At 41.0% G+C, this 144179-nt stretch overlaps 1 long non-coding RNA gene across 1 annotated transcript; it reads right to left on the bottom strand.

Moving 5' to 3' along the window:
- Positions 1–32569: 32569 nt before the first annotated feature.
- Positions 32570–113250, bottom strand: LOC134336538 (uncharacterized). The gene is made up of 3 exons (XR_010015824.1): positions 113152–113250; positions 110020–110184; positions 32570–33071 (listed from the first exon to the last, which is right to left on the bottom strand). It is a non-coding gene; the product is annotated as an uncharacterized LOC134336538 (long non-coding RNA).
- Between the last annotated feature and the right edge of the window lie 30929 nt (positions 113251–144179).

Below are 144179 nucleotides of genomic sequence, written 5' to 3'. Positions count from 1 at the left end.
TGCCATGAATTTGCCCACTCACCCAACCTATCCGAGTCACCCTGCATCCTCCTCACAGCTAACACTGCCGCCCAGCTTCGTGTCATCCGCAAACTTGGAGATGCTGCATTTAATTCCCTCGTCTAAGTCATTAATATATATTGTAAACAGCTGGGGTCCCAGCACTGAGCCTTGCGGTACCCCACTAGTCACCGCCTGCCATTCTGAAAAGGTCCCATTTAGTCCCACTCTTTGCTTCCTGTATGCTAACCAATTCTCTATCCACATCAATACCTTACCCCCAATACCGTGTGCTTTAAGTTTGCACACTAATCTCCTGTGTGGAGATGCTACCTTGATCATCACCAGAGCGAAGAAAAGAGTCGAAAAAATTATTGCTGATTCCACCCACCCTAGCAGTCACCTACTCACCAAATTGCCAATAGGGAGACGATACAAGTCCTTCATCACCAGGACCGCATGCCTTCTCTGAAGTTTCTTTCCTGTAGCTATCCAGCTTCTCAACAAAATTCACTCAGGTGTAAGACCCTAGCCGTCGCTGCACAACATCCATCAGATGGTGTTTCCTGTTCTCCTTATCCTGTTGATAATTATTAAGTCCTTACATATGATAACATTTATTTAAGTCTGATTATTGACGTATGTATGTGTGACTGTTCTGCAAATTGTTGATTGCTCTTGGCTGTTTGCATTATTGACCCGTAAATTGTTAGTTGCTATTGTGTTGTCTGTTAGGTATTGTCCTGAGTTTTATGTTTGGCACTGAACCACAATCATTTCTGATGTGCTTCCCATTCTGGTAATAAAGTGATTCTGATTTGATATTAACTTTACTTTCACTGTGACAGGTCCAGCTGGAGGATGAGCTGGTGTTCTTTAAACTTACACTGGGCTTTGTGAAAACAGTCAGATTAATCAGAATGGGAGTGGGTTGCAGTATTACACAGGCAGAGAACAGGGAGAACTGAGTCACCTCTGTGGGCTGAACACAGGGGCTTTGCAATCCGTGTTTTGTTCCCCCAACGCAGAGGACACAACATTGTGGGGGTGAGCGCACTACACTGGAGTGGACAAGCTGCAAGTGAACTGCTGCTTCAGGAAGCTGGAGGAACAGCACATTAACTTCTGCCTGGCATGTGGTAATGCTTGATTTCTGCAACTTGATTTGACTCATTTTCTGTCTGTATCCATATTAGCCATTTCTGCTGTCATTATAATGACTGAGCTGCTGTCCCTGTGTACAGCCCTTCATTTGTCCCCTTCCCATGTCCCTTTGTCTCTAACTGCCCAAATCTTATCGTTTTTGCTCCATTTCTGTCTCCTTTCGTCTGTTGTCTGAGTCACCTCTAGGGTCAATCCTCACAGTAACTCCCATGCTTCTAACAACAGTGAAGGAGGCTATTTCTCCCACTGAGTCTATCTTAGCTCTTAGAGCAATTCTATCAATCCCATTCCCATTAATTTCCCTGCAACCTATTCCCCTCACATGACTATCAATTCCCCTGATTGTCCTGTTATCTGCCTTAAGGGTTGCAAACATGGCAAGCTGACATGTGAATTGGTAAGAATGATCAGACATCATAGAAAAATATGCCAGAGGTATTCTATTTTATAAAAAAATAGTATGTAACACACAATATTCTCACTGCATAAATTGACCCTGACCATATTTCTCTCAAATTCTCATGCTCTGTGGCTTCAGCTTGAGAATAAGAGAGAATATTATACATGCCCTTCAGCAAATGTTTACAACCAAGATATTTAAACCATTTATTAGTTGCTATTTTGCAATAATTCCTGATGACAACAATGAAATATTATCTTCAACTATTCATGTACAATGAATCATAAACATGAATGTACAAATTAGAAATGCAATATAAAAAGCAAAAATGTTCACAGTGCTCAGAGCTCAGGCAGCATCTGTGAAGAGAGAAGAGTAACAGGTTGATATTCCTGATGAAAAGACTGCTGAACTGAAACTTAACGGCTGCTACCTGATATTGCTGATCATAAAGATTCAGATAGAGTACCGAACATAGAACCTAGAAATCTACAGCACATAACACGCCCCTCGGCTCACAATGTTGTGCCAACCATGTAACCTACTCTAGAAACTGCCTCGAATTTCCCTACCACATAGCCATCTATTTTTCTAAACTCCATGTACCTTTCAAAGAGGCTTTTAAAAGACCCTATTGTATCTGCCTCTACCACCATCACTGGCAGTGCATTCCACGCACCCCCCACTCTCTGGGTGAAAAACTTACTTCTGACATCCCCCTTGTACCTACTTTCAAGCACCTTAAAACTATGCCCCCTTGTGTTAGCCAGTTCAGCCCTGGGAAGAAGCCTCTGGCTATCCACATGATCAATGCCTCTCATCATCGTATACACCTATCTAAGGTTACCTCTCATTCTTCTTCCCTCCAAGGAGAAAAGGCCAAGTTCACTCAACTCTATTCTCATAAAGCATGCTCTCCAATCCAGGCAACATCCTTGTACATCTCCTCCACACTCTTTCTATGGTTTCCACATCCTTCCTGTAGTGAGGTGACCAGAACTGAGCACAGTACTCCAACTGGGGTCTAACTAAGGTCTTTTATGTTTGTAACATTCTGTAACATGGCTCTTGAACTCAATCCCAAGGTTAATGAAGGCCATCAAACCATACGTCCTCTTAACAACACTGTCAACCTGCGTAGCAGCTTTGAGTATCCTATGGACATGGACTCCATGGTCTCGCTGAGCCTCCACACTATGATATTCTATTTTCAAATTTGACCTATTGAAAAGAACATATCTGGGTTGAACTCCATCTGCTACTTCTCAGCCCAGTTCTGCATCCTATTGATGTCCCGCTGTAACCTCTGACAATCTTCCAGTCTATCCACAAAACCCCCAACTTTTGCATCATCAGCAACCATATGGACCCACCCTTCTACTTCCTCATCCAGGTCATTTTTAACAATCACAAACTGGAGGGGTCCCAGAACAGATCCCTGCAGAACACCACTGGTCATCGTTCTCCATGCAGAATATGAACCATCTGCAAACACCCTTTATCTTCCATGGGAAAACCAATACTGGATCCACAAAGCAAAATCGCCTTGGATCCCATGCATCATTACTTTCAGAATGAACCTTGTATGGGGAACCTTATCAAATGCCTTACTGAAATCCATATACACTACATCTACTGCTCTACCTTCATCACTGTGTTTTGTTGCATCCTCAAAGAATTCAATCAGGCTCGTAAGGCATGACCTACACTGACAAAGCTATGCTGACTATCCCTAATCATATTATGTCTCTCCAAATGCTCATAAACCCTGCCTCTCAGGACTTTCTCCATCAACTTGCCCACCACTGAAGTAAGACTCACTGGTCTAAATTTCCTGGGTTATCTCTACTCCCTTTCTTGAACAAGGGAACAACATTTTCAACCTTCTCCCGTCCCTATTGATGATGCAAAGGTCATCGCCAGAGGCTCAGCAATCTCTTCCATTGCTTTCCACAGTAGCTTGGGGTCTATTTTGTCCAGCCTTGGTGACTTATCTAACTTAATACCTTTCAAAAGGTCCAGAACATCCTCTTTCTTAATGTCTATGCACTCAAGCATTTCAGTCCATTGTGAGTCATTCCCACAATTGCCAAGATCCATTTTTCACTGGTGAATACTGAAGCAAAGTATTCATTAAGTACCTTCACACCTCCTCCGGTGCTACACAGATGTATCCACTATTGCACTTGATTGGTCCTTCTCACACAGCTCATTTTGCTCTTCACATACTTGTAGAATGCCTTGGGGTTTTCCTTAATCCTGCTCGCCAAGGCCTTCTTACGGCTCCTTCTATCTCTCCTATTTTTATTCTTGAGCTCCTTCCTGATAACTTGTTAATTTTTTAGAGATCTAATAGTACCTAGTTTCTTGAACCTTTCGTAAGATTTTCTTTTCTTCTTAACTAGATTTTCTACATACTTTGAACACCATGGTTGTTTTACCCTACCATCTATTAGATTATGATTATTTTTTTTAGATTATGAATTACATACCTCAATGGAACAAACATATGCAGAACACCATGTAAATGTTCCTAGAACATTTCCCATATTTCTGCCGTGCATTTCCCTGAGAATATAGGCTCCCAATTTATGTTCCCATGTTCCTGCTTAATAGCATCATATCTCCCCTTACCCCAATTAAATGTTTTCCCAAACTGTCTGCTCGTAACCCTCTCCAGTGCTATGGTAAAAAAATAGAGCTGTGATCACTCCCTCCAAAATGCTCTCCCATCGAGAGACCTGTCAACTGACTAAGTTCACTTCCCAATACCAGACCAAGTCCAGTCTCTCCTCTAGTTGGCTTATCTACATTTTGCATTAGGAAACCTTCCTGGACGCACCTAACAAACTCCACCACATCTAAACCCCTAGCTCTAAGGAGATGCCAATCAATATTAGGAAAGTTAAAATCACCCATCACAACAACCCTATTATTATTGCACCATTCCAGAATCTGCCTCCCAACTGCTCCTTGATGTCTCTGTTCCTATTGGAGGGTCTATACAAACACCCAGTAGAGTTATTGCCCCCTTCCTGTTTACAGTTTATCACATGTACAGTACCTCAAAACATACAGTGAAATGTGTTAACAAACAATGCAACTTAAAGATTGCTGGGGCTGCCCACAATTATCACCACATATTCTGGCACATCTTCTGGCAACATAGCCCACAAAGGTATTTTCAATTATTCATTTCAAGAATCATCTGTTTTTGGTATAAAACTGAATGTTATAATTTATGTGAACTCACAATTATGGTTCCAATATTAATGCTTATCACCATGGAGATCTTCTGTTTTAACTTTCGTAATCTAGTCGCTCTAAACACGACAACACCTCCTGCAGCCTGGGTGTTAACAAACCAGTGAGATGCTCAGAGGCACACTGTATTCCAGTATTAAGTATTCCAGAAAGGGTGCTGAATAGATTGACAAGGATGCTGAGCAATTTCACAAACAGAGAGTATTTTCTCTAGAGTGAAGGAGGTTGATGGTACAGTATTGTGCAAAGGTGTTTGTTGTTCTGTCCTTAATAGGGTCCATATGGTTTTCATGGCAGATACAGAAGTAGATTGCCAGGCCTTTCTTCCACGCAGATACTGCTGCTGCCCAGGTTAGGACCCGGCGGAGATTGAACTCAGGACCATCTGCCCTGAAGTCTAATGCTGATGCCACTACACCACCAGCTGCCCCACAAAAGTCCTAGGCATCCTAAATATATATAGTTTCAGATGGTATGGCCTCCACAGAACCCTGATCTTAACATCATCTAGGCTGTCTGGGATTACCTGGAGAGATAGAAACAAGTGAGGCAGCCAAAGTCTGCAGAAGAATTGTGGTAAGTTTTCCAAGGTGCTTGGAACAACCTATCAGTCATTTTTAAAAATAAAACTGCATGACAGTGTACCTAAGAGAAATGATGTAGCTTTAAAGGCAAGGAGTGATCACAACAAATATTGATTTGATTTAGTTTTTTTTACTATTTACTGCTCCATATAGTAAAGTTTTAAATATTTAGAAACTTCTCATTTCATTACTTTTGATGGTATCTTTGCTTTGCAGAATTTTTTTACACATACTTAAGACTTTTGCACAGTACTGTATATAAAATCAAAAGGTTCATGGCTGAGTGGAAGGTCATAGAGTTTTTCCAATGGTAGAGGAGTCTAAAACTGGACAGCGTGGATCTAAGTTGCCAAGGGAAAGACCTAAAGGGGATTTGAGGGGTATATTTTTCATGGCTGGGTGTATGGAATGGAGCCAGAGGTGGCAGGCAGTGGAGGCAGGTACAGTTATAAACATTTAAAAGGCTCTTTGGCAGGTACATGATTAGAGGGAGTTTAGAGGGGTATGAGCCAATGGAATTAGTGTAGGTGATATCTTGGTCAGCATAAACATGTTGGTCGAAAGGACATATTTCTCGGCTGTATAACTCATTGACTTTCCATGAACCTAGTTCCTATTTTAAGCCCTTTTACCCTTTGTAGAAAGGGCTTCTGATCAAACACTGCGATATTTATATTCCTGAAAACAGCCATGAACACAGACACCAAAGTAGAAATATTGTTTGTATACACTCTATTGAAAACTTGTGAATTGCTCAGAAGAAAGAACTTCTGTTCAAAGAACTCCTCCTTCTGATATTTACAGACACAAGACTGTGTCGGCATTCAGTGAGATTTCTGACAGATAATGAAAGCTCCACATAAGTGTGGAAAGGTTCACTATTTGCATTGAATGCCTTCATCTTCAATTCAGATCAAGAAACCATCTTGAGATGTGATCAGAGAATATTATTCCACCCAACCTGATTTGCCGCCTACACGAACTCCATAAATAAGTAAAAATATGCACCAACATCCAATTATTTGCAATTGATGTGTGTTTCACAAAACATTTAATTGTTCTGGAAAATGACACAAAGATAGAATGAAGATTAGTTGACCAACTAAGCATCGTCAAGGCTATCGAAAGGCTTCAGTACAAAAGAATTAATATTACAATTATTACAATTATAATAATTATAATGATATTCATTGGATTTTTTAATGTCAGCATGAAGAACAGAATACTTAAGCAAGGAACTATATTGGTGATGGTGATGGGGCTCTCCAAGTATAACGCTGGTGAAGAGTGAAGCCTCCACCTATCACCCCCCCTTTTTCACCCTTCCGCTTTTCCCCTCACTTACTTTCACCCATCACCTTCCAGCTTTTTCTGTTTCTCCTCCCTTTCTTCCGGCTTTTTCCCACTTCCTTATCAAACGTGATGAAAGGTCTTGTGCTGAAAAGTTGACTCTACATTCCCCTCCATAGTTACTGCCTGACCTGTTGAGTTCCTCCAGCATTTTTTGTGTGTTGTTCCAGAAAATGATATTGTGGGGGGGGGGGGAACAATGAGAGGAAGAAAAGACAAACTGTACTCTTTTAAAAATAATATATATACACACATAGATTGATAGACAGATATAGATATAGATAGAGATGTAGACATATAAAAATCTGTGGACCCTGGATGGGAGACTCAGGTCGCAAGTGCAGTTCCACTTTAACGGACAGGAAACAAGAAAAGAGTGCTGGTGTGCAGGTACGATTGAAACACAGAGCCAATAGACCCCCCCCCACCCCCCCACCACAGCCAACTATCCTGCTGGTGAGTGTACCATCTCTGGAAAATAAAATTGAAGACCTCAGAACAAGATTGCTGTACCAGAAGGACATCAGAGACTGCTGTGCACTTTGTTTTAAGGAAACGTGGCTCACCCTCTCCATCCTAGACATAGCACTGCAGCCCGAGGACTTCACCATTCACAGCAAAGACAACACAGCTGAGTCTCTTAAAGTTAGACGAGGAGTTTGCTTCGTGAACCTTTTTTTGAACCTTTGTTGGAGTGTGATGTGCAGAATTATGAAGTTATTCACCTTGGATAAAAAGCAGAATATTATTTAACTGACGTAAGACTGATGAAAGGTCTTGTCCTGAAATATTGACTGTTCATTTCCCTCCATGGATGCTGACTGTCTTGCCAAATCCTTCCAGCATTTTGTGTGTGTCGAGACCAATACCATACAATCCCAGTGAGTAATTCAAAAGCAAAATGTGATGTTGGTATTCATCTGAAGAAAGGCAAAATACAGGAGGGGAACTCAATTCTGATTTTCCTGTATGCAAGTTAAATAATATCATGTGGTTGAGGAGACAAATGGAAGGATGAAACAACGTTGGAGTACTTTGCGGCCGAAGGTCAACAATCCCAGAGGTCAGATAGGCAGAAGCTAATGAAACCAGCAGTTCCCAGGTTGGTGAACCCTGGGTCAGAGGTCGGTGCAGGCAGAAGTCACATGGGTCGGTAAACCCTGCTCCCAATCCCGGCCGTCGGGGTTGGAGGTCCACGTGAGTCCAGAAGCTGAAGCCTGAATGCCGAACCCATGATTGGCAAGTCCTGGTTCGATTCTCAGAGGTTGACAAGGTTCAGAAGGGAGAGCCAAAGGTCAAAGTTAGAGGTCAGCCAAAGCGGGAAGTGGAAACCTGATGGTCAAAGACTGAAGTCAGCGAGGCCCAATATCTGTGAGTCTGTGAGTCAGGTATATGGACTGGAGGTAGGAATCCTGTTGCTTCAAGTTCAAGTTTGTTGTCATCTGCTGTACATATATACAACCAAATGAAACAATGTTCCTCTAGACCATGGTGTATTCACAAAACATACGTCACACACAGCACATAAAACAAAAAAAATTACCACAAACAACGTACACAAAATGCTGAAGGAACTTAGCAGGTCAGGCTGCATCTATAGAAATGAATAAAAAGTCAACATTTCGGGCCGAGACCCTTCTCCAGGACACCACAAATAAGTTAATAGCATCTAAATCAAAACGCATGTGAAGTGTGCTGCACAGGTGAACAGTAAATAGTACAGTAAACAGTAAACAGCTCACTATCCTGGTGATGAGACCTCGATGGTGGCAGGGTATTCATTAGTCTCACGTTCTGAAGGAAGAAGCTGTTACCCAGTCTGGCAGTACTACTCCTGATGCTCCTTATTGATGGTAGTTGGTCAAAGAGGTTGTGGGTGGTAGGGATCCTCAGCAATGCTTCAGGACCTTTGTATACAATGCATCCGGTAAATGCCACAAAAGGAGTGTGTGTGTGTTTGGGGGGGGTGGTGTTGCGGGAGATTCCGGTGGTCCTTTGGCAGCTTTTTATTCTCTTTCAGTCCAATGCTTTGCATTTCCGTAACACACAACATAGCCAGGACACTCTCAAGGGTGCTCGTGTAGAAAGTTGTTACAGTGGGAGCTGAGAGACCTGCACTCCTCAAACTCCTCCAAAAGTGTAGATGCTGCTGTGCCTTCCTGACCAACGAGGAGGCGCTGTGGGTCCAAGGTGAGATCGGCCGTTATGTGTGCACCAAGGAACTTTGTGCTCTTCACTCCGTCCACAGCAGGGCCATTAATGTGCAATGGAGAGTGGTCAACCTGTGCCTTCCTGTAGTCCACAATCATCTCTTTTGTCGTTTCCATGTTGAGACTCAGATTATTGTTGTCACACTATTTGACAAGCCTCTTTACCTTCTGTCTGTACGCCAACTCATCATTGTTGCTGATAGGGTCAATCACTGAAGTATCATCAGTGAACTTGATGATGTAGAAACCATAGAATCCATAGAAAAACTACAGCACAGAAACAGGCCTTTTGGCCCTTCTTGGCTGTGCCGAACCATTTTCTGCCTAGTCCCACTGACCTGCACACGGACCATATCCCTCCATACACCTCCCATCCATGTATCTGTCCAATTTATTCTTAAATGTTAAAGAAGAACCCACATTTACCACCTCGTCTGGCAGCTCATTCCACACTCCACCACTCTCTGTGTGAAGAAGCCCCCCCTAATGTTCCCTTTAAACTTTTCCCCCCTCACCCTTAACCCATGTCCTCTGGTTTTTTCCTCCCCTAGCCTCAGTGGAAAAAGCCTGCTTGCATTCACTCTATCTATACCCATCATAATTTTATATACCTCTATCAAATCTCCCCTCATTCTTCTGCGCTCCAGGGAATAAAGTCCTAACCTATTCAACCTTTCTCTGTAACTGAGTTTCTCAAGTCCCGGCAACATCCTTGCAAACCTTCTCTGCACTCTTTCAACCTTAGTAATATCCCTCCTGTAATTTGGTGACCAAAACTGAACACAATACTCCAGATTCGGCCTCACCAATGTCTTATACAACCTCATCATAACGTTCCAGCTCTTATACTCAATACTTGGATTAATAAAGGCCAATGTACCAAAAGCTCTCTTTACGACCCTATCTACCCGTGGCGCCACTTCTGGGAATTTTGTATCTGTATTCCCAGATCCCTATGTTCTACTGCACTCCTCAGTGCCTTACCATTAACCCTGTATGTTCTACCTTGGTTTGTCCTTCCAACGTGCAATACCTCACACTTGTCTGTATTAAACTCCATCTGCCATTTTTCAGCCCATTTTTCTAGCTGGTCCAAGTCCCTCTGCAGGCTCTGAAAACCCTTCTTCACTGTCTACTACACCTCCAATCTTTGTATCATCAGCAAATTTGCTGATCCAATTTACCACCTTATCATCCAGATCATTGATATAGATGACAAATAACAATGGACCCAGCACTGATCCCTGTGGCACACCACTAGCCACAGGCCTCCACTCAGAGAAGCAATTCTCTACTACCACTCTTTGGTTTCTTCCATTGAACCAATGTCTAATCCAATTTACCACCTCTCCATGTATACCTAGCGACTGAATTTTCCTAACAAACCTCCCATGCGGGACCTTGTCAAAGGCCTTACTGAAGTCCATGTAGACAATATCCACTGCCTTCCCTACATCCACTTTCCTGGTAACCTCCTCGAAAAACTCCAATAGATTGGTCAAACATGACCTACCACACACAAAGCCATGTTGACTCTCCCTAATAAGTCCCTGTCTATCCAAATGCTTGTAGATTCTGTCTCTTAGTACTCCCTCCAATAACTTACCTACTACCGACGTTAAATTTACTGGCCTATAATTTCCCGGATTACTTTTCGATCCTTTTTTAAACAACGGAACAACATGAGCCACTCTCCAATCCTCCAGCACCTCACCTGTAGACAGCAACATTTTAAATATTTCTGCCAGGGCCCCTGCAATTTCAACACTAGTCTCCTTCAAGGTCCGAGGGAACACCCTGTCAGGTCCCAGGGATTTATCCACTTTAATTTTCCTCAAGACAGCAAGCACCTCCTCCTTTTCAATCAGTACAGTTTCCATGATCTCACTACTTGTTTCCCTTAATTCCATAGACAATGTAGTTCGATTTGGATCTGGCAATGTAGTCATGAGTCAGCAGCATGAACAGTAGCGGGTGGAGCACATGGCCCTGGGAGGGGCACCAGTTCTCAGCTTGATGGAGCTTGAGATACTGCTGCCAGCTTGGACAAACTGGGGTCTCTCCGCCAAGAAGTCCTAGATCCATTTACAGAGAGGGGTGTTGAGTTCCAAAGAGGACAGTTTACCCACCAGCCTCTGAAGGATGATGGTGTTAAACGCTGAGCTGAAGTGAATGAATAACATCTTGGCGTATGAGGCATGATTTTCTAAGTGTGACAGGACTGAGTGAAGGGCCGAGGCTATGGCATCATCAGTGGACTGGTTTGAGAAGTAGGCAAACTGAAAAGGTACAATGTAGTTGAAAGGTGGAATTTTATACAAGGTTATTTGTGACTCTGAGAGTCTGGAGCCAAGGACTGAAGGCCTGGAGGTAAACTGTCCTGGAGTTAGAGTCCTGTCTGTTATTGTGAGTGGGAAAGAGACTTGTTTTGGTGTTTTTGTCTTGTTTCCTTGCTGCTTGTGTTGTACATGCTGAACATTGTGGGCATACTATGTTGCCGCCAGAATGTGTGGCGATACTTCCGGCTGTCCCCAGACATCCTTGGGTCTGTTGACTGTTAACACAAATGATGCAATTCATTATGTTCAATGCACTATACATGTCATTAATAAATTTGAATCTGGTTTTCTCATAATTGTACAGAATTTTGAAGAGGCCACACATGAAGGACTTCAAAACGTTTTGGTTTCTTATTTTGGGAAAGGTATTCCCACCTTCAAAACAATGCAGAGAGTTCAATTAATTGATTCAATGCATGAAGGAGTTAGCTAATGAAGAGCAACTGAGTGGGTTCAGCTAAAGTTCTCCAGAGTTTAGAAAGATAAAACCTGATTTTATCTGAAATATGTAGGATCCTGAAATAGCTTAATGATGAGAGGATATATCCCCTTGTTGAGGGATTTAGATTTGGAGTATGGTCTCATGGTACAAGGACACCAATCTTAGACGGAGATAAGAAGATATTTCTTTTTGCAAAGGCTGTGAACCTCCACCCCAGAGAGTAGCAGAGTTGAATGTATTACGTATATTCAAGGCTTAGATAGATAGATAGACAGGTAAATGGCAGGATGCAGAATTGGGCTGAGAAGTGGCAGGTGAAGTTCAACCCGGAACAGTGTGAATTGATTCATTTTGGAAAGTCAAATTTGAAGGCAGAATACAGGGTTAATGGTAGGATTCTTAGCAGTCTGAAGGAACAGAGTGACCTTGGGGTCTATTGATCCCTCAAAGTCATAGGGTTGTTAAGAAGGTATATGGTGTGTTGGCTTTCATTAGTTGGGGGAATTGAGCTCAAGAGAAGAGTGATAATCTTGCAGCTCTATAAAACTCTGGTCAGACCACACTTGAAATATTGTGTTCAGTTGCAGGAAGGATGTAGAAGCTTTGGAGAGGATGCAGAGCAGAATTAGCAGGACTGAGGGACCCTGGTAAGTCCTGATGAAGGGTCTTGGCCTGAAACGTCGACTGTTTACTCTTTTCCATAGACGCTGCCTGGCCTGCTGAGTTCCTCCAGCAGTTTGTGAGTGTTGCATGGATTTCTAGTATCTGCAGATTTTCTCATCATACCAGGATTCTAACTGGATTGGAGAGCATGCCTTTTGAGGATAATTTGAGCAAGCTAGGGCTTTTCTCTTTGGAGTGAAGGAGGGTGAGAATTGACTTGATAGAAGAGTATAAAATGATAAGAAGCATAGATCGGGAGAATAGCCAGAGACGCTTTCCCAGGGCAGAAGTGACTAACACAAAGGTGATTTTAAGGTGATTGGAGGAAAGTATAGGGCTATATCAGAGGTGGGTTTTTCACACAGTGAGTAGTGGATGCATGGAATTGTGCTGCCAGGAGTGGTGGTAGAGGCAGATACATTATGAATATTTAAGAAACTCTTAGATAGGCACATGGATGATAGAACAATGGAAGACTATGTAGGAAGGATGGTTTAGATTGTTCTTAGAGTAGATTAAAAGGTTGGCACAGCATTATGGGCCAAAGGGCCTCTATTTTCTATGTCCTATATATAGGTAGATAGAAGATAGATAGACTTCATTATTATCAGGCAGAAAAGTAAAGTTGAGGCCAAGATCAGATCAGCCATATTCATATAGAATAGGATTGGATGGTCTTCACCTCCTCCTATTTCATATGATCTTATGTTCTGTATTGACACATAGATTAATGATATTGCATATGTAATTCATATTTATTTTTGGAAGAATATGATGCCCATATATTGAAGGTCAAGGGCTCTTTCCTCACACAGCAGTGCAGTTTCAAGAGGGCTCAAACATTGCGAGTTCTGCAGCTGAGGTAAGGCTTGTCTCTCCCATTACAGGCTAATGTACAGAAGCACCCTGGCAAAGAATCAGCAGAACGTGGAAGAAACTTACACCGTGCCCTGACCAAGCTTATCAGCTACTTAATTGCGTGCAATGAGAGTCATAGAAAGGCTTTATCATTTCAAAAATGCTAATGGGCATAAAATATTTACAACTATGTTCTGAAGCTGAGAAGATTCTGTTAATTACTAACTGTATTGCCATCTGGTCTCGTGTCATGTTCCTATTAGATTACACCTAGATAGGTCATTGCTTGAGACTGATGCCAGTTGCAAATATTATGTTCAGTCCAATTGCAAATCACCTCAGCTCCTGCTATTCAAGTCATTTATGCTGTAAGTTCTGGGACTGACAATTCAGCTGATATTTGTGGTTGTAGTCAGCCACAGGATATGCATTCAGAAAGAAATAAAGCACATAATTAAGCAATGGAGCTCAGTTGGCTTTCTTAATATGAGACTGGGGAGATGCAGTTCTTAAAGGAGTACAACATTAGTCTAGCCGAACTGTTTAGAAGAATGGGAGTATCGCATTGAAACTTGTTGAATATTGACAGGTTTGCATAGACTGGACATGCAGGGGATGTTTCCTGTAGTGGGGGAGTCTGGGACCAGAGGGCACAGCCTCTGAACAGAAGGACAGTTCCTTTACATAGAAACATAGAAACATAGAAAATAGGTGCAGGAGTAGGCCATTCGGCCCTTCGAGCCTGCACCGCCATTTATTATGATCATGGCTGATCATCCAACTCAGAACCCAGCCTTCCCTCCATACCCCCTGACCCCTGTAGCCACAAGGGCCATATCTAACTTCCTTTTAAACATAGCTAATGAACTGGCCTCAACAGTTTGCTGTGGCAGAGAATTCCACAGATTCACCACTCTCTGTGTGAAGAAGTTTTTCCTAACCTTGGTCCTAAAAGGCTTCCCCTCTATCCTCAAACTATGACCCCTCGTTCTAGACCTCCCCAACATCGGGAACAATCTTCCCGCATCTAGCCTGTCCAATCCCTTTAGGATCTTATACGTTTCAATCAGATCCCCCCTCAATCTTCTAAATTCCAACGAGTACAAGCCCAGTTCATCCAGTCTTTCTTCATATGAAAGACCTGCCATCCCAGGAATCAATCTGGTGAACAGAGATGCTGAGGAATTTCTTGTGCTAGAGGGTGGTGAATGTGTGGAATTCATTGCCCAGACGGCTGTGGAGGCCAAGTCACAGGATATACTTAAAATGGTGATTGAGCAGTTCTTGATTAGTAAGGGCATCAAAGGTTATAGGGAGAAGGCAGCTAAAGTTGGAAATTTTAAAGCTGCTCTCATAAATCGCCTGATCTTCTCCTGGATACGCTGTCGAAGTCTCCATAAAACAATCAATGGAAAATAAGTCAGTTGAGGTCTCTTCAATTTATTGCACAGCATTGTTGCTATAATTCTCATTAAAAGTGCAATCTTCTGTTGATATGAGTTTTTAGCAGCATGCAAAACCATAATTACTGCAATAAAATGGATTTTAAGTAATAAAAATGAGTTGGTGTTTTATTTTTGAAGATTAAACATAGACGATAGAACACAGAACATTACAGCTCAGTACAGGCACTTCAGCCCAGGATGTTGTGCCTATTCTAAGATCAATATGACCCTTCCCTCCTACATAGCCCTCCATTTTTCTACTAACTACATGCCTTTCTTAAATGCTCTAATGTATCTGTCTCTACCATCACCCCTGGCAGGATGCTGTATTCACCCACCACTTCCAGTGTAAAAGATCTAACTCTGACATCCCCCATCCCCCCTACTTTCCTCCAGTCACCTTAAAATTATGTCCCCTTGTATTAGTCATTTCTGCCCTGAGAAAATATCTCTGGCCATCCATTCAATCTATGCCTCTTATCATTCTGTTCAGAAAGACAATAAGATTCTTAACTATATTTAGCTTTTACCCTAACAGCAGGTATATGCACTAATCTTAAAAATGTTAATGAAATTTGTGCTTTTCATTCTTTTGTTTGCTGAAGAAAGAACCATCCTGATTGGCTATTTAGAGTCATAGAGTCCTAGAACACTACGGCAAAACAACGGACCTTTGGCCGAACCATCGATCTGCCCATTCCCATCGACTGCATCCAGACCACAGCCCTCCGTACTCCTCCCATCCATGTACTTATCCTAATTTCTCTTATATATTGAAATAAACCACGCACCCACGACTTGTGCTGGCCGCTCATTTCACACTCTCACCAACCTGTGAGTAAAGAAGTTCCCCCTCATGTTTCCCTTAAACATTTCACCTTCCACCCTTAATCCAGGACCACTAGTTATAGTCTCACCCAACCTCACTGGAAAAAGCCCTCTTGCATTTACCCTAACTATAATTATTATAACTTTGTATACCTCTATCAAAGCTCCCCTCAGTCCTATACTAAGTCCTCAGTCTCAGTAACAGCCTTATAAATTTTCTCTGCACTCTTTCGATCTTATTTACATGTTTCCTGTAGGTAGGTGAACAAAACTGCACACAATACTCCAAATAAAGCCTCATGAACATCTTATACAACTTCAACATAACATCTAATTCCTGTACTCAGTACATTGACTTATAAAGACTATTGGACCAAATGTTTTCTTTATGATCCTATATACCACCACACCTGCCACATGACATGTTACTTTCAAGGAATTATGAATCTGTAATCCCAGATCTCTCTGTTCTACCACACTTCTCAGTGGCCTACCACTCAGTGTGTGAGGCCTACTCATGGAGTGCAACACCTCACACTAGTCTGCATTAAATTCCATTTTCTATTTTTCAGTCCACTTTTCCAGCTGGTCCAGATCCCACCACAAGCTTTGTTAGCTTTCCTTGCTGTACTCTCAAACTTGATGTCACCTGCAAATTTACTGATCTAGTTTACCACATTATCATCCAGATCGTTGATATAGACGACAAACAACAACAGAACCAGCACTGATCCCTGAGGTATGCCACTAGTCACAGGCCTCCGTTCAGAGAGGCAATTATCCACTTCCACTCCTTAGATTCTCCTGCGAAGCCAATGTCTAGTCCAATTTACTACCTCATCTTGAATGTCAAGCGACTGAACCTTCTTAACCAACCTCCAATGGAGGAACTTGTCAAAGGCCTTGCTGAACTTCATGTAGATAACATCCATTTGCAAACTTCATCAAGTTTCCTGGCAACATCCTGAAAAAACTGTTCACCCTATCCTCGTTATATGCGTCTTCAGACAATGCGGATTCACAGTTATGCGAGGAACCTATTTCTACCAGCTTCTCCTTATATGCGTCCAAAACTCACAGTTATGCAAGGAGCACTGCTCTCCCGCCAATACAAGTCACATATGCACGCCTCACAGTCTCACTGTTGGGACGAGAAGAACCGCTTTCCCGCCAATACAAGTCACGTGCGCATGCCTCACAGTCTCACTCTTGCCAGTCTCGAATTGGTTTTGGCAACGTATGGATGTGCGATCTCCTGCTCTTAAATTTTTGTTGTTTTTACCTACAGTGCAGTGATTTTGTGCTTGAACTATTTAACTATGCCTTCTAAGCGTCCGATGTCAAGTCCTGGACCATCAGCCAAGCGGCAGAGAACCGCTTTAACACTTGAAAAAAAGTTGGAAATTGTAAACAGGGCGGCGTCAGGTGAAGGTAACACAGCTCTGAGATGCTACCCTGTGCAGTTGCGGGCTATGATAGCTGAGTTAGGCATCACACCAAAGCAGGTGTTTAATGCAGTTGAGACCGGGCATTTATGGAAGCATATGCCGAAACGGATTTACATAAGTAAGGATGAAAAATCTGCGTCAAGTTTCAAGGCAGCAAAGGATAGGTTGACTTTGCTTATGTGTTCCAATGCCGAAGGAGACTGTAAGATGATGCCTCTCTTAGTTTACCATTCACTAAGCCCCTGTGCTCTTAAGGGTTTGAGTAAGAAGCCTCTCAATGGAGCGTGGAAATCAATTTGGGCGGAGTGTGTGCACACCCTCAAGGGGTTTCCTGCTTTCACTGCAGCTGGCCAGGATTGTGTGGCCCTGGGCCGTAAGATTGGTGGCGAAGGATTCTCAGATCTCGAGACGGCTGACATGGTAGAACTCCTGGATTCTCATGATGAAGAATTAAGTGTGGATGACCTTTTGCGTTTAACTCAGACTGAAGGTGATAACGATGAAGAAGAAGGTGTCGAGTTGCAGGTGAAGGATTTTACGGTGAAGAAACTGGCAGAATTTTTTAGGCTGCGAAACACTTGGCACAAATGGCGATGGACGTGGACCCAAGTTTAGAACGGAGTCAGCATTTCAGTCGTTCCCTGCAGTCAAGCCTTCTTCCCTACAAGCAAATTTATGCTCAAAAACAAAATGCTGGCAAGCAAACAGCCCTCACCACTTTCTTCAAACCTGTGTCATCTCCTGCTGCCGGCAGTTCTGAGAGTTCTGTGAGTCTTCCTTCACCCCTTGCTGTCCTTAATGATCCTGATGACACACAACCATCCACCTCATCCATGTAAAGCTACCCGACACCACAACAACCACTCATCTCCCGGAGCCAACACACCTGCCACTGTTGGTGAGTACCATACACCCTAGTATGTTAACTTTCTATAATTTATTATGTTGAATATTACCTTAAATTGATGAAATATAATACGAATGTTGCCTTGTGGTACTACTTTTGTGTCGTATTGGTATGAAAATGTGAATAAATTACAGATAAAACCTATTTAGGAAGCCCTCCAGAACGCAATCCTATTTTCTCCATTTAAATAATTATTCACATTATGCATCGACTTCGAGAAACGTATCCCCCGCATATAACGAGGATAGGGTGTATAAGATTGGTTAGGCACTAATCAGTACCTGTCTATCCAAATACTTATAAACAGTATCTGTCCCTTAGAATACCTTCCAATTACTTATGTACTACAGATGTCAGTCTTGTTGGCCTATAATTTCCTGGCTTATTCGTAGAGTCTTTCTTAAGCAACAGAGTAACATCAGCTACCCTCCAATCCTCTGGCACCTCACCTGTGGCTAAGGATGTCTTGGATATCTCTGCTGGGGCCCCTATAATTTCTGCACTATCTTCCCCACAGGGTCTGAGGGAACACCTTGTCAGGCCTTGGGGATTTATCCACCTTAATTTGCCTCAAGTCAGCAAACAACTTATCCTCTGTAATTTATATAGGACCCATGACTCTGCTGCTGCTTTGCCTCGCTTTTATAGACGCTGAGTAAATACAAACGCGAAAAATTCATTTAAGATCTTCCTCATCTCTTGCAGCTCCACACATAGAATACCACACTGTCTTTCAGAGGACCTATTTTGGCCCTTGCTGTCCTTTTTCTCTGAATATATCTGTTAAAGCTCCTAGGATTCTCCTTTACCTTGCCTGCTAGAGCAACCTCATGCTTTTTTTAGCCCTCATGATTTCCATCTTCAGTGTTCTTTTACATTCCTTATACTCCTCAAGTACCTCATACAGTCTTACCTGCCTATACCTGCTAAGCACTTCCTCCCTTTTCTTAACCAAGGCTTTAATATCTCTCAAAAACCTAGGTTCCCTAAATCTCTTAGCCTTGCCTTTTATTCTGACAAGGGTATCCAAACTGGGTACTCTCAAATTTCACTTTTGGAGGCCTCCTACTTACCTAGTACACCTTTGACAGGAAACAACCTGTCCCAACCCACACTTGCCAGATGGTTTCAGATGGTATCAAAATTGCCCTCTATCCAATTTAGAATATGAACTCAAGGATCAGACATATCCTATTCCATAATTACCTTGAAACTAATGACATTATGATCACAAGATGCAAAGCGTTCCCCTACACAAACTTCTGTCACCTGCCTTATCTCATTGCTGTAGCTATCATCCTGAGAGATTGACTGAAAGGAGTGCATGTCAGGAAATCCATATTTTAGATTGCAAAGAATATTCACAAACAGGTTTATTTAAGACCTGTGCTATCACGTTTTGGCATGAAGAAAATCTAGACTGCAGATTCATTTACTACGGAGGCCGTTCAGTCTTCCACACCACAGCATAGGCCTAGGTCCTTTGACCCGCGATGTCTCTGCTGACAACAATGCCAACTTATACTAATCCAATCGACCTGTACAAGGTCTATATCTCTCCAATTCTCACTAGTTCCGGCGTCTCTCTAAGTACCTCTTAAATGTTGCTATCATATCTGCGTCCAGCACCTCTACTGGCAGTGCATTGCAGGCACCTGCTACTCTCTGTGTAAAAATCTTGCCTCATAGTTCTCCACTAAGATTTGTCCGTTTCACATCATAGCCATGACCTCTTGTATTTGACATTTTCCACATTTACACTCTCTACACTTCTCAATTTTATTTACTTGCTTTCGTTTTTTTCGTCTTTCTGAAGACGGCAAATAATGAAAGCAAGGTGAAAACAGGATGAGCTACCATTTCTTCTTTGGTATCATTTTTTTTATGAGATTCTGCTCAGTACTCAGAATGCTGTAGTTTTATTTGTCTTTAGTTATCCAGTAAAGCTTGATAGAGGTTTTGCACAAGGCACTCTTCAGGCCGAGGGGGATGCCAATGACTGAATTGAGCATCAGCTGACTCTGGAGGCGGGGAAGGCATGTGCATAAGAGGCAGCCATATTTTTGTACAGTTTCTTAGACTTTAATAACTTTAAAAATGTGGGTTTTGGGCAATTGTTGAACAAAGAAGGAACATGAATTATTTGCATCATTCAAATTCTGAACTAAGCATAGAAGATATCAGTAAGGCTGTCCTGAAACCATTGATCTGTGCACCTGATAATGGCCTCACTGTCTGTGGGTTCTGACTGTATTGAGATTTATAGTCACGTTCCAGGCTGACACTTCATTGCAATAATGAGGGATGATACACTGATGTCCTCTTAATGAGAAACCATAACACTTACCTCAACAAACAGGTCCAATGAACAACAAATTAGCTGATAATCTGGTGTGTACACTGTCGAGCAATTGTACCAGGTGTTTGCCCACATTGCAGCAGCAGTTATTCTTCAAGAAAACCAACAAGTAGCTCAGGTATCCTGAGGACAAAATGTCCTGCTATTTTAATGCAATGCACTAAGAGTATTAACATATTTCTGAAGATAAACGTAGACAAGATGGGAGATGAAGAATAATGTTGAACATAATGCCACAGACATAATTCAACAAGCAATTTAGAAAAGATATTTTTATTTAGTGTGTGTAGAATATTGAATTCCCTTCTATAATGAGTAATTGAGCTCAATAGCTCAGAAGCATTTATGAAGTTAAAGAATCACAAAGATAAAAGAAGTATTTGAGGGTTACAATGGGAAGATTAGATGTCAGTGCTGGGGAGAGGCTTGTATGGGTATAACTGGATCTATTGAGCCAAATGGTTTTCTGTCTAAAGGAGGCAGTGAATTCCAATTTTCAGTTTGATACACATGAGAATTCCAGCTTGCTTTTAGTTCAGGAAAGATAATGTTAACAGGCAGAATTAAAATTGGTTGGATGGAAGGCCGTGTTAAATACAGTTTTAATTAAGTTACTTCTCTTCCAAATTTCTCTTACACATCCCTCCTACATACTTGAAAAGCAACCAGAGAAAACTTATCCTTTGCTCTTGAAATTTCATGGCGTCGCAGACTCTGATCTCCTCCTGTACTGATCCATCAGGATTTTCCCTGATTCCGTGAGTGGGAATCAAATTGTGTGTTATTATGCTGCTGTTGGCATATCACTGGAGCTCCCTCCCTCTCGTGTTGTTATCAAAGGATAATACTTAGTGAATGAGCTAAGACTATTATTCACTTAGGTCGCAACTAGGTAAATACGTGACAAAGGAAGGAAAAGAGAGGTAAGCTGATGTGGTTTAGAGGAAGATAAGAGGGAGTTGATGTACTGTGGTGAGGAATAGGGCAGACTGGGCTTTTCCTGGGCTCTACTTTATGTAACATGGATATTGTAGTTCCTCTCGGTGCCTTGTGGTGCATTATGTGGCAACCTTGCCGTTCCTTTAGCATTTGTCTGTTTTGTTTTACAAGGTCAAGTTGTTACCGCGATGCTTAACCCAGCATGCATGGAAAGCATGCAAAGAGCCAGCCGCATTTGAATCCGGGACCATTTGCCTTGAAGTCTGGTGCTTATGCCACACTGGCCGGCTTAACATGGATATAGGTCAAAAGAAAAGGTGAATGATAGTAGAAAAAAAGGGGCGAATAATGAAAAAAAATTTGCTGTTTTTTGTAATTCATTTATTTGCCAGAAAATATTGTAAATTTTGTCATGATTCCAGTGACTGAAATGAATCTTGGATAATGTGAACATGGAATAGATTTAGCTTTTGCGAGAGGAGAAAATATCTGCACTTTTTTTTATATAATGCTTTGAAAGGAATGAAGTAACTATCAAGTGTTTGTTTCATAAACATCTCCCAGGATGTTTAATTTTTTTTCTGTTCTTCCCACATATTTAATAACTGGGAAAGATTCATGCTTTATATACCTGGAACCGGACGTGTACAAATAAGTTGCTAGATCTCCTGTCCTGAGACAAGGGTCATTATTGTAAGACTACTGAACAGTTTCCTAAGTATGATAAGATAGACTCTTGACCTCACAATCTACCTCACTGAGACCCTGCACCTTGCTTGTTTTACCTTGTACTACCTCAATGCACAATGTAATAAATTGATCTGTATGGGCAGTATGCAAGACATGTTTTCCATTGTACCACGGTACATATGACAAGAATAAATTAATTTAGAAATTTACCTATTTATTATTTATAACAATCGCTATAATCACTGCACTTCAAAAGCACTTACCTGACTATGATATGCTTTAGGACGTGCAGAAGTGAAGAAAACAACACAGGCAAAATGCTAGAGGAACTCAGCAGGTCAGGCAGCATCCACGGAAATGAAGAAACAGTCAACACTTCAGGCTGAGACCCTTCTTCAGCTAAGGAAAGGAAGGGGAAGATGCCAGAATAAAAAAGGTGGGAGGGGGAAGGAGGGTAGCTGGAAGGTAATAGGTGAAGCTACGTAGGTGGGAAAGGTAAAGAGCTGGAGAAGAAGTAATCTGATAGGAGAGGAGAGTGGACCATGGGAGAAAGGGAAGAAAGGGGTCACCAGGTGGTGGTGATAAGAAGAAGAAGAGTGAAGAGTGGGGAAAATAATTACCAGTAGGAGAAATTGATGTTCATACCTTCAGGTTGGAGACTACCTAGATGGAATATCAGGTGTTGCTCATCCACTATGAGAGTGGCCTCATCATAACAAAAGAGGAGGCCATGAACTGATATGTCGGAATGGGAGTGGGATAGGAATTAAAATGTTTGGCTACAGAGTATTTCCACTTTTGGCACATGAAGCAGAGGAGCTCCAAAAATAGTTCAATTTATGTCGGGTCTCACAGATGAAGAGGTAGCCACATTGTGAGCACCAGGTACAATACACAACCCCAGTATATTAGCATGTGAAGTGTTGCTTCACCTTGAAGGACTGTGGAAAGTGGAGAGCTGCGTTGGGTGGGTAGGAAAAGATGTTTTTGGTGGTAGGATCCCATTGAAGATGGCAGAATTTGCAGAGAATGATATGATGAAGGCAGAGGCTCATGGGGTGATTGGTGAGGACAAGAGGAACTGTTAAGGCAGCAGGAAGTTGAGGTGAGTGTGGATGTCCAGGAAATGGAGGAGATGCAGCTGAGGGCAGCATAAATGGTGGAGGAAGGGAAACCCTGTTCTTTGAAGAAGGAGGACATCTCAGATGTCCTGGAAAGGAAAATTTCATCCAGGAACAGGTGCAGCAGAGATGAAGAAACTGAGAAAATGGAACAGCATTTTTACAGGAGACAGGGTGGGAAGAGGTATAGTCAAGATAGCTGTGGGAGTCAGTCAGTTTATTAAAGATGTCACAGAGAGAGCGAGAAATGGGATGGAGCTGTCAGAAATGGACCAAGTGAATTTAAGAGCAAGGTGGAAGTTGGAGGCAAAGTTGATGAAATTGACGAGCTCTGCATGGGTGCATTAAGCAGCACCAATACAGTTGCCAATGTAGTGCAGAAACTGTTAAGGAACAATACCAGGGAAGGCTTGGAACATGGACAGATACAAAACTTTCTACATTCTTTTTATTATTTCTTAATACGTAAGATATTGCAAAAATAGACTAATTACAGTACTACATTCCAGACCTGCCAAAGGGTCTCAGCCCAAAACGTTGACTGTGCTTTTTTCCATGGATGCTGGCTGACCTGCTGAGTTTCTCCAGCACTTTGTGTGTGATTTTGGATTTCCAGCACCTGCAGATTTTCTCTTGTTTGTGATTTAATTACTTCAGCCTTTAATTTTGCAGACAGCAAAGTAGAATTAAAATAGCAAAGTGAGTGAATAACATGGGGAAGCAAAGGTGAATGATTAGCCCGAGCCACAGACACAAAATGCAGGAGCAACTCAGCAGCTCAGCAGCATCTATGGAGGGAATAAACAGTTAATGTTCTGGGCCAAGTTTATGATTTGCTGCTTTCTTGTTTTTAGGAAAGAATGTAGTGGATTACAAGTTCTTTTAATTTTCTCAACCATCTGCATTGAGGATTCATTGAAAAGAATAATACCTGTGATGAACGCCTCAAGATATTTTGAACTGAAAGAGTTACTTGAATTAGTGTAATATCGGAACCAAACTCCACAAGTAGGGTCATAGAATGGAAGAGTCTTACAACATGGAAGTAGCAATGCAATGAAGATAAAGAATCATCATAATAGTAATCCTAATGAAGTCATAATAGTCCTGATCAGAATAATAACCCTGATGAAATATCGTGGCCCAAAACTTTAACTCTATTCCTGTTCATGGATGCTGCTTGACCTGTTAAGTTCCTCTAGCATTTTGTGTGTGCTTCCCTGGTTTTTCAGCATCTGCTGTATCTCGGGTGCTACTAAGTAATCAATATTTGTCAGGTTGGTGCAGAATTAATATTGACCTGGTGTAGCTTCATCACTCTTCTCCAGATTGTACCTAGTATTTTTAACATCCTTGGTAAGGACAGAAGGTGCTTTAGATTGGTATTGCATCTTCAAGGTCAGTGCTATTGTATTATTGCCATAAACAAAGTCTGGATTGTAGGTACTGTATGTTCACCAAGGAGATTACTCAGTCTTTTGGATGTAATACCTCAGTTTAATATTACATCTGCGAGACAGCATGGAGGCAGTGCCCCAGACAGATCTCAATATAATATTTCATCTGACAGATAGCACCTTTAGCAGTGCCGGACCTCCTTAGCATTGCACTGAAAATTGGCCATGTTTTTCTGTGCTCAACTCTCTAGAGTAGCATTTGAACCCTATACATTATGACTCAGAGATGAAAATGTTGCCAACTGAACCAGAACTGGCTCTTGAGCTAAATGTTTTTTGTTTAGAGTATATGCATTTATTTTGTGGTTATAGGTTTAATTATATTACATTCATAAATTTCTCCTGAGATTTGGATACTCTTTAAACATTTTAATCTCATTTATGGGTTAAGTTTACCTGATTCAGTGACTAGCTGTGGCGATTTGTAGCTAGCAAGTGAAGGCATACTTGAATAATCTGTTGCTTAAAAATAGTTTGAGTCGACCACTTCAGCCTGATCCTGGTTCACATCCAGTTCCAAGTACTTTCTGTCTCAGAGATACTGTCACATACTGGCTTTAAAGTGCCAAATGCATGGTATGAGTGTGATCGAGGTCACATTTGCTGTTCAGAGCCAAGGCACCATAATCTATTGTCTCTTCCTAATTTCTGGATCAGGTTTTCAAAAGAAAATCATATTTTGCGTTGTCTTCAAAATGCAATATAAGTTTCTTTGCTTAAAAGAGTTGTGGACAAATCCAAACAGGTGAAACCAAAATGTTAATTGCAAAAATTATAGGAAAACAACAGCTGCTCCTACGTTCTAGTATATCCAGTCCAATTGGCAGAGGATCTACATGATGAAATGCTACACCTTGAAACTTTGAACTTAAGTTTGACATTGAAGGACAAATCACAAAGGCACGTGAGATCGGTGGGTGCGAGGGGGAGGGGCAATCACGCAGCCCATTTTTGTTCACCTTTCCTTAGCAATCTCAATTAGCCATCACAATTCCCTCTTGAGTGACTCCTTAAATGCCTGTCACTTGCAATGTCAACTGCAGTTCTTTGTTACTACTCCCACCTCTGAGTAAGAAGCTTGCGTGATGAAGTCTCTCTCCAGAAGCACAACCATGTAAAAATTGGCAGCCACTCCACTGAGGGACTGCTGCGTGTTTTTGATGGTGTCCCCTTTCAGATGAGCCCTTGCATTCAGCCCCTTTCATCGCTTGTGTAAGTGTGAAAGATAGCACACGACTTTGATGAGCAAGGCAGTTACAACTGGTATCCTAACTAATTATCCCCCTGTTAACATTATGCCATATCTGGCTATTCTTCACCTTTTTGTTTGTGCAAGGTTACTGTGTTCAAATTAGTTGTCATATTTCCTCCGTTACAGCAGTGACTACACAACCAAATTATTTCAATGCTTTGGAGTAAGTTGGAATGGCTGAGGTCATGAAAGGAATGAAAACAATGCTACGTAAATGCAAGTCTTCCTTCCTTTCTTCCATTTATTAACGTTCCAGTAATTGATCATCATTATCAAGACACATTTTCCCAATTACTACATGGAACATAGAACCCAGAACAGTACAGTACAGGCCTGTTGGCCCATAATGCTATGCTGACCTATTTAAAACGTACTTGACAATCAATCAAACACTTAGCTCCTACATGACCAATAAACCTCTATTATTCTTACATTCACGTCATTTAAGTGTCCCTCCCTACCGCCACCCCTGACAGAGTGTTCCAGGAACACGTCACTCTCTGACTGAAAGCCTGTCATTGCTACCTTTCATCAGTTTGCAACCATGATCATTCTGCTCACCATTTAACTGTCATAGTTAACATAAAATAGCATTCAGACTGATTTTCTTATTCAATTTTTAATGAAGTTTTCTTTAACTTGCCTCCTCCACTGCAAAGAAAATTATACAGCAGTACTGGGCTTTGAGGTTGGATATATACCACTCAGTGGTATACCGGGTGAATACACTCAATGGCCACTTTGTTAGATACACCTATACCTAATAAAGTGACCACTGAATGTCACCTCCAACGGGATCCCACCATTAAACACGTCTTTCCTTCCCCCCCTCGCTGCTTTCCGCAGGGATCACTCCCTACGCGACTCCCTTGTCCATTCATCTCCCCCCCGCCCATCCCTTCCCACCAATCTCCCTCCCGGCACTTATCCTTGTAAGCGGAACAAGTGCTACACCTGCCCTTACACTTCCTCCCTCTCCACCATTCAGGGCCCCAGACAGTCCTTCCAGGTGAGGCGACACTTCACCTGTGAGTCGACTGGGGTGATATACTGTGTCCGGTGCTCCCGCTGCGGCCTTCTATATATTGGCGAGACCCGGCGCAGGCTGGGAGACCGTTTCGCTGAACACCTACGCTCTGTCCGCCAGAGAAAGCAGGATCTCCCAGTGGCCACACATTTTAATTCCACGTCCCATTCCCATTCTGTCCACAGCCTCCTCTCCTGTTAAGATGAAGCCACACTCAGGTTGGAGGAACAAATCTTATATTCCATCTGCGTAGCCTCCACCCTGATGGCATGAACATTGACTTCTCTAACTTCCGTTAATGCCCCACCTCCTCTTCGCACCCCATCCTTTGTTGATTTATTTATTTATTGTTATTATTTATTTTCTTTCTTTCCCCTTTTTTTTCTCTCTTTTTTCTCTCACTATAACTCCTTGCCCATCCTCGGGCCTCCCCTCCTCCTTTCTTTCTCCCTAGGCCTCCCATCCCATGATCCTCTCCCTTCTCCAGCCTCGTACCCCTTTTACCAATCAACTTTCCAGCTCTTAGATCCATCCCTCCCTCTCCTGTCTTCTCCTATCATTTTGGATCTCCCCTCCCCCTCCCACTTTCAAATCTCTTACTATCTCTTCTTTCAGTTAGTCCTGACAAAGGGTCTCGGCCCGAAACGTCAACTGTACCTCTTCCTAGAGATGTTGCCTGGCCTGCTGAGTTCTACCTGCATTTTGTGTGTGTTGACTCAATGTATGTTTGTGGCTTTCTGCTGCTGTAGCCCATCCATTTCAAAGCGCGACATATTGTGCATTCAGAGATGCTCTTCTGCACACCACTGTTGTAATGTGTGGTTAACTGAGTTACTGTTGCCTTCCTGTCAGCTTGAACCAGTCTGGCCATTCTCCTTTGACCTCCGTCATTAACAAGGCATTTTCACCCATGGAACTGCCACTACCTGGATGTATTTTTTGTCTTTTGCACCATTCTCTGTAAACTCTAGAGACTGCTGTGCATGAAAATCCCAGGAGATCAGCAGCACTGAGATACTCAAACCACCCCGTCTGGCACCAACAATCATTCCACAGTCAAAGTCACTTAGTTCACATTCCTTCCCCTTTCTGATGTTCGGTATGATCAACAACTGAATCTCTTGATCATGTCTGCGTGGTTTTAGGCATTGAGTTAGGCTGCCATGTGATTGGCTGATTAAATATTCGCATTAATGAGCAGGTGTACAGGTGTACCTACTGAGTGTATATCACTGTGTCTAATTGATTGCTGCTGTTCTATCATGGAGTCATAGACTTGCAGAGAGATAGAGCACAAAAACATTCAATTACACCAATCCTACATTGTACATCAAGGCAGCGTAGCCACAGGCATAACACTATTACAGCGCTACATCCCGGGTTCAGTTTTGCTGCTGTCTCTAAGGAGTGTGTTCATTCTCACCACATTTGTTTGGGTTTCTTCGGGGTGCTCTGTTTTCCTCCTGCATTCTGAAGATGCAGAGATTAGTAGGATAATTGGTCATGTGGGTGTAATTGGGCTCCATGGGCTCGTTCTGCTGGGAGGGCCCGTTACCATGCTGCTTTTCTAAACAAGCAAACAGAGAGAGTATTCACATATTTTGTTCTCCCCACATTTCTATCGGTTTACTTAAGGTTCTGCCTGTCAGCTACATATCAAGGGTAACTTACTATGGCCAACTAATGCATCAACACAACATGTCCTTACTTTACAAATTACCTAGGGTTACCCATAGCCCTCTATTTTTCCAAGTTCCATGTACCTATGTAGAAGTCTCTTAAAAGACCCTATCGTATCCACCTCCACCTCAGTTGCTGGCAGCCCATTCCATGCACTCACCACTTCCTGTGTAAAAAAATTATCCCTGACTTCTCCTCTGTACCTACTTCCAAGCACCTTAAAACTGTACCCTCTCATGTTAGCCATTTCAGCCCTAGGAAAAAAGCCTCTGACTATCCACACGATCAATGCCTCTCATCATCTTATACACCTCTATCAGGTCACCTCTCATCCTTTGCCGCTCCAAGGAGAAAAGGCTGAGTTCACTCAACCTATTCTCATAAGACATGCTCCCCAATCCAGGCAACATCCTTGTAAATCTCCTCTGCACCCTTGCTATGGTTTCCACATCCTTCCTGTAGTGAGGTGTCTAGAACTGAGCACAGTACTCCGACCAGGGTCCTATATTGCCTTTCAACATTGCCTCTCAACTCAAATCCATAGTTGATGAAGGCCAAATGCACCTTATGCCTTCTTAACCGCAGAGTCAACCTGAGCAGCAGCTTTGAGTGTCCTATAGACTCGGACCCCAAGATCCCTCTGATCCTCCACACTGCCAAGAGTCTTACCATTAATACTATATTCTGCCATCATACTTGGCCTACCAAGATGAACCACCTTACACTTATCTAGGTTGAACTCCATCTGCTACTTCTCAGCCCAGTTTTGCATCTTATTGATGTCCCACTGTAACCTCTGACAGCCCTCCACACTATCCACAACACCCCCAACCTTTGTGTCATCAGCAAATTTACTAACCCATCCTTCCACTTCCTCATCCAGGTCATCTATAAAAATCATGAAGAGAAGTGGTCCCGGAATAGAACCCTGATGCATACCACTGGTCACCAACCTTCATGCAGAATATTTCCCATCTATAACCACTCTTTGCCTTCTGTGAGCAAGCCAATTCTGGATCCACCCTTGGATCTCATGCCTCCTTACTTTCCAAATAAGCCTTGTATGGGGTACCTTATCAAATGCCTTGCTGAAATCCATATACACTACATCTACTGCTCTAACTTCATCAATGTGTTTAGTCACATCCTCAAAATATTCGATCAGGCTGGTAAGGCACATCTTGCCTTTGACTAAGCCATGCTGACTATTCATAATCATATAATGCATCTCTAAATGTTCATAAATCCTGCCTCTCAGGATCTTTTCCATCAACTTACCAACCATTGAAGTAAGACTCACTGGTCTATAATTTTCTGGGCTATTTCTACTCCCTTTCTTAAATGAGGGAACAGCATCTGTAACCCTCCAATCTTCTGGAACCTCTCTAATCCCCATTTATGATGCAAAGATCATTGCAGAGGCTCAGCAGTCTCCTGCCTTGCCTCCCAGAATAGCCTGGGGTAAATCCCGTCCAGTCCCATTGACCTATCCAAATTGATGCTTTCCAAAATCTCCAGCACATCCTCTTCCTTAATATCTGCATTCTTCAGCTTTTCAATCTGCTGTAAGTCATCCCTACAATTGCCAAGATCCTTTTCTGTAGTGAATACTGAAGCAAAGTATCATTAAGTATTTCTCCTACGTCCTCTGGTTCCATATGCACTTTTCTACTGTCACACTTGATTGGTCCTACTCTCTCATGTCTTATCCTCTTACTCTTCACATACTTGCAGAATGCCTTGGGGTTTTCCTTAATCCTGCTCGCCAAGACTTTCTCATGGCCCCTTCTGGCTCTCCTATGTATAAATTCTACATAGTCAGTACCCAAAATCAAGATTGAACCTGGGTCACTGGTGTCGTGCTGCAGCTTCTTATCTAGCTGTGTCATTATGGTATTTACCAAATCACCTGGTCCCTGGTGGTGAAAAACTTGAAGGAAGTTTACAGAGATATTGAACCCTAATCAAAAAGAAATAATTAATGATTGAGCTGATGTTTTTATAAGTAGACTGTGTAATATGCAATTGGAAGGAAATTTGTAAAACATCTGTCTGTTTTCTACCTTCATTTCCTTCATTCTGGTGGCCCACTCACACCTTCTCATCTTCTCTGCTGCCCTCATGACCCGACCATCATCGCTCTCTGGTTCCCTAACTCCTTCTCTTCTTTCCATGGTCTATTGTCCTCTCCTATCAGTGTCCTTCTTCTTCGGTCCTTTACCTCTTCCACTTCTCTCCTCCCAGCTTCTTGCATCATTTAATTTTATCTTCCCTCCCCCACCCACTGCCCTCACACAGAATTACCAATCACTTGCCATTTTGTGCTCTTAAACCTTAAGACCAGAAGATATTGGAGCAGAATTCCGTCATTTGGCCTTTTATCACGGCTGATCTAATTTTCCTCTCAGCCCCAATCTCCCGCCTTCTCCCTGTATTATTTCTTGGCCTGACCAATCAAGAATCTATCAACCTCTCTCTTAACTATACATAAAGACATAGCCTCCACAACTGCATGTGGCAAAAAATTCCACATATTCAGCACTCTTTGGCTAAAGAAATTCTTTCTCATCTCCATTCTGAAAGGGCACCCCTCTATTCTGAGACTGCGTCCTTTGGTCTTAAACTCTCCCACCATTTGAAACGTCCTCTTCACATCCACTCTATCGAGGCCTTTCGCCATTCAACAGGTTTCAATGAAGTCACCCCTCATTCTTCTGAATTCTGGTGAATACAGGCCCAGAGCCATCAGATGCTTTTCATATGACAAGCCATTCAGTGCTGGAATCATTTTCATGAACCTCCTTTGAACCCTCTCCAGTTATAGCACATCCTTTCTAAGATAAGGGGCCTTTTTATTTTGACTCTTTTGCACTTCCTTTCCAGTCCTAATGAAGAGTGTCAGACTGAAATATAGACTGCTCAATTATCTCCATAGATGTTGAGTTGACCTGCTGAGTTTCTCCAGTATTTTCTATGTGTTTCTCTTTAGTTCTGCTCAGTGTATGCTTTCATGCATAAGTAATAAGTAAACAAACAAACAAATAAATGAGTAAACACTGAGAGTATAAGTTTTAGAGTGTGTGAAAATGTGTCCATAGGTTGTGAAATCACTTCAGAGTCGACATAAATTGACATATCCACACACCTCAAATTTCATTGGGATTATTTGACTGCATCATCTATGAAACTTGAACTCACAGCCTTGGCCCATAACGTCAACTGTTTATTTCCCCCAGTAGGTGTTGCCTGTGCTGCTGCATTCCCCCTGCATTTTGTGTGTTGGTCAGGAATTCTAACATCTGCAAAATCTCTTGTCTGTTTGAGAACTAAAGGGAAGTTCTGTTAGAGGCGGAAGGCCAAAGGGACGATGGGAAAATACCAAAACATAGAAGGGCCGAGAAAAGTTGTCAACAGGATCATTCCCAAGAACGTTGCCTTTCAATGTGGAAAATATCTGTGACTTCAACTACTGAGAATGCAAAATGGTGCTAAGTCTAATGAAAAGATAACCTGGTATATTTTGAAGCTGTGGCTCCTTTCATTGGAATGTAGAAGCTATCAACAACACGTCACATCTCTAACATTTTCAAGATCTGACAAAGGTCATGGATTGCTTATCTGCATTCCTTCTCAACAGCCTGACTTGCTGAAGATTTCTACTTTTATTTCTTATTTCCAGTAACCACGGCCTGAAATGGTCAAATTCAGTGGTGATTCATTAACAATAATAAAAAAAGTGTGAATTTATGCAACCTTATAGATTTGGATTCAAATGGCTCCAGATTCTTCTGTGCAACACAACATTTATGGGCTCTAAACAAAGGATGGGGCAGTTGCTGCACAAATAGATGCATCATGCAGTGAGACTATGAGGATGCCCCTTTGGAACAGCAATGAGGAGAAATTTCTTTAGCCAGAGGGAGGTGAATCTGTGGAATTCACTGCCACAGGCAATTGTGGAGGCCAAATCATTGGGTATATCCAAAGTGGAGGTTGATAGCTTCTTGATTAGCAAGGGTGTCAAAAGATACTGGGAGAAAGTAGGAGAATGGGGTTGAGAGGGATAATAATCAGGCATGATGGAATGGTAGGTAGACTCAATGAGACAAAGGCCTAATTCTGCTTCTATGTATTAGATTATGAGGACACGTAGTCCTCTTTTATTGCCATTTAGTAACGCATGCGTTAAGAAATGATACAATATTTCCTCCGGTGTGAAATCACAAAACACAGGACAGACCAAGACTGAAAAAGCTGACAAAACCACATAATTATAACATATAGTTACAACAGTGCAACAATACCATAACTTGATAAAGAAGTCCATGAGCCACAGTAAAGTTCAAAGTCTCTCTAATGTCCCTCATCTCACGCAGTCGGGAGAGGGAAGAAAAACTCTCCCTGCCATGCCAACCACAATCCGACTCGGAGTCATCCAAAAACTTCGAGCTCTGATCAGCTCTCCGACACCGGGTACTGAGCGCCATCTCTGCCCGAACGATTCAACCTCCTTCTCGGTCACCAAAAGCAGGCAAGGCCGGGGATTTTGAGGCCTACCCTCTGAAAGATTCCCGACCATGCAGTAACGATAGCAGTAAACGAGCGTTTCAGAAATTTCTCCAGATGTTCCTCTTATGGCGATACCTGTATGATCAATGGACATGATATAATATTACTACTGGGGTTCACACAGGAACAGGAAGCAAGCTTTAGTCTCACCCAGTGTTACCAGTACTCTGCCCTTGCTGGGTTCTGGAAATCTCTCAGTTGATGGCCAAGCTTTCAACAAGAGTGTTCAGTACCATTGAATCTCCAATCCAAATTTTAACCTTCATTTAGAAGGTTTATTTTTCTTACACCTTGTGTTTGATGATATCATCAACATTAGATTTTTTATTATCAATGCCAGACAGCAACTGGAGATAGATACACTTCGAAATTGCCATGCTTCACCCAGTATAATGTTGGAAAATAACTTGGCTATTTTTATCCATAATCTTCTTAAAAATAACGATCAAGAATGTGAAAACAACAAGCAAGTGCTATTTAGCACTTGCTGCTGATCTTGCTCAAGAGTGCTGTTAGCAGGTTATTTATCACTGTGGCGTTGTTGTGCGTAATATAATAACTCAACACATTGTGAGGCACCTCAGGCACACATCAATTCAAAGTCCAGATATATGTGCAGGGCCTTGTATGTGATTATATGTCAATCAAACACTAATTAATTTCTGTTCCATTCACGCAGTAATCGAACAAATATTCCAATTGTTTCCATCATGTTTATCAGGATAGATTAGGGCAAGTTCCACTTGAATTCCAGAAATGGAATTTTCTGACACGGCCTTTTAATGGACTTCTATGTAAGGTTTCTACCAACTGTGTCCCTAGCCCAGCCTCTTGTGTCAAGAGACTGTAAGAATGTGGGCAGCATTTTGATGGATGCCATTACTGCCACCGCGGAAAGTTTGTTGGGTACTCCGCCAACGCTGCTGCTGAAAAAGACATATCTGCCATTTCTCAAAGAGCAGGAGGTTTGTCTTCCTCAGAGTCCTCGTTAACAGATGTTTCTCAGTCTGGTCATTAACATATTGTTGTTTGTGGGAACATTGAAAGTCGAGAAGGTGTGAATGAGAAGAGGATGTTTCCAACAGCAGAAGAGGGCACAGCCTCAGAATGCAAGGGCATTCCTTTAGAACAGAGATGAAGAGGAATTTATTTGGCCGGAAGGTGGTGGATCTGTTGAATTCATTGCCACAGACAGCTGTGGAGGTCAAATCATTAGGTATATTTAAAGCAGAGGTTGTTAGCTTTTTGATCACTAAAGTCATCAAAGGTTATGGGTAGAAGGCAGAAGAATGGGGTTGGGAGTGAAAATATATCAGTCATGATGGAATGGGGAGCAGTCTCGATGGAACAGATGGCCTAATTCTGCTCCTATGTCTTATGGTACTTGCAGTTCACAAATGCAAATGATAACACTTCATTTATTTGCGACATTCTGAAAGGAGTGTGGAAAGTGCTTAATAAATGCAGATGGTTTGTTCCTCATCCTTTTAGCATCGTGAAGGGAAGCAGAAGAGTCCGAGTCATCATGGTGGAATGCCCAGACCTTTAACACGGTCTTGTAGTTGTGTCAGGGCATTGCTCCAAGCAGCTACAGAAGGGCTGGAGAGTGATGCAGTGGTGTGTGGTGAAGACCAGAAGGGAAGTTGTTCAGGAGTGAAAGGCAAAAGAAAAGCCGATGGGAAAATGCAAACATATAGATGGGCAGAGAGAAAGTGTGAACAGAAATAGTTGCACGGTTCTCAAGAGGTGCCGTCTAAACTGTTGGGGTACCATGCATTAACTTTGATTTTGTAAACAGAGTACATCATGTTTTACAGGTTTCTGAGCAGAAAATTTTAGGATCCATACTGAAATACAGAAATAAATCCCTTTTGTGGAATTCTGTTGGGGGCAGTAACATACAGGTAACACGAGGGGTGATTGATAAGTTCGTGGCCTAAGGTAGAAGGGGGTCAATTTTAGAAAACGTAGCACATTTATTTTTCTTTCTTTCTTTTTAAATCTTTTTATTGAGTAAGTATACAAAAAAGGTAAGCCATATAAACATTAATACAATGTTAAAGTATAATAAAATTCCAAAAGATAACAATACCAAAAAGAAAATACTACAAACAATGTAATTTAAGCATAAGAAACCAAGATAACATAATAGTATACTAGATTTTATATATATCAATGGAAAAAAAAGAAAAAAAAAACCCCCAAAAAAAACCCACCGTGCAACTAACTAAAAGCAAAGCAAAGCAATGGGCTAACTTGAAACCAAACAGAGTTAAACTTAAAATCACGTCCTCAATCCCAACCTCCATTAAAACAGTGAAAAAAAAACAAGAAGGGTAAATATTACATTAAATGAAAATATCGAATAAAAGGTCCCCAAATCTGTTCAAATTTAAATGAAGAATCATAAAGGTTACTTCTAATTTTCTCCAGATTCAAACATAAAATCGTCTGAGAAAACCAAAAAATGGTAGTTGGAGCATTAAGCTCTTTCCAATGTTGTAAAATACATCTTTTCGCCATTAAAGTAAGAAATGCAATCATTCTACGGGCTGAAGGGGAAAGATTACTAGAAATTTTAGGTAGTCCAAAGATAGCAGTAATAGGGTGAGGAGAGATATCTATATTTAATACCTTAGAAATAATATTGAAAATATCTCTCCAAAAAGTTTCCAAAGTAGGGCAAGACCAAAACATATGAGTTAAAGAGGCTATCTGCCCCGAACATCTATCACAGAAAGGATTAATATGCGAGTAAAAACGCGCTAACTTATCTTTGGACATATGTGCTCTATGAACCACTTTAAATTGAATTAGGGAATGTTTAGCATTTATTTTTCAACATAGTCCCCTCCTACATGTACACACTTAGTCCAGCGGTCGTGGAGCCTACAGATCTTGGACCTCCAGAAAGTGTCCACAGCAGGGGTGATTGATAGGTTCATGGCCTAAAGTAGAAGGAGATGAGTTATACAGCTCTTGTTACATGCACACGCAGTCACATTCTTTGAGTGATTATGTAGAAAGTTTGAAATTAATAACTCATCTCCTTCTAGCTTCGGCCACAAACTTATCAATCACCCCTGATGAGTTATTAACTAATGAGTAATTAACCTCAAACTTTCCACATAATCACTCAAAGAGTTGAACTGCATGTGCATGTAACGAGAGCTGTATAACTCATCTCTTTCTACCTTAGGCCACAAACATCAATCACCCCTCATATAAGGATAGGTGAAGTGAGCTAGAGCTTTTTTCTTTTGGAGAAAAGGAGGATGAGAAAGAGGTGTACAGGATGAAAAACCGCATAAAACAAGAAAATAGCCAGAGATTTCTTTCCCAGGGCAGAAGTGCTAATACCAGGGGGAATCATTTCAAAATGATTGGAGGAAGGTGTGGGGGAATGTCAGAGATAAGTCTTTTTACACGGAGTATGGTGAGTGCATTCTGCCAGGGGTGATACAATAGGGACATTTAAGAAGTTCTTAGATAGGCATGTGGATGATAGGAAAATGAAGGGCTGTGGAGGAGGGAAAGGTGAGATTGATCTTAAAGTTAGTTAAAATGTTGATTTGACATTGTAAGCCAAAGGGGGCCTGTACTATGTTGTAATCTCCTATGTTCTATGTTCTATAACCATTAATGGTTCTTTTCCCTATCAAAAGGTTCATGGGGCTACCATCCTTCTCCTTGAATTCTGAGATCATAGGGTGAGCAGGAGGGAATGGAACTGTGCAGCTCCCTAGTGCACACTGCCAGCAACCAGTAAGGAGCAGTGGAAATAAGAAGGGTGCTGTTTGCCCTTTCTGACAGAGATGACAAGGGAATATTGAAGCAACACTCACAACACACTGGAGGAACTCAACAGGTTGGGCAGCATCCATGGAAACGATCAGTCAACGTTTCGGGCCAGAACCCTTCATCAGGACTGAAGAGGGAAGGGGCAGAGGCCCTATAAAGAAGGTGGGAGGAGGGTGGGAAGGAGAAGGCTGGTAGGTTCCAGGTGAAAAACCAGTAAGGAGAAAGATAAAGGGGTGGGGGAGGGGATAGGCAGGAAAGGTGCACCTTACCACCCTCCCCCCACCTTCTTTATAGGGCCTCTGCCCCTTCCCTCTTCAGTCCTGACAAAGGGTTCCAGCCCGAAACGTTGACTGATCGTTTCCACGGATGCTGCCCGACCTGCTGAGTTCCTCCAGCGTGTTGTGAGTGTTGCTTTGACCCCAGTAGCTGCAGATTATTTTGTGTAAAGGATTACTGAAGACAGGGCAAGCAAGCGGTTGCACTCCATATCATCTCTGTTTATTCCACCAACTGTTTCTATTTTGTCTGTTCTGTGGGTACAAACAAAAGGAAATTTTGTCTTTAGACTCAGGCAATCATTGCAATGGTGAATATTGTTAGAATTCTGATCTGAGGTATTAAAAGTGCACATAAGAAAAGTAATATTTATAAAAGTAACTTACGCAGTTGAAACTCTATCCTTTAGTACTTCTTCCTATTTCAGCATCGAGCTACATATTGAATAACAGCAAAGTTTACATCCAATAGGTACAGCACATGAGCAAAATGGTTCACTACCACCCTTTCAATGGAAAATAGAGATGTGCAGTGTACTGTATGCTGTCCTTAATAGTGATGCCTAGATCACAAAAATGGATATAAAATAAATCTGCCATTTAAAATATTTAATGCCCTTTGAGCAAACAAAATGAGCAATAAGGCCACATAAGGTAAGTGAAGGAAAGTTTAATGGGTAACAGAGGTAGTTTTTTAATACAGAGGGTGGTGGGTGCTGGGAACGCACTGCCAGGAGAGAGGGGGTGTGGCAGAGGCTGACACAATAGGGACATCTAAGAGACTCTTAGATAGGCACATGGATGCTAGTGAAAATAGAACATAGAAATTTTCATCACATTACAGGCCCTTCGGCCCACAATGTTGTACCGACCATGTACCCTACTGTGGAGACTGCCTAGAATTTCCCTACCGCATAGCCCCCTATTTTTCTAAGCTCCATGTACCTATCTAAGAGACTCTTAAAAGACCCTATTGTATCTGCTTCCACCACTGTCGCCTGCAGTGCATTCCATGTACCCACCACTCTCTGTGCGACAAACTGACCCCTAATGTCTCCTTGGTACCTATTTCCAAGCACCTTCAAGCTATGCCCCCTCATGTTAGCCATTTCAGCCCTGGGAAAAAGCCTCTGGCTATGCACATGATCAATGCCTCTCATCATCTTATACACCTCTGTCAGGTCACCTCTCATTTTCCATCACCCTAAGGAGAAAAGGCCAAGTACACTCAACTATTCTCATAAGGTAGGCCTCCAATCCAGGCAACATCCTTGTAAATCTCCTCTGCACTCTCTCTATAGTATCCACATCCTTCCTGTGGTGAGGTGACCAGAAATGAACACAGTACTCCAAGTGGGGTCTGACCAAGGTCTTATATAGCTGTAACATTACCTCACAGCTCTTGAACTCAATCCCACGGTTGATGGAGGCCAACATACCATATGCCTTCTTAACAACTCTGTCAACTGCGCAGCAGCTTTGAGTGCCCTATGGACATGGACCCCAAGATCTCGCTGATCCTCCACACTGCCAAGAGTCTTCCCATTCATATTATATTTTGTCTTCAAATTTGATCTATTGAAATGAACCACTTTACACATATCTGGGTTGAACTCCATCTGCCACTTCTCAGCCCAGATCTGCATCCTATTGATGTCTTGCTGTAGCCTCTGACAACCCTCCAGGCTATCCACAACACCCCCAACCTTTGTGTCATCAGCAAACTTACTAACCCTCCTTTCTACTTCTTCATCCAGGTCCTTTATAAAAATCACAAAGAGGAGGGGTGCCAGAACAGATCCCTGCAGCACACCACTGGTCACCAACCTCCATGCAGAATACAAACCATCTACAAACACCCTTTGCCTTCTGTGGTCAAGCCAATTCTAGATCCACAAAGTAAGGTCTCCTTGGATCCCATGCCTCCTTACTTTCGGAAGGAGCCTCACATGGGGAACCTTGCCTTACTGAAATCCATATACACAACATCTACTGCTCTACCTTCATTAATGGAGAGTTATGGCAACACACACACACAAAATGCTAGAGGAACTCAGCAGGCCAGGCAGCATCTATGGAGAAGAATAAACAGTTGATGCTTTGGTCAAAGACACTTTTCCAGGACTGAGGAGGAAGGGGGAAGATACCAGAATAAAGGGGGGGGGGAGGGGAAGGAGGCTAGCTGGAGGGTGATAGGTGAAGCTAGGTGGGTGGGAAAGCTAAAGGGCTAGAGAAGAAGGAACCTAATAGGAGAGGAGAGTGAACTGTGGGAGAAAGGGATAGAGGAGGGGACCCTTGGGGAAGAAATAAGCAGATAAGAAGAGGTAAAAGATCATAGTGGGGAATAGAGGAAGGGATAGGGGAGAATTTGTTTACTGGACTGAGAAATCGATATTTATGCCAGATGGAATATAAGGTTTTGCTCTTCCACCCTGAGGGTGGCCTTATCTTGGCACAAAAGGAGGCCATGGACCAACATGTCGGAACAGGAATGGGAATCGGAATTAAAGTGCTTAGCCATCGGGAAGTCCCGCTTTTGGCAGATGGTGCAGAAGTGCTCGGTGAAATGTTCCCCCAATTTACGACAGGTCTCCCCAAGGTAGAGGACGCTTATGAGCTATATAGATGGGAAGGGTTAGATTGACTGTGGAGAGGGTTTATATAGGTTGGCACAACATCAGAGCTGAAGAGCTCCTGCTTTGCTGTACTGTTCTACTGTTTAAAGACATTACTGCATTCGGAAGTTCCCACCTGCATCAAAAGGACAACAATTATACCAGAGCAGGGTGAGCTGCCTTAATGATTATCATCCTGCAGCACTCACATCTATGATGATGTGCTTTGAGAGGTTGGTTATGGATAGAATCAACTCCTGCCTCAGCAAGAACCTGGGCCCACTACAAACTGCCTATCGCCACATTAGGTCTTCAGCAGATGCATCTCATTGGTTTTCTGTGTGGCCTTGCATCACTTGCACAGTACAAGTACCTATGTCAGGATGCTGTTTATTGACTACAGCTCAGCATTTAACATCATTCCTACAGTTCTGATCAAAAAGATCCAGCACCTGGACCTCTGTACCACCCCCTGCAACTTCATCCTCGATTTCCTAACTGAAAACCACAAAGTGTGTGGATTGGAAATAACATCTCCATCTCCATCTCACTGACAACACTGGTGCACCTCAGGGATGTGTTCTTAGCCCACTATTCTACTCTCTCTACACCCATGACTGAGTGACCAGGCACAGCTCAAGTACCATCTATAAATTTGCTGATGATACAACCATTGTTGGCAGAATCTCCGATGACGACGAGAAGGCATACAGGAGCGAGGTACATCAGCTAGATGAATGGTTTCACAACAACAACCTTGCACTCAATGTCAGTAAGACCAAAGAACTGATTGTTGACTTCAGAAAGAGTAAGGAAAGGGAACACACACTAGTCCTTATAGAGAGATCAGAAACGGAGAGAGTGAGCAATTTCAAGTTCTTGGCTGGCAATATCTCGGAGGACCTAACACATCGACGCAGCTATAAAGAAGGCAAGGCAGTTGCCATATTTCACTAGGAATTTTCGTGGGTTTGTTATGTTACCAAAAACAATTGCAAATTTCTACAGATGCACCCCGGAGAACATTCTAACTGGCTGCATCATCGTCTGGTATGGGACAGGGGTGGCTACTGTGCAGGATTGAAATAAGCTGCAGAGAGTTGCAAAATTAGTCACCTTCATCATGGGCACTAGCCTCCGGAGTATCCAGAGATCTTCAAGGAGCAGTGCCTAAGAAAAGCGGCGTCCATCATTAAGGACCTCCATTTCTCAGGTCATGTCCTGTTCTCATTTCTACCATCAGGAATGAGGCACAGAAGTCTGAAGGAACACACGCGTCGATTCAGGAACAGCTTCTTCCCCAATGCTATCAATTTCTGACTGGACATTGAACCCATGAGCACTATCTCACTACTTTTCTTTTGCACTCTTAGTGAACTATCATATACTTTCTCTCTCTATTGTCATGTATTGCATTGTACTGCTGCCACAAAGTTAACAAATTTCATTACATGTGCCGGTGATATTAAACCTGATTCTGATTCTATGTTGTGTCAGATAAGATGAGCTGACAGGGCAATACTGAGAGAAGGTTTCCTTGGCTGATATGACTAGAACTGGGGACCACATTTAGGTGTGGGATAAGGAGGAATTCATTTATTCAAAGAATTGTAAATCTTTGGCATTTTATTTTACTCCAGGGGGCTTACTATCGGTTTCCAATGCCTAAAGATTAATATTTTGTCCTCTAACTCCACTACCACAATTAACTTTGAAGCAATATTAAGTTGTTTATGGCCAGTTAACATTTCACTTACATCAAGACATAGCTCTCTTAGCTACAACATAGTACATTCTCCTTGCACCATTTGCAAAGAGATTTTTTTTTGCCATTAAAACTGCCCAGAGGATTAGAAATGCAAAGGTCTGATAAAAATTCCATTTTAATTCTTTGATAATAGAGGAGCTTATATCTGTTGTTCACAATGTCAGTTTTTGCCAGAGTTAAAATCCAAGCAGCTTGTAGTTAGGCAGTTCTTGTTTCAGTGTGTTGAACTAATGGTGCATGGTGGAATGAGTACTTTCAATAGCCCGGCACCAGAAGACTCAGTAGTGCATGAAGCATAGTATCATGTGTTCCTGAGCAGGAGCACATCAAAGAAAAAGGTCTTTGTCTTGCACTACTGTGGAGATCGAAATCATTATCCGAATCAGGATTATTATCACTGACATACAGTGTGTCACGAAATTTGTTGTTTTATGACAGCAGTACATTGCAAGACATAAAAAATACGATGTTACAATAAAAATAAATAAATAATGTGAAAGTGGAATATCGGGTAATTCTAGGATCTGATCATTCAAGTCATTGATGACTATAGGAGGAGGGAACGTCGACTCAAACCATGAGAGGCCTGCATCGGGCATTTTCATGCCTTACAAGGCACAGATTGGAAGTCTATGTGGGGCGCCACTCTTCGCACAGACTAGAGCAATGTGTGCTTAAGTGTCTTGCTCAAGGGCACAAACATGCTGCCACAGCTGAGGCTTGAACTAGTGACCTTGAGATAACTAGACGAACTCCTTAACCACTTGGCCACGTGCCCAACACAACTTATTGAAGACTATAAGTTGGAGGTAATGTTCAGAATTTAGAAATAGAGCAGGGATATGGTGCGTGATTGGTAGGCAGGAGGTTGGTCTGAGAGGCTGGGGAAAGTTCAGGATCAGATGGATGGTGTGGGAGTTTCCTGCGTGTGTAGGGGTTACAGATCTTGCTGCTGAGGTTAATGTGGGGAGGGTGTCGGTAATTTGTGGTGGGCAATGATTGAGTCACAGGTGAGTGGCCATGAATTGGTGTGGAGGATGGGTTGGTTCAGCAGATCGGTTAGAATTGAGGATGACCTTGTGCGTATTGAGCAGGGAATGCAGGTAGGCAGTGCCTCTCCAGGTAAGAGATCTTGGGTAAGAAACTCGGCTGAGAAGCACCATTGAGATACATTCTCAGTGTTGTCCCCCCACCTTCCTCTATCTGCTGTAAAGTTGCCAACTAAGTAAATTGACCTATCTGATGCACTTTCTTACTACAGATTCCCAAATACTGGGGGATGCTTGGGTCATTCCTCTATAGTGAATCCGATGTACTTACAAAGTAGGCATAGGAAGCCTGCAATGTTTGAACATGGGCCAATATCTCAGAGAAGGCTACTGTACATTTCAAAACTTTCAAAAGTAAATTTTTTTATCAAAGTACATATTTGTCACCATGTACAACCCTGAGATTCGTTTTCTGGCGGGTACCCAACAGGATGGACAAACAACCAACATGAAACCAACCACAAACTACAAGTAACATAAGCAATAAATTTTAAGAACATGAAATGAAGAGTCTTTAAAGTGAGTCCACAGATTGTGGGAACAATTCAGTGTCCAGGTGAGTGAAGTTGAGTGAAGTTATTCTCTCTGGTTCAAGAGCCTGATGTTGAGGGGTAGTAACTGTTCCTGAACCTGGTGGCATGGGTCCTGACGCTCCTGTACCTTCTTCCTGATGGCAGGTGAGAAGAGAGCATGGCTTGGATGATGGGAGTCCTTGATGATGAATGCTGCTTTCCCTTGACATTGCTTCACTTGGTTGTACACCAGTGTGTATATTTGGGTCCATCAAACCCAGGGAAGATCATCATCACCATCATCATCATCATCATCAGGTGCCGTGCCCAGTTTGTGCTTTGACTGCCATGGCCCACACACTCCTGTTTCGGGTCAAGTGGATCAATTCATTGGTATTCATTTCCAGTTCTCTGGCTGCTGTCTCCATCATCATTTGTCTTTGTCTTCCTCTTCCTTTCTTCCCTTCAATCTTTCCCATAATTACCGTGCATTCTAACTGCTCTTTCCTAATCACATGTCCAATGAAGTTACGTTGCCTTTTCATGATCTCATACATTATTTCTCTTTTTGTGTTTGCTCTGTTCATGACATCTTTGTTAGATATTCATTTTGTCCATGATATTCTTTGCATCCTCCTCAAAAACCATATCTCTGCTGCTTCAATTCGTTTCCAGGGAGGACACAGAAGAAAAACGGCAAACCTCATACAACATGCAATCTGTTCAAAATATTTACTAATATTCCGGTTTAAGATGGCATTACTGAGGCCGGGCTGCACCTTACTGGTAATTCAAAAAGTAGGAAATTTAACTATAGCACTTAATAACACTTTTTCTGAAGTAAATTGTGGTAAACTATCGCTGCAAACAATGAAGAGGCGAACAAGGGGTTGATGGGAGGGATGAGTTGTGCTGCTGCATTTCAAAGCTGAAGCATAAGGGGTAACAAACGGAGTTGAAGTGCGTGATTTGGAGAGGAGGAGATGAGGTGGAGGAATTTTAATGCTCTTCCATCCAACCCGGATGGAAGAGCGAGGTTGGATCACTCTAAGCGCCGAGCCAATTTGGAGAGGTGGAGAAAGACTTTGGGCTGAGAGGCAAAGTCTAGGCCCAGAGCGTATCGCTGTGGCAGGGCCCCGATCCTAGTGTGAGGCACGATCTGCTGTTTGGACAATTTAAGTGCCAGCCTAGATAGGCTGGAAAGGCAATGTGTCCGGATCGGAAGCAAGGGTCTGGCCGGTTTCTCGCTGAGCCTGCGAGACTGCTCCGGCTGTTGTGCTTCACATCTGGGGGTTTCCTAGCGACATGCCCTGTTAATATGATGAACTGAGACTGAGGCTTTGGGCCTACTCAGAGCTGCTCCAGGGATTCAAATCTAAGGACTCAGTTTGGTTTGGAATGATGTTACTCGCTTCCATTGTTTGCATGATTTGTGTTTTTTCCTCTTTCTCTGTGGACTGGATGTTGTTTTTTTTTAATTGGGTTCCTTCAGGTTTCTTGCTTTGGGGCTGCCTGTAAACAGATAAATCTCAAGGTTGTATAATTTATACACACTTTGATAATAAATTTACTTTGACTTTGACTTGATTATTACCTAAAATGAGTCAAGTTGCATAGAAAAGCTGAAGTATGCCCTCCAAATTCTGATGAAGTCATGATGAATGGTCTCAGCCCGAAATGCCGACATTTTATTACTCTCCATAGATGCTGGCTGAACTGTTGAGCTCCTCCAGCAATTTACGTGTGGTGTTAATCCAAATTCTGGACAAAGATTTTTACTGCGACCAAAATCCTCTCAAAATATTTATTTGGGCTAACATTCATGAGTCTGTTCATTCAATCTAACTCATTAAACAGCATTGAATATTTTAATCCAAACAGGAAAACACTGTGATTGAAATTTTTGCTTGCAAATGTTCTTGTGCAGAATGAAAAAGCATAGAACTGACACATTTCACTCCTCTGCATTGATGAACTCATGACATCAACAAGGACTTGAATTTCAATTACAAACCTGACATAATGAAACAGTGGATGTGGGATCAGGCGAGCAGAATGGAATAGAGTGCCACTCAAGGACAGGTGAATGAATAAGTCAGGAAAGAGGTAGATTGGTTGAGCATTCTTGATAATTGCAGTGAAAATCCAGGGGAGCCAGTTCTCTCCAAGGTTTCCACAGGCTAGATGGGGCTGAATTCACTTAATTGCTTTAATTACTTATTCACGATATGTCTTATTCCAAATAAAGGTTGTAAGATTTTCTTCAAAAGTTGCCCTTAGATGAATACACTTACCATGCAGACCCAGAAATTGGTGCACCCATGTTTATATTGTGCATTTACAGTAATTGTATGCATATTAAATATAATGGCAGCTCTTTCTGGTAGAAGTCACTCCTACCAAGAAAATGGACAGGGCACTTACTTATTTATTTAGAGATACAGCACAGAACAGGCCCTTTCAGCTTAATGAGCCACACCGCCCAGCAACCCACCTAGTTAACAGTAGCCTAATCAAAGGGCAATTTACAATGACCAGTTAACTTACTAACCAGTATGACTTTGGAATGAGGGAGCAAACAGGAACACCTGGAGGAAACTAATGTGTTCATGGGAAGGACGTACAAACTCCTTAGAGATGGCAGCAGAATAGAACACTGAACTGTGATGCTCCAAATTGTAACAGGTCTAAGTGTCTCCCTTGCTCAAGTGACGTTTTTTTCCCGTGTCACTGATGTCGATAATGATGATGTCAATGTACATGAAGGACCTTTTAACCTTCCAAAGTGAAAGTTTCAGACAGTCAGAGTCGCAGGTGGAAACATCAACTACTGGATGGCCTATGAAACATCAACTACTGGATGGCCTATTTAATTATTGCCGATTTATTTTTTATTCTTGTTTCTTCTCTTTGTAGTTGCACAGTTTGTTGTCTTCTGCACTCTGGTTGAACACCCTAGTCGGCGGGGGGGGGGGGGGTGTCTTTTATTGATTCTGTTGTGGTTATTATTCTATAGATTTATTGAGTATGCCCAAGAAAATGAATCTGAGAGTTGTATATGGTGACATACATGTACTTTGAACTCAGATTTAAGGCTTGGGGGAAAGTGTTTAAAGGAGATGTGTGAAGTAAGATTTTGTGCCTGGACTAGGTTGCTAGGTTAGTTGTGGAACCAGTTAAAATAGCAATGTTTAAGAATAATTTAGGCAGGCACATGAACAGGCAAGAGATACAGGGAGATGGACTATGTGCAGACAGACTGGATTAGTTTAAATTGGCACTGACACGGTGGGCCACAGGGACTATTCCTGTACTGGTCTGCGTTCGGTGTTCTGTATTACAATGCACTGAAGTGGAACTTGCAACCTTTGTTCATGGCACTGACCAGAACAAGAGTAAAACCTTAGACGGGCCTTGGAAGGACTTGAGCTGCTGGAAGATCAGTGAAAGAGGCTCGTCGGTCTGCACAAGACTTGTGCTATTCCGGTAGAATATTCCAGTGCCTGTAAGTGAATGCTTCTACTTGGCACATTCCAGACTGCAGGAGTACACGCTGAACACTCCTGAAGCTTGGTCCAGCCAACACAAAGGGATGTGAGAAGAACCACGATCGAAGGTCCTGCTGCAACTACATAGAAGATGGAATCTAGAATATTACAGCACAGTACAGGTCTTTCAGCCCACACTTTTACTCTAAGATCAATGTAACCTTTCCCTCCTACATAGCCCACCATTTTTCTATCATCTGCGTGTCTATCTAAGAGTTTCTTAAATGCCTCTGATGTATCTTACTCCACCACGATCTCTGGCTGGGTATTCCACGCACCCACTGTAGTGTAATTAATATTTCAGTAATATTTAACTAACCTTGAAAATATATTTTTCATTAAACTGTCTTTGTTTACATAATTCATTACGTGTTATATGATAGAAGTACATGAATGGCATGAAGAGGTGGTAGAAAGTATGTGAGTACGTGAAGAGGTAGTGGAAAGTGTGGAAAACCTAAAGTTCCTTGGAGTTATGTTGTCAAAACAGCTGACATGGACCACCAACACCTCGCTGCTTGTAAAAAAGGCACAACAAAGACCCTTCTTCCTCAGAAAGCTGAAACAGGCCAAACTTCCACAAAAGCTGTTGCTTAACTTCTACAGAAGAACAATTGAAACCATCCTGACCAACAGCGCCACAGTGTGGTGTGGCAGCTGCACGGCCGCTGAGCGACAAGACCTGCATCGCGTGGTGAAGGCGGCCCAGCGAATTGTCAGGATGGAGCTCCCAGGACTGGACACCATCTATTCCAGCAGACTCAGGAGGAAAGCAATCAGCATAACCAGAGACAGCACACACCCCGGCCACTCCCTGTTTGACCCGCTCCCTGTTTTAGGTTCAGGACACTAAAAGCCAGAACAAATAGACTGAGAAACAGCTTCTATCCCAGAGCTGTGGCCTCCATCACACCACTCCCACAGAACAATGACTGAAACTGTGAGCACACACATGGACACACAAGGATTCAAATACTTGCACTAATGGCACTTTGTGCATTACTGTGATATTTTGGTGCTGCTGCAACTTATATTCTGCTACTTACCTATTTAATACTGTTTTTCTATTACTGTCTGGTTTTTATTTACTGCTTTATTTAATTGCCTGAGAGAAAGCCAAACAGAGTTTCGTTGTAACTATGTAAAATGACAATAAAGATAATTTCAATTCAATTGATTCATTCAATTCAATTCAATGTCATTATGCCAACACATCCTATGTGAGTGCCTCACAAAAGAAGAAACTAAGTAAACACACATCCTGGCTTCTGTGCTTTTCTTTCAACTAGTTTTTGGAGTTGCAGAACATAATACTGGTGATGAGGAAGTTTTAAAATTAACCTTTATACTTTATACTTTATTGTCGCCAAACAATTGATACTAGAGCGTACAATCATCACAGAGATATTTGATTCTGCTCTTCGTGCTCCCTGGAGTACAAAGCGACAGTAAATATTAAAAATGTAAATTATAAATCATAAATAGAAAATAGAAAAATGGAAAGTAAGGTAGTGCAAAAAAACCGAGAGGCAGGTCCGGATATTTGGAGGGTACGGCCCAGATCCGGGTCAGGATCCGTTCAGCAGTCTTATCACAGTTGGAAGGAAGCTGTTCCCAAATCTGGCCGTACGAGTCTTCAAGCTCCTGAGCCTTCTCCCGTAGGGAAGAGGGACGAAAAGTGTGTTGACTGGGTGGGTCGTATCCTTGATTATCCTGGCAGCACTGCTCCGACAGCGTGCGGTGTAAAGTGAGTCCACGGATGGAAGCAACACACATCAAAGTTGCTGGTGAACGCAGCAGGCCAGGCAGCATCTCTAGGAAGAGGTACAGTCGACGTTTCAGGCCGAGACCCTTCGTCAGATGTCAGCAGTCCTGACGAAGGGTCTCGGCCTGAAACGTCAACTGTACCTCTTCCTAGAGATGCCGCCTGGCCTGCTGTGTTCACCAGCAACTTTGATGTGTGTTGCTTGAATTTCCAGCATCTGCAGTATTCCTGTTGTCCAAGGATGGAAGATTGGTTTGTGTGATGTGCTGGGCTGTGTTCACGATCTTCTGCAGCTTCTTCTGGTCTTGGACGGGACAACTTCCATACTAGGTTGTGATGCACCCCAGAAGAATGCTTTCTACGGTGCATCTATAAAAATTAGCGAGGGTTTTAGGGGACAGGCCAAATTTCCTTAGCTTCCTCAGGAAGTAAAGGTGCTGGCGGGCCTTCTTGGCAGTGAACTCTGCTTGGTTGGACCAAGTCAGGTCATTTGTAATATTGACCCCAAGGAACTTAAAGCTTTTGACCTGTTCCACTTGCACACCACTGATGTAAATGGGGTCGTGCGGTCCACTACTCCTTTTGAAGTCAACAACTAATTCCTTCGCCTTGTTGACATTGGTTGTTTTCTTCGCACCATGCCACCAGGTTCTTAATTTCCTCTCTGTACTCAAACTCATCATTATCCGAGATACGGCCTACAGTTGTGGTGTCATCAACAAACTTATATATTGAGTTCAATGGAAACTTGGCTACACAATCATGGGTGTACAGTGAGTACAGCAGGGGGCTGAGTACACAGCCTTGTGGGGCACCGGCGCTCAGAGTGATTGCAGAGGAGAGCTTGTCCCGTATTTTTACAGCCTGGGTCCTGTCTGTGAGAAAGTTGAAGATCCAGCTGCAGATCTGTGTGCTAAGGCCCAGGTTCCGGAGCTTAGGAATCAGTTTATTTGGAATGATGGTATTAAAGGCAGAGCTGTAGTCAATGAAAAGGAGCCTTACATACGTGTCTTTATTCTCCAGGTGTTCTAAGGAAGAATGTAGGGCCAGAGAGATGGCATCTGCCATTGACCTGCTGCTCCAGTAGGCGAATTGCAAAGCGTCGAGGTCGACCGGTAGCTGTGGTTGATGTGTGCCATCACCAATCTCTCAAAGCACTTCATAGCAATTGATGTCAGAGCCACAGGTTGATAGTCATTCAGGCATGCCAGCTTGCTCTTCTTCGGCACTGGGATTATCGTTGCCTTCTTAAAACATGAAGGGATCTTAGACTGAAGCAAGGAGCAGTTGAAAATGTCAGCAAACACTCCAGCTAGCTCCCTTGCACAGGCCCGGAGAACCCATCCTGGGATGCCATCTGGGCCCATGACAACTACCTTAGAGAGCTACCTGTTGTAGTGCAGCATATTTTCCTCAGAAGGGAAAAGTTATGCTTGAGTTCAAATAAAAGGTAGAAAATAGATAAAATTTACAGATTAATAAGCAGAAATTATCAGGTATTAATAAATAAATAAATAAATAAATAAATAAATAGATAGATAGATAGATAGATAAATAAATAAGCAGAAATGTTTACCTACATTGAAGAGATTGCACAACACATAACTGGAATATATATATTGAATGAATTGAGCAGTATTTTGAAGCAAATGAAATAGCCAATGAAAAGCGAGTGCCAGTGTTACTGAGTGCAATACGTGGAAAAGCATACAGTTTGCTTAGAAGTTTATCTGCTCCAACCAAATCAGCCAAAATGAGTTTTGCTAATATCATGCAAGTAACGCAGAAACATTTAGTTAATTGCAGTTTGCTTTAGGTTTCATAGGTGGAATCCAAAGGAAGTGGGGGCGGGGTGGGGTGGGGTGGTGGTCCATTTCAGCTTATGTGGCTGAATTGAAGAAATTGTCCTAGTATTGTCAGTCCAGTGATGCATTCAATGATGCACTGTGAGATAGATAGTTTAGTTTATGGAATCTTACCAGCAAGCATTCAGAAGCAGCACAGCTTGCATTCAAATGAGCAGTGGAAATCGCTGTTTCAAGGGAAACCGCAGATAGAGATGCAATTGAGTTGAAATCAGGAATGAAAGTGAGTATGAACAAAATTGCAACATCTCAATAGAAAGTTGCCTGGCCAAACAAATTGTATTACCATTGTGGCAGGAGCCAAAGCAAGTTTAATATTTCAATAATATTTGAGTGATTATATTTTAAATATATTATTGAATAAGCATTCTTTGTTTGTTAACATAAGTATACAGGTTATATGTAAGAAGTCTTTGAATAGCATACATCATTACATCTCTACATCATATGTGAGCACCTCACTAAAGAAGAAACTAAGGTCATATGCATCCCAGTTCTTTTATTTTTCTTTCAATGAGCTTTTGGAGTTACAAAACATAGCACCCACCCCTCTTTGTGTGGAAAAAAAACTTATCTCCGGCACCCTGCTGTCCTTGGAGTGATGAAGTTTGAGAGGTGACCTCATAGAAGTGTATAAGATAATCAGAGGCATTGACGTGTGGCTAGCCAAAGACTTTTTTTTCCCAGGGCCGAAATGGCTAACATGATGGGGCATAGTTTTAAGGTGCTTGGAAGTGGGTACAGAGGGAATGTCAGTGGTATGTTTTTCATACAGAGTGTGGTGGGTGTGTGGAATGCACTGTCGCCGACAATGGTGGAGTTGGATACAATAGAGTCTTTTAAGAGACTCTCAGAGAGGAACATGGAGCTTAAAAAATAGAGGGCTATGTGGTAAGGTAATTCTAGGCAGTTTCTAGAGTAGGTTACATGGTCAGCACAACATTATGGGCTGAATGATCTGTAATGTGCTGTAGATGTCTATGTTCTATATGCTTTCTCCAATCTCCTTAAGCTTATGCCCCATTATATTTGCTATTTCCATCCTCAGAACTATTCTCTGGCTATCCACTTGAACTGTCGCTCTTATCATCTTGTACACCACTATCAAGTAACCTCTCCCACCCCTTTGCTTCAAAGACAAAGCCCACTCAAGCTATCCGCATGAGTAATACTCTGCAGTCCAGGCAGGTAAATCTCCCCTGCACCGTTTCTGAAGCTTCACAACATTCCTATAACGAGGTGACCAGAGCTGAGCACAATATTCCAAGTGTGCTAATATAGGTCCTGGGTAATTGTCCAGTTTATACTTATGACTGAGGGGCTAAGCACAGCCCAAGTGCCATTTTTAAGCTTACTGACAACACCACCGTCACACCCTGAAACAAGCATAACTATGAATCAGCATATAGAATATAGATTGAAAATCTGGCTGAGTGGTGCCACAACAACAGGCTCTCACTCAACGTCAGTAAGAGCAAGGAGCAGATTATTGACTACAGGAGGAGGAAAGCAGAGGTCCACGAGCCATTCCTCGTCTGGAGAATCAGAGGTGGAATTGGTCAGCAACTTTAAATGCCTCGATGTTATCACTTCAGAGGATCTGTCCCAGGTCCGACATGTAAGTGCCATTACAAAGAAAGCATGACAGCACCTCTATTTTGTTAGAGGTCTATGAAGATACAGCATGTTATCTATAACTTTCAGAAACTTCTATAGATGTACATTAGAGGATATATTGACTAGTTCCAACATGGGCTGGTATGCAAACACCAATGCCCTTGAGCAGAAAAGCCTAATAAAGTATTGGATACAGCCCAGTCCATCACGGGTAAAGCCCTCATCATCACTGAGCACATCTACATGGAGCGCTATCCCAGGAACGCGGCATCCCTCATCAAGGACCCCCACCGCCCAGGTCACACTCTCGTCTCTCTGCTGCCATCAGGAAGGAGGGACATGAGACTCAGGACCCACTCCTCCTGGTTCAGGAATAGTTATTTTCCCTCAGCCATCAAGCTCTTGAAACAAAGGAGATAATTTCACTCAACCTGCCCATCACTGAACCGTTCCCACAACCTATGGAACTCACATTCAAGTACTCTTCATCTTATGGTCTCAACATGTATTGCTTATTTATTGATTGTATTTGCACAGTTTGTTGTCTTTTGCACATTGGTTGTTTGTCCGTCTTGTGTGCGGTCTTTCATGGATAAAACTGTGTTTCTTTGTGTTTAGTGTGAATACCCATACTCTAAGAAAATGAATCTCAGGGTTCTATATGATGACATATATGTACTTTAATAATAAATTTACTTTGAACTTTGAACTTTGAACAAACATTTGAAAGGTATATTGTTCATAGAGGCCAGATGAGTGAAGGTGGTACTTTGTGCGAGGAATATGTTAACCTGATAACATGTACATTTTGGGTAATTATAGGTGCAAAGAAAGTCATGTACAGCTTGGTATTTCTTCAATGTATTTTTTATCAGTAAAGGTTATTTTTCTTTGAAACAAAAGGGGACTCTCTCAGCATGATATCCTGCCTGGGATTTCAAGGATTGTGCATATAAAGTTATCAATAAGACTGAAAGGGTACAGAGAAAATTTACAAGGATATTGCCAGGATATAAGTACCTGATTTATGGGGAAAGGTTGAATAGGTTAGAACTTTTTTCGCTGGAGTGTGGGAGAATGAGGGGAGATATAATAGGGGTATACAAAATTATGAAGGGTGTAGATAGCATGAATGTGAACAGATTTTTTTTTCTACTGAGGTTGGGTGAAACTAGAAGTAAAAGTTGTAGGTTAAGGGTAGAAGGTGAAATATTTAGGGGGAACCTGGGGGGGGGGGAGCCGTGGTTTAAGTGTGGAATGAGTTGTTAGATGACGTGGTGGATGTGGGTTTGATTGCAAAATTTTTAATTTAAAAATGTTTTTTTTTAACTGAGATAAAGCACAGAGCAGACCCTTCTGGCCCTTTGAGTCATGCTGCCCAGCAATCCCTAGGTTTTAATCCTAGACTAATCACAGGACAATTTATAATAACCGATCAACCTATCAGCTGGTCTTTGTTCTGTGAGAGGAAACCAGAGCACCCGGAGGAAAGCTACACAGTCACGGGGAGAACATGCAAACTCCTTCCAGGCAGTGGCGGGAATGCTTTACCTGTACTGTGAAGCATTGGGTTAACTAACATGCTACCATGAAGTTTGGATGCGCACAAGGATGGGAGGGGTATGGAGGGCTATGGTCTAGACGCAAGTCAATGGAACTAGGCAGAATAACAATTCAACCAAGACTAGATGGGCAGAAGGGCCTGCTTCTGTGCTGCAGTGCTCTATTTGTCACAACATTGCTGGTCTTACCATTTTAATCTTTCCATACATAGCATGAACCCACTATGATCCCATCCTGAGTAATGTACTTGTGTGCCTGGCAGGAATGGAGCCACTTCCAACACCAGACTCAATCTGCTACAACAATCACAGGGAAGGGAGACATTCATAAGACTTGTGTCCCCTTTTCCTTCTTTCCCTCACTGCCTAGGCAGCTTTTTCTGCTCCTGTACTGGGGTGCCATGGAGAGAAGCTCTCCCTAATTTTTTATGACTCTTTGTGTTAAAGACTAGGCAATGCAGTCAAAGCCACTTTCAGCCATGCTTTAAAGAAGGATTCATTATGAAAACCATCTGATACTATCTTAAAGTTTTTCTTTTGAAAATCCGTGAATTTTGGGATCCTCAAATGAATCATTGAGATAAACACTAATCTACATTTTATTGCTTGAAGTAGTTGCTGCAACGTTTTTTTAGCATTTGCAAACATTAATGATATTGACTCTAGAGTATCATTCTAACTTTCCTTCTATTTTTGTCCTTTAAATAATTGTTTTCTTTGGCATCTGATTTCCACAGTGCCGTCATGTAGAGCACTTCTGAAAAACTCTTCCTCTCTTCAATTGAAAACTTTCGAGTCTGTTCCCAACCAGATACTTAGAAGTATTAACTGGATTTATGACAGAAGACTGGATGCGGATTCTGAAGCTGGTTAACTCTTCTTCGATCTGTGCTAGTCATTCACTGATTCAATTTAAAATTGTATATCGTTACCATCTGACGAAAGAAAGATTGTCTAAAGTATTCCCTAATGTTGTTAGTTATTGTGATAGATGTAAAACTGAGACAGCTACACTGACACACATGTTTTGGTCCTGCTCTATACTGGAACAGTTGCGGAAGTCAGTTTTTTCGACAATTTCTAAAGCACTTAAAATTAATTTACAACCTAATAAATTAACTATGCTTTTTGGAATAATTACTCAAAATATCCATGGTATCTCTGTGTCTGACCAACATATTATTGCATTTGTTACATTGATAGCTAGGAGGGCCATTTTGTTGAAGTGGAAGGATACAGCAGCTCCCACTTTGTCACAATGGTTCTCTCAAGTGATGCTATGTCTTAGTGTGGAGTTGAGGCTCATTTGCTCATTATTATCATTTGAGTTAATTGATGGATTCTCCACGATCTAATTGTAAATATTTTTAGTACTTTTTTTTGCTGGCGGATTGATGTTTATCTTTAGAAGCTTTATGTATGATGCATGGCTCTGGGGTTGAACACCTAATGGGATTTTTCTTTTTTCCCACTTTTCTTGCTTAGTAGAAGTTATTTTTTCATCACAAAATTTTTTCAATCTTTATATAATTTTTTTTCTTGAGGCATTGTAAATGTTGTTTACTTCGATGTACTCGTGTTTATTTTGCAAAAAAATAATAAAAAGATTTGAAAAGAAAGAAGTATTAACTGGCAAGACCTTGGGAATTTTCCTTTGGTATCTATTCCAATTATCAGCACCATCCTCCACACTCTTGCAGTGAGGAGAAGAGAATCTTTCTAAGCATAACTCTTGTTTGAGATTTATGAATTTCATTCAAGCTGTTAACCACACCTCGGAAATACTCTTGACTATTCTAGAAGCATGTGTACTATCTCTCTTCTGTCTTAAGCTTTGATGAAATGCAGTTAAGTGATGCAATGTCTAATATACAGGCCAACCACAGTTTCCTCATTGTTCAATTCAAAATGTAGACTTCTCATGAATTGTACGTAGTGGTTAACTGAGTACCTGTTTCCTGCTAGTATTAATATTGATTGTAATGCCTCCTGAATTCCAGGATATTTTCAGTAATTAAGTAATAATCCTTTTTCCTTTTCTTCTTTTGTTAAATGAGTTTGGTCATCTACCTAAATCTTCATGCTTACCATTCCAAAGTACATTACACTTACCATATGCAAAATCCCATTATAATGATAATTTAATTTCCTTGAACCTTTGCTGTCTTCCTTTTGTTTATCAGCAAACCATAGTACTCTAACTTCTTCCCTCAATATCATTAACCAGTAACTGCTCAGCAACTTCCCCACTGATGTCTTCCTCATGAACTACTGTATGCCATAATCCCTGTGTAAACCTCTGCATTATGCAGTTTCTAACATATTAACTCTGGCCTCATGTACTCTTTAACTTGTTTCATTGAGATATATGTGTCACTTGATACATATCATGAAATGTTAGTGGATTAATTGCATTGTTTACACAATTATTACATTCTCATAACACACATAGGAGGGCTTTGAGAACCACTTTGTTTCATAAACTTAGCAGGTTTTTTAAATTATTTTTGTCTAATTGAAAAAACACGAGGTTCATCATGATACCTATCTCCAGTTAATACTTAAAGATGTGGGCACTCTTTAGCTCATTGCATACTTCGCTAAACATGAAACCAGTTAGTTAATGTCAAAGTAAATTTATTATCAAAGCACAGTGACCAGTTTATTAGGTACCACCTGATAAAGTAGCCACTGAATGCATTAATTATGTACTTGTCAGTAAAATTTCATGGATTTACCATGGACCTATTAAGCAGAGCACGATAGCAAATCCTTCCCTATCAACTCTTGTTGATGAATGAAGATGTTCAGGCTTTGAGACATGAACAAAGATCATAGGTCTGGCACAGTTCAAAAGCTCAAAGTACATTTATTATCAAAGTATATGTATGTCACAATGTACAACGCTGAGATTAATTTTCTTGTGGGCATACTTAATGAATCTATAGAATAGTAACCCTAATAGGAAAAAAAACAGAATCAATGAAAGTCCCGCCCAACTAGGGCATCAACCAGAGTGCAGATGACAACAAACTGTGCAAGTACAAGAAGAAGAAGAAGTAATAATAATAAATAAATAGTCAATAGATATCAAGGACATGAGATAAAGTGAGTCCATTGGTTCTGGGAAAATTTCACTGATGGGGCAAGGGCAAGTGAAGGTGAATGATGTTATCCCCTTTAGTTTAAGAGCCTGATGGTTGTGGAATAGTACTTTCCTGCGACAGTGTTTCATGTGGATGGTCTTAATGGTTGGGAGGGCTTAACCCATGATGGACTGGGTCAAACCCACTACTTTTTGTAGGATTTTCCATTCAAGGGCATTGGTGTTTCCATATCAGCCTATGGTGCAGTCAGTCAAAATACTCTCCACTACACAGCTATAGAAGCTTGCCAAAGATTTGGATGTCACGCTGAATTTCCATAAACTCCTCAGGAAGTAGAGGTGCTGCCATGTGTTCTTCGTAATTGAACTTATGTGTTGGGCCCAGGACGGTCATCTAAAACCTCAGGATTGATAGTCACTATCCCTCTCCAGCTCTGATCCTCTGACGAGGATTGGCTGACGGACCTCTAGTATCCTTCTCCTGAAATCTATAATCAGCTCCTTGATCTTACTGACATTGAGTGAGAGGTTGTTGTGATGACACCACTCAGCCAGATTTTCAGTCTCCCTCCTATATGCTGATTCATCACCACCTTTAATTTGGCCTGTGACAGTGGTGTCATCAGCAAACTTGAATATGGCATTGGAACTGTGCTTAGCCACACAATCATCAGTGTAAAGCAAGTAGAGCAGGGGACTAAGCACACAACCTTGTGGTGCACCTGTGCTGACGGAGATCATGGAAGAGATGTTGCCAATCCAAACTGACTGGGGTCTGCAGGTGAGAAAATCCAAGATCCAATTGCACAAGGCGGTCTTGAGGCCAAGTTCTTGGCATTTATGGATTGGTTTTGAAGGGATGGTGGTATTGAATGCTGAGTTATAGTTGATAAAGAACATTCTGATGTATGCACCTTTGCTGTCCAGATGGTCCAGGGTTAAGTGAAGAGCCGATGAAATGGCATCTACTGTGGACCCGTTGCCCTGATAGGCAGGGAGCAGGGCTGTTTCCTCTCAGCTCCAGTGACCCATCTTCAGTCTTGACTCCCAAATGCTGTTTGTGTGGAATTTGCATGGTCTGTGACTGCACAGGTTTCCACTGGTGCTCCAGTTTCCTCCAGACTCCAAATTTGTGTAGGGCAGGTTGTTACGTTAGACAGGCTTATGTACATAATGCATGCCCTAAGTTATAGGCATCCTTAATGATCGGTGCCACCTTTTTGAGCTGTTGCTCTTTGAAGGCATCCTCGATGCTGGGGAGGCTAGTGCCCGTGATGGAGCTAGCTGAGTACAACTTTCAGCAAAAGTTACCAGGTCCATGTTTCAGAATTAGATTTTGAAATCATTGGAAAGACATCTGAACAATAGATGAAGTTAAAATCTGAAATTGATTAAGGATCTTATTTATATTGTGTTAAGAGGGATGCACAATAGACAAATAATTAACTCAATGGTTTTGTTTTCTGTGGTTGAAGCAGAGGCAGAACTAACAGAGCTGCTGCCTCACAATGCCAGAGAGCCAGGTTCAATGCCAGCCTCCTGTGCTGTCTCCGTGGAGTCTGCATGTGCTGCCTGTGACCATGTCAATTTCCTGAGAGCTCCTGTTCCTTCCCACATCCCAAAGACATGCAAGCTGCTAGGTCAAATGTCCACTCTAAGCTGCTTCAGGTGCAGATGACTGATGTAATCTGGAGGGACATGAGGAGAACATCTGAAGGATAGAAGTGAGTGGCTGATGGTCAGTGCAGACTCATCTGGCCAGAGAGCTTGTTTTTCCATGGCTCTATGACTACATGTAAGACATGCAGCATTACTATGTACCAGAAGCAAGCTTTTAGTTAGAATTGGAATCAGAATCAGAACCAGGTTTATTATCACCAGCATGTGTCGAGATATTTGTTCACTTAGCAGCAGCCGTTCAATGCAATACATGATAATGTAGAAAGAAAAAAAAGTAAATCAATTGCAATATATGTATTTTGAATAGTTAGATTAAAAATAATGCAAAACAGAAATAATATAAAAAAGTGAGGTAGTGTTTATGGGTTCTATGTCCATTTTGGAATCCAATGGCAGAGGAGAAGAATCTGTTCCTGAATCGCTGAGTGTGTACCTTTAGGCTTCTGTACCTTTTTCCTGATGGTAACAATGAGAAGAGCTCAAGGCCTGGGTGATGGGGGTCCTTAATAATGGACATGGTCTTTCTGAGGCACCTTTCCTTGAAGATGTCTTGGATACTACAGAAGCTAATACCTAAGACGGAGCTGAATAATTTTACTACTTTTTGTAGCATTTTCAGTCCTGTGCACCCCGCCCCCTTACAAGACAGTGATGCAGCCCTTCAGAATGCTCTCCACAGTACATCTGTAGAAGTTTATGACAAACCAAATTTCTTCGAACTCCTAATGAAATATAGCTGCTGTTTTGTCTTCTTTATAGCTGCATTGATATGTTGGGACCAGATTATATCCTCAGAGATCTTGACACCCAGAAACTTGAAATTGCTCACTTTCTCCGCTTCTGATTCCTGAGGTAGTCTTCATTGATCTTGTCAAGTTCATTTGACAGGTGGATGAGACTAATTTAATTGATTAGTAGATATTGGTTTTCTATTATTTGACTTGGTGACAACAGCTGCAAATAAATCATATTTTCTAAATCCTGATATCAATTGTGATTAATATTTTAAATTGTTTGGGTGCTCTTGTGGGAGTCGCTGTACAATAGCATATTACTTAAGCAATTAACATTGAGCAAGTTAAAATATAAAGGGAGGTGAAAGGAAAGGGTAAACGACAGACCCCAGAATAGTTTCATTTGTTTAGATTGGGGGGTTCCCAGCCTTTTTTATGCCATGGACCCCGACCATTAATCAAACAATACTACACTCAGGTTAATTACCTAGCCTTATTTAGGGCCTCAGGGCACTGTAGTTAACTTCCACAGCCTTCACAACAAGAAGTTGTCCACAGTGACAGGTCCCTACGAACAAAATGTTGAAGATGAGAAATGTTAGGTGAGAGGCTTGACAGTGCTTCGACAGTTAAAATGTAAGATTGTTCCTGGTGCATTAGATTGTCATTTCAAATTTTCTTAGAAAGCAAATATCTTAAAAATGATTATACAATGTTATACAATGACTATTTCCAAGAAGTTTGAAACTGCTCAGTTGCTACTACTGTGCCACTTGTGTAAAGAGGGTGTGGGTGGTGCAAGTTCTTCTGAAGTCAATAGCCATCTCATTTGTCTTGTTCATATTGAGTAAGAGGAAGAAGAGTATAACAGTAAGTGAGAAACATCTATTGATATTCTCTGCTATACCACTGTCTGGTTGGTCATTGCCGCTTAACTGGACAGAAAAGGCCCCAGCATTTCAAGAGGAATATTAGGAACCTTAGAACATTTTTGAAAATAGCCCTGCATGTGAAATCGGTGGTGAGTTTGTGAAGTGTGCACTATCTGCCCCTGTTAATGATGTGTTAATGGAGAAAAAAAAATTACCTTGAGCTTGGGTAAATGAAACTTTTGGAATAACAAAAGTAATTCCAAATACACATGTGTCATTGCACCCTTTCTATTTAAAAGACCTTGTGTGAATATATGTGTGATTTCCAGGCACTGTTCAGACATATATTTTAGTTAATTTAAGAACCTGAGATACTTGGATTCGGAAAATGGCAAAAATTTGGGAGTAACCCCTGTAGTTACTGGTGGCACCTCCACTACCCACTATATACCCTCTTCTCATTACTACCTTCAGGGAGGAGGAACAGGAGCCTGAAGACACCCATTTAACATTTTAGGACTTCCCCTCCGCAACCTATGTCGGTGATAATAAACCTGATTCTGATTCCAATTCTGTCACTGAAGACAGTTGATTGAGTGACTCACACAGAATTCTGGAGGAACACAGCAACTTAAGCAGGAGAGGAAAACAGTTGATGTTTTGGGCCGGGATCCTTCATGAAGATTGAATCAGGGTCTCAGCTGGAATCGTCGATTGTTTATTGCTCAAAATTTCCAGCATTTATAGAATCTGTTGAGCTGAAGACTTTTACTTCTCTTGTTGCTGACTCACAAGAAGCCGTCGACTGCTTCTGGAGCTTATCGGAGCAGCTTGCTCTCCACTGTCTCCTCCAGAAGCCCATCATTTGATTAGTGATGAAGAATTTCAGAAAGAAAGGTACAGGTCGACCGTCACTAATCCGGCACCATTGGGACCTGAGGAGTGCTGGATTAGTGAATGCCGAATTACAGAAGGATCACATTAACCATAATCAGTGCTGGGTTATGGAAGGAACCGGATTACAGGTAGTCGGATTAGTGAAGGTTGACCTGTACAAATAAAAGTCACACTTTCAAAATCATCTGTGGTTTGTTAATGATTTCAAAAACTATTTTTTCAGCATATTTAGACATCTTCAAAACTACATTTTTTAATTGCTTTTTTCACTTTATGAATGTTTTTGAATATCAGGGACTTAGAGGGTTTGACATGGCGAAGCGGAGGGTGGGGCTTTGTTGCCTGGAGATTTATGGGTAAGGCTTTTTCAGGGGAGAAGGCCGATGTGAGTTCAGAAGTGAAAGGGCAGCCAGATGAAGAAGAGGACCGGAATTAGCTGAAAAAGCTGAGCTGTAATTTTAATTATTTTAATCATTTCAAGTCACATCAAGTCAAGTCACTTTTGTTGTCATTTCAGCCATAACTGCTGGTACAGTACACAGTAAAAACAAAACAACGATCCCCCAGGACCATGGTGCTACGTGAAACAACACAAAACTACACTAGGCTACGTGAAACAACACAAAACTACATTAGACTTCAGGCCTACACGGGACTACATAAAGTGCACAAAACAGTGTATGACAGTACAATAATTAATAAACAAGACAATAGGCACAGGAGAGGACATATTACGATATAATAATAAATGATGTAACTGTAAATGTAAATATAAACAATGCAAACAATGTTTTGGCAGGAATTGAGAAAGAAATGTGCAAATATTGCAAAGGGAGTGGAGTGGTGTTCAGTTGAGTGTGTGTGTGTGCGCGCGTAGGTTGGTGTCAGACTAGACTCTGGGAATTAAGCAATCTAATGTCTTGGGGGGAATTTAAGCCCAATATTGAAATTTATGACAATATTACTCCAATTTATGACTCTCCTAATTGCTGATAGAATCTGGCAGACTTGTAGTACTGTTTTGTAGGTATGTTAAAACCCGAAATAAATATGAGATGAGTTGGATTGGTGGAAGATTTCTGTTAGTGAAATCAAGAAAAGAAAAATGGAGGGTTATCAGTGAGGAAAGAGTTGGACTGATCTTAGTGTTGATTAAAAGGTTGGCATAACATCGTAGGATGAGGGGTCTGTGCTGTGCTGTGCATTTTATGTTAACTCAGCTGGACTGATGAAGGATCTTCCCACAGATGCTAGTTGACAGGCTGAGTTCTTCCAGCATTTTGTGCGTGCACCAGAGAGATTATTCGCTGAACTGCCACCACTCAGAGCCCTCTCACTCAGCTCTTGGATTGCCTCCGGCAGAAAGTTCAGTACAAGTACTTCTGAATGAATGCAAGAATAGGCAATGACTCTGGCTCTAATTAAAGTAAGTAATAGAGTCATGGATTGAATATGGCCCTATAGCCCACGGGGTCCAACCCAACCATCAACCAAATATTGACACTAATTCTATGTCAATCCCCCTTTTTTCCTCTCTATATTCTTGTCATCTCCTCCCTAATGCCAGCACTCCTCCACACACTACAGGCAATTTACCATGGCCAATTCACTTCTAACCTACATGTTGTTGGGATGTGAGAGATGACCGGAACACTTGGAGGAAACCCATGTGGTCACAGGGAGAAGGTACAAAGTCTAAACGGACATCACCCGAGGCCACAATTCTGGGGGAATGTGGGAATGAGAATTGTGGGCAATTCCTTTCCAGCCCTGATGAAGGGTCTTGGCCCAAAACATCGATGCTTCCTGGCCTGCTCAGTTCCTCCAGCATTTTGTGTGTGTTGCTGAAGTATGTATTTAATTACAAGGTCATTAGGTGGGCCATTTGGCCCATCAGATCTCTGTAAACTCAAAGAATAATGCCATCAATCTCATTCTCAGACTTACTTCCCTCTATCTTATTTTGTCTTTCCCTGCATAGACAGCCCCTGAGGTCAAAGGATCAGGGCTCAACTTTACTCAGCATGTATTAGGAATTTGTTGTGGTATGTTGGTCGGGGTGCGATATGCAACAAAAAACAAACATCCAGCAGTTACAAAGAATAAAGAATTTTATAAAAATAAAGCTAGAGGTTAAAGCACAGATATGGAAATATGTGCATAAATACCAGCATGTACATTATTAAAGGTGGTTTAAAGTGTTACATTTGCAGTGCAGTGGTGTAGATAGAGGTGAGACAGTAACTCTAATGGTTGATCAGATTCTGGTGTGAAGTTTTTGTTTTATTAACGCTGTAGCACTTTCTAGAAGGGAGCTAAACCTGGATTGATACAATTATGCACCAGCGATGGTAAGTTCTTTAACCACTCTGCTGCCTCAGTTATCAATGATCTTCTAATGAAGAACAATCCGATTCTTTACATCTGGTGGTGTGAAGGGTCAGTGGGCAGTAGGTGGGTATGCAATTGTACTAAAGATCAGGGGTGAGAGGATTGAAGGCAGTAAAGATCACAGGGGCTGCACCTGCATTCCCTAGAGAAGGGAAAGATCAGATAGAACATGACTGAGATATATAAAAGGATGAGAGGTTCAGATAGATAGACTACAGGAAACTTTTCTTCATATCAGTGATAGTTAAAACTAAAGGACCCAGATATAGACTGAGGAGCAAGAGATGTAGCAGGGATACCTGAGGGAGACTTTTTTCATGCATGCCTGGAATTACCTGAGAGCGTGGTGGAAACAGAGTCACTGATAGCACTTAAGAAGGATTGAGATGAGCATTTGAACCACTCTGGGCATAGAAGGCTACAGGTGAAGTGCTGAAAGATAGAATTATAATGGATGGCTGCCCACTGGCCAGAATGGATATGGTGTCTGTGTACGATTCTGTAAAATTGTAAAAAAAAGAGGTGTCTGTCTCTTCCAATTCTCAATGTACTGAGATAGCTGACAAATTGGAGAGATGAGGAGCTTACCTCTCTCCGATTTTTCTCATTTACACCTCTTCCTGCACTAAGCCCGAGCACAGTAATGACTGTTGAGTGGTAACCATGGTCCAGGGCTAATAATAAGACAATTGCTGCGAAATAGGGCACTCCCCCCCCCCCCATTTGGGCTTCCTGTGGGCTTCAGGAAAACAGTGATAGAGCTGCAAAGGGTTGGAAGGGAAAGATGGAGAGGCCCTTTAGACCTGCCCTTCCCTCATCATTTCCAGCTTCTATCCAACAAAGATGAAAGTAGGGAGAGGTGCCTGGCTGAAACTGAAGAGTTTCATCATTAAGGATCACTGGAAGTAGTTCACTTTTGGGGTAAAGCAGCCCACTTCTATGGGTGTCCATGAAAACAGCTCTTCCTTAGAATGATAATGAGGTCTGGGTGTTTAAATAGGCACAAAAAATAAAGAGAGGAAGGTGGAAGACACCCTGTTTCTGTCTCCTGATCCCTGATTCCCAGTCAGCTATTTTGAGCTTTCTCAAACTGCTGAACAGAAAAGGTCCGAGGATCAAGTTTATTCACCATATATATTTACATATATTAGGAATTTGCTGTGGCATGTGGGTCATGATGCAACATGCAACAAAAATGAACAACATTCAGCATTTACAGTGCTCTGCAGTGACTGAGGTCATAGATGGAGGCGGTGAAGTGGGGGGGGGAGAGTGGCTAAAAAGAACAGTTGATCAGATTAACTACCTAGGGAAATAAACTTTTAAGATGCGGCAAAATCTTTGCTCTAAAAGCCGTATTGCGCTTTTCAGAAGGGAGCTTTCGGAAAAGTCAGATTGCAAGGTGGGTAGTGTCCGCGGATATTTTCTGCCCACCTCTTTTTCTTTGTCCTGGATGCACACAAGTCCTACAGTGATTGTAGACTGCAGCCAATATCTACTGACCTGCATGTCTACAGTAGTTTTAGTATATAATGAGAGGATGCTGCACCAAACCAGACAGTAATGGCTGATGTGAGGATGCTCTCTCTGATGGCAGTGTAGAATTGCACCAGTCTGTTCTGGGGAAGATGGAAGTTTACAACGACTGCGCAAAGTTCATCTTCTGTCAAGCCATTTTATTAATGAAGGAGATATGGTCCATTCATGTGTAATAGTTTTTAAAGCACTGTTGACTGACCTAGGTTAAGTATGATTCACTAGCGTGTTTTTCACTTTGATCAAACTTTGAATGCAGCATTGAACAGAAGTGTCTGTAATGTGGTAGCTGCTCCTTGTAACTACCGAGCTTTTAACAAAATTTGCAGAAGTCTTAATGATAGCATTCTCCATCCTCTTTTACCGAGCTGCTGGCTGATCAAAATGCACCAAACGTTGACAGCATATCATCAACGATTACTATTGAACATGACATATGAAATCAAGGTGAACTTCTAAACTGTACCTTGCCAAGTAAGTTGTGGAACTGCATCAAAGAAAAAAAAAACAGTCACCCTGGATTGTTATATATTGCATAGATTAAAACCATTCCCTTAGCATGTGGTTTTCCAAGACCACTTTTGACTCAATAAGGTCTCGGTGGTGCTTAATATAAAGTGAGATTAGATTAGATTAGTTTAATTTGTCACATGTATATCGAAACGTGCAATGAAATGCATTGCTTGACTCAATGGCCAACACAGTCTAAGGATGTGCTGGGTGCAGTCCTGAAGTGTTGCCATGCTTCTGACACCAACATAGCATGCCCACAGCTCACTAACCTTTATCCATAAGTCTTTGGAATGTGGGACGAAACCCATAGGGTCACAGGGAAAACGTACAGCCTCTTTACAGGTTGCGATGGGGATTGATCCCTGATTGGTGATTACTGGTGCTTAAAGCGACTGCACTACCGTGCCACTTTGTCCTGTACTGTGTGGAGCACATTAATATATATTCATTGTGCACAGTGGGAGGGAAATCCTGTCAGTGAGATGCAAGTTTACCTCTCTCAAGTCAATAGACAATAGACAATAGGTGCAGGAGTAGGCCATTTGGCCCTTCGAGCCAGCACCACCATTCACTGTGATCATGGCTGATCATCCACAATCAATAACCAGTTCCTGCCTTATCCCCATGACATTTGATTCCACTATCTTTAAGAGCTCTATCCATCTCTTTCATGAAAACATCCGGAGACTTGGCCTCCACTGCCTTCTGGGGCAGAGCATTCCACATATCCACCACTCTCTGGGTGAAAAAGTTTTTCCTCAACTCTGTTCTAAATGGCCTACCCCTTATTCTTAAACTGTGGCCTCTGGTTCTGGACTCACCCATCAGCGGGAACATGCTGATGGATGAGTCCAATCCCTTAACAATCTTTTATGTTTCAATCAGATCCCCACTCATCCTTCTAAATTCCAGTCTTTACAAGCCCAGTCGCTCCAATCTTTCAATATATGACAGTCTCGCCATCCCAGGAATTAACCTTGTGAACCTACGCTGCACTCCTTCAATAGCAAGAATGAGCTTCCTCAAATTTGGAGACCAAAACTGCACACAATACTCCAGGTGTGGTCTCACCAGGGCCCTGTACAGCTGCAGAAGGACCTCTTTGCTCTTATACTCAATTCCCCTTGTTATGAAGGCCAGCATGCCATTCATAATTGCTGACCATCCAAGCTCCCTGCACCTTTATAGGTACCAACTGCAGCATTTGCTAGGCCAACTCCAGAGCCTGAAGATCCACACTTATTGATTCTTCCCTTCCAACATCAGATTTGTTAATGGTCCATTAACCATGAGCATTACCTTACATTATTCCTTTTTTTCTGCACCATTTATTTATTTTGTAACTTATAGTAATTCTATGTCATTGCATGATACAGTTAAAGCAAACAGTAAATTTCACTTCATATAAGACGGTGATAATAAGACCCAATTCACGATTCTTGACTCCATTTCCAGTTACTGCATAAAAATTGTTGTTCCTCACACCTTTTAAAAGACAGTTGGACAGGCACGTGGATGGGAAAGATTTAGGAGGATATGGGCCAACAGTGTGCAAGTGGGACCAGCTGCAATGAGAATCTTGGTCAGCATGAACCCCAAGTTGGGCAGAAGGGCCTGTTTCTGTGCTGTGTCACTCTGCGATCTCGCCTTTACTGCTTGCCCCAAAACCAGCATCTGTACTGAGGTAGAAATGGAGATTGCAAACTTGGTAATTAATATTGCCATCATTAGAAATCGAAAGGTCTGGGACATTCATGTAGCATTCCTTTAACCATAATTTCATCAGAAATCATCCTTTGTCAGTTTTAGTAAGGTCAGCCCTTTTTCTAAAATAACCCTTGAATGTGACGCACATGTGTTAAGCATTAACTAACATTACCAACACTAATTTCAATGCTTACGCATTAGCAACATCAAAAAGGTAATGAGAAAATTTCCTATGCTTTCTATACCTAGAAAACATTCTCAGGGACCATTGTTCATGCTAGAGGATCAAAGTGATAATGTCAGCATGATTCACTTACCACTAATTTCTCATCTGAGTCAGAGGCCATGAGTTCAGGGTTCTCTCTTGACTGGTGTATGTTGTTATGCTGATACAATGGTACAGGACAGGGCGATCAATGCAGCATTGAAGACAATTCTCTTCAAATAAAATGGTAAACTCTTCTGGCTACACTGCAGCATGTGACAGAAGTTAACCAGGAGCATACCTTGACCAGTATGCTGCTTAAAAACCCAGGCAACTCATTTCAATTTTGAGTGATTTTGCAGAGAAGAAAGTGTAAACTTGAAAGAAAGAAAGAAAGAAAGAAAAATTATACTTATTTGATACATACATTGAAATATACAGCAAAATGTGTCATTTGCATCACATTGAATCGGCAAGGATTATGCTGGGTAGCCTGAAAGCGTTGCCAACATAGCATGCCCACATGTTTACCATTTACTGTTTAGTGTTTACCTGTGCTGCACACTTCACATGCTTTTTGAATTCTATTTTGTTAACTTATTTGTGGCAATATTTTGCTTTGTGTGCTGTGTGTGATATATTTTGTGGGAGTGCAGTGGCTCGGAGGAATGTTGTTCCTTTTGGTTGTATATACTGTACGTACAGTCAGACGACAATAAACTTGAACTTGAACATAACTTACTAACCCTAACCTATATGTCTTTGGAACGTGGGAGGTTTATGATATAATCTAGTTTCTGGTTCTAGTTCTGCTCGTTCTCTTTTGTTACGACTCTGGCCGATTTTTGAATCGGAGCAGCCCGCGGATATTGAACCCTGAGCTGAACTGTACTGAAATACACCTTTGATTTTGTGTTTTATATTCTGTTTTCACACGTTTTGTTTTTGTTGCTGTTTGCATGAATGTTTTTCACGTGGGGGGGAAGGGATGTTTGATGTGTGATTTTTTTTTTGAACAGGTTGATTCTAAGGTTCATCTTTGTTTCGTGACTGTCTGTAGGGAAGACAAATTTCAGGGTTGTATATTGTATACAAACTTTGGTAATAAATGTATTCTGAATCTTGAAAGCTGGGCACCTGGAGGAAACCCACACAGTCATGGGGAGAATGTGTGCAAGCCCCTTCCATTAGGGGTAGGACTTGAACCACAATCTTACAGATGGTGCTGTAACAGTATTACACTAACCACTCTACTCCTCCAAAGGAATCATCGAGTTTGGAGGCTTGCATGCCTCAGTGACTCAGAGAGCTATGTTGGCTGGAGTGAGGGCCTTGTGCTTTGGCTCATGGTAGGGTCACCTGTGCCGAACAGGTCAAAGGGCAGACTAAGAGTGGTCCTCCAAGATTTGGGGAGTTCAGCTCAGGGCTGACAGCCTTGACTGGTCAAAAAACAATTGTTACAGAAACAGTAACTTTAGAATCCTTCTGCACAGACAGAGATGAAGGACTTTCATTGCTGCCCTAAACACCAGCAGCGTAATGGGCAGAAGTATTAAGTAACCACTGTGCTACCATGCCACCTCACACGGAATTCACAAGTCATGAGTTCATTGGATGTCAGCTACAAGCAATAAAATAAGGTGAAAACAAATGTTTCCACTTTCCCCATTTTGTTGGATGTGGTGTTAGAGTGAGTTTTTCTGGGCAGATGAATCATTTACATTTAAATGACTTTGGCCACCAGACTTCTATTTGACAAAGTACTGTGGATTGAGTCCACAACAATGCGCTTCCTAAAAAGGTGTGAATACTAGATGCTTCTGGTGCCGTAGTTTGACCAGATGCTGTAGTTTCGAAGACAGTATCATCTATACTTTATAAATATTAGTTGTCTTCTATGTTAGCATGTAAAATGCCAAATAAATGTATTGTGGATTTAACTTGCATTCCTAAAGGCTGTGGATATGTCGGCGTCGGAAAAAAAGGATGAAGTCAGAAGGTGTGATGTTTTGTATGTAGCTTCAAAAGGAAGCATTGTCTATGCATTGTCTATAACTTTTTAAGTAGCGATTGCCTTTATGTTTAGCATATAAATATCGAGCCCACATTGAGCTAGCAGACCTTTCTACCAAAAGCGTCTCCTTCCGTATGATGCCTACTGTACCTTGTTGTGTTGAATAAAGAAGCTGCTTTGTATCTACCAGTGACTCTGTCTCTCCATGATTTCATCCACGCTACAACAGTGGTAACTTGAAGTTGTCTTACACTAGTGTGTGGCCGGCATTGCTCTGATTTAGGTGTCATTATACCTAGATCAAATCCCTTTTACATAAGATATTTTTGAACTGTTAGTCACGTTATTTAGGTGAAATTGACAATGAATAGGCAACACAAGTGAATGCAAAATATCTGTCAATAATGGATAGATATCGTTTACTGTTGGCCCTTGATATATGCAAATTTGCTCCAGTATGCAATTTTCAACATTGAAACATGGTATTGGATCTCACACAAGATCCTGGGCTAAAAATTTACCTGGGAAAACAAATCAAGAGACTATTTGTTATTCCATCCCAAAAACAGCAGCTTCAGCACTCCCTCAGCATTCCAAGGTGCTTATGAAGCCCAGGTCTTTGAGTGGGATATGAACCGCGACTTTCTGACTTTGAGCTGAGAGTTCTGTAGGTATGATGGTACCCCTGGCTCTCAGCTATAATTTTTGCCAATGGTCAGTCCCTAATGACAAAATGGGGTCTGAATGCTTCTTATATTTCTTATATACAATGTTGATTAGAAGAAGGCCATTCATCCCATTAGGCCCATGCCAGCTCTCAAAGCAATCCCATCATGGTTACCCTTCCACTTATTTTCATAACTCTCACATGCTCATTAACTCCTCTTATTCTCCTACTGCTAGCCTGTATTGGGGGCAATATACAAACATCAATTAACCTACCAAACAGCAAGTCATTGGGATGTGGAAGAATACGGGAATACCAGAGGAGATGTATCCTGAATCACTCCATACAGACAGTGCTTGAGGTCAGAAGTGACTCAGTCACTGAAGTTGTGAAATGGCAGAACTACCTGCTGCACCACTATTCCTTTTTACAATACCACTTAATTTACAATTTAAGTGTATTCTTCATCTTCCAGGCATCTCCCCCACCCTCATGACCTGTCCATCACCTCCCTCTGGGTCACCACCTCTTTCCCTTTCTCCTATGATCCACTCTTCTCTTCTGTTAGGTTTCTTCTTCATCATCCCTTTTCCTCTTCCGCCTGTCACCTCCCCAGCTTCTTACATCACCCACCCCCCGACCTTGCTCGCCTACCCATTTTCCTCCTCACCTGGTATCACCTATCACCTGTCAGCTCATACTCCTTTCCTTTCCAACTTCTGATCCCTTCCTTTCCTGTCCTGAAAAAGACATCGACCGTTTATTTTCCCTCCATAGATGCTGCCTGACCCGTTGAAATCTTCTAGCTATTATGTATGCAGCTCCCTTCATTTACTTTCAGTTTTGATAAACATCTCTCCTTTATTCAGTAAAACGAACATTTCAGCCAAATTTCAATGGTTTCCTAAACATTCACACGTACTTATTTATAAAAGTTACTAAGTGTATAGACCACCTACTAGACTAACATTATTTCAGGTTAAAAAGATGATTAGAATCAGAATCAGGTTTATTATCACCGGCATGTGATGTGAAGTTTGTTAACTTAGCAGCAGCAGTTCAATGCAATACATAATCTAGCCGAAAGAGAGAAAAATAAACAAGTAAATCAATTACGTATATTGAATAGATTATTAAAAGTGTGCAAAAACAGAAATACTGTATATTAAAAAAGTGAGGTAGTGTCCAAAGCTTCAAAGTCCATTCAGGAATTGGATGGCAGAGGGGAAGAAACTGTTCCTGAATCGCTGAGTGTGTGCCTTCAGGCTTCTGTATCTCCTACCTGATGGTAACAGTGAGAAAATGACATGCCCTGGGTGCTGGAAGTCTTTAGTAATGGACACTGCCTTTCTGAGACACCGCTCCCTAAAGATGTCCTGGGTACTTTGTAGGCTAGTGCCCAAGATGGAGCTGACTAGATTTTGATCAATGATTTCTCATGCCATGAAAGGTTGAGAAGATGAATTGTCTACTATGTTTCCCATGAAAAGAGCATATTTTGAGCACCACAAACTCATCAACTGATGCATCATTTTAATTGGAATGTCCTATCTGTAACCCACCAGCTTCATGGCACTTAGAAAGGAAAGAGATGTTTTATCTGAGCTTTGCCCTTTATTTCCTTGACACTTCTAAAGCAACACGCACAAGGTGGTTGGCTTTGCTCTGAACTGCACATAGATTTTAGCCAATTTAAGACTAAACAGCAGTTTAATGCATGAAAATAAAATAAAAAAGCTACTGATGTTGGAAATCCAAACTAAAAGCACAAAATGCTACCTGATGCTCTGAGTTTATACAGCATTTTCTGTTATTTTATTGTAGTTTAATACAGTTTGGGAGGGGGTCAGAATTCACCATTTGTTTTTGACTTTATCAGTATGAGATTACCAGCTGCCCATTGAACAAACTTCTTTACATTTAATCCTTTTGACTTCATTGGAACGGGACATGAGGGAAGAACAACAGCTGGTCATACCCTACCACCTATTTAACACCAGCAACCAAAGACAAATAATGCCCTGCCTTTGCCTTATCCATGTTTATGATACACTGTTAATCTTCAGTTTAATATAGCTTTACTTTTGATCTTTGACATTTCTTATTATTTATTTCCTTTTATTACCATGATTTGTTCCTGTCTATTTTTCCCATGCACCGGATTATTTTGAGGCTACATTCTTTCCAAGAAATAAAGATGAACCACAATCAGAACACCAGAGTTCTTTCTCAAACGCTGCGTGGATTTTCCCACAACTGCTTAAAGTTTGAGTCATATATTTTCTATATTTTCATATCTTATTGTGGACCATTTTGTAAATGGGGAGCAAATTCAGAAATCAGAGCTGCAAAAGGACTCGGGAGTACTAGTGCAGGGTTCCCCAAGGTTAACTTGCAAGTTAACATTAATGCAATGTTAACATTCATTTTGAGAAGTCTAGAATATAAAAGCAAAGATGCAATGCTGAGGCTTTCTATGCATTGGTCAGACTAAACGCGGGATATTTATTTATTTATGTATTGAGTTACAGCACGGAGTAGGCTCTTCTGTCCCTTTGACCCATGCTGCACTGCAACCCAAGCCTAATCACGGGACAACTTACAATGACCAATTAACCTACCAACTGGTACGTCTTTGAACTGTGGGAGGAAACCGGAGCGCCCGGGGGAAAACTCATCCAGTCACGGGGACGACATACTAACTCCTTACAGGCAGCAGTGGGAATTGAATCCAGGCTACATTGAGCTAACCACTGTGCTACCATGGCACCCACATACGGAACCGTTTCGGGCCCCTTAGCTTCGAAAGGATGTGCTGGCGTTGGTGAAGGACCCGAGCAGGCTCAAGAGAAGGACTCCAGGACTGAAAGGGTTAAAGTAAGATGAGCACTTGATGGCTCTGTGCCTGTATTCACTGGAGTTTAGAAGGATGAGGATGGATCTTATTGCAATGGATGTTAAATGGTCAAGATAAGATTCACGTGGAGAAGATGTTTCCTATGGCGGGGGAGTCAAGGGCCAGAAGGCATAGACTCAGATGAGGTGGAATTTCTTTAGCCAGAGGGTGGTGAATCTGTGGAATTCATTGCCACAGATGGCTGTGGAGAGCAAGTCATTGGGTATATTTAAAGCAGAGGTTGATAGGTTCTTGATTGGTAAGGGTGTCAAAGGTTTATGAGGAGAAGGCGGGGGGGGGGGGATAATAATTCAGCCATAATAGAATGGGCGGAATAGACTCGACAGGCTGAAAGGCCTAATTCAACTCCTATGTTTTATGACTTGAGGTCTAATAATGTCAGTGTAAGTTGGACAGTCCGTGCTGGTTCACAGAGGAAGGCGACTCTTCCACCTTCCAACCCGTGACCTCTGCCAGCTATAAGAACAAGGGCTGCAAACGATTAGGAGCGCCACAACCTGGAAGTTGCCCTCTAAGCCACTCACCATCAAGAAGGCAGCCGGCCTCTGCAGGGTAATGTAATTGGTGGAAATATGTATAATTCACAACCACCGACATTGAGCTGGGGATTTACTTTAAGAGGCCTGTCCAATGTGATGACATAATTACATTAAGGGCTTTTAGCGCGCGTTGAGTTCAGCTTTTTGGTGTTCAATAAAAATCAGTTGCCACGGCATTTCTGAAACATAAAACGCCTCTGCTGTTTTATTTGTGAAAACCAAAACCACCACCTTCTCAAGTACTAATAAGGACGGGCAGTAAAACGATGGCTCAGCCTGTGTCACTTGAATACGCCTCCCTCAATGCTAAATCTGGGGCAAACTTACAATGCCCAACTAACCTAGCAGTTCGCACATCTTGAGATGTGAGCGGAAATGAAGCATCTCAGTCAGAATCGGTATCAAGTCTATTACCACTGATATATGTCGTGAAATTTGTTGTCTTCTAGCAGCAGTGCAGTGCAATGCACAAAAAAAATTACCATAGGTTACAATAAGAAATATAATAAATGATTGAATAAATAAATAGATGGAGCAGAAAATGAGCAAAGCATTGAGGTAGTGTTCATGGGTTATGGAGGATTCAGAACTCTGATGGTGGAGGGGAAGAAGCTTCTTCTAAAATGCTGAGTGTGCCTTTTCCTCCACCCTGATAGTAGAAGAGGGCTTGTCTTGGGTGGTGTGGATCCTTAACTATGGTGCCTCCTTCTTGAGGCACCATTTTGAAGACGTCCTCAAAGGTGGAGGGACAAGTCCCCTCAATAGAACTGGCTGTCCAGAACCTTCTGCAGCTCTTTTTGATCCTATGCATTGGAGCCTCCACACCAAGCAGTGATACAACCAGTCAGTGTGCTCTCCACGGTAACATCTTCTCAAATCTCCTCAAACCACATTTCCTCCATCGCCTAATGACAAACTCCCATTGGGATAGTACCAGGGAACAGTAACAGAATACAGAATAAAGTGTTACAATTACACAGAAAGTGAAGTGTAGGTAGACTCACAGAGTCATAGAGCACTACAGCACCGAAGTAGACTCTTCGAAATATCTAGTCCGTGCCGAACTATTAATCTACCTCGTCCCATCAACCTGTTGCAGGACTATAGCCTTCTCTACCCCTCATATCCATGTGCCTATCCAAATCTTTTTTTTAAAGTTGAAGTCAAATTCACATCCACCACTTCTGCTGACAGCTCGTTCTACACTCTCACCATCATCTAAGTGAAGCAGTTTCCCCCTCATGTTCCCCTTAAACATTTCACCTTTCACCTTCAAACCAAGGCCTCTAGTTCTAGTGTCACCCCACTTCAATGGAAAAAGGCCTGCTGGCGTTCACACTATCTATGCCCCGTATAACAGGACAATAAAGTGCAAGGTAGATTAGAAGATCAAGAATTCATCTTTATCATATAAGAGGTCCATTCAAGGATCTTATGATGGTAGGATAGGTGCTGCCATTGAGTCTGGGTACTCATTTTATGGCTTGTGTATCTTCTGCCTGACGGAAGGGGAGGAGAGAGAATCCTGGAGGTCAAAATGAAACTGGAGTTATGATGAAACAAGCCATCTGCTGGATCACTGTTCCATCCTTATTTCATGCACACTCTCTTATAGGAATCTTGGTATTGTTGCCCAGTGTCCAAGGCAGTCAGTGGGTGACTGTAAAATCCCATTGAACAAGTTTATCTCTGTTCGTATGATCCTCTGTTTGGGGCCATTTCAGCTCTTGGGCGACACACACTGGTCCTTCCAGGGAAGTACAGCTGTCCGTTCCTGAACTGGATGTGAGACTGAGAACAAGGCCAGCGAAGGAAGCTAATCCTATTTCATCTGAATCCCGTTCCCCCACTGCTGGAGGTTGAATGTGCTTGAAGAGATGCTACCATTTTTCATGCTGACTCATTGATGGATATTCTTAGTCTCTGGCTCATCAGAGGAATGGAAATAACAGACTGCAAGAGACAAAACACACTGGAGCTTGGCTGCTTTGCAAATAATTTCGAAGCTGATCCTTATCCCATTTATGAATCTTTCTTCCCACTTCTTGTACCGCTTAAGTATATAAATGGCTTGTTTTGATTGATCTGTTTTCAAAAGGCGAAGAAAAAGACCACACAAAGAAAGACATGATGAAAAAAAAATATATAGTTCTGTGCTGTGTGCCTCTCCCACCCAGTAGACTTCCAAATCAAGGTCAAAGTCAAGTTAAATTTATCATCAATTTACGTATATGTTACCATATGCTACTTCAAGCTTCATTTTCTTGCAGCCATTTAAAAGAAAATAAAGAAATACAATAAAATTTATGAAAATCTAGACATAAACAAAGACTGACAAACAACCAATGTGCAAAAAAAGACAAATTATGCAAATAAAAAATAACACTGTAAACGTGAGTTGTAGAGAAGCCCACATTCCTTCCTTAGTTAATGGCAGTCAATTTTTCTATCACCTTTGGCCACGATTCTCTGTGGGAACATTTTCTCCAATCAATTTTAGATTTATGTGGAGCAGATTTTTGCAAAACCATTTGATTCAGCTGCCTAACTTGAATTCTTTTCCACCCTCCATCAAGAAACTAACATTCCTTGTGGAAGGACGGTATATGATAGCAGGAGATGCAACAACATTACCGCGAATTTTAATCTATTGTGGGCATCAAAAAGCAAGTTGCTTCAAGGAAAACTTAGATATTAATCCAAAAAGAGTTCAAATATCTTGTCAAGGACTGATCTGAATGGGAGATTTTAATGTCGACCCTATATAGTAGACTCAGAACACAAGAAGTTGACTACATAAGTCTGCTGTGTTATACTAGAATGTCTAATACTCTCTGGTACCAGATATTCCTGTTATAAATTGCATTAAATATTTTAGTGACTTAACTTTAACCAGTTTGTTAACATAATATAAGTACAATGAATCCAAAGGAGAGGTTTGTCCATTTCCCCTCTTGCTTGACCTTGCATTTAAAAGGTTCTCAGCTGATTATCTTGCAAAGTTGGCAAGAGATCCTTTCTAAATGGGTGAGGTGATGGGTGGCAGATTTATGTCTGACTGCTTCTCTACCCTGAGATCCATCTGATGGCACAGGTAATGTCACTTAAAACATTGAATTAATTTAGAACAGGACTAAATAGTAAAACAAAAATTACCCGTTGAACACCAAATGGACAGAAATTCAAAGCTCAAAGTAAATGTAGTGAAAGTTATTAAAATTATAAATTTTCTTGCAGGCATTCACAGGAGAGTAAGGAATTACAACAGAGTCAGTGAGAAAAAAAAAACTACGCACAAACGAAGACTGGCGAACCGCAGTGTTTTTAGTATAGAAATTGCAAATGAGTCGAAGAATTCGAAAGCCTAAATTTTACAGTGATTAGAGATGAGCCTGGTCAAGATAATGAAAGACAAAGTTGCTATAGTGACAGTTATGGACAATAAGTGCAAAATAAAACTAGGGGACATAGATTTAAAGTAAGGAGTAAAAAATTTAGAGGGGATCTGAGGGCAATGCTTTTCACTCAGAGTGGTAGCCATCAAGATGGACTGACAGACAGAGTGTTGGAAGTAGAGTCGTTGACAGCATTAAGAAGCACTTAAACTGTCCAGACAAAGACAGCTATGGGCCAAGTGCTTGAGATGTGATTATTGTGAATGAGTGCCCATTGGTCATAGCACAAGAAGTCAAACTACTTCTTGTTTTAGGGCTCTGCTATACAGGGTTGACATGTATTTTAAAAATTCCCATTCAATTGAATCCTGGACAGGTTGGTATAACTCTGTATTAGCTTCTGAGTATACCCTGAAGCAATTTTCTTCCTGATACAAGCTAGCAGTAGATTTAAATACTCTTCAATGTTGGTGCATCTTGTGCTATCACATACACTCAGTGGCTACTTTATTAGGTATAGGGGGTCAACAACATCCTGTCTGGTCAAGATACTTAAAGACAAAGATGCTATCAGGAAGTACCTAATAAAGTAGCTACTGAGTGTATATTCATGGTTTTTTGCTGCTGTAGCCTATCCATTTCAAGGTCTGATGTGTTGTGCACTTAGAGATGTTTTGCTGCACACTTGTTTTACGCTTGTTTCAGTTACTGTCACCTTCCTGTCAGCTTGCAACAGTCCGGCCATTCTCCTCTGACCTCTCATTAACAAAGTGTTCTCACCTACAGAAATTATGCTTGCTAGATGTGGTTTATTCTGCTTTTTACACTATTTTTTAAATTCTAGAGACTGTTGTGCGTGAAAATCCCAGGAGATCAGCACTTTCTGAGATACTCAAACCACCCTATCTGGCACCAACAATCATTCCATGGTCTGCATGTTTTTATGCACTGAGTTACTGCCACATGATTGGCTGACTAGATATTTGCATTAATGAGCAGGTGTACAGGTGTGCCTAATAAATTGGCTACTGAGTGTATACCCACACGGAATGTTAGCTTATTGAATAGAGGATAGAAAAGAATTTAAATTAGACAGTTGAACCAAGTGGATGTTGTAGGTGGAATAGGTGGAATGGCCTGTTCCTTCCTATAATGCAACAGCTCTTGCCCAAAGTGTCAATAGTTTATTCCTTTCCATAGCTACTGCCTGATTTGCTGAGTTCTTCCAGCATCGTGTGTGTGTGTGTGTGTGTGTGTGTGTGTGTGTGTGTGTGTGTGTGTGTGTGTGTATTGCCCTGGATTTACAGCATCTGCAGAATCCCTTGTGACAATAGGAGCATCGGTTTTCCTGGTGCCTCTGTACTAAACTGAACCAGGAAAGCCAAACAAACTTTGCAAAAGTCGAGAGGGTTGACTCATTTGAAAATGTGAAACTGGAGATGATTGTGCAACATCACATGGATGGCCAGTCCTGGCCCAAAGAGAACCTGCTATCTGAGCAGAATCAGGCTTATTTAGGAGCTATAAGTAGCATTGAAATTAAGAAATCTTCAAAAAGTAAAATGCAACAGGAAAAGAGAAGGGCAGCAAGTACAATGAATGTTGGAACAAGGGGGTCTCTACAACCTTTTCAGGATGTGGCTTTGGACAAGTTGCCTGACAAGATTGACACCAACTCAATTGCAATGAGTTGAAAACACAGATAAGGAGGAATTTCTTTAGCCAGAGGGTTGTGAATCTGTGGAATTCATTGCCACAGAGGGCTGTCGAGGACAAGTCACTGGGTATATTAAAAAGGAGTTTGATAGTTTTAATAATTTTTAAAGGCATTAAAGGTTATGAGGAGAAGGCAGGAGACTGGGGTTGAGAGGAATAATAGATCAGCAATGGAATAGCGGAGCAGACTCGATGGGTTGGATGGCCTAATTCTGCTGCTATGTCTTATGATCTTATGGTCTTACATTGGACTGGCAGACTTGGCTGAACCCTGTAGAATTCTAATAACAAAGATTCCATGTTTATGTGAGTAAGTCATTGCTGACATGTTACCACTTTGTTACTCATCATTCTTCAGGAGCTGAAATAGTTCATCTTGCTTTTGTGCAACTGTTTACAAAAGAAACTGGCAAATTTAGTAAATGACTTACTCTCAGAGTATTTTAGACAACTTCTAATTTTTTGTATTTGAAATGTATACTGAAATAGAAACTGAATGTGCTGCAAAGATTCAGCAGGTCAGGCTGCACCAGTGCAGACAGAAGCACAGTAACTACTTCAACTCCATAATCGTTCTGTATAGGTCCAACATGTTCTCTTGAGTATTTCCAGCCCTTCCTATTACTTCTGCAGATTTTTTCTTTGAAATGTAAACTGTCGATCTTTAGAAAGATTAAATAGAACACAAGGAATAGAATAGTACAGCACAGGATCAGATTCTTTTGCCCACCATGTCTCTGATAAAGATTAGCTTTATTTGTCACACGTACTTTGAAACACACAGTGAAATGTGTCGTTTGCATTGAGGACGTGCTGGGGGCAGCCTGCAAGTGTTGCTTTGGCTTCCACTGTCAATATATAGCATGTTATCTACTAACTGACATAACTTACGAACCCTAACCTGTCCGTTATTGTGATGTGGGAGGAATCTGGGGCACTGGGGGAAAACCCACATGGCCATGAAGAGGAGGTACAAACCCCTTACAGACAGTGGCGGGAATTGAATCCTACCTTAGAGCTGGTGCTGTAAAGCATTACGCTATCGTGCCACGCTCACGATGCCAATTGAACTTAATCCCATCTACCTGCAGGTGGTTTGTATCTCCTGATTCCCTGCACAATTCTGATTTGATGGAGACAGATGTGAGAAGGCACAGAGGAACATCTGGAGAAATTTCTGAAATGCCCGCTTCGCTGCCGCTGCTACTGTGCGATCGAGAATCTCCGGAGGGAAGGCCCCAAAATCCCCGGCTTTACCTGCTGCTAGCGACCGAGGCTGGGGTTGAAGCGTTCGGCAGAGATGATGCTCAGTACTCGGTGTCGGAGGGCTGATCGGAGCTCAAAGTTTTCGGACGACTCAGAGTCGGACTGTGGTCGAGCATGGCAGGGAGAGTTTTCTTCCTTCTCCCGTCTGCATGAGATGTGGGACTTTTGAGAGACTTTGAGCTTTTTTACTGTGCCCATGGCCTGTTCCACATCAAGTTATGGTATTGTTGCACTGTTGTAACTATATGTTATAATTATGTGTTTTTTGTTAGTTTTTCAGTCTTGGTCTGTCCTGTGTTTCTGTGATATCACACCGGAGGAATATTGCATCATTTCTTAATGCATGCATTACTAAATGACAATAAAAGAGGACTGTGGGTCCTCATAATCATAATCATAATCATAATATTCATGTGCCCGCCTAATTCGCTGTTAAACATTTCCATCCTATCTGCTTCCATCATCCCCCCTAGCCGTGATTGTAGGCACCTACCATTCTTGCCTCACACACCCTCTTTCACCCTTCTACCCCACCCTCCATCTTAAACCTATGTCCTCTGTTACCTGACATTCCTACTGCAGGAAAAAAGACTCTCACAATTTTATATACTCCTATCAGATTGCCCCTCAGATGCTGGTGCTCCAGTGAAAACAACTCAAGTTAGTCAAACCTCACTTTATTTCCAGAGCACTCTAATGCATGCAACATCCTGGTAAACCTCTTGTGCTCCTTCTGCAAAGCCCTCGCACACTTGCTGTAATGTGGTATCCAGGAAAGAGAGAACAGCTTCAAATTCCTGGATGTCAACATCTGTCAAGATGTATCCCGGGGGACTTCCGGTAGCGCTCATGGAGTGAAGTCGCGTTCTTGACTCGCTCCATTACCTCTGAGTTTTTTTTCTCTATGGTCAGTTATACTTTAATTAACCATTAAGGCATCAATTTTTACAATACTTTGAATTAAACTGAATTCTCTGACAATTGGATGATACTTAGATCTGCTATGTCTAAGAACGGGAAAAACGGCAAGGATGGTAAACCTCCGGTTAAACCGAAAGCTACGGATCTCCCCTCGACTGAATCACCGGTGACTTTGAAAGCGATATCGGAGTTAATTCAGAGGGAAATTTCAACCTCTGTTAGGGAGATGATTCGTACGGAAATTGCAGGCTTTGTTAAAGACCTGATTCATACGGAAATCTCAACTAATTTCCAGAAAATTGCCGATTTAATTGATAAGATGCAAACATGTATTGCGGAACATCAGTCGGCTATATCTGATCTTCAAAAATTCGCGCAACAAAGTGAGCTTAAGATGGGGAAAATCGAAGAAACAATTAATGTAATGAAGAAGAAACTTGACTTTTTGACTTTTAAAAACTCTGACTTGGAATCTAGAATGCGACGGCAGAATTTACGAATGATTGGCGTGAGGGAAGCTGTTGAAGCTAATAACCCCATGAAATATTTCTCTCAACTTTTAAAAGATGCATTCCCTACTGTATTTCCTGACCAACCACCGCTACTGGATCGTGTTCACAGAATCCCATCATACTCGTCTAGGTCAGACAGACCTAGGCATGTTATCTTACGTTTTCATTACTTTCAAGATAAGGAGAGACTGTTTCGATTCGCTCGATCTAAAGGTTTCATTGATTTTTCGGATCTTAAGTTCCGATTCGTGGAAGATTTCAGTAAACCAATCTGGGACCAACGGGTCTGTTACAGATCCGTGATGTCGGAATTCTATAAGATGGATTTAAGACCAGCGCTGCTGTACCCTGCACGTCTAAGGATTCGCATGTTAGATGGAGCCCTTCGTTTTTTTGATTCTCCATCGGATGCCCAGAGTTATCTGGATCAACTTTCATCTTCAACATCTTAATTGCCTTTTTTTTTAATTATCTCCGTTGATCGGAGGCTGTGAATTGGTTGGTTTTAACTTTTCTGTGCCCTATTTGGGCAGAAAAGTTTACTTTTGATTTCTTAATATGGCTGCTAAACTTTCTTTTTAACTGCGTCATTTCTTTCTTTTCCCAGGGGATTCTGGGTTGTTACTTCCCTTTTGTCATCTTACGTATTTCCTGTGCGGCCTTAAATTTTGTAGTTTTTTTTTTAAATTTTATTCTGTTTTGCTTTTTATAATCACTTTATGTTAATAATCCTATTTTTTTGTTGCTCTGTCTATTCATGAGTTTGAGGTTTATTGTGGTTTTTTTTTAATATATATTTTCCGGCTTTTGTTCTGTTCTGTGTGTATTCTAATTGAGCTAACTTTTTTTTACTTATTTTTTTACTGTTTTACAATTAGCTGATCCTTTTCATATTTATACCTTTTTTTTTAGGGAGCATATACCGGAAGTCATGGGGGTAGTTTTAGCGCTTGCTTCTTTCTGGCGGGTCTGCTTTAGATTTTGCCTTGGAGTCTTGGGGTGGGGGGTGGTGGGAGGGGCTTCACGTTTTAGTTTGTTTTTCTTTGGGCTATATACATTATTGAAGTACTGGTTGCGTCCTTTTCCCCGGTATCTTTTGTATGTTCTGTTTCCTCTCCGGGTTTGTGGGTCGCGCCTATTGTCAATCCTCCCTGTTGTGGGTTGACTTTAGGATTTATGGAGTCTATTATTAATTTTGTCTCCTGGAATACTAATGGTCTTAATCATCCTATTAAAAGAAAAAAAGTTTTTAAAGTGTTCCGGAGACTTAAAGCACAAATTTTATTTTTACAAGAGACCCATGTACGGAGGGGGGACAGACTACATTTTTTCAAATTCTGGAAGGGACAACAATTTCATTCAAACTCCAATGCTAAGATTCGAGGCGTCTCTATTTTTATAGATTCCTCAGTTACTTTTATACAACAGGATATTATCTCTGATCCGAATGGTAGATTTTTATTGGTTAGTGGTTTACTATTTAATAAAAAAGTAGTTTTGGTTAATGTTTATGCTCCTAATATGGATTGTCCGGAATTTTATAAATCATTGTTTGATCAGTTTCCGAATTTGAACGAGTTTTCATTGATTTGGGGCGGAGATCTTAATACCTGTTTATCTCCAGCTTTGGACCGTTCGGCTCCTTTACGGACTTTACCTAATAAATCTGCAAATTTGATTAATTTTTTCCTTTCTGATTCTGGGTCGACGGACATTTGGCGTTTTCTGCATCCTCAGGAAAAAGATTTTTCCTTCTTTTCACATGTTCATCATTCCTATTCAAGAATTGATTATTTTTTCATTGATTCTCGTCTCATTCCTTCAGTGATTAAATGTGATTATGATTCTATAACCATTTCGGATCATGCTCCACTTAAGCTTTCTATTAAAATTATGGCCAATATACCAAACAATAGACAATGGCGTTTTAATTCGCTGTTGCTTCAGGACTCGGACTTTGTTAATTTTATGAATGAACAGATTGAGCTTTTTTTTACAATTAACTATACAGAAGATATTTCGGTTAACACTCTTTGGGACACTTTTAAAGCCTATATTCGGGGTCAGATTATTTCGTATTCCGTTGCTTTGAGGAAGAAACAGAAGCAGGAGGAGATGGCAATTGTGGACAAGATTAAAGAAATTGATAAGAAATATGTTATGGCTCCTTCTGAGGAGCTATACAAACAAAGAACTGAACTTCAAATGGAACACAGTTTACTACTCTCGTCCTCGATTGTAAACCAATTAAAGAAAACAAGAAGTGATTTTTATGTTCACAGTGATAAAATTGGCAAGCTGCTGGCTAATCAATTGAAATCTAATTATGTTAAATCTCAAATCAATCAGATTTATAACCAAAATGATCGATTGATATTGGATCATGTGGGGATTAATCAAACCTTTTGTGATTTTTATTCTTCTTTATATCAATCAGAGTCTCCTCGAGATTCTAAATATATGAATGATTTTTTAGATAAGTTAGACTTCCCTCAGATTTCACAGGATATGTCTTCTTTATTAGATACTTCCATTACAATGGATGAGATTAAGAATGTTATTTTTTCTATGAATCTGGGGAAAGCTCCTGGCCCTGATGGGTTTACCGTTGAATTTTATAAATGTTTTGCTTCTTTATTGATTCCTTGGCTCTATAAGGTTTTTGAGGCTTCTTTGAAACTTGGTAAACTTCCGGAATCTTTTAATAGAGCATCAATTTCTTTAATACTAAAGAAGGATAAAGACCCTGCTCAATGTGCATCTTATAGACCAATATCTTTATTAAATGTTGATTCTAAAGTTTTTTCTAAGTTATTAGCAAATAGACTAGAAAAAGTACTTCCTTCTATTATTTCGGAAGACCAAACGGGTTTTATTAAAGGTCGTTACTCTTTTTATAATATTCGTACATTGTTAAATATCGTTTATACTCCCTCACAAAATGTTCCTGAGTGTGTTATTTCTTTAGACGCCGAGAAAGCTTTTGATAGAGTAGAATGGCCTTATTAATTTAAGGTGCTTGAAATGTTTAATTTTAGCTTGAAATTTATATCCTGGATTAAACTGTTATATCACTCCCCTGTAGCCTCGGTTCGTACTAACTCTTTAAACTCACCTTTTTTTCCTCTCTTTCGTGGTACTCGACAAGGCTGTCCTCTTAGTCCCCTATTATTTGATATTGCATTAGAACCTCTTGCAATTGCTATTCGAGAATCTTTAAATATTACTGGGATAACTCGGGGATTAAAGTCCCATAAATTATCACTCTATGCTGATGATTTACTTTTATATATTTCTAATCCTGAGAGATCTATTCCTGCTGTTTTAGAGTTATTAGCACAATTTGGTCTTTTCTCAGGTTATAAATTAAATCTTAGTAAGAGTGAACTTTTTCCGATTAATAAACATCTTCCCTTATATTATAAATTTCCATTTAAATTGATTAATAATTACTTTTCATATCTTGGGATTAAAATTACTTGTAAACATAAAGATTTATTTAAGACTAACTTTTTACCATTAATAGACCATATTACTCAACTTTCATCTAAATGGTTTCCCTTATATTTAACTTTGATTGGTCGTATTAATGCAGTTAAGATGTTTTTTTTGCCAAAATTTTTATATGTGTTTCAGGCATTACCAATTTTCGTTCCTAAATCTTTTTTTGATAAAGTTGACTCTAAAATTTCTTCATTTATTTGGCAGAATAAGAATCCGAGACTGGGTAAAATACATTTACAGAAAGCTAAGAGAGATGGAGGTTTAGCATTACCTAACTTTAGATTTTATTATTGGGCTATTAATATTCGACATATGAAATTTTGGTTACTTGACCGGGACATACTATCTATTCCTAAATGGGTAGCATTGGAATTACAATCTGTTCAGGGTTATACACTTGGTTCTATTTTAGGTTCCTCTCTTCCTTTTGATTCGAAACGCCTTAAGCAGGTCTCTAACCCGATCGTTAAATATGCTTTGCGTATTTGGTTTCAATTCAGAAAATTTTTTGATCTTAATCAATTCGGGTTAGCGATTCCTATTTTAGGTAACATATTTTTTCCTCCCTCTTTTACGGATCGCGCTTTTCAAACTTGGAAGACTAAGGGTATTTTACGGTTTTTGGATTTATTTTTAGATGGTTCCCTTATGTCTTTTGAACAATTATCTAATAAATATAACTTATCAAGAATACATTTTTTTAGATATTTACAAGTTAGAAATTTCCTAAGTACTATACTTTCTTCCTTTCCAATGCTTCCTCCTATATATATTTTAGATTCGATAATTAACCTTAATCCATGTCAGAAAGGTGCATCGGCTATGATTTATAATATTATTATGAAACTTAGGAAAGCTCCATTTGATAAGATTAGGGTAGATTGGGAACAGGAATTGGGGCTTACCATTTCTGTGGATGATTGGGGGCAGATTTTACAATTAGCTAATACTTCCTCTATTTGTGCTAAACATTCCCTAATTCAATTTAAAGTGGTTCATGGAGCACATATGTCCAAAGATAAGTTAGCGCGTTTTTACTCGCATATTAATCCTTTCTGTGATAGATGTTCGGGGCAGATAGCCTCTTTAACTCATATGTTTTGGTCTTGCCCTACTTTGGAAACTTTTTGGAGAGATATTTTCAATATTATTTCTAAGGTATTAAATATAGATATCTCTCCTCACCCTATTACTGCTATCTTTGGACTACCTAAAATTTCTAGTAATCTTTCCCCTTCAGCCTGTAGAATGATTGCATTTCTTACTTTAATGGCGAAAAGATGTATTTTACAACATTGGAAAGAGCTTAATGCTCCAACTACCTTTTTTTGGTTTTCTCAGACGATTTTATGTTTGAATTTGGAGAAAATTAGAAGTAACCTTTATGATTCTTCATTTAAATTTGAACAGATTTGGGGACCTTTTATTCGATATTTTCATTTAATGTAATATTTACCCTTCTTGTTTTTTTTTCACTGTTTTAATGGAGGTCGGGATTGAGGACGTGATTTTAAGTTTAACTCTGTTTGGTTTCAAGTTAGCCCATTGCTTTGCTTTGCTTTTAGTTAGCTGCACGGTGGGTTTTTTTTTTGGGTTTTTTTTCTTTTTTTCCATTGATATATATAAAATCTAGTATACTATTATGTTATCTTGGTTTCTTATGCTTAAATTACATTGTTTGTAGTATTTTCTTTTTGGTATTGTTATCTTTTGGAATTTTATTATACTTTAACATTGTATTAATGTTTATATGGCTTACCTTTTTTGTATACTTACTCAATAAAAAGATTTAAAAAGAAAAAAAAAAAAAAGATGTATCCCGGACCCAACATGTTGAGGCAATTATAAAGAAGCCATGTCAGCAGCTACATTTCATTATTTCACCAAATTTGAGGAAGAATATTCTTGCTATTGAGGGAGTGCAGCGTAGGTTCACAAGATTAATTCCCGGGATGGCGGGACTGTCATATGTTAAAAGATTGGAGCGACTGGGTTTGTATACATTGGAATTTAGAAGGATGAGAGGGGATCTGATTAAAACATATAAGGTTATTAAGGGGTTGGACATGCTAGAGGCAGGAAACATGTTCCCGATATTGGGGGAGTCCAGAACCAGAGACCACAGTTTAATAATAACGGGGAGGCCATTTAGAATGGAGTTGAGGAAAAACTTTTTCACCCAGAGAGTTGTGGATCTGTGGAATGCTCTGCCTCAGAAGGCAGTGGAGGCCAATTCTCTGGATGCTTTCAAGAAAGAGCTAGATAGAGCTCTTAAAGATAGTGGAGTCAAGAGATATGGGGAGAAGGCAGAAACGGGGTACTGATTGTGGATGATCAGCCATGATCACAGTGAATGGCGGTGCTGGCTCAAAGGGCCGAATGGCCTACTCCTGCACCTATTGTCTATTGGCAAAGACTCTGGCAAATTTCTCCAGATGTACTGTCGAGATCATCCGCATCTGGTATGGAAGCGCAAATGCACAGGATTGGAAAAAAAAATGCAGAGGGGTCATAGACTCAGTCAGTTCCATCATAGTCGCCACCCACCCTATCGTCAAAAAGTGATGCTTCAAGATGGCCGCATCCATCATTAAGGACCTCATCATACAGAACATGCCCTCTTCTCATTGCTACCATCGAGAGGAGGTACAGGAATCTGAAGACACATACTCAATATTTTAGGAGCGGCTTCTCTCTCTCCACCATCAGATAGCTGAACGGACAATAAACCTGTGAGCCCTTCCTCATATTTGGCTGTCTTTTTGCACTACTTTTTTTTGTATTTCTTCTTGTAACTTTTGATGTACCCCACTGCATTGTTGCCGCAAAATAACAAACATCACAACACACGTCAGTGAAAATAAAGCCGATTCTGATACTGAGAACTGTGCACAATACTCCAAATGTGGTCCTGCTGAAGTTGTAGACAGCTGCAGCATGAACTTCTGAGTTTTACATTCAATGGCCCAACTCACGAAAGTAAGTTTGTTCTACGGCTTCTTTCCCATCCTATCCACTTGTGCTTTCAAAATTTGCTCTTAAAAAAACCCACCCAGGAAGTAGATGAGAACATGCTATTTGTGAAAGAGGCTTCTGAATTGACTGTATTCTGTGAAATTAATATAATTAGCATTGATTTTGTGCCAAACAAAAACTATTGCGCTTCGCAAGATCTTTAAAACAGACCAGCCGAGAAATTCAACCACAGTACTAATGGTATTTTGGAATCCAATGCTCTTTGCGTTTCAAATACATTCTATTGGCTTGATTCCCAGTCAGTATTGTTCAACATTACTAAAAAGAGATAATTGTCTCGGTAATTAATTAATATATATGATTACTTGGTTTGCAAGTTCAGTCAAACCTGATTCCAGCTTCTGCAGCAACTTGCTTCTATACAGCTGTCTACAAGTTGGATCATGTTGCATTTTGCAATTAAATTTCATTTTTAAAAGTCATTTGTGAAGAAAAGTAGAAATTATGCTTTGATACGCACTGTCCACGGTTTCCCATTGTGTCCTTGCATGTCAAACACCCTAGCACATGAAGGAGCCCAGATATGTTTAGTGGTATGGAATAGTTGAGTGGATTCTGGGATTTTGTAATCCACATGTCCAAAGCTCATGCACTATGCAAGTTGCCCCTACTTGTGAAAGACTTTACAGTGCTTGTAATTCTGTTTCAGAGTAATTTAAAGGGGATCTTCACCACCAATCCAATCCCAACACCAAAACCTCCCCCCAACCATACAGATGATCAGCTGTCAATCTATTCCTTCAAACCACACCCACCCCACTATGTCCAGCAACTGAGGACCTATCCTGGTCCCAAACATATCAATGAAGCTATAAAGAACGCAAGAGAGTGACTATATTTCATAAGGAGTTTGAGGAGACTTGGTATGACACTAAAGCACCTGCAAATTTCTACAGATGTACCATGGAAAGCACTCTATCTGGCTGCATCACCATCTGGTATGGGATATTGGTGGGGGGGCGGGTCAAGGGGTTGGGCTACTGCATTGAAGTAAGGTGCATAGAGTTGTAAACTTAGCTCTATCATAGCCACTAGCCTTTGTAGTATCCAAGACATCTTCAAGGAGCAGTGGCGCAAACAGCTCCTTGTTTGGACCCCACCACCCAGGACCTATCCTCTTCTCATTGTTACCATCAGGAAGGAGATACAGAAGCCTGAAGGCACACACAGCCCCTCATCCTCGAACATCCGGTTTCTAAATGGACATTGAACCCATGAAAACTACCTCACTACTTTTTATTTCTATTTGTTTTCCCTACGTATTTATTTTAACTTTTATGTTGCTGCAAAGCTAACAAATATGACAACATATGCTGGTGATATTAGAACTGATTCTGATGTCCTGCCCACTCACTCCACTCGGACGGATCCCAAGCCATGGACCAGCCTACCGATTCTTGGCTTCTATTCCTGCATGCCCAGAACCAGCTGAAGCTAATGTCCTTGGTTCACTCTGCAGTGGTGAGGTATGCGAAGCAAGGGCATTTCCCATGTGAGATCTCTTTAGCATCCACAGCAGCCTTGGCCTTGTTTGCTGCTAAATTCTGCAGCAGTGAACCCTTGAACTAATCATTAAATAGTCTGCCATGTCACCCTCCAATGACAGACCTTTCCCATGAAATTCAGTTTCTATACATTATATTTGAGCCAGTTAAGTTCTTCATGAAGTGAAAACAAATGCTTCTCACAACAAACACCTAGAGTATGTTGCAAATTCCCTTCATGCTGGCCTATATTTTCTGTTGGATACAATAGTGCAAAGATTTAAAATCATTAAATCTGCTGCCACTTTTCATACAGTTGTTAAACTTCTTTTAAATGTTATGGAAGAAAGATTTAGTTTCATTTGTACATTGAAACATATAGTGAAATCCGCCATTTGCATCAAATCAAATTGGCGAGGATTATGCTGGGGCAGCCCACAAGTGGCACCATGCCACCAGCATGTCCACAACTGATAAACCCTATTAGTACCTGTGTGGAATGTGGATGAAAACAGGAGCAACTGGAGGAAACCCACACAGTCATGGCGAGAATGCACAAAAATCTTACAGACTGCGGTGGGAATCCAACCCCGATCAGTGATCATTGGTGCAAGGCAAACTAAAATATTCTGAAAGTTGGGAGGAGATATTGCTATTTCCAAATGAAGCTTTGCCAGCCAGCTTGAAATGCCCAACATTACTTTCCACTGACTCTAAAGGCCACTGGTAATATAAACCATTCTGACATTACATAAATGTGATTGGACGGTCCGGTTTTGTCTTGTTTACTCTGGCAGTTTGTAAGTTTCTGTATGAGAACAGGAAGGCAAATTTTGTGAAGAGTTCATTATACGGCAGTGATACAATTAAATTAGTTCAATGCCGTCTCATTTTTCACAAAGATGTTGAAATATCCATTGTCATATGATGATATTCTGTAATATATTTAACACAGAAATATTGACCATAAGACCATAAGATATAGAAGCAGAATTAGGCCGAATCTCCTGCTTTCTCCCCATATCCTTCACACCTTGACTAATCATGAATCTATCAACCTCTGACTTAAATATACAAAAAGACATGGCCTCCACAGCTGCCTGTGGCAATAAATTCCACCGATACACCACTCTTTGGTTAAAGAATTTCTTCCTAATCTCTGTTGTAAAGGGATGCCCCTCTATTCTGAGGCTGTGTCCTCTGGTCTTAGACTCTCCCACCATGGGAAACATCATATCAATGTTCACTCTTTCAAGGTCTTTCACCATTTCATAGGTTTCAATGAGATCACTCCTTATTCTTCTGAATTCTAGTGAATACAGGTCCAGAGCCATCCAACGCTCTTCATATGACAAGCCATTCAACGCTGAAATCATTTTTGTGTACCTCCTTTGAAACTGCTTCAATTTCAGCACATCCTTTTTAAGATAAGAGGCCCAAGACTGCTCACAATACTCCAAATGAGGCCTCACCAGTGCTTCATAAAGTCTCAACATTACATCCTTGCTTTTATATTCTAGTCCTCTTGAAATGAGTGCTAACATCACATTTGCCTTCCTCACCACAGACTCAACCTGCAAATTAACCTTTACAGAATCCTGCACAAAGACTCCTGAGTCTCTTCGTGCCTCAGTTTTTTGTGGGAAGCAGAGATAGGAAACGGAAAGTGCTGGAAATGGCCTGAAGATGAGGCAGCATCAATGGAGAGAGAAAACAATCTTCCATTAGAAATATTAGCTCTAATCATCCCTCTGCAGAAGCTGACTGACTTGTATTCAGTCTTTATTTTGTACTCTACACCTCGCAATCAACCTCATCGTGCATGGCTCTTGCACCTTAGTGACTGCTTGCTTTGCATTTTGTTTGTAGCCATAACAAGATGCTGTGCATTCTGCTATTGTCTTTCCTTATACCACCTTGATGTGCTGATGTGATTAAATGATCTGTATGGATGGAATGCAAAGCAGAGATTTTCACTATACCTCTCAGCAGATGTGACAATAATAAATCAATTTGACAACTTTCGGGAGATGGGGATAATCAGCGAAGGAAATAGATTTCAGATCAGACAAGATAACACCAAATGGCATAAAAACTTATAGGGTCTGCCTTTGAATTTATGCACCTTTGTCCATACCAGAACATTTTAAGGAGGTGTGTGATTTAGTTTGCATACAGCATAATTCTGACAAGTAATCTCTCATGCAACTTAATTTAAAGCTGATAATTTGTCATCAATGTGAATTTTCCCAAAATATTTGTCTTGCATAATAATTTGTAAACACCCTTCCATTTCTTGCAACTGTGACTTTATGTTCCCTGAAGAGAAAATTTCAAGTTAAATGCGACCTTTCTGGGCTCAAACTCATTTTGGGTCCTGAATTCCAGTCAGGTATTTTAAAGTTGTTGGTTGAATTTTGGCTTTTAGTCACCAATACAGATCACATGAGAAACGGCAAAGTTGTCTGAAATGTACTCCTGATCAGCCAGGCCAACAGGGTCAAGGTGTGGTGAATTTGTCTTTAAAAACAGATGGCGTGTGAAATTTCCAGATACTGTACATGCAGAGGAAATGGAAAATGAATTCCTCTGATGTATTGCACCATCATGACTTGGATTTCATACCTTTCTGTCACAGACCGTGAAAGAATTACCCAGCATGTATGCATTCTCTGTATAAACTGAAGATAATCCTGATAAACCCTTCAATTATCTCCCCAAAGCTCTCACTTGATTGACTGTTAAATCTGAATGTGCTTAAAATACCTCACAATGAAAATGAAAATACTTTACCATCGTAATGAAAACGTTGCTTACAGCAGCATCACAGGCACGTAGGTTCAGACAACACACATATATAAAAGTGAAGGCAAAAAAAATATAGACATTAATGCAAAAAAACTCAATCAGGGACAAGTCCACAGTAGTGCAAGAGATCGTTTTGGTATTTTTTTGCTGAGATAGGGTTAGGATTGTGCAGGTTGATTCAAGAACCTGACAATTGGAGAAAAGTAGCTGATGGTCACTTCCAGTCAAAATGGTGCCAGCGGACAACATTTTCCAGATCGTCCACAAGACAGTTTTTGCCCCACTACTTTTATGCCTTCTTTTTCTTTTAAATGTGGTACTGGTACTGTTGGAGCCTGGGATCTACAGTTTGATGGCACGGTTTCAGGCTGATTGAGCGATCTGGTGCTTTACTGTCTCCAAGGGTGTCTCCTGGGGTGGGGGACCTTGGGGCTAAGAAGCTTAGAGACGGGGTGTGAGCCCATGATTGATTCCAATTCATGCTGATCTCATCAGTTAAACATTGAGGAAGATTGAAACATTGAGATGAGTGCAAAAGGTGAGCGAGTTTTCAGTGCCGACTACCAGCCCTCTGACTCATTTCTACCGAGGAAAGCTCCTTATGTTCAAATGGTCTCTCTCTCTCCCAATGCTGTCAGAGGGTGGTACCAGAGTTCTGGGCCTGTAGTTTGAGGACTGGACTGTGTTTTTTTTGTGTTTCTGTGTTTTTGCTTGTTCTTTCTTGTTGCGTTTGCGCAATTTGTTTTTTATATGTGAGAGGAAGTTGATGTTCTTGTTGCCTTTGGCATGATTTGTTTTTCTTTGTACATGGTGGGGGTTGATGCTTTTCTTTGAACAGGTTCAATGGGTTTCTTTGTTTTGTCACTGTCCATGGCTATCTGGAGAAGACAAGTCTCACAGTTGTATAATGCATACATACTTTGATAATAAATATACTTTGAACTTTGAACCTGAACCTGATGGTGTGGGATTTCAGGCTTTCATACCTCCTGCCCAATGGTGGCAGCAAGAAGAGCACATGGATGGCCTGGTTCATGGGTATCCTTGATGATATATGCCACCTTGTTGAGACTGCACCCCCTGTATATGCTATCCTTGATGGTTATGGTGAGTAGATTGGAAGTAAATGGAAGTTAATGGAACACCATCTCATAAGAGAAGCAGAGAGAGTGTAGTAGCTGAAACTGTGTGCACAAGAATTAAAGGGACCAGGGACCAGACTTTGATCCTAATCTCAGATACACTCTATGTTGTGTCGTCTATTCTCTTACCTGGGTTACTCCTGTTGCATCCTGATACTTTCATGATCCAAAGGTTCTTAGAAGTCAAGAATTAGGCATATAGCTTATTGTTTTCTGTTGTGTATTTAATATATCAGTAGTATTTGAGAAATATTGCAAATATATTGTTTGATTAAACATTCTTTGTTGTTTACTTAATGCATTGTGGGCTATATGTAAAAGTATGTAAATGGCATATGTCATCACATCACCACATGATACGTGCACGCCTTGCTTAAAATAAACACAAAGTACATGAGTTATTTCCTGGCTCCCTTGTTTTCCTTCCAATTAGGTTTTATGTTTTGGAGTTACAAAACATAAGAATGGTGATGAGGTATTTTAAAAATGAACCTGAAACAACCACCTTCCTGTTTAAGCACGGTAAGACATTTGAGTTTAAAAAAATGCACTGAGAAATGGATGAGATAAAAAAGAGTGCAGCATTTTCTTACTCAGAAAAGGAGAGGGCACTCAAGTAAAAAAAAAGGCAGAATATGGAAGCATTCACAGGCTCATGAACAGCGATAATAAACATATAAAAGAGCAAAAATGACTGGCTGCATTGGAAAGATTGGTGTATTTGATAACAGGATTTTGTATGCTGAACAATTGAGTAATATTTTAAAGCAAATAAAATAACCAATGAAAAACAGGTACCAATTTTGCTGAGTGCATTGGATTTAAAGGCATACAGTTTGCTTCGAAGTTTAACTGCTGAAACCAAACCAGCCAAAGTTAGCTTTGTTGATATCATGAAAGTAATGCAGGAAATTTAGGACTGAAACCATTGTTGACTGCAGAATGCTTTTGGTTTCATAAGCTGAATCAAAAGAAGGTGAGTCCCTTTTAGCATACGTGGCTGAATTGAAGATATTTTCAGTTCAATAACGAGCTCAATGAGTCACTGAGTGATCACTTAGTTTGTGAAATCTTAAAAGAAAGCATTCAAAAAATGGCTCCTAACTGAAGCATAACTGACATTTGAAAGAGCATTTGAAATAGCTATATCAATGGAAACCGCAGACAGAGAAGCAATTGAGTTGCAGGCAGGAGTAGATGTGAGCATGAAGAAGATTGCATTGTCTAAACAGTTGTCTAAACAGCCTGGGCGAACATTGTGACAGGCACCCACATACGTATACCAGACCAATGCAGGTTTAAATGTGGAACTTGCAGAAAATACAACAGAGTTGGCCAGATACAAAGAGCATGTTGAGCTGACAGAAATAAATGGATTGCACAGGGAAGAGAAAAAGATAGAAAGTCAAAAGGAAGGGGCGTCCGTTTCAAAAAGAACACTAAACTGCACGCTATTGATGAAAAATCTGATTGTGATGAGAATGACACAGGACTGGTAGCCTTAAGGTGTGAAAACTGACAAGACACAAGCAACATGGCTTACACCAGAAGTGAATGACAGAATAATTAAATGAAATTGGACACTGGCTCCCAGCTGTTTCAGTTATTCCAGAAAATGAGTTTGAAGATACTGAACCAAAGCCTGCAGACACCCCACTCAAAACTTGCACTAACAAAAACTAACTCCTGTGTGAATGACATTTTCAACAGTGAAATACTACATTCCACTCACCTTGGGCTTGTATGAGGTAGGAACAGGAGGGCCAACATTGTGGGGTCATGAGTGGCTGAGACAACTACAACTAGATTGGAGATCCATCCACCATTTTGATGCCACATCCCCTGTAAGAGTCAATCAGTCAATTGAAAGTGAATAAAGAAAGATCCCAGATGATGCAACAACTGTCTCCATGCTGTACGCCATGAGCCGTTGCCCAAAAGAGGCCAAACAGGTGTTGGTGCCAACCTTTGTGCCTCTGCTTGGAAAGGTGTATTGGACCAAGGAAGGACTATGCTGCTCTGAGAAATCATGAAAGTACTAAAAGCTGTGTTTCAGCTACAACAGATTTTTAAGCAACATGTCTGAAAAAGCTTGTGATATGTTAATCAGGCAGCTATGTGCGAAATGTCACTTGATTTTAAACTGGAAGAGAGTTCAGGGACCTTCAGGAAAGTTGCAAGCATTCAGCTTTTATGAGTGTAAAGAAACAGAATCTACTCTGCCTGCATTAAGGTTAGAAAGACAAAAAGATGCTTGTAAAAGCAGACGTAAAGCCCAAATCCTAGCAGGATGAATGGAAGGTCAAAAACAAAAGAGTCAAATAGGATTTATAAGCAAGGGATTTGTCAGATAATGCTGTGGATGAGGAAACCCAGTGCAGAGATCAGATCCTAAAGGGTACAATAGAAGGATTAATAAGTGAATACTCCAGTGAACTAAATGCACCTCCCCAAGATGAAGATGCACATCCTAGAAAGACAAAAAATGAAAAGAGATAGAATGCATAAGTGCTATGTAAATGGAAGATAATAAACAAGACCTAATTTCTCAAGAAAATATCAAATTCAGAGATATTCATGAGAAACTAAAATAAAAAGTGTTGAAGAAGAAGAAAATACTATGCTGTGTATGTCTATCTAGTAGTTGCATTCTACAGTATACTGTATATATGTATATAACTTGAGATGCATTCTGTTTCGACACCTCTACTTTTCAAATATTCCACATGAATGCAGGCTTGGCTCCCAAGAATGATGTTCTCATCTCCGCCTGCACCTGCTGAGTTTGTTGAGTACCGTAAGACTGGCAGGAGTACCGAAAGCAATAATCAGAAACGAAACACTTGAGATGAGAATAGGTCACTTGCAGGGGAATGACATTAAGGATCAAATGTGCACATACAAGTGACAAGCGTCACCACAGAGAGTTGTGGGAACAGCCCTGTCAAACTTCCACGCAAAGTATGGCAGGTCAGAGCAAAATGGAGTCACACGTTATTATTGTTGTATGTTCCAAAGAAATTTGTAGTTTCTTCAAGCACTGTACAGATGAAAAGCTTGTTCTCATGCTCTTCTTACCGTTGGAAGTGAACTAAACCATGAATACTCACTTGGCATTAATAACCAGTGTCCAACAGTTCTGAAGCTTCAGATAGAGTAAAGACAGTACTTCTGTGGAAGCATAGACCTTGACAGGAGTTCATTGGCCATATGTAAGAACCTTTTCCCATCTGGAGTACACTGTGGGCTGGTTTGTTTATCATAGGATCGATTCTAGGGTCTAGTTCTGTGCTCTGTTAATGTGAAATGAAACAGATCCTTTGCCATGTTGTTTATCTTTTGAACAGCTTGCATCTGCGGTCTCCTGACAATTTTCTGCCGAATTCACTGAGATGCACATGCCAGACCAGAAAACTTAGCACGAATTGGCCAGACAGCTTCAAAAGAAAAGTAGCTGCTGCTGTTCAAGATAACTAATGACTCAAAACTGGCCTTAACTGTAGGCATATAGTGCATGAAAACAAGCGGTTACAGTGTAAATACAGTTCGACTTGAGTTGCAAAGATACCAAACGCTCCAGGGCAGATATTCCAGTGATGTGGAAGGTATAGCTGCTGGTAGTAGACTATATTGTAAACATACATATTGGATCTAACATTCAGAGGTTAGATGCAATTCTCTGTTCACACTGCAGCCTGTATCTTCACCTTCATCATAATCTCCAGGCTATCTTGTCTACGAGGGATATGAAGCACTAAATAAATTCTAATCTGAGAACATTAAATTCTGACGAAAACAAAATACTTCTGATGCTTTACAGTAGCTTTGTCACAAGGAATAAGATGACACTCAACACCCTAAGTGCTGTTGATTGAATTTAGAGCAATGTTGGGTAGCAGGCGAGGGGCCAAGACAGGTACACAGCTCTGCTGCTGTCCCGAAATGACCTACGTCCTTCATATTTGTGCCACGCGGCCTGGCATGAGTTTAAAATACCTTCATCATCTGTAAATTTTACAGAACTGTAACTCTCGCTTCGGCTAGCGACCTAATATAGGGGGTGATAACCCTCCCGGCCCAGCCAAACTTGGGTGGATGCTGTGCGATGTGTCCCCTGTTAGTACACAATATGTGATTAAACAATTAAGCTTTATAATTCTTACTTTGACTATATGGTTAGTAGAGAAATGAAATAAAAGAAAAAAAAGGGGCCCAAATCTTATTAACAGTCAGTTGCGCAAAGTTGGCCTCACAGATAAGGCAATCTTTCACCATCGACCTCCTCTGATCGTCGCTGCCCTTCGGACCCTCGCTCCAAGTCTACTCCATCCGGCCGTCTATCACATTTCTCCATTCGCATCTTTTCTCCTCATCTCTCCCTGGTAAAAGCCCAGAAAAAAACTCCTTCCAGATTCACAAGACAGGGCAACAAAATCCTGATTGGCTAACATGCATAACCACACTCCTGTTATCTCCAGCCATAACCCAAATATTGCTGCTGCAGCGAAACCGTTACCTCAGCAGTGAACATTACAGAGAAGCCATTTTATTAGCCTTAGCAGTGAAGCATTACAGAGAAGCCATCACAGCGCATTACACAACTTTCTCCAACCAATTTTACAGTTTAGACATGCCTCTTCTTGCATACTTCACATTGAAATGTTGTTATAGAGTCATAGAGTTGTACAATACAACTTTCAGCTCATCAAGTCAATATCATCTTTTCCCCGATCTACAGTACATTGACCTTAGTTGCCTGCATTAGTTCAAAGTTCAAAAGTGTAAAGTAAATTTATTATCAACATATTTAGATATCACCATATACAACCCTGAGATTCATTTCCTTGTGGGCATACTCAATAAATTCATAATAGAATAATAACTATAATCGAGCCAACGAAAGACCACACCAGCTAGGCATTCAATCAGTGTGCAAAAGACAACAAACAGTGCAAACACAAAAAAGAAAGAAATAATAATAAATAAATAAATAAGCAATAGATATCAAGAGCTGAGATGAAGGGTCCTTGAAAGTGAGACCATAGGTTATGGGAACATTTCAATGATGGGGCAAGTGAAATTGAGAGAAATTATCCTCTTTGGTTCAAGAACTTGATGGCTGAGAGGTGATAACTGTTCCTGAGGCTCCTGTACCTTCTTGCAGGCGGTGGCAGTGAGAAGAGAGCATGATCTGGGTGGTGGGTGTTCCTAACAATGGATGCTGCTTTCCTGCGACAACACCCTGTGTAGATGTGCTCAATGGTGGATTTAATTAGGACTTAACACCTAACCTATAAACTGTATATGTTGCTCTTGGAGGCTCCAACCCAAAACAGTTGCAAAGTAAGTTTGCCACATTACTCTCTCATCCAAATAATTTAAAATATGTCCCAAGTATGGAGATACACCATGAGGTAAGAAGCTTGATGACTTACTCGGCTGTCATCATGCTGTGTTTGTTCCTCCTTTACGTCTCCCCTCCATTTTCCACCATGGTGTTGCTGAGTTTATAATCATGATCCTTTCATATGAAGCTCTCCTATGGCATTTGCTGCCTCACATTCTCCACAAGCTGTATTTGTACAAAAACACTGTGTTCTGCAACTTCACTCTCACCATGTTCTCAACCTACCCTGTCCACTAGGTTCCTGTGACCCCTACTGACTTCAAAATCTGTCTTTCTAACCATAGCTCACTTTACTTTAGTAATCTCCTCCTGCCTCTGACTCAGTCACAAGTCTCTTTAACATCAAAGTTCTTAATCTTGCAGCTATTCATTCAAATGAATAAGAGGGTTACCGTATGAGGAACGTCTGGCAGCTCTTGGGCTGTATTCCCTGGTGTTCAGGAGAATGAGGTGGGATCATAGAAACAGTCTGAATGTTAAAAGGTCTGAACAGATTAGATATGGCAAAGTTATTTTCCATGGTAGGGGAGTCCTGGACAAGAGGGCACAACTTAAGGATTGAAGGACGTCCATTTAGAACAGAGATGCGGAGAAATTACCTTAGTCAGAGAGTGGTAAATCTGTGGAATTTGTTGCCACGAGCCACTGTGGAGACCAAGTCACTGGGTGCATTTAAGGCAGAGATAGATATGTTCTTGATTAGCCAGGGCATCAAAGGGTATGGGGAGAAGGCAGAGGAGTGGAGATGACTGGAAGAACTGGATCAGTCCGTGATTGAATGGTGGAGCAGACTCGATGTGCTGAATAGCATATTTCTGCTCCTATCTTATGGTCTTAAATGCCAGACTTCACCCCAACCAAGATCTCTCCTTTCTCATACTGCTGTCTGACATTCAGAATCACATCCCCTTTAAAATTGTGATCTGGTAAATTGGTTTATTAGTGTCACATACACACATTCAGTACACCCGTGCACCTGCTTGTTCATGTGGCAGCAACTCAATGCATTAAAGCATGCAGATACGATCTCCCTAAGTCTTTTTTTCTCTGCTCTTTCAAGCTTTTGCCATTTAGAAGTTAATCTGTTTTATTCTACTGGGCTGCCAAATGAATGACCTCATAAACACCGTGACCCATTAATCACCATTGTGTCTACTCAGCTATTCTATTAAATAATATCTCATTGCAAATTAATGCTTCCATCCAAACTGCTGCAATACTGCCTTCCATTGTGTGGTATTATTCCATTATTTGAAGTTCATAAACATTATAACCTGTTGCACTGGCACATTAGCCAACTCTTTGACTCCTGCTGGGCAGGCAGAACAATATTTTTCCTTCAGGTTAATCTTGGCTGATGAAGATACAGTGGCTCCCTAGGTGCTTGTTTGTACCATTAGAGAATAAATAATATAGCACAGATGGTGGCCACTCGCCCATTTTGATTGTGCCACCCAGTTGGGCTCACTCAACTGCTCTTTTCCCATTGCATCTGAAAGTATTTATTCCAATCCCAGCTGAAATATTTTATTGAATCATTTGCTTTCAGGCAGAGAATTTAAAACATTGTCATGTGCCTTCAGGTACTCTGTAACCTCATCCCTACCAATCTATTCTAACAACTTCCCAACCACTGATATCAGGCTAACAGGTCTCTCGTTTTCTTTCTGCTGTCTCTCACCCTTCTTAAATAGCGAAATAACATTTGCAATTTTCTAGTCATCCGGTACAATGCCCGAATCTATCGATTCTTGGAAGATCATCGTTAATACCTCCGAAATCTCTCCAGCTACTTCCTTCAGAATCCGAGGGTACATTCCATCAGGTCCAGGAGATTTATCCACCCTCAGACCATTAAGCTTCCTGAGCACCTTCTCAGTCATAACTTTCTCTGCACAAACTTCACTTCCCTGACACTCTTGAATGTCCGGTATACTGCAGACATCTTCCACAGTATACATCCACCCACATCAGTTCAATATCTCTTAATCTCTTTAGTGCACAAAAAAAAATTGCTTGAGCTAACGTCAAGTAATTTTTGCAGAGGAAAATTGACGTTGCCTTTCAGAAAAAGTTTCCTATCTTCTATCCTATGTAGGCTCTCTGTCTCCTGTTCTCCTGGTATTGGACAGCTTCCTCTGTAGGAACACTTAAAAACTCTTACTAAGTGTTATATTAACACTTATCGACCTCTCCTTATAAGTTAGGAGCTGGAATTACTTTTTTAAAAATCAACTTTATGGTGGGGGTTATTCTTTAAAAAAGAATCTTGTTGCAGTGATATTAATTACAGAAAATCATTCAAAGACATGATGGAATAGTTCATCATCATGAAATTTTTATTTTATACTCAATGCTGCTAATATAAATGCAATATAAAGGTTGCAATGCATTAACTACGAAGTGGGATCAGGTAAGTAAATGTGTTTCATTGATTTTTAAGGGATATTGGCATATTAGCATTATAGTGAAGACAGTCTAGTGAACCCAGCCAATCCACTCTGACATTTGATGTCCATGGAAGTCTCTTCCAGTGATTACTCAAATAACCTCATCTACATGCATTTCTCACTCTTATCTCCAACCCAGCTTGTGATGGCTCATAAGGTTCAAAGTTCAGAATAAATTTATTATCAATGTACAAAGTGGAATTTTTTTGCCACAGGCAGCTGTGGAGGCCAAGCCTTTATGCATATTTAAGGCAGAGGTTGGTAGATTCTTGATTGGTCAAGGCATGAAGGGATATGGGAGGAAGAAAATTGGATCAGCCATGATGATATGCTGGAGCAGACTCCATGAGCCAAATCGTCTAATTCTGCTCCAATATCAATTCAAACAATGAAAGAGTCTACCCAAAAGGAGGAACAAGCAACCGATGTGCAAAGGACAACAAATTGTGCAAATATGAAAGAGAAAAACAAACAAACTAATAAATAAATGAATAAATAATCAATAATATTAAGAACATTAGATGAAGAGTCCTTGAAAGTGAAATCAAGAGTTGTGGGAACAGTTCAGTGATGCAGTGAGTGAAGTTCAGTGAAGTTATCCCCTCAGATTCAACAGCCTGATGGTTGAGGGGTAGTAACTCTTCCTGAACCTGGTGGTGTGGGTCCTGAGGCTCCTGTACCTTCTTCCTGATGGCAGCAATAAGAAGAGAGCATGGCCTGGGTGGTGGGAGTCCTTGATGATGGATGCTGCTTTCTCATGAGAGGGCTCTGTGTAGATGTGCTTAATGATGGGGAGGGCTTTACATGTGTTGGACTGTGCCACATCCATCACATTTTGGTGGATTTTCTGTTCAAGGGCATTAGTGCTTCATATCATGCTACGATGAAGCAAGTATAAGGCAACGGCTTCGACAAGTCGGCTAAACCAGGTGAGGGTAGCCGACGGGTCTCAAACCCTCGGTGAGATAGGGAGTTGTCTATCCCAGCATGTGAAGACAGACTCCGGCGGATTGAGCAGACGAGACCAATGGAAGGTCCAACGGTCAAGAAGGCGGTCTCTGCAAGCGTCATGGAACGCGTAGAGCACGACTAGGCACAGAAGATGTCCTGGTCATCCACCGCACCTAGTCCCATCTCCAGCCGTCTTGACTCTTGTCTTGCCACTGGATCCAGATGGGAACTGGGAAGAGAGAGTGAGGCTGACACTGCGCAACTCTCCCTCATTTAAATCCAAATCATGTGCTAGTCTTGACATCATCAATTGGTGACGAGGTCTTCATCGACAACGATGCACGAACGCGATGATGCATCCAGTCAAAAAACTCTCCACCACACATCTATAGAAGTTTATCAGACTTTTAGATGACATGCTAAATCTTTGCAAACTTCTCAGAATGCAGAGGCACTGTCGAGTGCTGGGCCTAGGACAGATCCTTTGAAGTTATAACGTGGAGGAACTTAAAGTTTTTGAGCCTCTCCGCATCTGATCCCTTGATGAGGTGGCTTATGGACCTTTGGTTTCCTCTTACTGAAGTCAATAATCAGCTCCTTGGTCTTGCTAACATTGAGTGAGAAGTTGTTGTTGTGGCACCACTCAGATAGATTTTCAGGCGCCCTCCGATATGTTGTTTCATCACCCAGTCACAACCCAAGATGTGCTGATATTAGAAGGTTTATCAAATTGCATGCTCCAAAAACATTTTGCATCTACCTCCAGTTTTTACAGGAAAAAGGGTAGCACACTTGTAGCCATTCAATCCACTGTGGTTGAAACTTGGCCCACAGAACAATTGTTTTTTTGTGCTTTGAGTTTCCAGCATAGAGAGAGTTGGGAGAGCTTTTCTGTCAATCACTAACCTGTCTCAAGAGATATCAAGCAAAAATACATCAGAAAGATTGGTTTGGTTCATATTCAGGCCCATACCATTCAACTTTGCTGTAAGGATAAACTGCTCCTGCTCCGACTCCAGGTTCAACACCATGAAAGGTCTATTATTAATTTCAAATACTTTTACTATCATGTTCCTTCTAGATTCTGTCATCTCCTTCAAGCCCATCTGTCCAAACTCCCTGTGTTCTAAACATACAATCCTTCCCAAATTTAACCTTCACCCATTTGATGATGTAGCAACACCTTCTGCTCCAGATTTCCCATCCTTAAAATCGGAGTTTTGGAAGTCTCTTCCTGAACAAGTGAAGGTCAATCGTTGTTTGACCTGACACAGTACTGTCCTTTTCCATAACATGGAAGCATTTTGGATCATGCTGATTTGGTACACTGTATGTTTAAATGATACCCAGCTAAAGAGCAAGATCTGGTATTGTTAAGTTAGCAGCAAGTTCAAGGGCATGTCTCAGGACTGTTAGCAAAAAAAAATATATTGTCCAGCCATATTAAGGCTGGTTACCAATAATTTGGAAAGAGAGTTTTGTTGAATGACATTTTCCTCCTTTAATATATGCCCACTTGTTTAGAATATGGAGCACAGCAGATTATTGAATATACAGCATAATACAGCCAATCTCTTAACCTGTTCTAAGATTAATCTAACCCGTCCCTCCGACATGGCCCTCCATTTTTCTATCATTCATGTACCTACGTAAAATTTTCTTCGATGTCCTTAATTTATCTCCCTCTACTGTCACTCATGTTAGGATGTTTCACACACCCCCCAACTCTTGTACAAAAAATTTACCCCTGACATGCCCCCTATACTTTCTCCCAATGACCTTAAAATGATTCCCCCTTGTATTAGCTATTTCTGCCTTCAGAAATTCAAAGTCTCAGGCTGTCCACTCAATCTATCCCTCTTTTCATCTTGTACACCTCTGTCAAGGCGCTTCTGAATTATATGACTAAAAGCTCACTCCTACTGCAAATGCATCCAAAATGGAAGATGTATTGTAAACAGTAGATTCTTACCTCTTCACTTGTTTTATATATAAAGAGCTTTGCTTGTATACTTTTGCACAGTTGATACGTTGCTAAGTGTTTAGTTCCCAGAGAACATTTTCCTGATCTTAATTGTGAACAGGAATTGAAGGTTATGCTGGTTGAATCAATGCCACAAGAAGATCCGTTGAGTAATATTATCCCTTCTAAGACCATACAAATCCTCTTCTTAAATATTGCTCCAATATCTAAGACCTAAAGCCCAGAAGGCAGAAGTAAAGAGAGCAGTGGAAGATTTATACTTTTAGGAGAGAGAGATTTAGAAAAGCTAGATTAAATTAGGTAGGCAAAAATAATCAAATTTTCAGGCCCGTTTCCAATGACACTTCACAGCCTGAACACACCCATTCTTCACCAACAAAGAGGATTCACCTTCTGCTCATTCCAGACTTACCATCTGCAGCTAATTTAGCCCCTGTTCTCATCCACAATCTTTGTTCACGTATTGAACCAGCCGGCCGCAGTCAGTTGCTGCTAGATTTCACTCTCCCTGCCGAAAGTTTACCTTCTTGCCTGTTGTGTTCAGTTTCTGTTCTTCCATGTTTTGTGGCCCCTTGTGGATTGTTATTTTGCTGTCTATTAGTGAAGTTTATCGTTACTGCTAAATTGTCTCTGCTGCTCTGCTTCTGTGTCAAGCCTTCTCTACGTTTCCTGACAGGATGAGCGAACCATCGAGTGACCCAGTGGAGTATGCTCACCTAAAGGAAGTCGTCCACTGTACACAATCTAAAAGCAACAGGAAATTATTGACTATCTGCTTCCCATTCTTTTCCAGCTCTCCATCTCAGTGCAGCAACTCTGCACCAGTCAGTCTCCTCTCTTTGAACCCTGGAGTTCCCTGCCTGAACACCTTGATAGTCTCCAACATATAGTTTGCCTCCACGGTTTCCCTCAAGACATTGTGTTGGACTGGGGCCCACAATTTGTCTACCACTTCTGTCGAGGCTTCTAGGTGGGTTTCTACTGCTGTAGCCCATCCACTTCAAGGTGTGATGTGTTGTGCATTCAGAGATGCTCTTCTGCACATATGGTTATTTGAGTCATTATTGCTTTTCTGTCAGGATTAACATTCTGGCAATTCTCCTCTGACCTCTCTCATTAACAAGGTGTTTTCGCCCTCTCAGAACTGCCACTTACTGAATGTTTTTTTGTTGTTCACACAATTCTCTGTAAACTCTAGAGACTGTTGTGCATGAAAATCCCTGGAGATTAGCAGTTTCTGAGATACTCAAACCACCCTGTCTGGCACCAACAATCATTCCATGGTGAAAGTCACTTAGATCACATTTCTTTCCCATTTGGATGTTTGGCCTGAACAAAAACTGATCCTCTTGACCATGTCTGCATATGCATTGACTGGCTGATTAATAGTTGCATAAATGAGCTGGTGTACCGAAATAGCTCACTCATTATTTGTAATTTGTTTGTATATCTATGCATATTATTTATGTAGTAATTGAATACGGCACTCTTATAAACCAGTAAGGTTTATGGTGATTTGGGGGCATATTTTATTGCAGTTTATCACCATATGGCAGATCCCATTTTGGTTTACTTCTGTAAGGCCTGTGCACTCAATAGACTTCAAGGTAATAAATAAACATGTCAAGTTTATTATGTGTACAATTACAGTGAGGGCAGGGTGGAGATAGGGTCTCCACCAAAGGAAGTGTAAGGCACTCCTTCCTTCCGTAAGCCTGCAGGTCATCCTTGATCAGGGTCACGCGAAGACATGGGAGCAGGTGGTGGATGGTTGTATGACCAACTGGTGCATATTACAAATCCTGGTTACGTGCCCACTGGCAGAAGATCTCCAAACAGTATTGGTAATGGCTGGGGTCACCCAATCTAGTAAAGTCACAACCCAAGGAAGGCAATAGAAAGCTGCTTCTGTAGAAGAAATTTGCCAAGAACAATCATGGTCATGGATAAGGCAATGATCGCCCATGTCAATACGACATGGCACATGATGATGATGAAACACAGGAGGAGGCGGGAGGAGAAGATGGCAGCGCGACGCAGCGCGCTCAGCTCTCCGGTGAAATGATATCGTATCTGTTAAATAGGGGCCGTGGACAATTCTGATTTGATGGAGACAGACGTGAGAAGCACAGAGGAACATCTGGAGAAATTTCTGAAATGCCGGTTCGCTGCCGCTGTTACTGCGCGATCGAGAATCTTCCGGAGGAAAGGCCTCAAAATCCCCAGCTTTGCCTGCTGCTGGCGACCGAGGCTGAGCTCGAAGCGTTCGGATAGAGATGGTGCTCGGTACTCGGTGTTGAAGGGCTGATCGGAGGCTCGAAGTTTTCGGATGACTCAGAGTCGGACTGTGGTCGGGCATGGCAGGGAGAGTTTTTCTTCCTTCTCCCATCTGCATGAGATGTGGGACATTCGAGAGACTCTGAACTTTTTTACTGTGCCATGGCCTGTTCTTCATCAAGTTATGGTATTGTTGCACTGTTGTAACTATATGTTAAAATTATGTGGCTTTTGTTAGTTTTTCAGTCTTGGTCTCTCCTGTGTTTCTGTGATATCACACCGGAGGAATATTGTATCATTTCTTAATGCACGCATTACTAAATGACAATAAAAGAGAACTGTGTGTCCTCATAATCATAATCTAATCTAATGATTATAATGGCAACACTTTCAGCAGCATCACAGACAGATATGTATGGACAGCACACACAATACAAATTACTCTTAAATTATCACTCGACAGTCAAAATTGAGCCTCTACTTTTCTGTATGTTCTGATATAAAGATATGAATAGTGGTGCTATAAACTGCCTACTTCTCTTCCCAATCCCCCTCCCAAAAATACCTTTCTTTGTGTTTTGTCTGGCATTTTTAACATTGAAGTCATCTCTCCTTGTACAGAGTCCAACCTTTAAATGTTTGTACAACAGTCATAATCAGTCGTGTATGCAAACACTTTCCTGGAGTTAGTTTTAATCATATTTGAGCAGATTCATGAAAAAAATCACCTTGAAAATATGTTCTCCCTGATACAATCTTCCAAGAGTTAGTCTGCATTGGAGTTTCTAGTTAATTTTAAGGATACAGACATTGTGAAGGTGAAATTGCTCACGGTGAAGAGGTCATTAGAGGAAAATAATGATAAAGCAACATGCAAATTTAATCAGCATTGCAGAAGAACATCACAGAATCAGGAACACAAAGTACTGTTGAAAAAAGTAACAAGTTTGTTTTATATTATTGATGTTAAAACAGTAGATAGAAGGCAGGAACAGGTTGTTCATCTGCCCTTCCAAAGAGAAACGTTGGACTCCCCTTCAAATAGCAAATTGGGAAGGCCTTTACCACATGGATTCCAGTTGCTCAGGGAGGAAACTCACTTTTTTCTCCAGAGGAAATGGAAATAGACAATAATACTGGTGATATGTAAAGTCCTCAGAATGAATAAAGAGGACAAGAGGCACAAATGTCAGATGCCCCTGCATTTGCTGTCCGGAGAGAAAGAATCACTGTGGCTTATACCGCGTCTGGTTGAGAATGGTGGAAGCCTCACTGAAGATAAGTGCAATAAATAGAATAGAATCCAAAGGATCTTACAATGTGATAAAGAGAGCACTTCGGACCAAGTTTACTGATTTAATATAGAGGGTTCCCAAGCTGGGGTTCACAGACCCATTGGTTACCGGTAGGGGTCCATAGCATAAAAAATGTTGGAGTGACCTAAAATTCTGGTTGATTCAATTTGGTGTTCATAAGACCGTAAGCCATAGGAGCAAAATTAGGCCATTTGGTCCATTTATCCTTTCCCACTATTCCATCATAGCTGACTTATTATCCCATTCTCCTATCTTCTACCCTTTGATGCCTTCGCTAATCAAGAACCCATCACCCCTTGCTTTAAATATACCTAATTGCTTGGCCTTCGCAATTAATTCCACAAATTCACACCATCAGACTAAAGAAGTTCCTCCTCATCTGTTTCAAAAGGATGTCCTTATACTCTGAGGCTGTGCTCTTTGGTCCTGGACTCACCCACTATTGAAAACATCCTCTCAACGTCCACTATATCTAGACCTTTCAATATTTGATAGGTTTCAATGAGATCCCCCTTCATTTTTCTAAACTCCAGTGAGTATGGGCCAAAACCCATCAAACACTCCTCATACATTAACTCTTTCATTTCCTGGATTATTCTTGTGAACATCCTATGGACCCCTCCAATAGCGGCAAATTCTTTCTTCAATAAGGGGCCCGAAACTGTTCACAACACTCTAAATGCAGTCTGACCAATGCTTTATAAATCCGCGGTGATGCCCAGCTGCCTCCTTGTATTAACTGCTGGCAATGATGGCAAATTGCATTGAATGACCATTGTTTAAAACACTTGGTTTCAAATTAAAAACATCATTTATCTTCTTGAGAGCAGTATATACTGTCAACTTTTCCTGCATTGTTTTCTGAGAAACTGCTGTAATGGTGTAAGTATATTAGGATGTTAGCAATTAGACAGTAAAGGATTAAATTATTCAACAATATATTAATACTACAAATGTTTGTAAATTCTTGGAAGTTAGTGCCTTATTATAAATAAGGGCTAATAAAGCTGAAATACAGTGGTAGCTTGAATTGTTTTCTCTCTCACAAATAAGAAGTTTTTTGGGAGATAAACAAGCCAGTTTTGCCTAACACAATTGACTATTCTTTATTTGTTGTTGTGAAGAGGAAGTGCTGTATTGTTTTTCTTTGAATGAAACATTACACTGAGGAACCATCTGTCCACTTGAGTGGACATGCTAGATCCTATAGCACTAATCTGGGAAGAGCAGAGGTATTCCTCAGGTTCTCTCAAGGAAGTCACAACTTATCAGGTTTTTTTTTTATTTCATAGGTACTCGTGGGATTTTCTGTCCATAAAGTTGTTCACTGTACTTCTGGAATCCCTTGGCAAAGCCATGTCAATGACCCATAATCAGATTATGTCTCTCCAAATGCTCAGAAATCCTGCCTCTCAGGATCTTCTCCAACAATTTGCCCACCACTGAAGTAAGACTCACTGGTCTATAATTTCCTGGGTTCTCTCTAATCCTTTTCTTGAACAAGGGAATAACATTTGCAACACTCCAGTCCTCTGGCACTTCTCCCATCCCTACTGATGATGCAAAGAGTCTAGAGATAGTGGACGTAGAGAGGATGTTTTCAATAGTGGGGGAGTCTAGGACCAAAGGGCACAGACTCAGAATATAAGGACATCCTTCTAAAACAGATGAGGAGGAATTTCTTTAGCCAGAGACTCAGCAATTTCCACCCTCACTTTCCACAATAGCATGGGGTATATCTCTTCTGGACTCAGTGAATTATCTAACTTAATGCTTTTCAAAAGCTCCAGTACATCCTTTTTTTTAATATCGATATCCCCAAGCGTTTCAGTCCACTGTAAGTCATCCCCACAATTGCCAAGGTCCTTTTCCCTGCTGAATACTGAAGCAAAGTATTCATGAAGTACATGCACACCCTTCTTCAGGACTGGAAAGGAAGGGGGAATTTGCTAGAACAAATAGGTGGGGGGAGGGAAAGGAGGATAGCTAGAAGGTGATAGGTGAATCAGGTGGGTAGGAAAGTTAAAGGACTGTAGAGGAAGGAATTTGTTAGGAGAGGAAAGTGGACCACAGGAGAAATGGAAAAAGGAGGAGCCCTAGTGAGAGGTGATAGGCAAGTGAGAAAAGGTAAGAGGCCAAAGTGGGGAATAGAAGAAGAGAGGGAGAGGGATAATTTTTTTATTGGAAGCAGAAATCAATATTCATGTCATCAGATTGGAGGCTACCACGATGGACCTCCACCCTGAGGGTGGCCTCATCGTGGCACAAGAGTAGGCCATGTTCCAACATGTTGAAATGAGAATTAAAATGTTTGTCCATTGAGAAGTTCCGTTTTTGGCGGATGGAGAAGAGGCACTCAACGAAGCAGTCTATTGTCCTATGATTACTCTTAACTGGAGACATTTCTTCACGAGAAAGGCTACAACCTTATAATATTGTCTCTAGGACAAATCCAATGTATTTGTATTCCCTCTTCGATGTGCTTCCTCTTTCCGCAAATCCCATTGGCTCTGGAGATAGACAGTCCTCATTATCCTTCAAGACTCAGATTCTTCATTGTGCTATGGTTTCATTAATTTGCCACCCAAATCTTTTTGTGCTGAAGAGTGAGGAGAAATATGGACATGTGGGGTATGGTACATAACTTCCCTCTCCAGCTAGTCCTCAACCAAATGTGGACTTTCATACAGAGTACTTACCACCAGCTAGACTTCCACGTTATTTTGAAAGTGTTTGATTTTGTTATAACTGATGAAAATAATGATCTGCCATGTTTTTCAAATAGCAATGACAGTCCAAGATCAGGTGCCAACAAAATGCAGTAGCAGTAGATGATCTTTCAGCTTCCAGTGCAGTAATTCTATCTGAAAGTAATAAGTTATCAGAGACATTACTTTTGGGGAATTAATTCTGTTGCTTTAAGCAGAATTTTAACCTGAAGCAATTATACATTTACATAGATAACAACATTAAACTCATCTGAAACTTCCAGATGCAATAACTTTCCAATTGTCAGAGCTCAGCAGAAATAACAGAGTAATTTAGTTTAGCAAATTGAATGGATGGCTCACATTTCCTCTTGCAAGCAATGCCGGGTTTTTATATTAAAGATTTAAGTGCCAAAATGCAGGAGGAAGCTTCAAAACTTGGAGCAAGTTCAATCCATTTTGGACTGCAGTCTTCAGTCACTGACACAACAGAATTATGGAGGAGGTTCAAGGATCAGATGATTCGTGCTTTTGGTAAAAGACTTACAGTTTCTTTCATAATTATTACTTCCATTAATAATATTTACTCTGTGTGCTGATGAAAGCGAATGCCTCATTTCATTAAAGGCTTCAAATCAATAACTGTTTTATTTTTATTTAGCGATACAGCGCAGAGTAGGCCTTTAGGGACCTTCGAGCCACACTGCCCCAGCAACCCCCGACAAACCTGACTGACCCTTACCTAATCATGGGACAACTTATAATGACTAATTACCCTACCTAGCACGTCATTGGACTTTGGGAGGAAACCAGAGGATCTGGAGAAAACCCATGCAATTCCATGGGGAGGACGTACAAAGAAGAGCGGGATGAACTCCAAGCTCCAGAACCCTCCAAGTCGGAATAGCATTGTGCTAACTGCTACACTACTGTGGTACCTCTTGAGTATGAAACATTCATAAGTTTGTTCTGCTTTAAATTGGTAAATTGTTAAATTGGTTTATTATCGACACATATACCAAAACACAATGGGAATCTGTGTTCTTTATGCTGCCTATGCAGATCATTTCATCACATCAGTCATTGTCACCATGGCTATTCCTCGAGGTCGAGGATGATGGTCTTCATTCTGAAGAAGTGGCCCACAGAGTGACGACGCCTGTGCATGTAAGTGTTTAACGTGTACTTGTTTAACGTGCACTTGTTTAACGTGCACTTGATGTTGCACTCCAAGAAGCACACGATACTTCACATATCAACCAACTGATTTCAATGGCGTGGAAACCACGACGATTGGAGCTGATGGATTTGTTACAGCCTTCATCCGCCTTCACAGCCGTTGAGTTCGAAGTAACTTTGTCTGCCTGTTCCACTGTTGAGATCTTGGTTGGATTGTTCCTTGTCAGGGACCTCACCCTCGACCTTACCGCCATGGGTGACCCTACCAGGAGCATAGCTCCAGACGGCATTGCTCTCGGGATCACAGGACCACACAAGCTTCTCCACCATGATAAGGTGACAATTCACGGAGAAGTATATCGGTATATTGTGGTGGTACAAGTGAAAACGATAAGACAAGGCAGAATAACGTGCTACAGTTAGAGAGGAAATGCAGTGCAGGCAGGCAATAAGGTACAAGCCCATAACGAGGTCAAGAGTTCATCCTATCATATTAGTGGACCATTTACTTGAGATATAATAGTGGGGCAGAAGCTGTCCTTGACCTGATAGCATGTGCTTTCAGAATTTTGTATCTTCTGTCTGATGGGAGGAAGAGAAGAGAGAATGTTTAAGGTGGGAGGGTTCTTTGGTTATGTCAACTCGACCAAGGCAGCAAGACATAGAGACAGAGTCCATAGAGGGGAGGCTGGTTTCCATGGTATGTTGAGCTGTGTCCAGAATTCTGCAGTTTTTATGTGGTCAGAAGCAGAACAGTTAAAAGTAAAAATAAATCTTTCATTTTTATTGTTTTATTCAAATTTTTGCATGAACTTTTCATTCTAAAGCTCTGTTAAAATTAAACCATATTTTACAGCGTGGCTAAAGAACACAAAGGAGTGATAAACAATTCTACAAGATATGAGCACACTATTAGAGTGATTGTATACAACCATCTCAACGGGTAAATTTTAATTCATGCAGGACATTCACTCAGTGGCCACTTTATTAGGTACACCTGTACACCTGCTCGTTAAGGCAAATATCTAATCAACCAATCATGTGGCAGCAACTCAATGCATAAAAATATTCAGACATGGTTAAGAGGTTCAGTTGTTGTATGGAGCAAACATCAGAATGTGGAAGATATGTGATCCAAGTGACTTTGACCGTGGAATGACTGTTGATGCCAGACGGGGTGGTTTGAATATCTCAGAAACTGCTGATCTCCTGGGATTTTCACATTTACAGAGAATAGTGCAAAAAAGCACATTCAGTGAGCAGCAGTTCTGTGAGCGAAAATGCCTTGCTAATGAGAGGAGAATGGCCTCCTCACAGGTTCAAGCTGACAGGAAGGCGACAGAAACTCAAATAACAACGTGTTACAACAGCAGTGTGCAGAAGAGCATCTCTGAATGCACAATACATTGAACCTTGAAGTGGACGGGCTACAGCAGCGGAAGACCACAAACATACACTCAAGTGGCCACTTTACTGAGTGCAAATAGTCACTGAATGTAGAAGGAACAGCCTATCATTGTGCTTCATTATATCTTTCATGGTTCATTATATTTCTGAATCAATAAAAACAGATGTTAACGATGTTGCCCATGTTGAACCACAATTGGACAAGGTCAAGGTTTACTAATTTCCTAGCTAACAGTCCCAGTTTAAAATGTGTCTAGAAAATCAGGAAAAAAAGAACCTTCAGAAGCTGTAAAACTAAAATTATAAAGAGGAGATGCTGGACGTACTCAGTAGGTCAGGCAGCATCTGTAGAGTGAGAAACAGAACTAACATTTATGAGAACTTTGCCAGTTTTTTGAGCTAAGTTAATAACTGTTCCAGTTTTTACAAATGTTGCATAACCTGGTGAGTGTTTCAAGCATTTTCTTTTAGAATGGCTTTAACTTTTGCATTTTCCTACATTTTAACACTGAACGTGCTTCCACAGTAATCACCTACCTGTGAAAGAGTACTTTCTTGGAGCATCCTAAACTTGTGAGAAGGGCCAAAACAGGATACTCTGGTTTCCTCTCACATCCTAAATATGTCCATCTTGTCCTACAACAGTGAGAAATCACTCCAAGCATCATTACATCAAGATAGCCCCAAGGGAAAAGGAACAACAGAATACAGAGAATAGCCTTACACTTACAGAGTAAATGCAGTGCTGGTAGGCAAATAAAATGCAAGTGTAACAAACAAGGTACATAGAGAGATCAAGAGTCCAGTTTTGTTATTTATTTAATTAATTATTGATTGATTGAGACAGAGTGTGGAATCGACCTTTTGAGCCACACTGCCCAGCCATTCCTCATTTAACCCTAGCTTAATCATGGGACAATTTATCCTGACCAAGTAACCTACCAACCAATGCCTTTGGACTGTGGAAGGAAATCACAGCACCCACACGGTCACAGGGACAACTTACAAACAGCGGAAGGAATTGATCCCGGGTTGCTGGTACTGTAAAGCGTTGTGCTAACCACTACGTTACCGCGCCACCCTAATTGTAAAATTAGCATTTACAACAAGCAGGAGTTTATCCTGCTTGAATAAAACCCATCAGGCCAGAAGACAGTTTAGAGAAAAAGTGGTCTGCCTGCCACTAAAAGTCATGCCTCATTGGATAATTAGTCATTTAATTATAACTAATCAGCTCATTGAAAAGATGGGTAGATTGCAAAGGGGAGGCTCAGCTAGTTTCTGATGTCTCATTAAGCTTTATGCAATCTCTCAAATTTATGTACAGTAATGATATTTTGGCATAAAGTCCCGCTTGGTGGCGCAATAGTATCAGCGCCGGACTCTGGAGCGAAGGTTCCGAATCCAAATCGGGTTGAGCGTCGAGCTAGCAACTTGGCCTCATAAAAACAAGAATAGCTTGCTACGGAAACGCCGTCATAACGGTGCCCCAATAACTCCACTGCCAGGTTAAGCGCTATTCTTTCTTCTTGACAAAAAGTAACTTTTATGTTTCACTTTCTCGTTTACTGATCAGGACTTCAATTCCAAGCCTGTTGCTCATTTCAAAGTTTCAAGTGGATTTATTATCAAAGTACATACAGTGCCAGTAAAAAGAATTCACCCCCCCCCGCCAGAAGTTTTCCTGTTTTATTGTTTTACAACATTGAATCACAGTGGATTTACTTTGGCTTTTTTTGACACTGATCAACGGAAAAAGACTCTTTCGTATCAAACTGAAAACATCTCTACAAAATGATCTAAATTAATTATAAATATAAAGCACAAAGTAATTGATTGCATAAGTATTCACTCCCATCTAGTCAGTATTTAGTAGATGCACCTTTGGCAGCAATTACAGCCTTGAGTCTATGTGGATAGGGCTTGATCAGATTTGCACATCTGTACACTATAATCTTTCCCCAATCTTCTTTACAAAACTGCTCAAGCTCTGTCAGATTACCCTTGGGTCGTGAGTGAACAGCCCTTTTCAAGCCCAACCACAAATTCTCAATTGGATTGAAGTCTGGACTCTGACTTGGCCACGCCAGGATATTAACTTTGTTGTTTTTAAGCCATTTCTGTGTGGTTTTGGCTTTATGCTTGGGGTCATCGTCTTGCTAGAAAATTAGTCTTCTCCCAATTTACAGTCTTCTTGCGGACTGCATCAGGTTTTCCTCCAGGATTTCCCAGTGTTTTGCTGCATTCATTATACTCTCTTCCTTCACAAGTCTTTCAGGGCTTGCTGCAGTGAAGCATCCCCATAGCATGATGCAGCCATCACCATGCTTCACAGTAGGGATAATGTGTCTTTGATGATGTGCAGTGCTTGGCTTATGCCAAACGCAGTGTTTAGTCTGATGGCCAAAAAGCTCAATTTTGGTTTTATCAGACCATCGAACCTTCTTCCAGCTGACTTCAGAGCCTCCCACATGCCTTCTGGCAAACTCTAACCAAGAATTCATGTGAGTTTATTTTCAACAGTGACTTTCTCTTTGCCTCTCTCACCTAAAGCTGTGACTGGTGAAGCACCTGGGCAACAGTTGTTGTATGCGTAGTCTGTCCCATCTCAGCCACTGAAACTGGTAGCTCCTCCAGAGGTGTCATCAGTCTCTTGGTGGCCTCCCTCACTAGTCCCCTTCTTGCACGGTCCGTCAGTTTTTGAGGGCAACCTGCACTTGGAGGTTCATAGCTGCGCCATATTCTTTCCATTTCTTGATAATTGAGATAACTGTACTCCAAGGGATATTCAATGGCTTGGAAATTTTCTTGTATCCATCTCCTGACTTGTACTTTTCAATAATCTTTTGACGGAGTTACCTGGAGTGTTCTTGTGTCTTCATGGTGTTGTTTTTGCCAATGTACTGACTAACCAGGAGTTTTCCAGATACAGGTGTATTTTTACTACAATTAATTGAAAGACCTTGACTGTACATAGGTCTCCGAAAGCAGATCTCCATTTAACTAATTGTGTGACTTCTAAAACCACTTGGCTGCACCAGTGATTATTTGGAGTGTCATATAAAGGGGAGGACTTATGCAATCAATTATCTTGTGTTTTATATTTGTGACCCGGCTGGTGGTGTAGTGGCATCAGCGTCGGACTTCGGGATGGAAGGTCTCGGGTGCAAATCCAGCGGGCTCCCCGCTCGCTTTCTATCCGTGCTGGGCTACGAGCTGGTGATCTCTTCGGAAACTCACCCGGCAGAAGGCAATGGTAAACCATTGCTGTAACTTGCTTCGTACACGATTGCCCACTATTTCAGAAAGGCGTGGAGGGAAATCGTCCGCTAACCGGAGAAACTCCGGATGTGACGTACCTTTCCTTTTATATTTGTAATTAATTTGGATAACTTTGTAGAGATCTGCTTTCACTTTGACACAAAAGAATCTTTTGTTGATCAGTGTCAAAAAAGCCAAAATTAAATCCATACTGATTCAATATTGTATACTGTAACAGTAAAACAGGAAAACTTCCAAGGGCAGTGAATCCTCTTTTTAGGCATTGTATATGTCACCATATACAACCCTAAGATTCACTTTCTTCTGGACGTATTCAATAAATCAATGGAATGGTAACAATAACAGCATCAATGAATGACCACTCAACTAGGGGATTCAACTGGTGTGCAGAAGACACCAAACTGTGCAAGTACAAATAGAACATAGACATCTACAACATGTTACAGGCCCTTCAGCCCACAATGTTGTGCTGACCATGTAACCTGCTCTAGAAACTGCCTAGAATTTCCCTACCACATAGCCCTCTATTTTTGTAAGCTCCATGTACCTGGCTAAGAGTCTCTTAAAAGACCCTATGGTATCTGCCCTTACCACCGTCGAATATAAATAAATTGCAATAAATAATGAGAACATGAGATGAAGAGCCCTTGAAGGTGAGTCCATTGGTTGTGGGAACACCTGCCCCACTATTTACAGGGAATGAAGAAAGACAGTAGAATTTTATGAAAAATTATACATAAGCAGACAAAGACTGAGAAACAATGTGCAAAAAGAAGACAAACTGTACAAATAAAAATAATACTGAGAACATAGTTTATAAGAGTCCATGAAGGTGAGTCTGTAGGTCATAGAATCAGTTGAGAGTGGGGGTGATTGAAGTTACCCATGACAGTCCAGGAGCATGATAGTTGCAGGGTAACAACTGTTCCTGAGATTGAAATGTAGAGCTTGGATGGGAAATGTTCTTTTCCCTGTTCTCTTTGAAAATGGATGGAATCCTACTTGCAGAATTTTATACAAATAATGAAACAATGTTGTCACATTCTTACTGCCATTGGCTGATAAATGGAAAGTGCCAGCCTAACAAGAGCAAAACCTTGATTGGTATTATTACTTTTTGCCAAGTCTCTCACTATGAACATCCTGATGGTAGTCATTGATTTGAAACTTATCTAGATCAACCATATGAAAACTGTCCCATTCTACAAAGTATCTTGGAATAAATCTTCAAGCTTCGTAGAGTAGCAGTTAGCGCAATGTTTTACAACACCAGCAGTAAGGCTTGATTCCCACCACTGTCTGTAAAGTTTGTACTTTTTTCCCAATCACTGTGTGAGTTTCCACCAGGTGATCCAGTTTCCCACCAGATTCCAATGGCATATAGTTAGAAAAAAACTTACAACACAGTACAGGCCCTTTGGCCCACAATGCTGTGCTGAACATGTACTTACTTTAGAAATTACCTCGGGCTACCCATAGCCCTCTATTTTTCTAAGCTCCATGTACCTATCCAGGAGTCTCTTAAATGACTCTGTTGTATCTGCCTCCACCACTGTTGCCGGCAGCCCATTCCACGCACTCACCACTCTCTGTGTAAAAAACTTACCCCTGACAACCCACTGTACTTACTTCTAAGCACCTTAAAACTGTGTCCTCTCATGTTATTCACTTCACTTCTGGGAAAAAGCCTCTGACTATCCACACGATCAATGCCTCTCATCATCTTATACACCTCGATCAGGTCATCTGTCAACCTCCGTCGATTCAAGGAGAAAAGACCAAGTTCACTCAACCTATTCTCATAATGCATGCTTGCCAATCCAGGCAAAATCTTTGTAAATCTCCTCTGAAATCTTTCTATAGTTTCCCCATCCTTCCTGTAGTGAAGTGCCCAGAACTGAGCACCACGACCTCTGGCTGTTCACCTTCTCACTTCAGGATATTGTGGACACGATCAGAAACGTCCCAGACCCCGGCACCTGGGAGGCAAACTACCATCCTTGTTTCTTTCCTGTGTCCTCAGAATCGTCTGTCTGCCCCCCTAACTATAGGGTCCCCTATCATGCTGCCATCCTCTTCCTTTCTCCATGCTTCTGAGCCACAGGGCTAGACTCTGTGCCAGAGACATGGCTACTGTTGCTTCCCCAGGTAGGTCATCCCCCCAGCAGTACTCAAACAGGAGTACTTATTGTTAAGGGGTACAACCACTAGGGTACTCTGTTGTATCTGACTCTTGCCCTTCCCTTTCCTGACTGTTATCCACTTATCCGTCTCCCGAGGCCCTGGTGTGACTACTTGCCTCTCTATCACCTCCTCACTTTCCCTGACCAGACAAAGGTCATCTTGTCTTACCGGCAATGTCCGAATCCTGGACAATGAATGAATAGTATAACATGTAGTTAGGGTTAGTGAATTGTGGGCATGCTATATCAGTGCTGGGAGTGTGCCAGCAATTGCAGGCTGCACAGCATATTGCTGATTTAATTGAGTGCAATTGATGCATTTCATTGTATGTTTCAAAGTACATGTGACAAATTAAGCTAATCTTCTTTAATTTTTTAAAGTTTAGCTGGATAGTTCAGCTCTGCCTACACTTAGGGAGCTTTACACCAACCAGGATAAAGTAGCTCAAATGCCTGGTAACTGGTACACTACTCTAAACATTCAGCTTTCCACCGTTAGCAGACTATTCTGGGAGAGAGTACAGTCTGGAAAGTATGTTGTGATGACTCACATAGTCTGCTCTGACAAAGTCTCCCAAACCCTTGATTCCTACCACAAGGAGGCACACAGAATGTCACCAGGAACACCACCTCTTGTAGGTACTTCACCAAGTTCCACATCACCCTGACAAAGATGTATATCACCATTAATCCATTGTAGCTGCGTCTAAATCCTGGGTCTTTTTTGCAAGCATTATAGAGGGAATTTCAAAGTTCAAAGTAAATTTATTATTAAAGTACAAATGTGTCACCATATACAACCCTGAGATTAATTTCTTGTAGACAATTCAATAAGTCCATAATAGAATCAATGAAAGACTGCCCCAACTTGAGTGTTCAACCAGCAGGTTTCAATAATATCTGTTGGCACGCGATAAATGCTGTCTTACCAGCAATGTCCAGATCCTGGACAAGGAATGAATAGTATAACATGTAGTGGAGTGATATTTTGATCAGCTGTCAAAGGGGACAATAGCCCACTGATTAGAATGTCAGAGTGGTGCTTTTTATCAGTAAATATGCTCAGATAATGATACCCAATACAAGTTTGTGATAGTCACAAATGTGACTCAGGTGGTGACATTTCAGCCACATCGGCACCAATTCTAATGTAAAATGTTTCACGTGTGATCTTAGCAGTTGATCCTGTACTGAAAATTAATTAATAAACAATTTAATCATAACCTCAGTATCTAATCAAAGGACCCTTACCCTTATCTTTTGTTTTTCACCTTACCAACATAACAGCAAATGTTCCGATAGATGAACGCTCATTTGACTGTCTATTACAATTTTTAAAAATTTGTTATGTAAATAGAGCATTCACTGGTAGTCAACATCTTGCATTTTGGTCATTTATCCATCTTTATTTGTGTGCATTTTTTCATTGACTCTTTTGTGTTTCTTTGTATCTACTGTCAATGCCAGCAAGAAAATAAATCTCAGGATAGTATATTGGATCATAGTACATAGGAAGAGAATGAGGTCGATTGTCCCGTTGAGTCTGCTTTAATATTCCACAGCAATATTTAAGGAATATCACCTACAGGTATGCTTGACTTTCATACCCTCTGGGTACCAGAGTCAACAGTGAAGAAATGAGTTGTTTTATAAATGTCGATGTCTATGAACATTATGTCAACACCAATATTGGTGTGTTTTATTTGGCATTGAAAAAAAGATATTAGGTAACTCCAGTACCTGATAAAGTGGCCACTGACATTGTCCTCTTCAGCTGCAGCCCAGCCAGTTCAAGTTTCCATGTGCCTTGCATTTAGAGATGCTCTTCTGCACACAACTGTTGTTGTGCATGGCTATTTGAGTTACTGTTACCTGCCTCTCAGCTTGAACCAGCTTGGCCATTCTCCTCTGACCTCGCTTGTTAACAAGGTGTTTTCACCAACAGAACTGCCACTCACTGGATGTTTCTTGTATTTTGCATCATTCTCTGTAAACCCGAGACTGTTGTGCACGAAATTCCCAGGAGATCAGCAGTTTCTGAGATACTCAAACCACCCCGTGGTGACATACTTGTATTTAGATAATAAATTTACTTTGAACTTTGTTAAGCAATGTTGCATGGGGTATCCACTGATCCAACCTGGGGACCATGGGCTCCTCAGTTAATGGCTCGGCTCCGTGGCATAAAAAAAGTTGTGAACCCCTGCTCTAAGGCTTCTTCTTCAATAAAACAGAACTTTTAAAAATATCTTTCATCTCCACAGCCTCCCTTCCCATGGGTTGAGTAATAGCCTTTCTAACCAGGAAAGTACAAGTGCATGGAACTCCTTTTGGTCCACATTGCAGGACTCAGCCAGGGAGCCTAGATAAAGCACTGCCAGGAGCTGATCACGCACTCCAGAAGGTTAAGTTTTATTTTGCCAATGAATATTCAAGTGAGTTAACCTTATAGGTTTTGGCCATATCATTAAAAACCTGACTTAAGCAAAATTGGTATTAAATTGTCCATCTTATTTACAACTGGTTTGGGTGGAGGGGAAGGAGTTCACTCTGCTACACTTCTTTGGGTAATGTGAAACTGTAGATAATTGTATCCTGCATGGATCTCATAACTGGGCTTTGGCTGGTAGACAGACACTGGAAGCCCAGATTTGGAAAGTTTCCTTCCTCCATGAATTCACTTTTCTTAATGATAATAAAACAAACAAATTGAACTGATAAACTCTTATCTTTATATTTGGCTAAAGATTATTGCCTAATTTTTTTAATAACAAGGTGGCTTATTTTAATCTCAGTACTAATATCCCAGGGGAGACTTAGGTAAATATCCAGTCTTGTTAACATTGACTATATGAGATGGAAATACTGGTGTCATCACTATCAAACAGCGTGAGATTCCCATTGGCGCAGTACTATCTATAGCAGAGGAAGCCATAGTTGATCTGGAAGAACTTTGCCTTTCAGGGATAAATGGCTGACAATGCAGCAATTGAGGAACAGTCTTGATCCATTTTATTACATGCCATCTTCTAAGAATGCCTCTGGGCCTGATGATGGAGTTCAGCTTGGTAGGTTGGGGGAGAATGATGCTGAAAGGCCTGCCTAAAGTGGATGCAGAGAAGATGTTTCCATTAGTAAGACTGTCTAGGATCTGAGGACATGGAAAAAAGGGATGTCTGAATTATGACTGAGATGAGAAGGAATTTCTTCAGCCAGAGAATGGTGAATCTACGGATTGTCACAGGGTGCTGTTGAAGCCAAGTTATTTGGTGTATTTAAGGCAAAGATTGCTATGTTCTTGACAGATAAGGGGATTAAATGTTACAGGGAGAAGGCAGGAGAATTTGCTTAAAAATAATCAGCCATTATTAAATGTCAGAAAGGATTCAATTGGTCAATTTGGTTTTTATATCTTATGGTCTTATGGTCTAATGCTCTAATGCAGAAGACTGAAATAAGGGATAAACTCATTTAAGTGATCTTTTATGCTATTTACTTAACTTATACGGGATAGTAGTACAGAAATCTTTACAAATTCTGTGTATCCACACACACACATCAATAGCTCTGAGGATAGTGTCTGTTTTTACAATTGCAAATCTCTGGAGTCATCATATTTCCAAGCTGATATTTTAGTGCATTATGATGCGTGTCTATTAGTGTCTCCCTAATCCGGCTGAAACATATCATCCAAGTTTTCTGTTCACTCATTCAAAAAGCCAGAAGGGATCTATATTAGTTTAATAAAAAAACAGTAACCAGTTTGCAGGGTACCTTGACCAGCACATTTCTGCTAAACATTACTGTCAGAAATGGGTTAAAATGTCAGAATTACTTTACTTTCTCAGTGAGCAAATTGATTGTTCGTTTACCCTTTCACATTTGAGAAGAACCGTAATAGTGCTGAAGCAACTGGCAATCTGAAAAGATGTGCAAATGATGTTTTCCTTTTATAAACACAACAGGTTCTGCAAATGCTAGAAGGGTCTTGGCCCAAAACATCGACTGTTTATTCATTTCCATAGATGCTGCCTGACTTGCTGAATTCTTCCAGCACTTTGTGTGTGTTGCTCCTGTTTTTCTTTCCCTGTTTTTAGACACTGTTTCTATAACTCATTTTTTATTTTCACGGAGATGGCATTTGGATCGAAGACACTGAGTTGGTCTTTGGCAAAGTGTATGAGGGAATTAGCTATCCCTTTTCCATCCATTATACAATATGCAGCTTTTCATTTGAATTCTTCAGTAATACACAGATCAGCATTCATAGCCTAGTGTTCAGAATCCTCGTTCTCTGTCATCAGTGAATCATGGGGTCAATACCAAAGTTTGAAGTCTGCAGGTTGCTTGGAAGTGCGGAAGTTGATGCCCAATGGCCAGACCCCCAGCTTCACTGGGGAGGTCGAAATGCAATGCTTGCAAATCTATGACTCCACTGGAGGCTGGAGCCTACAGATGGCCTGTCCTGGGGTTTGAAGTTTGTTTGTGTACGTGGACGGGTGGGAGGAAGAATTGGGGCTTGTTTTGCTGTCATTGTTATTACTTGTTCTATTGTATGTTGGTACCTGAATGTGTAGAGGCACTTGTGAACTGCCCCCAATTTGCAAATGTGTTGGTTTCGGTTGTTAACACCAACAAATCATTTCACCGTATGTTTTGATGTACACGTGACAAATAATTATGAACCTGAATCTGACAAATGACAAAGTACAAATTGCTATCTTGGGTTGTTTACTGGAGTTTGGTAATCCTAGGGAATTACCAGTGAGACTGGAAGTCTTGCTCTTCCAATTGAGTTATAACATTACAAAGATGACACTACAACCTTATAGAGATGTATAAAATCATGAGGGGCGTAGATGGGGTCAATGCGTACAAACTTCTTAAAAAGGAATTTAAAAGTAGAGGGCTTGTATTTAAGAGTCATAGAGTCATTGAAAAGTACAGCACAGAAACAGGCCCTTCAGTCCATCTAGTCTGTGCTGAACCATTTAAACTGTCTGCTCCCATTGACCTGCACAGGGATCATAGTCTTCCATACCACTACCCTCCATGCAGCTATCCAAATATCTTTTAAATATTGAAATCGAGCTGGCACGCACCACTAGTGCTGGCAGCTCATTCCTCACCCTCACCATCCTCTGAGTGAAGACGTTTCCCCTCATGATCCCCTTAGACTTTTCACCTCTTACCCTTAACACATGACCTCCGGTTGTAGTCCCACCCAACCTCAGTGGAAAAAGCCTCTCCTCTCAATCTTCACTGTTCCAAGGATTGGCTGGCGATGTTTTCACACAGGAGGTGATGCATGTACAGAACAACCTGCCAGTGTAAGTGGCTAAGACAGATACAATAACAACATTTAAAAGATTCTTGGAGAAGTACATGGATAGGAAAAACTTAGAGGGGCTTGGGCCCAATCTGAGCAATTGAGATTAGCTCTTGGTCAGAATGGATGAGTTGGGCCAAAGGGTATGTTTCCACGCCATATTGCTGCATGCCTCAGTCTCTTTGAGTCTATCTGAACAAATCCATAATGGTGAACTTTGCATAGAAAATGGAAGGCAGAGCGCTCTTGAGGTACTCTACCAATGAGTTGTCAGATTTCCTAATTTACAGAGTGTTTTTATCATAAACTTTATGTTTTTTGAATGAATGTAGAAGATTGAGAGGAGATTTGATTGAAGTATACAAAATTTTGAGGAGTATAGACAGAGTAAATGTAGGCAGGCTTTTCCACAGAGGTTGGGTGGGACTACAACCAGATATCATGGGTTAAGGGTGAAAGGTGAAAAAATTAAGGGAAACATGAGGGGAAACTTCTTCACTCAGAAGGTGGTGAGAGCGTGGAACATGCTGCCAGCGCAAGTGGTGCATGCCAGTTTGATTTCAACATTTAAGAGAAGTTTGACTAGGCACATGAATGGTAGTGGTATGGAGGGTTGTGGTCTAGGTGCAGTTTGATGGAAGTAGGCAGTTTAAATGGCACTGCGCGGTCTAGATTAGCCAAACGGCCGGTTTCTGTGCTGTACTTTTCTCTAACACGAAAGGAATCTTATAGTTTAACCAGCATTTTATTTTACTTCCAATACACTTAGTAAAATGTTGATGTTCTACATTTTGAATATTTACTTTGTGTTCCACGGTGCAAAGGTTCAAAGGTCAAGTTTAATGTCAGGGAAATGTATACAATATACATCCTGAAATGGTTTTTCTTTGCAAAACATCCACAAAAACAGAGAAGTGCCCCAAAGGATGAATGACAGTTAAAGATGAGAACCCAAACCCCCCCCCCCCAGCTCCCCCTCACGTGCGTAAATACTTCACCTAACTTCTTCTGCACAGTATTTCTTTAGGAGTCTAGACACAATTTTGCAATAAAGTAATAACATTCTGCCTTGTACTGCCTTAGAACTAGTGGTCTCTCTTCAATAATGTAGGTATACTTGCAGGTAATTGATAGTAACATGATTGTCTGTATGTAAGAGGGTGAAGTGTTCAGCTCTGTGAAAGAAGCGTAGAACATATGGTGGTAAATAAACACTGTTACATAACTGGTTGCTGACAAAGACATTATTTGATTAGTACCCAAGAGATGTACTCTACTGTCAACTTCCAGATGTCGAGTACCGTATGTGAATGTGAAACAATGAGCTGAACAGGAGTTCAACTCTTGTATGCGAATGTGCAGGGCCTATTAATATACTCTCAGTGACTATATTATCAGATACCTCCTGTACCTAATAATGTAGCCACTGAGTATATCTTCTGCTGCTTTAACCCATCCACTTCAAGGATTGACATGTTGTGCATTCAGAGATGCTCTTCTGCACACCACTGTTGTAACATGTGGTTATTTGAGTTACTGTCATTTTCCTATCAGTTTGAACCAGTCTGGCCATCCTCCTCTGACCTCTCTCATTAATAAGCTGTGTTTGACCATGGATCTGCTGCCCATTTTTTTTTGCTTTTATTTTGCACCATTCTCTGTAAACTCTAGAGACAGTTGTATGTGAAAATCCCAGGAGGTCAACAGTTTCTGAGATACTCAGACCATCCCATCAGGCACCAGCAATCATTCCACGGTCAAAGTCATTTAGATACTTTATACTTTATACTTCATTGTTGCCAAACAATTGATACTAGAATGTACAATCATCACAGCGATATTTGATTATGTGCTTCCCGCTCCCTGGATTACAAACATTAAATATGAAAAATATTTAAAAAATAGTAAAAATTAGTAAATATTAAAAATTTAAATTGTAAATCATAAATAGAAAATAGAAAAATGGAAAGTAAGGTAGTGCAAAAAAACCGAGAGGCAGGTCCGGATATTTGGAGGGTACGGCCCAGATCCGAGTCAGGATCCGTTCAGCAGTCTTATCACAGTTGGAAAGAAGCTGTTCCCAAATCTGGCCATACGAGTCTTCAAGCTCCTGAGCCTTCTCCCGGAGGGAAGAGGGACGAAAAGCGTGTTGGCTGGGTGGGTCGTGTCCTTGATTATCCTGGCAGCACTGCTCCAACAGCGTGCGGTGTAAAGTGAGTCCAAGGACAGAAGATGGGTTTGTGTGATGTGCTGGGCCATGATCACGATCTTCTGCAGCTTCTTTCGGTCTTGGACAGGACAATTTCATTTAACGTATTTAATTTAACGTATTTAACAATTTCATTTAACAATTTCAGATAACAGTTAATCCCCATTCTGATGTTGGGTCTGAACACCAACTGAACCTCTTGACCATGTCAGCAAGCATTGAGTTGTTGCTGCATGATTGGCTGATTAGGTATATGCATTAACAAGCAGGTGTACACATGTACCTAATAAAGTGGCCGCTGTTTAATTTTAAACATTCATAGAATGACATCTACCATTAACCATTCAAACATGTGAGGACATCTTTGGACATTAAGTTGACTGCATAATCTATCCTTTCACAGATATCTTCCTGATATTTGTTTGGACAGAATGTTCATTCCCTATTTGAAGCCACAAGTGTTAAAGTATTATGATCTTAGGGACATAACAATGGAAATGTCAAAAACAACAGCCCGTATAGGTAGTACACACTTAAGTCTGTTTCACCATTCAATATGAATAAGACAGATTATTCAAATTCAGTACCCTATTCCAGGTTTCTCCCCTTATCTCTTGATTCCTCTGGCCTTAGGAATATAAAATTAATGACTGAATATATTTAGTGATTTTGCTTCAGCTGCTTTCTGTGTATCAATGTATAGAATCAGAATCAGAAACAGAATCAGATTTATTATGGCTGACATATGTCATGAAATTTGTGGACTTGCAGGAGCAGTACAGTGCAATACATAAACAATACGACAACTTTACAATAAGAAATATATATGAAAAATATTAAATTAAATAGGCAGTAGAAAAAGAGAACAAAAATTGTGAGTTATTGCTCACGGGTTAGTTTATTGTTCATTCAGATATCTGATGGTGGAGGGAAAGAAACTGAGTGTGTGTCTTTGGGCTCCTGTGTATCCTCTTTTAAGGTAGACATATGACAGCATGTCCTGGGTGTTGGAGTCCTTAATGATGGATGCTGCCTTTTTGAGGCATTAGATTTTGAATATGTCCTCAATGCTGGGAAGGGCCTTGTTCGTGATGGAGCTGGCAATTATATCTATTTAAAGATATAATGATGTAATCCATGACAGAGATGGATCTGCCATATTAAAAAGTTCCACAGTGCGTTAAGGCCAGATATCGTCACAGTACATTTCAACTGGACTATCGTTAGCCTGTATATAAGTAGTAACAATGTCCAACTTCTCAGCAATTATCCAATTATACATAAGTAGAAACAGTTTAAAATATTCTTGAGGAAAAGTCAATTAAGAACATAAAGAATAAATAGGAAGATGTATAGGAATATTGGCCCTTCTAATCTGATCCAATATTCAATAAGCTTAAGGTTGATCTGATTTTAGTCTTAGCTTCACTTTTTTGCATATTCTTCACAATCCTTGATCCACTCTGGACCGAAGTTCTCAATAACTCAGTCTCCATATGCTCAGAAATAGAGAGTTCCAAAGATGTGACACTTCCTCATGGAAGGAATTGCTTCTCATCTTCGTCTTAAATGGGTATCCTCCTACTCTGAAACTGTACCTCATTGTTCTAGATTCCTCTTCATAAGAATATACTGTGCTTAGATTCTCATAAATGCACTTTTCAATAAGATCATGTCTCATTCTTCTAAATTCCTAGGAGGATAGACCCAACCTATTCAATCATTCTACATAAAGATTATTCCAGAAGTTCGCATGATAAACACTCACTGAACTTCCTCCATTGCAATCTTGAAGAAAAAGGCCAAAAGTATATACAATATTCAGGTTGTGATCAAATCTTTCTGCAGTTACAGCAAGAATTCCACCCCTCCCCCACCTTTTATCTTCCATCGCCCTTATGATTATATAACCATACAACCATATAAAACTTACAGCACGGAAACAGGCCATCTCGACCCTTCTAGTCTGTTTCCTTTCCTGTCCAGATAGCTATCCAATTTAACTTTAAATGACAACATCGAACCTGCCTCAACCACTTCTGCTGGAAGCTCATTCTACACAGCTGCCACTCTCTGAGTAAAGAAGTTCCCCCTCATGTTACCCCTAAACTTTTGCCCTTTAACTCTCAACTCGTGTCCTCTTCTTTGAATCTCCCCCACTCTGAATGGAAAAAGCCTATCCACGTCAACTCTATCTATCCCCCTCATAATTTTAAATACCTCTATCAAGTCCCCCCTCAACCTTCTATGCTCCAAGGAATAAAGACCCAACTTGTTCAACCTTTCTCTGTAACTTAGGTGATGAAACCCAGGTAACATTCTAGTAAATCTTCTCTGTACTTTCTCTATTTTGTTGACATCTTTCCTATAATTCGCTGACCAAAACTGTACACAATACTCCAAATTTGGCCTTGTACAATTTCAACATTACATCCCAACTCCTAGAAGGCCAAGATTCCATTTGTCTTCCTCAATACTTGCTTATGAACATTCCTTGTTTTGTGCTCGAAGACACTCAAAACTCATTGTCCCAAATATTCTAGCAATCTCTCTATTTATAGACTTATTTATTTATTGGGAGACAAAGCACAGTAAATGGAACTTCTGGCCCAGTCACACTTAAGTGGCCAATTAACCTGTATGTCTTTGGAATGTGGGAGTACCTGGAAGAAACCCTCACAGTCATGAGGGTCAGCAGCAGAATGGAACATGGATTGCTGGTACTTTAATAACACTATGCTAACCACCAGGCAAGAGCACCTCCCCTGGTGCTCCCACCAATTCCTATTTTTGCCACATTATATTCCATCTGTCAAATATAAGCCCACATGCAACTCAGCTTATCTTTCCTGCCTATCTGTACAACTTCTTCAAATTGTTTGAGGTCTATTAACGAATGTCTATTTTGTCTAAATTAATCAGTACAACTCATTCCCAGCTCCACTTGTAACCAATACAGAGATCTCTATACCTTTGATGCAAAGACAGACACAAAAGCAGTAGGAAGTACATGTTCATTTCAGGATTGTTACAGTAAAATGTCAGCACCAATGTACTAATACTGCTACTACTACTGCAACGTCGACTCAGGCCTAGGGGGCCGGCGTTGGGCATAGTCAGGTCAGGGCCTTGCCTTGCTACTGGTAAAACGTAGCCCAGTACTACCTGTCTCGGGTTGGCGTCTCAACCGGCAGACCCCCAGTGCACTTCGGTTAATCAGGGAGGAGGGTGTGTAGGCACCCAGCAGGACTAAAAACAAATCCTGTCAAAGGGCAAATGAACTCTTTGTGAGTCAACGGCCACCTACTGTCTGTGTGAGGAGTGGCGCGCCACACAGTCTTTCGTTTCGTGCCTTGTAAGGCATGAGGCAAGCACCAATGTGACGGACAACTACCTTCCCTTTGTCCTCTAAGATGCTTGGCTCCTTAAAGAAATTTTTAACACAAAATAATCTGCAGATGCTGGGGTCAAAGCAACACTCACAACACGCTGGAGGAACTCTGCAGGTTGGGCAGCATCCGTGGAAACGATCAGTCAACGTCCTGACGAAGGGTTCTGGCCCGAAACGTCGACCGATCTTTTCCACGGACGCTGCCCGACCTGCTGGGTTCCTCCAGCATGTTGTGAGTGTTGCTAAGGAAATTATTAAATTTCTGCTTTTCCAGTAATTAGTCTGAAATTGGCTATCAGGATTTGTCATCATTGAAAGGTTGTCTTATAGTTGGATAGGAGTTATTTTCCAAATTGTCAGGGAATATATGCAAATTAAACAACACTGACACAAACAACGCTTGCAAGCACAGCCATACTTGAACATTGAAATCAAATGATTAATCTACTGATGTGATTACAGCAACCAAGTTCAAGCACGTGGGAATTATCGGTGACACAAATTTGAAATGAAAGTGTCAAGTATTTGGTGGTTCTTTAAAACTTAAATGTGCAGGTACATCTTTGGAAGATTCTTAATTTTAGGCAGCTTTAATGTATCTTTAGCCTTTAATACTCTACTTTGCCCAGAAGAAAATTGTTTAAATGCTATCTTGTCACTACAAACAATATTTTAGGCAGTTTTACAAGTTTCTAGGTCAGTATGATTTAGCCCAGATTCCCACACTCCCCCACTACAACTTCCTCCCATTATCAAATTATCAATGTCAGTCCTAGAATTACTTGATTCCAATGCAGAAAATCAATGTTGTTGGCTGCAAAATGTCCTGGACTGCAGTAACAATGCCTAAACTCTAATGGTGTCTCCAGTGGTTCACTAAAGCTGACTCCACTCTCGAGTTATATCTGATACTTTTGGCGGCTGCCGGAGATGCGGTTCTAAAAGTTTCTGTTTGTTATCGACGTTCAAGAAACTACAAGGCAATTATAACAACTAAACACAGTCTGATTTATAAAGAAAAATATTACAAGAGCTTAAAAGGTTAAACAGAAACTGCTGGAAATGCACAGTAGTCCACAGCACCTGTGAATGCAGGTTAACCTCTTGGGTCAAGGGTATTTTATTCAAACTGGTAAAAAAATTATAGAGGAACAGCTTTTAAACTACAGAGAAAGTTGGAGAAGGGAAGGGAGAATGAAGGAGAAGGTGAAAAAAAGGTGGAGGGCAAGAACATTTGAATGAGAAAAAAAGGATGAAGGTATAAAGTATAAAGTGGCTAAAGTTGTAGAAGTCATTAAAGCCAGAAAAATGTGGAATCCCACATCCATAGAAATAATGAGACTAAGCTAGAGAGGCACGTCACCTACATAGGCTTTTAGAATTTGCAAAGATCAATCTTCATATGATTTAAAAAGATAATTTATTCAGTAAGATGTGTTTATACAGTAAAGCCATACAGAGTGCACATATATGGCAGCTCAATGACCTCTTTACACTACAACGGACATTTTAAAAAATTTTATTTGTAGTCTTTCTTGTATAACTTTGCATAATTTATGCTCATGTTTTTCTTGGGAATCTAATGCTATGTGTCTGTCAATTTTTTTTATTCTACCTGCTCATACATATACCTGAGCGTATGGCACAAAATATGACTGACTTTTACATCACAGATTCAGGCTTGATGCAATTAACATGAGGAGTTAGAAGATGATAATAAATTAGGCAAAAGATGAGAAAGAGGCAGAGAGGTGAAAAAAATTAGGGAGGGATTGCAGAGCTTAAAACTTTGGCAACTGAAGACAAGGCCAACAAATAAACTACATCCCAAGTCAAGTGCTTAGAAAATCCTCCTTCCATTAAAATTCTGGAAGGCCAACTTTATATCAGACATATAGTGCATCGGATCACAAGGCTGGTTCAGAACTCTGAGACTATAGTTGTCATCTCAGCTTTGCTATTGTGAATTGCATTACTCCAGCTTTCAGATATTTAATGTGGTTATAGGAGAATCTGAGTGATTGGCCAAGACAATTGCAGTGGAAGTGGAATTAACAAATTTTCATAAGTATTTACAAAACAATTCAGTACAACACACACAAAATGCTGGAGAAACTCTACATATCAGGAAGCTTCTATGGAAGGGAATAAACAGTTGATGTTTCAGGCTGAGACCCTTCATCAAGATTGGAAAGGAAGGGGAAAGAACCCAGAATAAGGTGAGGGGAGGGGAAGGTAATAGATGAGATCAAATAAGAAGGGAAGTGTTTTTCCTTAGCAAAATAAGAAAAGGTTTGAACAAATTGCTGTGTTTATTGTTGCAAGCCAAATACAAAGACACCAGAATTATAATGAGCGATTACTACTGAAGCAAAAAAAAGTCCTTATGGAAGTGAACTGTGTTTTGGAAACAATGTAAGGACCTGATGAAGGGTCTCAGCCCAAAACATCAATTGTTTATTCCTCTCCAGTGATGCTGCCTGACTTGCTGAGTTCCTCCAGCATTTTGTGTGTATTGCTCAAGATTTCCAGCATCTGCAGAATTTCTATCTCATGGAAAGTTTATTCCTCATAAAGTTTCCGTGAGGACTCTTTAATGTTGCGTGAATCACTGTCATATTAAAATGTAACCGTCTTAAAAACAACCGCTGCTAAATTTCTCTCAAATGGAAAGTTGATCAATTAAAGAGCAAGTTTTCCAGAAATATATTGTGACCAGCTGTGATAACTGTCTCTCAGTGGAGACTGGAGGGGTTGCAAGATTAACCTTTAGCTTCCTGATGATCAGTCAAGTCAAAGTCAAATGTCAGTAACTAAAATGCATCCATTGTCTTGTTAAGAATATTAGTCTTGTATTACTTTGAAAGAACATGTATTTTCCTATTTGGAAAGCTCTGGGACAGTAAATGAAAGCCTGGCTCTTGCATCCATGTCTGAATATTTGGCATTGGTGACTTTTTTCAATCTGGATTTTGTCATTATGTCAGATTTTCAAACAGCCTATTCTATGAACAACTGAGAGATTGTACTCAGTAGCTTTTCTTTAATAACATAACGGAGGCAAAAGAATAAATTCTGTGTTAAAGCTCGGCAAATTACTTAGAAGTTCAAGATTGAGGACATCGTCAAAAGATAATGTCTCAAAAAGGCAGCATCCATCATTAAGGGCCCCTATCACCCGGCCATACTCACTTCTCATTATTACCATCAGAGAGGAGGTACAGAAGCCTGAAGATAAACACTCAACATTTTAGGAGCAGCTTCTTCCCCTCCACTGTTACAGTTCTGAATCAACAATGAACCAATCCATGAATACTACCTCACTATTTTTGCTCTTCTTTTGCTCTACTTATTTAAATTATCTGTTCAATATATTTCTTTATAATTTTATAGTTTTTACTGTACTGCACTGCACTACTGTCACAAAACAACAAATTTCATGACACAAAGTACGCCAGTGATTTTAAACCTGATTCAGATTCTGAAGTGAATTGCATTGTGACAAGGGATTACGTTTCAAGCTGATGAAAGCCTTGGATTCTTTTGTTCAGATAAAGTGCAATGAATCAGTGGAGTGAAGGGACTCAGAATAGAAGAGATGGTAAAAAAGCTAAAAGCAAAGATAGCATGCAGTAAGACTGCCAGGAAAGCCAGACAGATGATAGGACAAAAGATGTGTGTCAAAAGGGCAATGTTATGATAGTTACGTGAGATTTTAACAGGTAAATTGGGAAAATCAGGTTGGTAATTGACCTCAAGAGAGTGAGTTTGTTGAATACCTACGAGATGGCTTTTTAGAGCAGTTTGTCGTTGAGCCTACTAGGGGAAGAGCTATACTGGCTTGGGTGTTATGTAATGAACCAGAGATGATTATGATTAAGATAAAGGTCCTTAGGAGGCAGTGATCACAATATGATTGAGTTCAACTTGAAATTTGATAGGGAGAAAGTAAAGTCCGACGTAGCAGTATTTCAGTGGAGAAAAGGAAATTACAGTGGTATGAGAGAGGAGTTGGCCAAAGTAAATTGGAAGAAGATGCTGGCTGGGATGACAGCTGAGCAGCAATGGCTTGAGTTTCTGGGAAAAGTAAGGAAAGTACAGGACAGATGTATTCCAAAAACAAAGAAGTACTCAAATGGCAAAATAGTACAACCATGGCTGACGAAGTCAAAACTAATGTAAAAACAAAAAAGAGGGCATACAACAAAGCAAAGATAGGTGGGAAGATAAGGGATTGGGAAACTTTTAAAACTTACAGAGCGCAGCTAAAAGAATCATTAGGAGGGAAAAGATTAAATATGAAAGCAAGCTAACAAACAATATCAAAGTGAATAGAAAAAGCTTTTTCAAATATATAAAATATAAAAGAGAAATGAGAGCTAGAAAATGAGGCCGGAGAAATAATAATGGGGACAAGGAAATGGCAGATGAACTAAATGAGTATTTTGCATCAATCTTCACTGTGGATGACACTAGTGGTGTGGCAGGTGTTGAAGAGTGTGAGGGAAGAGAAGTGAGAGAGAAGGGAGAAGGTGCTCAAAAAGCTGAAAGTCCTGAAGGTGCATAAGTCACCCGGACCAGATGAATTGCACCCTAGGTTTCTGAAAGAGGTAACGGCAGAGACTGGGGAGGCATTAGTAATGATCTCTGAAGAATCACTGGACTCTGGCATGGTTCCAGCAGACTGAAAAGTTGTAAATATCACTCCACTCTTTAAGACAGGAGGGAGGCAGCAGAAAGGAAATTATAGACCAGTTAGCCTGACCTCAGTGGTTGGGGAAGATGTTGGAGTCAATTTTTAAAGATGAGGTTATGGAGTACTTGGTAACACAGGACAAGATAGGACAAAGGCAACCTGGTTTCTTTAAGGGAAAATCTTGCCTGACGAACTCTTTGAGGAGATTACAAGTAGGATAGATAAAGGGGATGCAGTGGATGTTGTATATTTGGATTTTCAGAAAGCCTTTGACAAGGTGCCATACGTGAGGCTGCTTAACATGCTTAGGGCATTGGCTGATTGGTAGGAGGCAGGGAGTGTGAATAAAAAGATCCTTTTCTGGTTGGGTGCCAGTGATTAGTGGTGTTCTGCATTAGTGGGGTCGGTGTTGGGACTGCTTCTTTTTACACTGTATATCAGTGATTTAGATGATGGCATAGATGGCTTTTTTTTTTGCCAAGTTTGCAGATGATATGAAGATTAGTGGAGGGACAGGGAGTGTTGAGGAAACAGGAATGCTGCCGAAAGACTAGACAGATTAGGAGAATGGGCAAGAAAATGGGAAATGAAATACAATGCTGGAAAATACATAGTCATGCATTTTGGTAGAAGAAATAAATGTGCAGAATATTTTCTAAATGGGGAGAAAATCCAAAGATCTGAGATGCAAAGGGACTTGAGAGTCCTTGTGCAGAACACCCTAAAGGTTAAGTTGCAGGTTGAGACAGTGGTGAGGAAGGCAAATGCTTTGTTAGCATTCATTTCAAGAGATTGAGAAAATAAGAGCAAGGATGTGATACTGAGGCTTTAAAAGGCACCCCTGATGCCTCACCTTGAGTATTGTGAACTGTTTTGGGTTCCTTATCTAAGAAAAGATGGACAGGGTTCAGAGGAGATTCGTAAGGATGATTCCAGAAATGAAAGGGTTATCATATAAGGAACGTTTGAAGCTTCTGGGCCTGTACTCACTGGAGTTTATAAGGATGAAGGGGGGTTTCATTGAAACCTTTCAGAAGTTGAAAGGCCTAGACAGAGTAGAGGTGGGAAGGATGTTTCCCGTGGTAGGGGAGTCCAGAACAAGAGGGCACAGTCTCAGGATAGAGTGGTGTCCATTTAAAACAGAGATACGGAGACATTGTTTCAGCCAAAAGGTGGTGAAGTTGTGGAATTTGTTACTACAGACAGCTGTGGGGGCCAGGTCGTTGGGTGTATTTAAGGCAGAGTTTGATGGGTTCTTGATTGGCCACGGCATCAGAGGTTACGGGGTGAAGGCTGGGGAGTGGGGCTGAGGAGGGGAAAAATGCATCAGCCATGATTGAATGACAGAGCAGACTCGATGGGCCAAGTGGCCTATTTCTGCACTTGTGTCTTTTGGTCTTATGGAATCCATGGGCGCGACTTGAAGAGAGAGTAGTAGAGGCAAAGTGCTGGATATCTTTAAACCTGACACTATGAGGGAAATATTACGCTCATTTTGACAGATGTATTACGATTGCCTGAATACTCAATCTTATTTTCATTTGTCCTTTCAATTGGAGCAATTTGCTTCCCTTAAGAAAAATCTGAGAGTTTCCATTGCTAGAACGTGTATAATTTTAACATGGGATAAATTCATAATGGGCTACAATTTGTGATAGCTTCTAGAGATGTTCCTTGAGCATGATGGAAATGACTACTAGCCACATAGCCAAGGATGCCACAGCAAGTTACAGATGACAACTTTAGGAAGTTCGCAATAAATTACTCATATAGAAAATTATTAGTGTAATTGTTGATTGCATAGTGTGATGATAGTGAACATCATTAGTAATTATAAGTTTGCTTTTAAATAATTTGTTTCCCATCTAACTCAATGCACACACTCCACCCCCCACCAAGATACAACAACGTAGAAATTCAGAAGAACAGGATGCTGGATATCCAGAGGAGCACATGCAAAATGCTGGAGGAACTCAGCAGGTCAGGCAGCATCCATGGAAATAAATAATCAGTCACCATTTTGAGTCCTGATGAAGGGTCTCAGCCAAAAACATCGACAAGAAATTCAGCCTCATCATTAGAGCCAGCTAACTGTGCTAGATTTTTGATGGCTTCTTCCATGTGACTTGAATTCTATCCATTGGCATTATTGGAATTAATTTCAGAGTTGGTGTACAATTTTCTTTTAGCACTAATGATAGTGAATGAATTCCTAGACAAATGCACTACAGCGTGGAAAGCACAAATGAACAAAAAACAAAAATTGACACAATTCATTAATAGATCAGAAAAGAAATACCAGGTTCCTTGTGGAATCTCAATATGTACAAACTGATCTTAAATACAAGATTAACAAGTTAGCCTTATAAATTATATAATTAGATATAATTTTCCTTTTATAATCAAGAATTTAACCAGTGTGGAAAATGAAAGACTTCTTATTATTGGACTATGAATGACATATTGTTTTGGAATAAGTTAATAAAGAGAAAATTATACAGAATTTTTTATTACTAAAATCTTCCAAAGGAACTGATGTTATCAACAGGCTAATTGACTAAAAGTGGTCCATTTGTTATTTTTGGAATATTCTGACCAATAATAAACTTTTGTCCAGGGGAAAAACAATAAAACAACGTACTAATATCTATTCACTGTCAAATACAAGCCTGCACGTCCTATCATTGAGATTGAAATGCTCACGTTCTGCACAATTGCAGGGACAGATTCCCATTTAAAGCTCACATATTGCCCTTTCACAGTCTGTATTGAGTTAGTTTAGACTATAATTGACTACAGCTTCTCTTGGTTAAGGAAGGGAGAGGGAATAAAAGGACTTAATGCAGGAGGGGAAAATAAACCAAATTTCTGCACTTAATTACACCAGAGTAAAATCCTTCAGATATTTTAGATTACCGGATGTGAATGACTTGCACGTCATTAACATCCTCAATAGCTGGGTAGTCTGTCCGCCTTCCTAAGTTCCAAGTGTGGATAAAAGCCAACAATCCATTACCCTTACAGTGGCCTGACAACTTTGGTATTGCAAATGGTAAGGAAGGAAAGCATTGAGAGAAAAAGAAATTGTGATGTTTGTAAGTGGAAAATAGCTAATTACTTTGGCAACATCCAAATACTTACCTTAAATCATACATATACTTATTGGGGTGATACTGCTCTTCCTTGTTAGTGACAGAGAGAGAGAGAAGGAGAGAGAGAGAGAGAGAGAGCGAGAGAGAGAGAGAGGGAGGGAGAGGGAGAGAGAGCATGTGGCATGTCAAACAGTTTAGTGAATAGTGTTTTTTTGGTGCACTATAGATCATGGTCTCTCTTTGAGAGCTTTGCTGTTGCTTGCATGGGTGGGTGGTGCGGGGGCTGATGCTATCTGCTGGAATAAGTGGAGGGGGGGAGGTTGATGCTTTTGCAGTTGGTGAGTGGGAGGGGGTAGGGTAACCTTTGGGGTTCTTACATTTCTTCCTATCACTCATTCTTTGGGATTTTTCTTCTCTTCGTTGGATGAATGCAGAGAGTAAGGATTTCTGTATACATTCTCTGATGTTAAATAGAACCATTGGATAGAATGAACTACATTCCTGTGACTGCAAAGGGTTTATCTGAATATTCTTGTTTCCTCATCATCCCAAAAATAGGCTGGCTGATGCAGTACAGTGCAAAAGCTTTAGCCACATATATATACTGCAGCTAGGGAGCCGAAGACTTTTGCATAGTACTGTAGTAATTTTATGTATTTCACTGTTCTGCTGCCACAAAAAAAAACAAATTTCATGACATATGTGAGTGATAGACATAGAACATAGGACATACTACAGTACATCACGGGAACAGGCCCTTCGGCCCACAATGTTGTGCAGAACCAGCTGAAAAGCAAATCTAAAATACCTAAACACTTATCCTTCCTTCCGACACAATGTCCATATCCCTCCACCTTTCTCGTATCCATGAGCCTATTGAAACCTCTCTTAAAAGTCTTTAATGTATTTGCCTCTAATACAATACCAGGCAGTGCATTCCAGGAATCCACCACTCTGTAAGTAGAAGAATTACCCCTCACACCCCCTTTAAACTATCCCCTGTCACCTTCAATGCATGCTCTCTTGTATTAGACATTTCAACCCTGGGAAACAGATATTCTTTATCTAATCTATCTGTGTGTATCGTAATAGAAAACCTACAGCACAATACAGGCCAATCGGCCCGCTATGCTGTGCCGAATATGTACTGATCTTATAAACCACTTGTCAGATCTCCTCTCAGCCTCCACCACTCCAGATAAAGCAACCCCAAGTTTATCCAGCCTTTCATGATAGCACGTGCCCTCTAAACCTGACAGCATCCTGGTAAACCCTTCCTGCCCCCTCTCCAAAGCCTCACACCCTTCCTGTAGTGGGGCGACCAGAAATGCATGCAAGATTCCAAATAAACCTGATTCTGATATGAGTCTCTGTTGTGGACTGAGAATGGGAAGGTGGCAGGGAGAGGGGAATCATGATCGCGAAAAGGGGAAACGAGAGGGGAGGGATCATCGCCCTCTGGTCCATTCTGCTCTACTCAATAAACCAATTGTTTGGGATCAAATGCCTGGTATCTCAGGGCTAGGTGTGTCTGCACCTACCCTGGTACTTCTTCTCTGCCACCAGTCGCACAACCCTCGCCTCTCCCAACATCCTCTGCTCCCGCCAGGTTTAACGAACTCACTCTCAGCCCCATGTTGACAAATTCAGTACTGTACAAAAGCCATAGGCACCCTAGCTATATATATATATATATATGTATATGTGCCTAAGACTTTTGCGCAGTGCTGCATGTTAACTGGTGTTTACATGAGTAATAGAACGTGGGGAGAGAATTGTGGGATTCATGTATGATTTTGGGAAGTGGGTGCTTAGTGGTCGACATGGCTTGGTAAGGCTGATGGACCTGTTTCTGTGTTGTACAGATGTTTGTAGCTTTGCATTAGTTACAGCATGGCAGATAGGACCAAGGCGTGTTGCGTACACATAGGAATATTTATATATTTATTTAATAATACAGCATGGTAACAGGCCCTTGCAGCCTAAGGAGCCCGTGCCACCCAATTAAACCTATGTGACCAATATACCTTCGGAATGTGGGATAAACTGGAACACACCGGGAAAATGCACACAGTCACAAGGAGAACATACAAACTGCTTACAGACAGTGGCTGAATTGAACAAGAGCTGCTGGCACTGTAATAGCATTATGCTACCCGTGGAATTCCAAGAGTAGGAAAGAGTCACTTGAGAAACCTATCAAATCATCAGAAACTCCTATGACTACATATGTGATGTGAGATCTAGGCGAGGATGGTTTAGACCCAGGTGCTGGAGTGTCCAAGACTAGGATCAAGACATGATAAAAGACTGAAAATGAAGACAGGGTTCTAAACCAAAATTGAGCTGACGCATCCCCCTAAAGATTTAAGTCTGCACCACTATTTGGCGGCCATGTTTTAATGCCAAGATTTTAATATTTAAAGAGCACCTGACCTGAGTGTTGGGCACGTGGCCAAGTGGTTAAGGTGTTCATCTAGTGATCTGAAGGTCGCTAGTTCGAGCCTCAGCTGTGGCAGCGTGTTTGTGTCCTTGAGCGAGGCACTTAACCACATGTTGTTCTAGCATCTGTGCGAGGAGTGGCGCCCCACACAGACTTCCAATCTGCGCCTTGTAAGGCATGAAAATGGCCGATGCAGGCCTCTCATGGTCTGAGTCGATGTTCCCTCCCTCCCCTTAAGTATTAAAATCCTGGCGTTAAAACCTGGCCGCTAAATAGTGGTGTGGGACTGAATCTTTAGAGGGGCTGTGCCAGCTATTCATATTGCGGAGAGTTAGAGTGTCTAAACCCCGGAGGCTGGCGTGGTCAGGTGCACGTTGAAACAGCATGATTCCACCAGATAATTCTCATGGGAGATCAGTGGTTTTAAAGCAGAGTGGTGCATTTTACTGAATTCAATGTAATTCACTAACATTTAAACTACTGTCACCTCATCGGTCGCTGTCAGAGATCACTCTCATGCCACAGCCTCTAGAATATCTCCAGAAGAGTCTAGACTGAACTGCAGAAACAGACTGGAATGCAGTCAAGTGCAGAAAAAGTCTCATCAGAAATAGAAATGTAGCTGAAAGGAGATGATGCTGGAACTCTGAGTCACAGTATCATTGTCATAAGAGTTTGGCAGAATTATACTTGATTTTTTTTCTCCTTCAGGGTTCATGCCAGCCGTCACCACACCATAATTCCAGCCACCAAAATAAAATGGTAATTACACAGAAATTAGCAACTTGAATTTCTAATCATGTTACTGTGGCTGCATGAGTGAAAATGGATTGCTTATATTCCTTTCAGCAAACAGAATCATGACATACTTATGAAGTGCTAGTAATTTTAAGCTGTTTCTTTGCATTGCTTGCAGCTGAGGGCTTTGTTAATGATATGTAGAGAATTTTCACTGAATTACCATTTGGGCTGTTTAAGAATGCCAGGCCAAAGGCTCTGTACTGTCGCTGTAAACCTGTTTTAGTCTACATCTTGAAACAGTGCTTCTCCCTTTGATGGAGAGAGTATGGGAGTCACACAGTGATCAACTTTTATCCTCAATCAAATGAACTCAATGTCAAATTAAACTAAATCTCTTCTGCTTGCACATGATCTGCCATTACCTGAATATTTATGTATCTTTCGATCAGTTTCTTAAATGCAATTTGTGTCTGCTTCTACCATGACACCTAGCAGCCTGTTCCAAATATCTACCACTCCTGATGTAAAACAAATTGCCCACCATCTTTTAAACGTTCCCCTTCCCACCTGAGATGTATGTTAAATTCTACATTATTCCTTGGAACATAGATTGAGGGAAGATTTGACAGAGGTATATTAAATTATGAAGGGTTTTGCAAGAAGGATTTTTCCATGAGGTCGAGTGGGACTACAACCAGAGGTCATGGGTTAAGGGTGAAAGGTGAAAAGATTCAGGGGAACATGAGGGGAAACGTCTTCCCTCAGAGGATCAGGAGAGTGTGGAACAAGCTGCCAGCACAACTGGTGCATGCAAACTCAATTTCAATGTTTAAGAGAAGCTTGGATAGGTACATGAACGGTGGGGATATGGAGGACTATGATCCTTGTGCAGGTTGTCGGGACTAGGCTGCTTAAATGATTTGGCATAAACTAGATGGACCGAAGGGCCCATCTCTGTGCTCTCATGCACCCTTTTCCAGACAGCAAAAATGCATCATGATGCTATTTATTGATTACAACGCAGCATTTAGTACCAGCACCCCCTCAAAACTAAGCAGTAAATTCCTAGACCAGGGCCTCAATACCTCCTTGTCCAGTTGGATCCTGGACATCCTCACTTACAGATCCCAGTCAGTTTGGACCGGCAAAAACATCTCCTCCACAATCTCCATCAATGCAGGAACACCAGAGGGATGTCTGCTCAGCTTACTGCTCTACTTGCTTTACATCCATGACTGTGGTTAAGTACAGCTCCAAAGCCATATACAAGTTTGGTGACGATACCACTGGTTTGGGCTATATAAGAGGTGTTGATGAATCAGCATGCAGGAGGAAGACTGAAAATTTGGCTGAGTAGTGTAATAACAACAACCTCTCATTCAATGTTAATAAGACCAAGGAAATGATAGTAGACTTCAGAATCAGAAGAGGAAAACTAGATGTCCATGAGCAAGAAATCATCGGAGGATCAGAGGTGGAGAAGGACAGTAACTTTAAATTCCTGGGTGTCACTTTTTCAGAGGACCTGTCCTGGACCCATCATATAAATATAATTGCAAAGAAAGCATGACATTGCTTCTACTTCCTCAGGAGATTCTGGAAAGGAGTAACAATAACAGGGTTGTTGTGGTAGGAGATCTTAATTTCCCAAATATTGATTGGCATCTCCCTAGAGTGAGGGGTTTAGATGGGGTGGAGTTTGTTAGGTGTGTTCAGGAAGGTTTCTTGACACAATATGTAGATAAGCCTACAAGAGGAGAGGCTGTACCTGATCTGGTATTGGGAAATGAACCTGGTCAGGTGTCAGGTCTCTCAGTGGGAGAGCATTTTGGAGATAGTGATCACAATTCTACCTCCTTTACCATAGCATTGGAAAAAGATGGGAACAGGCAAGTTAGGAAAACGTTTAAATGGAGTAAGGGGAAATATGAAGCTTTCAGGCAGGAACTTGGAAGCATAAATTGGAAGCAGATGTTCTCAGGGTAACTTACCGAAGAAATGTAGCAAATGTTCGGGGGATATTTGCATGGGGTTCTGCGTAGGTACGTTCCAATGAGACAGGGAAAGGATGGTAGGGTACAGGAATCGTGGTATACAAAGGCTGTTGTAAATCTAGTCAAGAAGAAAAGAAGAGCTTACGAAAGGTTAAAAAAAAAGGTAATGATAGAGATCTAGGAGATTATAAGGCTAGCAGGAAGGAGTTTAAGAATGAAATTAGGAGAGCCAGAAGGGGCCATGAGAAGGCCTTAGCAGACAGGATTTAAGAAAAGCCCAAGTCATTCTACAAGTATGTGAAGAGCAAAAGGATAATATGTGAGCGAGTATGACCAATCAAGTGTGACAGTGGAAAAGTGTGTATGGAACTGGAAGAGATGGCAGAGGTAATGAATGATTACTTTGCTTCAGTATTCACTATGGAGAAGTATCTTGGCAATTGTAGGGATGACTTGCAGAGGACTGAAAATCTTGAGCATGTGGATATTAAGTAAGAGGATGTGCTGGAGCTTCTGGAAAGCATCAAGTTGGATAAGTCACTGGGACTGGATGGGATGTACCCCAGGCTGCTGTGGAAAGCAAGGGAAGAGATTGCTGAGTCTCTGGTGATGATCTTTGCATCATCAATGAGGACGGGAGAGGTTCAGGAGGATTGGAGGTCTGCAGATGTTGTTCCCTTATTCAAGAAAGGGAGTAGGGATAGCCCTAGAGATTATAGACCAGTGAGTCTTACTTCAGTGATTGGTAAATTTATGGAGAAGATCCTGAGAGGCAGGATTTATGAACATTTGGAGAGGCATAATATGATTAGGAATAGTCGGGTGCTTCCAATGGTGCTGCATCGGCAAGTTGACGGCGCTTGGAGGTTCATGGCGGGGAGAGTTCCTCTCTTCTGCTGCCTGTGTGGGATGATGAGTCAATCGGGACTTTGAGACTTTTTTTTTACCATGCCCATGGTCTGCTCTTTATCAAATTATGGTATTGCTTCACACTGCTGTAACTATATGTTATAATTATGTGATTTTGTCAGTTTTAGTCTTGGTTTCTCCTGTGTTTTCTTCTAATATCATTCTGGAGAAACGTTGCATCATTTTTCAATGCATGCATTTCTAAATGACAATAAGCGAGGACTGGGTGTCCTCATAATCTAATAATCTAATCTAATCCTTTTAATATCTTGTATACCCCTATCATGTCTCCTCTCACCCTCCTTATCTCCAAAGAGTAAATCCCTAGCTCCCTTAATCTCTAATCATAATCCATTCTCTCTAAACCAGGCAGCATCCTAGTAAATTTCCTCTGTACCTTTTCCAATGCTTCCACATCCTTCCTATAGTGAGGCGACCAGAACTGGACACAGCACTCCAAGTGTGGCCTAACCAGAGTTTTATAGAGCTGCATCATTACCTCGCGACTCTTAAACTCTATCCCTCGACTTAAGAAAGCTAACACCCCATAAGCTTTCTTAACTACCCTATCTACCTGTGAGGCAACTTTCAGGGATCTGTGGACGTGTACCCCCAGATCCCTCTGCTCCTCCACACTGCCAAGTATCTCTGCAATCTTCAACAATCCTCCACAATATCTACAACACCACCAACCTTTGTGTCATCTGCAAACTTGCCAACCCACCCTTCTACCCCCACATCCAGGTCGTTAGTAAAAATCATGAAAAGTAGAGGTCCCAGAACTGATCCTTGTGGGACACCACTAGTCACAACCCTCCAATCCGAATGTACTCCTTCCTCCATGACCCTCTGCCTTCTGCAGGCAGGCAAACCAATTCTGAATCCACCTGGCCAAACTTCCCTGGATCCCATGTCTTCTGACTTTCTGAATAAGCCTACCGTGTGGAACCTTGTCAAATGCCTTACTAAAATCCAGATAGATCACATCCACTGCACTAACCTCATCTATATGCCTGGTCACCTCCTCAGAGAACTCCATCAGGCTTGTTAGACATGACCTGCCCTTCACAAAGCCCTGCTGACTGTCCCTGATCAGACCATGATTCTCTAAATGCCCGTAGATCCTATCTCTAAGAATCTTTTCCAACAGCTTTCCCACCGCAGATGTAAGGCTCACTGGTCTATAATTACCCGGACTATCCCTACTACCTTTTTTGAACAAGGGGACAACATTCGCCTCCCTCCAATCCTCTGGTACCATTCCTGTGGACAACGAGGACATAAAGATCCTAGCCA

This window comes from Mobula hypostoma, chromosome 22 (genome assembly GCF_963921235.1).
Source record: "Mobula hypostoma chromosome 22, sMobHyp1.1, whole genome shotgun sequence".
In the NCBI taxonomy this organism is placed as follows: Eukaryota; Metazoa; Chordata; class Chondrichthyes; order Myliobatiformes; family Myliobatidae; genus Mobula; species Mobula hypostoma.
The sequence above is the reverse complement of the archived record's forward strand: the minus strand, read 5'-3'. Positions and strand labels throughout refer to the sequence as shown.